General features: G+C 38.3%; 2 protein-coding genes across 3 annotated transcripts; both read right to left on the reverse strand.

The window, feature by feature from the left end:
- Positions 1-1,197: 1,197 nt before the first annotated feature.
- On the reverse strand, positions 1,198-115,126 carry rgs7b (regulator of G protein signaling 7b). 2 transcript variants are annotated; one of them, XM_053511444.1, is made up of 18 exons: positions 115,066-115,126; positions 114,359-114,471; positions 54,964-55,060; positions 41,676-41,726; positions 34,087-34,193; positions 31,618-31,669; positions 27,128-27,192; positions 25,713-25,789; positions 24,611-24,692; positions 16,565-16,639; positions 16,247-16,345; positions 11,771-11,832; positions 11,560-11,670; positions 6,958-7,083; positions 6,216-6,402; positions 5,072-5,161; positions 3,156-3,191; positions 1,198-1,459 (listed from the first exon to the last, which is right to left on the reverse strand). In XM_053511444.1, exons 2-17 carry the CDS (start codon positions 114,434-114,436, stop codon positions 3,171-3,173), a joined length of 1,380 nt encoding a protein of 459 aa, XP_053367419.1. In that variant the 5' UTR covers positions 114,437-114,471; positions 115,066-115,126; the 3' UTR covers positions 1,198-1,459; positions 3,156-3,170. The 2 variants fall into 2 exon arrangements, with proteins under 2 accessions (XP_053367419.1, XP_053367418.1); XM_053511443.1 differs by lacking the exons at positions 1,198-1,459; positions 3,156-3,191 and having other exon boundaries at positions 5,036-5,161.
- A 12,848-nt stretch (positions 115,127-127,974) lies between these two features.
- Positions 127,975-142,409, reverse strand: fh (fumarate hydratase). The gene is made up of 10 exons (XM_053512052.1): positions 142,250-142,409; positions 141,529-141,663; positions 140,173-140,283; positions 139,197-139,373; positions 137,931-138,113; positions 137,207-137,372; positions 136,009-136,212; positions 134,628-134,755; positions 133,532-133,685; positions 127,975-128,399 (listed from the first exon to the last, which is right to left on the reverse strand). The coding sequence occupies exons 1-10, from the start codon at positions 142,370-142,372 to the stop codon at positions 128,257-128,259; spliced, it is 1,524 nt and encodes a 507-aa protein (XP_053368027.1). The 5' UTR covers positions 142,373-142,409; the 3' UTR covers positions 127,975-128,256.
- Between the last annotated feature and the right edge of the window lie 1,770 nt (positions 142,410-144,179).

Here is a 144,179-nt window from a genome sequence, read left to right on the forward strand (position 1 = left end):
TTTAAAGACGTCTAAAAGCCTTTGCATAGCTCTGTATTAAATTTTTAAAATAGATATGATTTTCATTATGGAACATTCAACTCTTTCCATCTTAAAGTCATGTCAAGTATTAATTTGGGACATGTTTCGGTAATATGGCACAGCCTTTGTTTTTTATTTTGTTGTCTATTTTGTGTTTTTTTTTCTATTCATGCTTTCTTTTGCTAATGTTTGCGTTCTACTTATTATTATCATTTGCTACACCAGAAGTTTGCATTACTTCCTTATACAGATCTGCAGACTCCCAGCCTGTTGGATTGCTTCCACTACGTTGCCTCTAGGTGTGAATGAACATATGAGTGTGTGAACACTGTATGTGTGTATACTGTATATGTTGATGATGCCCTGCTATGAGCTCATTTTTTATCTAAGGTGTATTTCCTCTTAGTGCTCGTTGTACCCAGAACAGGCTTCCCATCCACCCTGACCGCAACCAAAATGAATGACGTGTCTTCTTCGTTGCTGATTTGTGATCACACGTTTATCCATCCACACGTGTTCATTAACAAGCTCCCAACCAGATTTACACACTCCAACACCGTATAAACATATCAGCCGTCGCTCTAATTTACCTATTGATACACACAGACTAACACACTATATACTGTAAAAACATGACATGTGATTAAAAGATTCCCATCACAGAGGCAGTGATCGCTGCATTTCACAAATCCATAGACATCATGTATTTGGTCAGTCGTTTCTCCAATAAAAAAATAAACACATGTATCAGGGCGGGTGTGGGATTAAAAAATATGTTTTGTCCATAATTTGGCATTTCTAGTTCATCTTTCCCTGTTTTCCCCAGTTTGTACAGAAATTTACAAAAAAAAGAAGGAAGAATAATATACAGATAACAAATCAACATATTCATAAATAGAGTATAAAAATAAACGAGACGTGTCATAAAGCATTTTTGGAGGAGACTATATCTGACATAAATATTTTTCTCATTCAAACATGGCTTTACAACTGCAATGGTGTGTGTGTGTGTGTGTGTGTGTGTGTGTGTGTGTGTTTGTACAATGGCATTGATATTTGCTTATAGATACTGTATATATATATATATATATATATATATATATAATTTATTCCTATTGTTATTCACAAAACATAGCTAAAGCTGATATGTGAAAACTAAGGAAGTAATCAGGAAATGTGTTTTCAAGGCCGTGTGAAAAAAAATCAGTCCTCCGTATGAGTGGATGAGGAACGATGGAAAAAAAACAAAGCCATCTTTTACCTCGGTTTATCAGACATGCAACGACTCGACTGCTATACCTCCGTGTTGGGTTTATTATGAAGCACAGTAGATTACAGTAATGTACAAATCACACACTGCTCTCATCCTCTTCTTCTTCAGATGAAGTGTGACGCAGGTTTGCAGGAAGTGAGGCCTGATGGTCGTAGCTCTGACATCCTACACGCAGAGAAACAAAAACATAGTGAGATCACGAATGGTAGCCTCAATGGATATGAACAATAAGTATGCAAAATACCTTAAGTTAAATAATAGTTAAGGAACGAAAGTCAACCAACATCTTGGATTTTTCATCAAACCTTTGCTTGAATGTTTTAAACACAGATTACTAAAAATAAATATGCTTTCATCCTTTATCTCGACCACTTATGCTGTGTAGTGTCATGGCGACTGTGGAGTCTATCCCAAGGAACTCAGGGCACAAAGTGGGGTACACCATGGACAGGGTGCCAACCTGTCACAGGTCACAAGCACACAGACACACTCATTCACACACCCATTCATACACCAATGGCAATCAATTTACAACACCTGCCTTAGCACTTGTGGGAGGAAACCAGTGTACCCTGCGGAAACCCACCAAACATGAAAAGAACATGCAAACTCCACACACACACACACAGACCACTGGTGAGATCCGAACCCCCAACCCGGAATGTATGGCACGACAGTGCTACTGTAACTCCTACACCACAGTGCTGCCTGTGACTAAATATAAAAAATATATGCATTCAAAAATGTTTTACTTTAAATACTTGGAACACTTTCATATGTTAACTTGTTTACTTCTACTGGCAAGTACTGAAGCTTTGTTTATTCAGAATGACTTAATTAGCTAATAGTTAATGATTATTTAGACAGGGCTCACTTTGTATAAATAGTTAATTTGAACAAAAGCATCTTGCCAAGTGAATTAGTTCCTACAAGATACTGCCAAAGATTACCAAATATCTTTCTCCAAAGAATGCAGCCTGTCATTTTCCAGACAAAACACACACTATCCAGCTTGTAAAAACTAAAACACCTTCCAAGAATGTTAAACAATTTTACATTAAATTTCTCCCCCACACAAATCATTATACAATACTGTGCAAAAGTCTTGACCCCCACCCACCTTTCTTAAGAATTTGCATCTGAAGGAGCCAGACTGCAATGTAATGCATATTCCTAATGCAGTCTTGAGGAACAGCTCTCCAGGCTTGCTGGAGGAAAATTTTTGTCTCTCATTGTCTCTCAATTCCCTGTACCTGAGCAGTTTCAAAGAAATGTTTTTTTTTTTTTTGTTACACCACACAGTGACCTACAGTATGAATCATTTAAGCATAAAAAAGCATCTAACTTTAACGTATGAACCAGTGAGAAACAGGTGCAGATGATGACAGATGATCAGGCCGGTCATTAGTATACTGGTGATGCTGAATGCTGAGTGGTTGGAACAGACGAGAGGGGAAATGAGGTCGCTGCTGAGGTTGTAACATAAACAATTATTTTTTAAATTGTATATTTAAGTCACTGTAAAACATTATTTCCCTTTTCTTTAACTGAATCCATATTTTATTTAATATGAAGAGATGTTACTGTATGCTCAAGCCTTTTGCACAGTGCTGTACAATTACTTTGTTTAACAAAAATAACACTTTTACCAAAAAATCTGTAAAAGCCCCTGTGTTAAAGCTGTTACTATAGGAATAATAATGTAATACATTGAGCGGAGACTTTTTAATATATTACAGTACCATGATGAATCATTAATCCACTGAAGTCATTAAGCGTCACTGGGGTTACAAAAACAGGTAAACGCCAGTGACAGTAACATCAATTAGGATGTATTGTACATGTTTGAGGATGAACTTACCCAGCATCCAGTTCTTCAGAACAAATTCTTGCTTTTCTGTGAAGAAAAAAAAACAAAAAGAACGGAGCTAAGCTCAAAACTGACAAAATATAAACTAAACCTTCATGGTGCTAATAATGTAGCTTTAGAAGACAATGCATTACTCTATCACCAATAAAAGATCATTTATTAAATAAATGCAATCTATTTGTTCCCCTTTTTAATTGTTAGACTTTTTTTTTTTTTTGCCTAATTAAAAAAAAAATTAAATGCTGACAGGAAACAGTTTCGAGCCTTGAATAGTCATCTTGTTTTAAATTGTTTACGTTCCCAATTAAGTTTTGCACAAAAGCCTTAGAATTTTTTAACCATTATAATAATAATAATAATAATAATAATAATAATAATATAGTCCTAATTAATACTGTAGATATGCTTGTTTTTATGTACTGTATATTTAGTATGTGCTGTGTTTTGACTTGCTTGATTCGGTTAAACCTTTAAACACACTTAAAACATAAGCGTATATTTTTCCACTTTTTTCTACTTTCTGTTATTTTAGATATAATTTTGAACTTTGCACAACCTACACATTGTTGAAACCAGCTTTATGAGTAGCTTCACCTAAGAAAGTCTTAAATTTCTTTTTTTTTTTCATTTAATTTCAAATTAAAGCTACAACTTAAATGTATTTTGTTTAAAAAATATATATGCATGGGCATTCATAGCTTTATAAACTTAAACACATTCCAACCATACGCCTATTTACAGGTCTGTATGTATAGCTATAAAAAAAAAATCAGAACACTTCTGGCCCAATTTGAATGGAGCAGGTGGAGAGGGTGATGCTCATGATGTGTCACAGGGCTACGTAACACACTCGGAGGAAAGTGCTATTCACCTTCTTCCCCAAGAGTCTCTCACAGAGGCATAGTTACTATGATTGACAAGAGAAATCGAAAGGAAGGGAACGCCATCCCTCCTCTTTTTTGTCTTCTAGTCACAGACTTCATTATTGGAGTCCATAATGTCACTGTAAACTGTAAGTGAAATGCAAACCTTTAACTGGAATTATATTTATTGTATACATCGCTGTATTTTCTTTATTGCTAGCAATTTATAAGTCACTCCTCCTCAAATACTCAAATTTACACAACCAAGCTGGACTTGGGCTATCTGTTCATTAAACACTTACCACAATTACAAGAAATCTCTGAATTTCTGGAGTTCCTAGTGTACATGCTTCAGAAGACCAGAGAACAGAAAACACACACACACACACACACATACACACAAAGAACAAAAAAAAAACAGAGCAAGCTGCCAAAAAGGCACCAACAAAAAAAAGAAAAAATACAGAACAGGACAGAAGCGAGACAGGGCAAGACACTGGACCAAGGCCAAGTAAAAATGATCAAAAGCTTTGACAAAAGGAGACAGAGAGTGTTACGGGGACATGCGGTAAAATATATCAAACAGAAACAAATCCATGCTCGGGGTCTGAGAGACGCTGAAGACATGAGCTTAGTCCACATCAGATGGATGATTAAAACACGTCTCTGAACACGTCTCTGAGGAGGACCTGAATATAAAAGGCACATAATCCTGCAGGCTGCTAAGAAAATGTGTCCTGAATATGATGATAATAATATTAATGTGTAACTGCACTGTGTCCTGATTCAGAAGCTCCGCCTGCCCCAGGACAACCAGAGAGGGACAGCAAAGTGCATTAAGGGGTGCATTTAAGACAATCGGAGCAATGGTATCAGTGGATCAGGGAATAAACATGAAGCTGTGAGGGCAGTAGAGGGCAGCAGAGAGCAAGCATGGTCTAGCAGAGAGTGGCGGCACGGTACAGCAGTGTACTGTATGCATTAGACAGACATGCTCATGGCGGATAGTTAGATGGTTGTCTCCAATCTTTTGAAGAACTTTACCTTCTTCTTGGCCTGTAAAAGCTCCTGGTAGGCACTGGATCGAATGAAGCGGCTGTACGAGTCGCTCTTCATCAGCTTATAGATGTGTTCCTGAGGAGGGGGGAGAAGAGGAGGCAGGGAAACTTATTACACATGTCCATACAGTCCATTTACAGTCAAAGATTTACATTAAGCCCAATAAAAGTAAGTGGAAAACAAAATGTAAGGGGTGTAGAGAAGTAGACGGCAAACTGAAGCAGTGGGTAGGGGGCAGTAGTGTGCAGGTAATGGACAAAACAAACCGAGGACACATTCTGGCAGCAGGGAGACAAACTGGGGTAGTAGTGGGCTGTAGGGCGCAAATGGGAATTGTACTAAAGCACTTAAGGGCAGCAAAAGGCAGTAAAGCCAAAATGAAAGCAGCACGGCGGTATAGAGGGTAGTGTGAGAGCAAATTAGACAGTAGGGGGCAAATTACTGCAGTAGAGGGCAAAGTGGAGCAGTAAAGGGAAAATAAAGGCAGTAGTGTGGAGCAGCAGGGGGCAATCAAGTCACTTGAGGGCAGTAGAGTACAAATTATGGTAGTAAGAGGATATAGAATATTTAACATAAGTAGCAACAAGTACACGCAACACACCTTGTTACACCACATAAAGTACACGTTATCTATCCATTCACGCTTCGACAGTATGCGTTACACGTCCTGTTACCCTGAACAATAACACGTTATACATCCCGTCCCACTGTTACAGTAGTCGTAAGACGTCCTGTCACATTATGCGTGACACATACCGTCCCACTGCTACATTACATTACACAAAGTAACACAGTAACACATCCCATCCCACTCTAACAGTACATGTACATATCCAGTCCCACTGCTACAGTACATGTAACACATCCCATTCCACAACTACAGTATGCATAACACATCCTGTCCCACTGCTACATTACAGGAAACACATCCCATCCCACTGGTACAAGTACTCATAACATGTCCCATCACACAACTACAGTACGCATAACACATTACAACACATCACATCACATCACACAGCTAAAGCACATGTAACACATCCCGTCCCCCAGTGAATAAGTACACCAAACACATTCTCTCATTCTCATGGCCTTTACAACACTATATAAAGGAAGAAACAAATGTGACCTGGGCATCTTCAAACGTGTAGCGTCCAGGATCTTTGACATTCTGCATGGTCTTATCATAGCTTTTGGAGTCGAGGTTGATGGCATTCGGAGCTCCAGGGGCCAGAAACTCGTCCCAGATCTCCTGTACACGACTGGGCACCTCACGGATCGGCCGCTTCTTCAGCTCCTGCACGGCCAGCCAGAAGCTGAGACACACACACACACACATGCACACACACACACACACGCACACACACATAATAATTACCAGAAGGTTTGTGAGCGTTTATAACAGTATTGGACTGCAGTGATAGCAGTATTCATGTTACATGTAGTATTGTGTAAAGGTTTTATTTTAAACTTTAATTATTGATAATATATTATTAGTAAGTTTATTTACAATTACATTATTATTATTATTATTATTATTATTATTATTATTTAAGCACATTAAACATGCTTTGACTGAACATTCATGGTAATACTTAATTACATGCTAAAACATTTTTTTTATAACAAAGTCTTTAGGCCATTAGAAGCTTAATGAGAAATTACTAAAATATAACCAAGAACAAGGTAAAGTGAGGCGGGTGAGACACAGCACTCACTGATACAAATAAATATCCACTTGTCCAGTGCTTCCTTTTTCTATCATTTCTTTTTCTCAGTAAAGAAACACACAGACATAAGAGAGAACTGATCGTCAGCTCTGTTCAGCTTAGACGTGTGACTGAGCAGGTGTGAGGGTGACCTTCACTCACCACAGGTTCTCCGAGCTAAATTCAGATTCGAGGAACTTCAGGAACTGTTCCCTCCCTACAGGGTCTTTCAAAACCTCATCAAAACTGAATCCCCACCGCCGCACCCTCTGCTGACCCGGCTCCTTACTGCGAGAGAGAGATGGAGAGACAGAGAGAGAGGAAATATCACACTAAATATATTCATTGTGACACGTGTAAATCCTGGATGAGCCCATATTTTTTCACATTGTAGCCCTGAGGCCTAAAAGACTAAATCATGTTTAAAACACTTTTAATGACTGCACATGACTATGCATATTAAGTAAAGGATTATGAATCAATTTGCTTATGAATTAACCTTGTTGTTTAGCCATTACCATAATGCTTTTGAAACCAAGATCGCTGACCTCAGTCGTAACGAGACTGCACACTGAAAGTGAAATGACTCGTTCTTTTTAATTAGCACTTCAATCCATAGTCTGCTGTGTCAAAGGTGAGTGGAAATCGAAGCCACATGTCACGTCACTTTACTTGTTCTCGCTATTTTAGTCAGATGTTATTTTTTTTTTTTTTGGACAAAATGTTTTTTACATAGAATATCAGTGGTAAATCACAGAGGACGAGCAGGTAATGAGTGGATGGATACACCTTAATGTGATGAATGGAGGTCTGATTTATATGCTGTGAGGCCGAGAGACAAATAATGCTTGGCTGAGCTGAATAAAGAAATAAATAACGCTTTGACACTGTCCTTTTGTCCTAAATTCTCTTACTTAGAAATCATGGAGAAAATCATGGAAAAATCCAGAAATCACATTGTATGATTTTTTAACAATTTATTTGTGAATTACTGTGTCGAATAAGTATTTGATCACTGGCTCATCAGCCAGATTTCTGACCCTCAAAGACCTGTTATTTTGCTTTTAAATAGTCCAGCTACACTCATGATTCTAAATTAGTAGCACCTGTTTGAGGTCATAAGCTGTCATAAAGACACCTGTGCACCCCACAATCAGCCAAAGTGTAAGTAGATACATGGGGTATTAATGATGCTAAGAATCAGGAAGAGGAGTCATGGGAGAAAGTCCTGTGGTCAGATGTGACCAAAGTAGAAATTTTTGGTCTTAACTCCATTCGCCGTGTTTGGAGGAAAAAGAATGATGAGTATCATCCTAATAATACCATACCTACAGTGAAGCATGGGGCTGGAAGCATCATGCTCTGGGGGTGTTTTTTTTTGCACAGGGGACAGGACCACTGCACTGTATTAAGGAGAGGATGAACGGGGCCATGGATTGTAACATCTTGGGCAAAAACCTCCTTCCCTCAGTCAGAGCATTAAAGATGGGTCGTGGCTGGGTCTTCCAACATGACAATGACCCAAAGCACACAGCCAGGAAATACAAGGAATGGCTCCGTAAAAAGCATATGGACTATTTAAAAGCAAAATAACAGGTTTTTGAGGGTCAGAAATCTGGCGGATAAGCAAGTGATCAAATACTTATTTGACACAGTAATCCACAAATAAATTGTTAAAAAATTATACAATGTGTGGACGTATCTATGTGCACTGGTGCACGGTCATGTTGGAACTGGTGTGGGGTTGTTTTTTATGAGTTGGGCTTGACCCCTTACTTTTAGTAAAAGAAACTACTAATGCTCCTGCATACAAAGACATTTTGGACAATATCATGCTCCCAACTCCCAACAGTTCTAACATGAGTTTGAGACTGTGAGACAGGCTTCTCGCCCAACACCAGTGTCTGACCTCACAAGGGCATTTCTGGAAGAATGGTCAAAAATTCTAATAAACAGACTTCCAAACCTTGTGGAAAGACTTCCCAGAAGAGTTGAAATTGTTAAAGCTAATAAGAGGCGGGGCCAACATCATATTAAAACCTATGGATTAAGAATTGGATGTTACTCAAGTTCATATGCATGTGAAGGCAGGCAAGCAAATACTTTGGAAAATATAGTGTGTGTGTATGTGTGTGTGTGTGTGTGTTTGTGTGTGTGTGTGTGTGTGTGTGTGCAGAGCTACTCCTCATTTCTTTATATTAATCTTAAAACTTAAAACCTTGGGAGTGACAGGGATGCATAGGATCAAGAATAAGTTCATCAGAGGGACAACCCATGTTAGATGTTTGGATGAGGTTGGAACTGCCAGGCAGAAGGTCTAGAGGAAGACCAAAGAGGAGATTTATGGATGCAGTGAGCGAGTTGGTGTGAGAAAAGAGGATGCAGAGGATAGGGTTAGATGGAGGCAGATGATTCGCTGTGGCGACTGCTGAAAGGGAACAGCCGAAGACAAAGAAGAAGAATTTTAAAACTTAAATAACGTTGAATCAGTTAAAGAAATGTGAACACCTGGTCTAACTACGACAGGCTGCAAAGTGCTTAAAAATACAATTAAAAAATTGGTGGTTTATATAAGAACCTCAGCCGCAACCTCCTTTCCCCTTTCGTCTGTTCCAAACACATAACATTCATCATCTACATTCACCGGCCTGATCATCTGTCATCATCTGCACCTGTTTCTCACTCCTTTATGCCTGAAGTTACATGCTTTGTGCTTAAATGATTCATAGGTCACTGATCTTAAATCTAAATTAGGGTTAGGTCCAATTTAATCACCACTTAAGTTGGACTATAATGGAATCAGACATAATTTGAATGCACTCCAGCCAGAATGAGCTCTAATATGTTCTGGATTCTCATGCTGGTAATATTCTCACCCTGTGTCCAGTGTTCCTGGGATAGGCACAAAGATAAAGTGCTTAGTGAAGATAAATAAATGAACGAACGGACACACGCGATATAGTTTCTACTTTGACCACAGAAAAGGTTTAGCCCTGTTGACACACTCAATCCGCTCTCCACGCTCCAGAAGAGAGAAACCGAGGGTGATGTTGATACAAGACTATCTGTTCTGCTCAGCGAGAGAGAGAGAGAGAGAAAGAGAGAGAGAGAGAGAGAGAGAGAGAGGGTTTGACAGGGGTCTATCTGTTACCGGCAGCATGTGGGAGTGATTCTCACATGAAAGTAAGATAAGCTCATTTCCCCAGCAAATACACCTCAGTAAACACGTAAGCACAGGCACCAGTGCAGGAGAGCTGTGTGCGGCATCTGATAACACACACTTTATGGTTTAGATCAGACCTGGTAAAATGTGCACTATTGTTCCCGAGCAGTGCTGAATACTTCATTCTGATTAGTCAGAATGGTGGTGCTAGTGATTCATTTTCTATAACAGCAGCACTAAATATAGTGCCAGCTGTAAGGTTTAGATTAGCGCACTCATACTAGCAAGTAATCATATCTATTATAACAACTTACTTTTAAAACATATGTAAAAAATGATATGGTAAAAAGTTTTTTTTGATAGGAGATGCTTATTTGTTTAATAATTTAGGAAGGAGTCGCCAGTGTCAGTGAACCAGTCAAAGATAAAGCTGTAACTTCAGGATTTCTAAGGACTTTGTGCTTCCTTAGTGACATGAAAAGAGAGAGAATAAAAGAAAGTTGAGTGAAAGTGGTGAGAGGATGACAATTTATAACTCCTATATTGTGATACAGGTAGTCCTCGAGTTACAAATATGCGAGTTACAAATTTCCATAGATATGGACAGACCGCGGTTCTACGAACATTCATAAATGCGAACAAATCACGGAAGTAACTCACGTGTATTTTACAAAAAATTAGACACTACCGTGCACTTGATACCAATATTTACAAATATAAACAATATTTTCATTGTGTAAGTGAATGTATAAAATGTCCGGTCTATTGTATGTATGTGCATTTGGGTGTGCGGAAAAAATGAGTCGGCCTCACCGGTTTCAATAAATCGGTCTGGGAAGCACAATGATAGAAAATCATTGATGGAGTCCTGATGGAGAATAATCCTAATTTCTGAAAATCCTTAACAAAACAGAGTTTACAGCTTTGAGACAAAATGGCTTCCAGGATTCCCATCGCGACTTAAGAACAAATTCGACTTATGAACATGCTCCCGGAATGAAACTCGTTTGTAAGTCAGGAACTACCTGTAATAGGAAATAATTCCTTCCTAAACATAAGACGATAAACAGTATGATGTTTTATTTAAATTGCTGTGGTGTAAAAGAAATTATCTTCCAGCATCTCTGGGTGTGCTGGAAAGTAAACAACTTGGGTTGGTAGGAGTAACTTGAGCTTCATATAATATCACATCACATCATGGCATTGTTGATTATTTTCCTTTAATGGCACACAAATACATTACTGAATTCCTATAACTTTACTAACTCAGTGGAAAGTCTGACTCCATTTCACCAGTTTATTTCAATTCCTGCAATTCCCGCTTGCAGTTCAATTCCCCATACTCCTTGTCATGTATTTCTAAACCTCTAAACCTAGGTGTAAAAAAAAAAATCCAGCAACTTTGGATATTGTTCACAACTTTATTTCCACTGTCAGAACCTTTTCTGACAAAGCATGAAGCAGGTATATCGCCTCCAGGTCCGAGTCTGTTCTTGCTACGTCGTGTCCTGCATATAAACTGTTTTTCTTTTCTTTTTCAGCTGCAAGGTGCTGGATTTTATTGCAATGTTACCCCGAAACACACATATACACACACAAACCTGGCTTCCAGTTCCCAGAGGGTATTGTCGTCTGACATCCAAGGGTTTGATGGCTCAGGTGAGGTTATGAAAGGGTCGTACTCTACATACTGCTCTGTGTAGCTCAACAAACTGCAGTGAAGCAAAAGTAAAGAAAAAAAATTGCTCAAAGCTTCTCTTGGACATATCACTCCTAAACACTTTTGCAAGGTTGTCAGAGAATCAAACACACCTTTCTGCAACTTTGGACATTTTTAATCGATGTCTGTCCAACTGCGCTTGCCAATACTGTATCTGTAAAGAAATCACAAACATGTAAAGATCAGTATATCAACAGCAGCTCAGGACAAATAATCACCTGCAACTTGTCATCTAAATTATTACCATTTATAAAGCGTGAAAATAAAAGCTTAACACTTCTCTTTTCATATTTGCCTCTAACCTTAAACATGGAGATTAGGGTTCAATGAGTGCATGGACTACTTTTGTCTAGTCTTCACAATGTACTCTGTATGCATGAATAAACATCAAGTTAGAACTGCTGCCGTCACAGAAGTGCACTTTCAGCAAGTTTGCTGCACTAATTCCCACTGCTTAAACTTAATGTCTGAACACTATTAACCAGCGATTACAGTGGTGTACAGTACCAGCCAAAAGCTTAAACACACCGTCTAACTTAACACTTTTGTTTACATTTAGCAGACGCTCTTATCCAGAGCGACTTACATTTTTATCTCATTATACATCTGAGCAGTTGAGGGTTAAGGGCCTTGCTCAAGGGCCCAACAGTATCTTATCTTCACTCCATTGGCTCCCTGTGAAATTTCGCATTGATTTTAAAATACTACTCTTGACATATAAAGCATTAAATGGTCTCGCGCCGCAGTACCTGAGCGAACTGCTAGTGTCTTACGATCCGCCACGCCTACTTCGATCAAAGGATGCAGGCTGCTTGTCAGTACCGCGTATTACGAAAAATACAGCTGGGGGCAGAGCTTTTTCTTACAAAGCCCCAAAGTTATGGAATAGTCTTCCAAATAGTGTTCGGGACTCAGACACAGTCTCAGTGTTTAAGTCCAGGCTAAAAACCTATTTATTTAGCCAAGCATTTTTATAAATAGATTAGCCTTAGGTAAAGGAGCAGATCTGGGGGACTCATGGACGTAGAGTATTATGGTGAACTGGTATGTTTGGATGCTGTCTTCCTCACTCTCATTGATCACTCAGGTTTGCTGATGGTGAGGTGATTGTTTGCTTTACATGTCAGGAAGCCCTCATGTTTGTGTTTCCTTCTGGCTCTCCCTTTTAGTTATGATGTCATAGTTAGTCCTGCCGGAGTCTCTGCTTGCACTTTACAGTTAATATACATTCACATTATACATTGTGTGACTGTGACCATACCTAACTGCCATCTCTCCTCTTCTTCTCTTCCCCCCCTCTTTCTCTTTCTTCTCTCCTCCTGTCTCCCCCTTTCACTCTCTCTCTCTCTCTGTCGAGCTACACATGTCGTTCCTGAGCTGCCAGTGATCCAGACTCCCTCTGCCCTCCGGACCTGTCTGACCCATCCTGGTGCCCCGCTTCTGGCTGAAGATCTCGTCACATGGATGCCCCGTGTGTCTCTCTGGGATGCGTCTGGTGTCTGGGAATGATTCTCTCTACCTAGAAAATGGTTCTGGCCTTGACTGGTGTTGGCAACTGTTTCTCTGGGGACTTGACAGTTCGATAGTTCATAACTGGAACTTCTTACAAGTCTACCTGGGTCTTCAATAACTACCTGGACTCCATATTAACATCAATTAACATCAGCTAATATAGCTGAACTGCCTCCCACCCTACACACTGTATAAATGCAGATCATTAACTGCTTTCTGTTTCACCCAAATGAGGATGGGTTCCCTGTTGAGTCTGGTTCCTCTCAAGGTTTCTTCCTATTACCATCTCAGGGAGTTTTTCCTTGCCACTGTCGCCCTCGGCTTGTTCACCAGGGACAAACTGACCATTTTGATTCATACAAATTCACATTTCATACAAACTTAAATAATTCTTTTGACTGTGTAAAGCTGCTTTGCGGCAATGAAAATTGCTAAAAGCGCTATACAAATAAAATTGAATTGAATTGAACAGTGGCAACCTGGTGGTCGTGGGGTTTGAACCTGGGACCTTCCGAACCTTAGTCCAATGCCTTAACCACTTTAGAACAATATTCTAGAACAATAGTGTAGATTTCAAAACTATGAAACATCACAGAACATAAGTAGCGGATACATCTCAATATCAACTGTTCAACAGAGATTATTATATATTTTGGACGCCTTCAGCATTGTTTTATAGTGTAGAAAGAAATTAAAGCCTCCGAGTGGTGCAGTGGTAAAGTGCTAGTCCTATCATCGGGCCGGAGACCAGAGGCCTAGAGAGAGCTGATTGGCCGAGCTCTCTCAGAGGGAAGGGATGAGAGTTACTGTACTTAGTGCTCCCACATTAATCACGGCTCTACAGCCAATCAGGGGCGTCTGTGAGCTGACGCAAGCAGAAGGAACAGAAAGCGTTTGTCCTCCGAGTGTGTTACGAGAGTTCGGAAAGATGCAGTCGGCTGGCATCACGTGGTTGGGTGGAAACATGTGATAGTCTTCTTAGGCTCCCCTGACTGAGTGGGAGTAGTGGTCTTAATGTGGGCGCACCCCTAGTGACGGGAGGAATTGGACACGACTATATTAGAAAGAAAATCTTGAAAAAATAAATAAATTAAAATCTGGAAAAAACATACATACTTTTTGAGATTCAGGACGTAATGTATCGGTCCTGAATACCAAAAACAGATCCATTGTTAAATATTATCGTAAATATAACACGCACATAAAAAAAGATCATATTTGAGGCATGAGACACAGTGGGCAAGTTCAGAGACAATTGAATACAGAGAAACTGCATATAAGAGAAAAAGAACTTGTTATAAAAAAACACTTCAGGCTGAGTTGAGTTTCTTGTTGTTTTAGCAGTCTTGTTTTAGCTATTCTTGTTTTAGAGTCGGTACACTGGAGGGTCCCCCATGAGATCTTGGCTTCAGGGTTCAACATCAGTCAAGACTCTTAACAATTTTATTATTTTTTTCTAAGAGTGATATAAAGTACAGTCATTTTGTAGTCTTTCAGTCAGGAGGTGAACAGCAAGCTATTGGTGTTGCGTATACGGTACGACTCCTGAAGTAGTTTGACATCAGAGGTTACTCAGTACTCTCAGCAAAGTGAAAACATTCGTGTAATATCTTACTTTTTGGTGGAGTGGAGTGGAGTGTCAAAGACTTTCTAACTCCACTGAAGGCTAAAAATAAATTACAACCACCTGGCCAGTGAATGTACAATACTGTGCAAAAGTCTTAGGCACCATATTATATACTGTACAATTGTGTTATATATGTTCATCATGTCTGCATAATTATGAACACAGTCATTCAGTATTTCTATATATAACCTAAAAATTTATAAATAAATAACGGTACAGGAGAATACTGTATATGCATGGCTGTAAAGAAAAAAATATATAGTACAAGACAGACCAGTTTTCAGATAGAAACAAACAAAAAAAAACCTAAACAGCTGTTTTCTTATAAAACTGCACAAATCTGAGTCTAAAACTACTGATTTTAAGCAATGAATTTTCACTCCAAATATTGCCTGTTTATTTTGTTGTTGGTCTTTTAGCTACTCCCGGCAAGAGGTCGCCACAGTGGAATACCCGGTCCACACTACAACTTGGCACAGGTTTTACGCCGGGTGCCCTTCCTGACGCAACCCTCCCATTTTATCCGGGCTTGGGACCGCCACTGCATCCAGTTTGGGGTTCGGGCACTGGCTGGCAATCAAACCCGGGCCTTCCGCATGGCAGGCGAAACACTCACCACTGCTCTTTATAGAAATTTCTGTTACGCACAAATGTTTTAAAAAGTTTTTTTTGCTTATGCAATATTTTTGTACTGTATGTGCCCAGATTTTTTTGTATGTAAAGACTTTTACACAGTACTATAAGTAAAACAGCTGTTAGGTTTTACTGAGCTTGCTGGAGAATATGAACTCTTCCTTTCTATTTTTATGCAAATTTCAGGAGCGTACATTAGGTTTTTTGTTTTTCCATCTGAAAACTGAAGTAAGCAAGTCAGAGAATTGGAGATAATATACACAATGCATGAACTGACATGACAACAGAATAACTACTGTATAGCAGAAACAGTACAGAAGAGCAGATCAGCAACAGAAGGGATGCAAGATGAGAAACTGTAAGAACTCAGAACTTAAATAACAGAACACCGAACACTTGTGAACAAAGACTGTTAACGCAAGTCCACCGGATGCAGAGCGCCCTCCAGTGGACATCCCTGAAACTCTCGACAACCCTTGAACACTAAAAGCATTTGATTTCACTATCAAACTTATTTCTATAGCAGTCTGTATTTTACAGATTGTTGGAAACCAGGTTCACACACAGACACACACACACACACAATTAGTCAGCCATGGTAACAAGGACAGATGTACTAGAGAGTGTGTTTGTGCTTCTGAACTGTCTGTTCCTTCTCTTTCTGCTGACTCCAGATTGATCTAAATTAGTGGTGCAGAATGTTTTTGAGCTTGAGAAGTAGTGTGTGCATGTGTTCTAGCCTCTAATCATCTGTGTGCGAGTGTCAGTGTGTATGTGTGAGTGAGAGTGTGTTTACCTGTTCGTGTAGCTCCTCCTCAGTGGGTTCCTTAACCTCAGGTGTGCTGGTGTGTGTGGGACTGTGACTGCGGACGTCATTCTGTAGACCATACACTGACTAAACGAGGTGAAACACACAGGTGATCAATTTTACCAGCAATGAATAATAATAATAATAATAATAATAAAAAAACAATCTACTTAAAACACCAGCAAAATCTTTAACATCCATGTTGTAGTTTTTTTTTTACATTCAGTATTATTATTATTATTATTATTATTATTATAATTGTTGTGTGTGTGTGATGGCTCACTCAGAACCGATCCTCAGGTTTACCTTCCGTGTTTTGTGAGGCTGTTTCATCCTGGAGGATTTCTTGATGTCGGCTTCTGTCGTATTCACACAGCCAGGCTGTGATCAGTCGCAGAGAAAACACAATGAATCATTAGTCTGAGTCACATTCTCATTATGAAGCAAACAAACAGAACACTTGCACTTTCACAGATTCAATTTCACAGACAAAAGCAGCTCCGCTCCCCTCGTTCGAGCTTAGATTTGTGATGAAAAAAAAAATGAAATGTTGATATCGCTCCTTATTTTAGTTGGAGTCGGCGGTGAGATGTGTTACTGTACCAGTCTAAGAAACAGACACACACACAGTGTTTTAATGATACGGCAATAAACGATTACACCTACGATATAATTTACGTGTCATGCAAAACTAAAGGTTACAGTCATCTCACACTGCTTACATCAACCAGAAATGGATAAAGCATTAAAACATTTTAATTTAAAATTGCCCAATGTTTTTGATTTCTAAAAAAAAAAAGTACATTTACAGTATGAGGCCTGATTTCTACTGATTGTCTCACATGTGGATTTCGATCAGATCTGTTATTTAGGTTTATGTTAGGTTTAGTATTAGGTTTGTGCTATCCCTCATTTCTCCATATTTTGCCTTCAAAGAGCCAGACTTTCTTGTGGTTATAAAGTAGTCTTGAGGAAAAGTTCTCCAGGCTTCCTGAAGAACGTTTTTAACTCTCATTTTCAGTCCAATCCGTGTACCTGGGCAGGTTTATAGGAATGGTTTTGTTTGTTCAACAACACCGTGACCTACATCTTTAATTTTAATCATAGATTCCCAGAATACTAAGTACCCCTGCTGGTTCCGAGGAGGGTAAGTTGCAGCCCTTGATTTATTGATCATCAGCAGGTGTGAAGTTATGGCAGTTTGCTGGTCTGGAGCATCCAGGTTTGTGTTAACACAATGACAAGAAGAAAAGACAGATCTGGAAAGGGTTCTACAACCATTTCTGAACACTTTGGAGTTCAACCGTTCCACAGTGAGAAAGATTATTCAAAAGTGGAAAGCAATCAAGACAACTGCTAATCTTCCCAGAACTGGACGTCCTAAAACATTCACCCAAAGGTTAGACTGTGCAAAGCTCAGGGAAATATAAAAACACAAGATCTACAACTTTTACCCAACAGGCCTCACTCAGCATGTTAAATGTTACAGTCCAAGACAGCACAATTAGAAGAAGAGTGAACAAGTACGGTTTGCTTTGAAGGGTTGCAGGAGAAAGCCTCTACAATGCAGGTCTCAGAGCTTCACCAAAGTGTGTTTCTTAATGCTCCAGCTGAAATACCCCTTAGATAAGGTATTGTTTACACTATCTGAACACCTATCCAAATAACTATCTTATATCATTATCTTTTTTTACCTATCTAAATAAGCTACTGCTGAGCGACACCCCTTCAAAGAGCAGCAGAGCTGAGTAACAAGCTGGGGAAGGGGATCTTCTTGTATTAGGTCACAATAGGGGAAAAAAATAATTATCTTGTTTAAAACAAAAAACGTTCATACTTGCACACATGCGAGCTGTTTAAATTTCTAAAAATGTACAAAATTTGTACAAATTTGACATAATAGGTCACCTTTAAGAATACACAAATCATTGGGGGATTTTCCTACTGCTTTTTTCACAGCATGCACACACACACACACACACACTCACACACACACACACACACACACACACACACACACTTTGGTCTCATTACATCACTCGCTTCTTTTCATGCCCACACACCCACATATACTCAGTGTGAGACTGGGAGTCAATCTGTTCCCCGAGACACACAGCTACATGATCCTGGTCACATGACCACTACCACATGACCATATTCCCCTCGGGAGAATCATCCCTTCAGAGCTTTCTCAAGCAAAGTGTTCAATCATATACATGAGCAAACACCTGATCCCAACCTGAAATCAGTGATGTATCTCTCCTCGATGTGAGAGGTCACCCTAGTGAGGCAGAAACATACAGTATGAGTACATACAGTGTGAAGAGAACCGGTAACAACCCTGTTTTTAAAAATATGTATAAAATACTGGACAAACCCTCCGTGATGGCAAAAAATGTGTTTTGAAGCTCAAATGTGGAAGCTCTGGTCATCACCATCTTAGCAAGAGCTGACGCCACTTAAATCCTGATTAATCCATAAATGGGAAAATGGGTGGAGCAAACAGTGCCTGGCTGTTGGTTGGAAGATGCCTACTCAACTCAGTTACCACAAGCTAGCAACCTTAGCTACAGTGGCACTAACAGTGGGAGAGGGGCGCAAATAAAATTTTAATTAAACTTTTAATAATCGCCTTTAAACAGCCATTTATCAGGTGATTAAGCATTATTACTACTAGTATAAAATAAAGGCATGACTCACATCGCATCCAGTCAGTCAGCTCCGACTCTCTGTCATGAACTAGAAATCTAGCTATGATCATGCGCTGAGATCAAAACCCTTTTTTGTATCAGGATGTAAATGTATTTATTTCTGTTGTAAAGTTAAGATGAGATAAAATAAGATATACCTTTTTTTCGTTCCACAGTGGAGAAATTTCTAAAGTTGAACAGTTAGAACTTTTGAATCCTAGTGGACATTTGAGGAACTGCATGTTTTCGAACTTCTACACTGGCTTCATTTTTCACAACCTGAGGTCTGATTATGCTATGACATTTAGTTTTCAGTGGCATATCAGTGTCACGTTAGTATTATCAGCAATCACCATGACAGAACCATGACATCTTTGCCATGAGCTATCCAAAGGTGACCACTCTCAATGATAGGGGTCCTAACATATTATTTTCGAAGACCTACGTTAAATATCAGTGCACGTCACTCATACTAATTGCTTACTAGTTAACATACTTTTTACAACTATTAAAAGTGTTATGGCAGGTGTCGTCATTTCTCTGGAACTACTGTCAGATCACCTACTGCATAAAATCCATCCAGAGCTTCCCGACCAATCTGATGTGAGACCAGTGCTGTGGTTACATCACGTCATCGAGTGTGAGAATATGCATGTAATAATATCAACAAGTGCTAAATCACATTTGACACAAGCTGTCATGGCAAGGAACACTATGACAGCTCTCAGGACAGTCCGCAGTAATGGAAACACAGCACTCATGCTACTGGACAGATCATGACATCCGCCATGACATGCTGATGATATGGTGGAGTTAGACTTGACACAGGGTTTAACTAAAGTGTTACAGAGAAGAACATTGATATAATTATATTATAAATCACGGCATAATTTGGACACAACAAAGTGCTGGTGTAGAAACGAAGTCTGCCATTTCTAATTATGCAGCCCATCAGATCAGACAGATAGCTGTGTGTGTGTTTGTGTGTGTGTGTGGTCTGCTAAACCTCTAGTGTGCTAATGAGGAAATGAGAGAGGAACCAGAGCTCGACAAGGGCATTTTGTGAGTGTGCATGTGTGTGTGTGTGTGTGTGTGAGAGAGAGAAAGACCTAAAAAGCTTGTTTGAATTTGATTCCCATTTCAAAATATTAACACATAAAATCCCTCTTCATTACATAGCACTTTCCACTCTGCTGGCTGTTCCTGTTAGGGGACACCACAGCAGATCACTGGATCCACATATTTAATTTGGCACAGAATTTTATGCAGGATGTTATTTCTGATGCAACCCACCCCAGTTGATCTGGGCATGAGGCCAGCACTGAGAGTGCACTAACTTGTGCATCCCCCAACATCTGGGGTCGGTTCCTTGACCGTGCTGGTACCAGATGTGCTTGAGTGGTCAGATCTGCTCAGGGTCCTGCGCCTACCGGTGACGTCATACAATATGCTATTTACGGCAACATCACAACATTTTCAATAAATCCCTTTTGATTTTTAATATATAGTTTTTAATTCATTTATGGTGTGTGTAATCAACTTGCGGCAGTCTGGTACTAGTATTTATTGTAACAAAAAATTCCAATATTCTCACTCACGTCGACGTCATCATCGTCTCTACCGCTTTATGCTGTATTCAGCATCAACGTGGCCTGGAGCCTATCCCAGGAGACTTAGGGCATGAGGCAGGGTACACCCTGGACAGGGTGCCAATCTATCGCAGAGCACACACACACTTACTCATTTACACACTACGGGCAATTTGGGACACCAGTTTTCCTAATCGGCATGTCTTTGGACTGTGGGAGGAAACCCACCAAGCAAGGAGAGAACATGCAATCTCCATGCACACAGAGACCCGGACCCTGGAGTACCCCCTCACTGCTTCCACAGGATTTAATAGAGTAAGTTTCAGCCCTTGATTAATTGATCATCAACAGGTGTGCAGACCTCAGTAAATGCTGAAGTTTTGGCAGTTTGCTGGTTTGGAGCATTCAGATGTGTTAACATAATGCCAAGAGGGAAAGACATAAGCAATGGCCTAAGAGAAGCAAGTGTTACGCATTAATCTGGAAAGGGTTATACAACCATTTCCGAACACTTTGGAGTTCAACGATCTACAGTGAGAAAGATGGAAAGCAAGTGGAAAGCATTCAGGACACCTGACAATCTTCCTAGGACCGGACGTCCCAACACATTCACCAAAGGTCAGACCGTGCAAAACTTAGGGAAATCCAAAAAACCCAAGATCTACATCTCAGACCCTACAGGCCTCACTGAGCATGTTAAATGTTAAAGTCCAAGCCAGCACAATCAAAAGAAGAGTGAAAGCCTTTCCAGAAGAAAGCCTCTTCTTCCTATAGAGAACATGCAAACACGACTGAGGTTTGCAAAACTGCGTCTGAACAAACCACAAGCCTTCTGTAACAAGGTCCTATTTAAAAATGAGATCTAAGTGAGGGTGTTTGACTTTAATGCCCAGCACCATGTTTAGCAAAAACCAAACAGCATTTCAGCACCTCATACCCACTGTCAAGCACAGTGGTGAAGGGGTGATTATTTGTTCTTAGCCACAGGACCTGGGCACTTTGCAGTCATTGAGCTGACTGTGAAAAGTATTCTAGGGGCAAATGTGAGGTCATCTGTCTGACAGCTAAAGCTTCGTCAAAACTGGGTCAATGATACAAAGTACACCAGTAAATCTACACCAGAATGGCTGATAACCAGTATACGGTTTGTGTTATGGTAATAATAAGATAGCTGAATGCTAACTATTCATCCACACACAAAAAAAATCTCTAATACTGTATGTCTTACTGTAAAACAAATTGATGACACGGAAGAGGAGTGCCGGAGTTTATCTCACACTTGTTTCTATATTAAGTGACATCATACAGTATGGGATTAAAACTTCTAGCATGGGAACCCCAACATAGATAGATAGATAGATAGATAGATAGATAGAGTGTGAATTTATGCATTAATGCATAAAAGTTCTGTAATTATTGGCACCCTTTATTTAAAACAAGCAACAACAACAAAAAAAACTTTAAACCTTTGGCCTCTTAAAGGGTGCTAATAATTCTGGAATTGGCTGTCTGCCTGCCATGGATCCAGCTGACCCCAACTTTAACCAGCACACCTTTGTACTCGTTCATAATATCATAACCAATATTGGCATATTTGTGCATTCCATCTACTGTAAAATGAACAAATGTGCACACACACACACATTTTTCCAAACTGCTACTTAAAGCTGAGCACACCTGGAGGAGAGTCTGCATCCGTGTTAACATATAATATGTGGATTTAAAAAAAAGAAAGAAAGAAAATTACACATAAATCTGATATATGTGACTGACTAGTGCAGTAAAAAAAAAAGCAATAGAAAACAGAATCTACAGTCCAGGTTTAATTAGATTAATTCATATTCATTATATTCCCTCTCTGAAAAGTCTCAGTCTAATCAGATCTCATTTACATAGGGCCTTCTATTCATAAAAAAGCGTCACTCTTAATTATACTCATTTGCATCGGTTCTTTCATTCATTAAAAAAAGACTCACATTAATGTGCTCCCATTTCCTGGTTCTTCTTCTTCAGAAGTCTCCCATATGCCCTAGTGCTGTTTTTTTTGTTTTGTTTCAGTGCTGGACAGATTTTCTTTACTTAACTGTCGGTTATTATTTGTTTTACAAATCAGTTGGCACTTTAAAAACAGCGGTTTGCTTATCAACTCATTAAAATCATATTAAAAATAAATTCTGCTGCTGTTTCTGCAGAATCTGAGTGTCTTAACCAATCTTAACCAACCTGGTTACGAAATCCGTCAAGAAAAATAATGCAAGTCGTTAATGCTGGACGACAACAGAAAGCTGATCTATGGGTAAAACATACAGTATACAGCATGTTGACACTTATGGACGTAAATCAAATGGAAAGGATTTATCTACATACGAATCCCCACTACAGTACATCACTACATCAGTTGAACAGGAAGTGGAATACGGCCATGTGAATGAAGTGACGTTGTAAACATTGTCTTGATATTCATGATGCACATTTATTTCAAGTGTAGCTTCAAAATCAAGTGCCTCCAAAAAGTGCATGCCACTGCTACACAGAGAGAGAGAGGGAGGGAGAGAGAGAGAGAGAGAACACACTATTGCATAAAAGACACATGAAAGAGCACTACCCAGATCAGAACAGAATAGATACCAACAAAATGATGATGGGAATATAGTACCCTGGAAACATACTGTAGAATCCTAAGAACATACTGTAGGTTTGCTCCCTTTCTTCTTCTTGGGGGGCGGGTTTCCCCTTTATATCAACATTAACCATCATTCTTAACACTATAGACTAAAAATCCACAACCATCTGTTGTTAAGAATCAACAGGAGCAGAACTCTTCCTAATTTAGTCATATCCATATCCAATTCCCACATGTCACTAGGGAGCTTCCACATCAAGGCCACATCAATCAGGAAGGACCGAAGACTATCATGTGTTTTCTCCGAACCATGTGACGCCATCTTTTCGAAAGCTCCCTCATGCACCATTGGTGGCAGCGTAACACAGGCCAGCAATATCAGCTCCTTCCGCTAGCCTGAGCTCAAATACGCCAAGGCTACTGTAAGTGCCTCCCATCCCACCCCTCTGAGAGAGATCGGCCTATCAGCTCTCTCCAGGCATTCGGCTGCGGGAGGCTACAGCAGTTATTTTAGTACTCTCCAATAAGCGTCTTGCGTTGCCCTGTGACGGTACCTAAAGTTATATGGGCAGCAGTTCAAAAGGATGCAGTGTTACCATTAGTCTTCAGTAAGTAAATCAAACTTAATTACAATTTGAGAAAAATTTACAAGAAAAAAAAAGATGCCAAGCCCTGGAGCGGTGGCAGAGATTTTCTTTTGCTAGTGCTTTGGTGTTGCATGAGTTCTCTGCGAGGGTGCTCTGACATTTAAAGTTTCTTCTTAATGTGCTGGTCACCACCGTTTACCTTCTTTTTACAGAATCTCAGACATACAGTACGCACATTTGCACACACGCCCACAGATATACGCAATACCTGCTCTGTCAGAGTTACAATGGCACTCAAACACACAAGGTGAGATATTTAGCTCAGGATATAGACTCAAGGATTACAATCCAGCCTACACACACACACACAGGTTTGTGTACATTTCACTCTCAGAATCCGAGATCACTAACTCATGCTGCATTCTGTTCCATAGTATCAATTGTACATAATCATCACATAGGGATAATTATAAGGAGTCAAAATTTGTTACTCAGCAAAAACAAGAAAAAGAAGAATCAGACCTGACATGTTTTATTATAAAAATGGGGATTCGTATCTGCGGAGGATGGTAATGATGTTAGCTACCACGGCATAATTCATCACCGGTTTAATGTTGGTGTTTGTTTTGAGACTTTTCTGTTTCACACCGATTGATCAGGTACTGCATGCTCAAGTACACAGTGTAGGCCGAGCTTAAAGGCTCACTGATGGCAAACAGGATAAACATCTACCTACATGGGTAAACAGCCAGGCAGTGATGAGCACAACTGAGTGGGACGAAGCTGTTGGTGAGGGTGATGCATATTAAAAAAGGCTAATCAGATGAGTAACGGTACTTAGAGAAAATGATGCAGCGCCTCACCACGGGTCTGTGCACATCCCAGAATGCCCGTTCCTGGCTGTCCAGAATCTTGCGCTCGATTTTGTCCCGTTTCTTGTCCACTCTGAAATGAAATAGAAAAAAAACACAGATCCAATCTGGAGGTGACACTTTAACTTGAACCATACAGACACAAAGGTGTCATAAGTATTGAAATTCATGTCACATATTGTCTTTGTTTCTTTTGATGCTTGACCCGAATGCATTTGTTTGTTAATAAATCTATTTTAATCACTTTATTTTACACACTCTTAATCAATCAGACTGAGAGTGTAATAAAAGTGTGTCACTTATTCACTCACTCATCATTTTTTACGCATGAGACAGGGTAAACCCTGGACAGGGTGCCAATCCCACATTCACACTCCATACACACTCTAATGCTCATTCACATACTACGGGCAATTTGGGAACACCAATTAGCCTAACCTGCATGTCTTTGGACTGTGGAAGGAAACCCACTGTGTTTGGACTGTGTGAGGAACATCTGGAGGAGACCCACCAAACGTAGGGAGAAGATGCAAACCTCATGCACCCAAACCCAAGGCAGGAATCGAACTTGGAACCTGGTGGTGCACAGCGGCAAACCACTGCCCCACTGTGCCGCCCTCCTAAAAGTGTATTTTGTTCTAAATTACGCATCTATTCCAAATGTCCATGCCATCTGATATATGCTTCTTTAGTATAATACAACAAATGTAAAGCTGCCAAAGCCAAAATAGTGCCCAAATATTTATACACTTATTGCCAAACATCGTCTACATTACTCGCAAAATACCTTGAATGGGCGTGGCCTTGGACATGAGCCTTTATACCGTTCCATAACTTCTACGTTTCAGTTACACAATAAAATTTTAAGTCCTGTTTACAGAATAAACCAAATCACATACAGAAATGAGTTGCAAAAAGATTTTAAAAAATCTGTCTCACTTTTTAGCTCCTAGCAGTATAAATCTAAAGTTATATAATTTTTTAAGTCGTTAATGTGAGACCGTGTGGTTTAGAATATAAAGTATTTCAGTTTCTTTACGATTTCACAATGCGTGTGTACAGTATCTGGTGTTCATCTCTTTCTCATACTCACTTAGCTTGTGCTTCCGCTTGCATAAATATGAATTCCCATTTCCGTGCAAAAGCCCTCTGTAGTCGTGCTAAACTTTCCTGGAAACACACAAACAGGCTCAAGCATACACGTATACATATGATTTTTGTTTTGCTTTTGCATTTTTATGTCCCAGTATTTTATTATTATTGTTGTTATTATTATTTATTATATTTTTATATTAAACCTATGTTTTTTTAATCCAAGAAATGACATTTTCACTAGTTTTGCAGCTTTCAGGACAACACTGCCATCTGCTTTTATTTGGTTTTCATCTCTACTCTGTGATAAGTCTCCCCCTTCTCTTGTCTTTGGCTTATTCCTTGATTCTGTTCAACTAAACGACTCTTAATTATCTTGCATGTTTAAACCCACTGTGCTTTCCTTTGGCTTAAAAGAAAAGAAAAGTAATTTAAAAAGTAAAGCATTTCTGTCCTCAGTTATAAGCTCTGGTTATTAGCATTATTTTTTTATTTTTAAATTAAATTTTAACCTGGTTTGAATCTATTTGCCTAGTTTGAACCTTTGCCATAGAATATGCCTTTTTCCAGATTTGGATAAAAATTCAAATTAATATCTGAACTGTGGGCTGTTTTTATTGGATATCAACTAGTAGTAGAACCTGCGTTGAATTCTAAACGAGAGAGGACATTTACAAGGTCATTTCCCTGCAATCTGAAATGCTTTCACAGGTTTTCGTTGGCTTTAAGGATTCATTCAACCAAAAGATGAATCCAGGTTTGTTCATCCGTTTGGACAAATTGCCAGAAAGGCAGACAAGGTTGATTAGAATGATTTTTTAAAATATTTATATTGTATGCTATAAATGTCCAGCTGATTAATTCAACCAGCCTGGAAATGATGACTGTACCCATTATGAACACAATAGTTCAGCATGCAACTGCAGGTACAATCATCTACTAAATGAAATAGTAAAAAATCTGTTGTGATTCAGTCACTTATGTGGTTTGTATCACCCACAAACAAATCAGATAATCCTGTTAGACCTAGTTGTAGTACTGTAGTATCATTAGTTTTCATTATACAGACCATTCTGGTGTGCTTTATAAAAAAATACAACCATTATACTATGGATTGACTTTCTGAACTAATTCATTTTTTTGAAACTTGAATTAACTGCACTATGATGCACAATATATTAGGCATGTATTGTTTTCACAGATTTGACAAGAAAAAAAAAGGTATATTTAAGCCTACAATTAAAATGCACACCAAAGCACATCTCATTATCTTTTAACTAAAGATAAAAGAGAAGCAAAAAAAGGACCGTTAGGTGGCACAACCGAATGTCTATGAGCACAGGCTCTTTAACACACAAGAAAGTGCTGATTAGGAGGTGTGGAGCAGAAACATGAGGGGGAAACAAAGATACTTACAGCTTCATAGTCAGCAAGTTCCAGTCGGGCTTTATTCTGCATCGTTCGCTTACAGAGGTAAACAGCTGGAAAGAGAGAGCGGGAGAGAGAGAGAGAGAGAGAGAGAGAGAGAGAGATTTAGAGCTTAATGAAGAACCAATTATAAGCACTTTCTCTTAATAATCATGATTGTAATTCATGACATCAAATACATATCTATAGAGGAAATAGGAGAGGGCATTTAGTTAATTAATTAAATAGAAATTTAATTGACACCCATAACAGAATTAATACAGAGAGAGAGGGAGAGAGAAATACATGGTGAGTCATAGACAAGAGATATACAGTAATGTGTATTAGTAATTATACATTACTAATGAGTAATTATACTATAGTAAATATTGTAATTATATCTTTTACTAATACACATTACTGTATATCGCTTGTCTATGACTCAACATTGATTTCTCTCTCCCTCTCTCTCTGTATTAATTTTGTTATGGGTGTCAATTAAATTTCTATTTAATAAGTTAACTTAATGCCCTCTCCTATTTCCTCTATAGATATCAATATTATTATTATATTAGTAATATATACTATTTACATGTAAATATACAGTGTTTTCACTAAATTACAACTTTTAATAACTCATATCACCGTGCTGCTAAATTCTCAAAGATAATGGTTCATACAGTGTTGATTCATTTTCACTAACAGCACCTCTGACAGTTATTCCAGATCCAAGGCAAATCACCTGGTTATATAAAGGCACATGTGTTAATATGTTGTGGTTGTTTCTACGGTAACATCTCATTTACAGGGACTTGTAAGGTGGACAAGTTGTGTAAGTCTAACAGTGAACAGATTTACCAAGAAAAATCTCCCACCAATTATTTATTATAATACAATTAATAATGTTTAATATAGCAGTTGCCCTGCAATGGATTGGCACCGTGTCCAGGGTATACCCCGCCTCGTGCCCTAAGTCTCCTGGAACAGGCTCCAGGCTCCTGTGAAGTGGTGTAGAGGATGAATAAATGAATGAATTAATAATATATTAATATTTTCTGTGATTTGTGTAAAGTTAAATGAATGAAATTTATTTAACATTTATGGAAGGAGTCTCCAGTGTCAGAACTTTTTTTTTTTTTTTTTTTTTGTTATTTGTTGCAACTTATAACTAAAATTATTGGTGAGTAAAAAGAGAAAAAGAGAGGCTGGTGAGAGAACAACTCCTTATAGCTGCTATGACACTTTGCTAAGAACTAATAATAGTGACAACATTTAAAGGAAAGAAGTAAATGGTATAATGTTTTATGCATTACTGTGTAAAGTGAAACCGGGACTTGTTGATATCTACCGAAGACTTCAAGCACAGTACGGTGATGAGACTCTTAGCCGCAGCGTTTTAAAGAAGGCCGTACATCCGTAAAAAGAGGAACCCGACTAAGGTGTAAAGCTAGATTCTTGAAAATCGATGTATAACTTCTTACGAAAGAGACGTATATGTCTGTGAGAACTGTACACACAATCATTCACAAACACCACTTGCACATTACAGGAACTCAGTTGGGAGTTATTGTCACATCCTCCGTAGAGTCCTGACCGCGTTTCCACATGTCCGGGCCATTTAAGGAGTTCCTGGGAGACCAGGCAGTTTGATCCTGGCTCTGATGTACTGGGAAAACTTTAGTTTTCCTAAAATAGTTGGTCTCAGAAGTGAAAGGAATAAAGCACTTGTAGCGTGAGATGAAGCAGACATACTGTTACTGTCTAAACAACATCACATCACCCTGTTGTGCACCTCGGCGTTTCTGCACCTCAAACTGTGTTTTATTCTTCACATAACAAAGACTATTAAGTAATCAAGCTGTCAAAATGATTTCTTTTACAAGCTGGTGAAGACAGTTGTCGGAGCGTGATGACGGAAATAAAGATCGCTCTATGTTCCCTGTTATATACTCATCCATTTAACTTAATCCAGAAAGATAAAAAAAATGTTTATTTTTTAAAGAAAGTAAGTGAAGGCTGACACTCCAGCATGTCACTGCACAGAAAAATACAGACTAATGTAGCCTCCAGCTCAGCGCTGAGCACTGACACTGACTCACTGGCATGTTAAGCGATTATTTTGTGAGTCATTTGTTGGTATGCCAACATTATTCATACAAACCAGACCTCTAGACATTCTGCTATCTTTCATAACTAAACACGGCCAAGATCTGTCTACTTCCACAAGAGGAATCACTTGACACTGGACTCGTCCAGTGACGGACTGTTCAGCACACACGCAAGCAAATCATTCAACTATTTCAATAACCCCTTTTTTTCTTTTCTTTTTTTTTGTAACTTTTGAAGACAGGATGCTTAACTTTATTTCCAATCCAGGCACTTTTTTTTTTTTTTTTTAAGCATCAAGTTCATTTATTTTCTTATCATATCCAAGCAGCGGCAATCACTTGTGACTCAGCTACCGCACTATAGGGATATCCTAAAGAATTATACTTCCCCAAAAGATGAACAGCCTGAGCCCCTGTGTCAGAGAATAATCCCACCTGGAGTCTCCAGATTTGTGTCTAAGGTGCAATCATAAATATTGTCCCATGCTCATCCCAGGACATTACAGTGTAAAGATGGAAAGTAAAAAATATTTAGGATTTAGGATCAAAAAGGCTCTGATTCCTCTTTAGGTTACTTTCTCATGTCAACTCTGGGAGAGATTTTCCTCATTGATGTTGCCTCTGGTGTGGATCTAAACGGACATCCTGATTTCTGTAAAGCTACAAGTGACAATAATGACGAATAAAACTGACTGAAATAAATTAATAAATTATTTTGAAGGCACAAATAGGTGCATACTGTATGCAATGAGCAGCCCATGCTACATCTCAACACACACACACACACACACACACACACACACACACACATTGATTTTACTCTAAGACATTCAGGTGTCAGACAAGGATAACCGACACACCACAAACCATGTTTGTAGTGAACAAACATCAGAAGAGAACAAAAGTACAAGAGCAGAGGACATCATTCATGCACTACATCCTACATCCTACACCATGTCTAATATCCTTTTTATTTATTGCCTTTTAAAAAAATAAAATAAAATAAGAAAATCTATGATGGTATAGTACATTTTAAGGACGACGAGGTGTTGTGTTTTAATAATTAGACCACATTTATAGAATTAAACACACTTCTATGCTTTTTAATTATTAATATATGAAGTCCAAAAAGGGAATGATCAAGTGTTTACAGTACATAGTTGACATTGCCCTATTAAGTTTCATGTTCAATTCCTGCCTCGGGGTGTGTGTGAGTGGAGTTAGCTTGTTCTCCCCACGCTTGGTGCTTTTACTCAGGGTGCTCTGGTTTCCTCCCACAGTTTAACAACCAACACCATTGGCCTCTAGTTGGACTATGGAGGCTCCTAGATTAATGGATGGATGGATTTCTCTATTAAATAGATACAGTAATTAGAGGTTAACACTACCCTTCTCATTTTGGTTAAAAATTCATCGACTCTGATCGGATCAGATTGCTCTGAACGTTTTATCAGTACCCTGTAGCCAAGATTGGACTAGCTGCTACTGTACCTCCTCCCAGGAAGTCCTTTAATGGCTAAAACATGTGAAAATGGTGTGAAGGAGGTCAGGACGATACAGGGAATGTGGCATTAACTTCCAGCTGAGTTCCTGTAATGTTCCCAAACATACGGCCTTCTTTAAAAATGTCAATTGCTTTTATGACAAAAGAAATGTCATTTCAAAAGTAAAGTCCTGGTTTGACTTGAACACCCCTAATTGAAATAAATGCCTAAATTCTATTAAACATTTATCTGCCATTATAACAAAAGATTTGCATGTTTATAGTCAGAACAGGGGACAACTACTTTCAAGAAAGTTCCAGGATAAGCTGCTATAAACTGATATAATGTATCATTCTTTAATCGATGAAAACTGTTAATGTTGTTAAATTGCTCTAGTATAAAACCATTAAATGTGTCAGGCCATAGTATTATAGAAAAATAATCCAGTTTGCAGTTTGTAACTTCACTTTGTGTTTGGCCACATCACACCACCTTTTTATTGTTTTTTCTTTTTCCTCTATAACAAAACATGTCTCAAGTGTATGATTCCATATAATGATATCCGTGCTAACATCTGTACTGTACATATTCAATTTAAAATGGTTTACTGAAGAAAAAAATGCAGTACAATGCACAATCTTGTTGGGTAGTTTAGCGGTTAAGACATTAGGCACTACTGACCAAAAGATCCCAGGTTTAAACCTCAGCACCACTGATGGGCCCTTGAGCAAGGCCCTTAACCTGAAACTGCTCAGATGTAAAATGGGATAAAATGTAAGTTGCTTTTGATAAGGGTGTCTGCCAAATGCCACAAACGTTGGGTCAGAGTAAAGTTTTCTTGCCTCCCTGTTGAATCAAGAAATTTCTAAATATTGATTGTGCATGGAAGTGTGTTTGTGGTTCTTACCATAATCAGTGTTTTCTGGTTCCCAACAGTTCGAAGGCCAAAAGTAGGGAGTCTGCACAAAAACAGACAAACACACAACAACAACAATAAAAAATACTGTACATATAAAATAAAATGTTTTCATTTTTTAATATTCTATATCTATTAAGATAGATGTTAGCAGAATAATAAAGATGAGTTGAGAAAATGTCAGTGACTCGACAAGAACATCTGATCACCTCATAAACAAAATGAAAATATCACATTATTAAAACTTCTCTAATCTCAGTTTTGTTTATGCAACAGAACCTGTTGATTAAAGCAAGTGGCCTCCCTAACCCACTGACGCTGGTGTAAACACACAGATTAGAATAAAACGAGGGTGGATTGTATTTCATTAAAGTGGAAATACAAAGCAAAACAAAAATCAAAACAAAACAAAAAACAGTTTTAACACCTACGAGTGTGTGAGAGATGTGAGTGTCACTACGCTGGAGGATTTCTGTCTGAAAATATTCAGTTCTAAAATATTCAGCTGGAAATAGTCACAGATTTACATATTCATACTGTATATTCAGCCTGGTGTGGGTGCTAAGGTGGGATAGTGAGATGTTTTTCTTTTTTTCCTATATTTAAGAAATGTTTCATGTAAAGTTTAATATATGTCATAATAACTGCCCTCCACCATCAGTGTGATATTACAGGTTCAGGGGTATGAGACTAAAACAAAATATGATGCCAAGAAATAGTTACTGTATTTGTCACCATTTTTTTTTTTTAAGTGCCAGGAAAAATAGGAAAGAGGAATTTTAGAAAATAAAAAATATGAATGACGAGAGATGTTCAAGTCAAACCGGGACTTGTGATTAAATTTCTTCTTAATAAAGATGATTAATATTTACAGAAGAGTTATGGGAGTTGTCTGGGAGTTATTGCCACAATCCCGGTATAGTCCTGACCCCCAAGCCATTTTCACATGTTTGGGACACTAAAAGAGTTCCTGGGGTTTCATATGTGAGGCAGGCAGTCTTCATGGCTCCAGCCTACTGAGAAACCTTGATGGTATCCAAGCACTAGTGAAACGCTGGGATAAGTGCATTAATGCAGCAGGAGATTATATAGAGAAATAAAGGGAGTTTTTACTCTCATAACTGTGTTTAGTTATACCGCAGAAGCAAAAGTCCTCTTGTAAATGAGCATACACTCACTGATCAATTCTGTATAAAAGAAAACCACTGGATTTTCTGGAAATCTACTGTGTATCTTTCATGTGTCTGTTTGTGGGAAATCATTTGAGAAATTAAGAGGTACTTCAAAAAACACAAAAACAAAACAAAAAACAAAACAAGAAACACAAAATCAGATGATTAAACCTATTTCTAGTCATTTTTAAACAATGTGGTCTGCTAACGCATTTTATGTATTTCTAGAAAGAAGCAAAGTTACAGTGTCTCCCAATTAAACAGCAACTCTTTAGAGACCCATTTTAAAGCTCTGGTTTATTAATATTAATGTAAGAAAGGCCAGCATTGAGTACTGTACCACATGCTAGGATCCTAATGCTAATACAATGAAAAGAACATTCACAATGTGGGAGAGAACGCTGCATGAATTTGGTTTATTTAATTTCTTTTTTTGGTGCTGTTAACAACATATTTTGTCAGATTGCAGCTTAAACAAAAAAAAAATGGGTTGCATTTTCCTTATATAAAAATTAAATATTTATAGTTGTTTTATAATTATTTATATTCAAATAATTATTTTATTTGTATTTAGCTTAGACCCAAGATGGCTTCGAAACTAAACTGCAAAAAAAAAAAATAAATAAATAAAAAATACATTAGCAAGTAAAAATATCTTAAAATCCAGACAAATTTTTCTACAATTTCTTAAAACGATTTTACAAAAAAAAACCTATTACTTAATTCACTCTTACTTGCTCATTGTCTATACCGCTTTATCCTGTATTCTAGGTCGCGGGGGGCCTAACCAGTAGGACATTGTGCCACCCCTATTGCTTACATTTTAAAGGAAAATTTCTTCTTCTATTGGTACTGCTTTCAAGAAATAAATGCCTAAAACTAGCTAAATTATCTACCTATCTATTTAGTTTGTTGTAATCATATTTTAAGGAATTGTAGGAACATTTGACTCAATCAATAATACTTGTAAGATGTCATTTTTTACAAGATATAAATAAAACCTCTTCACATGGAGGGGTTGCTGTTGAATTTTACAACATTTGCTTGTTTATGTGTCATTTAATAAAACCTAAATTTAAAATTGCCCCGAAAAAAAAAAATGCATTTTATAATATTAAGAACTCTGATTTCAGGCTTCTGGCATAGTGTTTATAACAAAGGTATAATAAACAAGTGACCTATATGTATAATTGAGACACAAATAACATCAACTTTCTATATTTAAGTACAAGAAACTTTTTTTTTTTTTCATTTAATCTATTTATGTTGTACACTAACTGCATTTTACCTGAAATCTATAAAATGTTCCATCGTCCTTCAACGTGAGCACGTGGTCTGAGATGGGAAAGAAATAGCCATGTGCGGACATCAAAGTTCCCAGGTGAAGAGCCTCAACTGAAACACACACATGCACACACATACAGTACAGTACATTATACTGTATATATAAAGCCTATTTTTAAAAAGGTGAAAATTAACTAGGCAATATTTAATAGAACTTGTAGTATCACTGGAGCACTACCCCATGGTGCATGGCTGTTTTAAATAAATTTGTATAAAAAATATGGACCTTACAACCAATTTTTAATGCCTAGTTACTTTTTACCCACCCTATACACAAAATTAAACATGCATTCTAACATTCTCTTTTAAAAGAGACACAGAAAAAACTTATCCATGCAGATAAAAAGTTTTTTTCCAAATTCGAACAGCAATCAGCCGTAACTGTGAATACGACTTTAAGGATTCTACAAGCATTATGCATGGTGTGTTTCTGCACTGTAAATGTGAGCTGGATTGGAACAATCATGAGAATAATAACAACCAATTAAACCTGACACTGCAACCAGAAAGGAGCTGGAAGCGAATGAAGTAAAGGTGAAATTGAGGTAATATAATCCTTCATTTTCGCACCCAAAAATAGCCAGAAGAAGTAAAGGCATGAGGTAAAGGCTATCCCTAGTTCATGTAAGGATTTTAGCTCATGGTCAAAAAACTGGAGACTTTTTAGGGCACGAGGTGCCAATCCATTGCAGGGCACATACACACTATGGGCAATGTGGGAACACCAATCAGCATGTCTTTGGGCCGCAGGAGAAAACTGGAAACCCGAGTATCTGGAGAAAACCCACCAAGCACAGAGAGAACATGCAAACTCCATGCACACAGACCCGAGGTGGGAATCGAACCCGGAACCTGAAGGTGCAAGGAGACAGTGCTAACCACTAAGCCACTGTGGCGCCATGTCAGAATAACTCACAAAAAATCAAAAACACACAGTGCTTACTCTCACAGTGCTGTTTCCTGTTCGGGAAATTGCTGTAAAAGTTCTTATTCTCATCGTAACCACGGAAACAGGCTTCTCATGACACAAGCCATATCACACCTCTCACCCTGAGACAGCACCGTAAACAAACAAAACACACAGCACTCGTCTTCCCCGTCAACAATCCGGGGGTCTCATGTAGCTCCTGAAACCAGTTTAAACTAGCCTGTCTGATTAATACACCTCGCACTCTCATGTTTTCCGCACTTCTCATTCTCCACACCTGATTCAACTCATTAGATAAACATTAACATCTGCAGTTATCATCTGAGCAGCTGGTCCTGGAAAATCTGTGATCTTGAATAATTCTTCAGAAATGATTTTTCACTTGAATTTACAGTGCATTTAGTACTCTTGTACATCTCCTAAACTAGCCGTATTATGGCTATGTACCAAATACAGCGGAACTTTAAAGGATACAAACTTGATTTAGCTCAGTGAGACTGCAGAACGCTCTACACAATGAGTACATTATTCTTACATTCTGGATGACAAACTTCACGGTTTGTTTGCAGAGCTGGAAAATTTATAACAACCAAGAACTATTCTAAAGTACTTATATACACCTAAATTTTGTTTTAAGACAGACTTAATTAACAGAGCTATCCTTTTAATGACAATCCGGGCCAGAAAATGCTGGTTGTGTTTGTAATATTGAGTTGGTATTAAATGACATTGTACAGTTTATACAGTATGCGCCCATGCATTTTAGACCAGACCATGATTTGGCATTAAAACATTTAGCATTAGAACATCAAGCCATAAGAATCTTTTAGATTTAAACTATTTAAAAGTGCTAACGTAGCGGAATTACACTCTCCGTCTTTTAGAGCTAATCAATAACAATAAAGGGAGAACATTTTAGCTAATGTCAATCTTGTTGTTGGTCTTTCGGCTGCTCCCAGCAAGCGGTCGCCACAGCGGAATACCCAGTCCGCACTACAACTTGGCACAGGTTTTACGCCAGATGCCCTTCCTGACGCAACCCTCCCATTTTATTCGTGCTTGGGACCGGCACTGCATCCAGTGTCTGGGTTTTGGGCACTGGCTGGGAATCGAACCCGGGCCTTCCGCATGGCGGGCAAAACGCCTACCACTGAGCCACCAGTGCCCTTATTTTAGCTAATGTCAATCTGATTCCTAAAAATAATAATTAAGAGATTTTCTATAGGATTACAGTTTAGAAGTTGGACAGATTGGTGTCTTTAAGTGGGACAGATTGGCAAGTTTTTAAGTGGGGTACTTTGGTGTGTTATGCATTTGGACAGATTGACATATCTTTGATGGAATACAGATTGGCATGACTGAATGGACAGTTGGGTTTGTCTTCCAGTGAGACAAATTTGCATGTATTCTAGTGGGACAGGCTGGTGTGTCTCCCCCTGGGACAGATTGGTGTGTCATCCAGTTGGACATACAGTATTGGTGTTTCTTGCTCTTGGACTGACTGACATGTCTTTGAGTGGTTACGGATCGGAATGGGAAAGATGGGTTTGTCTTCCAGTGGGTCAAATTTGCAGGTCTTCCATTGGGACAGATTTGCATGTCTTTCTTTGGGATAGGATGCCATGTCTTACAGTGGGACAAATGTTCATGTCTTACTGTGGGACAGGTTGGTGTGACTCCCAGTAGGACAGATTGGTGTGTCATCCATTTGGACATATTGATGTGTCTTGCTCTTGAACATGTCTTTGAATGGGTACAGATTGGTGTGGAATAGGTTTGCATGTCTTCCATTGAGACAGATTGGCATGCCTTACAGTGAGACAGATTAGTGTGTCTTCCAGTGTGACAGATTTACATGTCCTACAGTGTCATAACTTACGGTGGGACATATTGTTGTGTCTTACAGTGGGACAGATTAGTATGTTTTACAGGGGGACATATTGGTGTATCTTACAGTGGGACAGATTCACATGTTCCTATATAGGAACTTAATAAAGTGCCATGTAAATGATACTGTGTAGGCCTAGAGCCTGTTAAAATAGTTTTATGATTTTGCTCATCCATATGCTGGCCAACTGGCTAGCGTTAGCACTGATGATCATGAGCATTTGTAAATATGGTCTGGCAATAAAACACCTAGGCTAACAGACTCTGGCTTTGATTAAATAAAAAGTCTAATTTCTGTCTGCAATCAGATAAATTATGTGTAGTTACTGGGCGTGTTGTAGCTGATTTACAAAGAATAATTGTACGAATTACAGGCTGCAGTAAATCACACAGCGGGTGCTACCTTAATCTATTTGCATTTACTCTGTCCTCCATTAGCATTTTGTGTACAAACGCGCTGCACTGCACATTCATTAAGGAAAACATTCTGAGTTGACTAGAATTTTCTTATTCGAGAGATGCAAATCTCTCTGCATACAGCATTACTAAACTCGCAAACGTACAGTTATTCAATATGTGCCAGCTTTTACAGACATAAACCATTAGCCCATCCTCTCAGCCAGAGCAGCTCTTCATTATAACACTTCTACCCCGCAATGTTCAATATGATTCATTTTGAAGTACAATTTCAGAATCGAAGTGAATTAAAAATACAAGATATAATATTGACATATAGACATAATAAAACACAATCACAACTTTAGCAGCTTCTCAGATATTAAGAAAACACAATATATGTGTGGAGGATATAAAGAGTGCTGCACTGTGGATTGCACATTACCATCCACCACCATCCATCATAACTACGAGCACGCACGCACACACACACACACACACACACACACACTTTATTAGTTGTTTCGCCTTCCCAGATGCAATGTGTAGACTTTTTATTTGTTGCACTTTCACACCTATTAAAATACTTTCTATTTTATTGTTCTATAAATGTCATTACAATATGTACCATTATATGTCAGGATGTTAAAAAACACTGCAAATGAAAAATGTTAACACATAAGTAATGTTAGAGGTAGGTTTAAAGGCAAAGGGTGGACCCAGGGCTGTAGTGAAGACTAAATGCATGTAAACAGAGTTAATGCACCCTCTAAATTTCCGAAATAGGGTTTAAACACCTCCGACTAGCATTAATCCACTTCTGACTAGCATTTATACACCTCTGACTATTGTTTACTCAGCTGACGTGTGTTTACCTGCCTCTGATTGGCATTAACCCATCTCTGACTAGCGTTTACCCACCTCTAACTAGCATTTATTCACCTCTGATTAGCATTATCCACCTATGACTAGCATTTATCCACCTCTGATTAGCATTATCCACCTATGACTAGCATTTATCCACCTCTGATTAGCATTATCCACCTATGACTAGCATTTATCCACCTCTGATTAGCATTATCCACCTATGACTAGCATTTATCCACCATAGTGTTTAGCCACCTCTGATTAGCATTTACCAACTTCTGACTTTTGTTTACCCAATTCTGACTAGTGTTTACCCATTTTGACTAGTGTTTACCCTTTTTTTGACTAGTGTTTACCTATTTCTGACTAGCGTTGGATGGATGCAATATATAGGACTTTAACAGTAAGATGAAGTATTAAACTCCTTACCTTCTGATTATATTCTTATACAAATGCTAATGAGTCAATTCATATTAATTTGCATTAGCAGTATGACTAAGAGGTGGGTAAGTTAATAAGCTTACAGTCTTAAGTTTGGGCACCCCTTGATAAATAACAGATTTGGGTGATTTTTTAATTAAAAAGCTGTTAACAGTTTCTCTTGAAAATGGAAATAATGCACAATATTTTCAGCAAACATTGATGTATAGTTTCATGAATTAAACAACGCAAAAAAATTAAAACATTATTGTGGCACGTGCAAAAGTTTGGGCATCCTACATAATTAGTACTTAGTAACACCCCCTCTGGGAAATTTGGGATTTTCGAATACAAGATTTGGCCATTTCAAAACCTTCAGCTTGCATCTCTTGAGGTATTCCATAGTGGATTTCGAGGCATGTTTGGGATCATTGTCCTCTTTTCAACTTTAGTTTTTTTTTTTTTACAGATGTTTTTTTACAGGTGTGATGTTTGCTCCTAGAATTTGCTGGTGTTTAGTGGAATCCATTCTTCCCTACACCCGTGCAATGTTTCCTGTGCCACTGGCTGCAACGCAACCCCGAAGCATGATAGATCCACCCCCATGCTTAATAGTTGGCAAGGTGTTTCCTTTTTTCTCCAAACATGCCTTTGCTGATTGTGTCCAAAGAGTTCTATTTTACCTTCATCAGTCCACAGCACTTGTTTTTAAAATGCATCAGGCTTCTGTAGATGCTCAGTTGCATACGTCTGACGTTGGATTTTATGATGGGGATGCAGGTAAGGTTTTCTCCTGCTGACTCTTCCATGAAGGTCTTGTGGAATGTTGCACCTCCACTCCTGAGTCTGCTAAATCTTCCTGCAGGTTTTTTGCAGTAAAATAGGGGTTTTGATTTGTCTTTCTGACCAGCATACGAGATGCCATTTCTTAATAACATTTCTCTCTTTGGAAACTGCACACTGACAACGCTTTGCTATCTTCTTGTAGCCTTCTCCTGCATTGTGGGCATAAAATATCTTTTATTTTCAGAGTCTTACCCAGCTGCTTAGCAGAACCTATGGTTGTTGAGTGTCGGCAAGTGTGTGCACAAGGTTTAAAGAATCAAAGTATTAGTAAAAACTTTGAAATTAGCGTTTACTAACGACAGCTGTTGCCATGCATCAGATCTAACGAGCTGATTAAGATCCGAAACCTTGTAAAAAGAATCTAAGACTCTGGAACTCTTTGGGTGCCCAAACTTTTGCACAGTGCCAAAATAATGTTTCTATTATGTTTATGTTTTTATTTTCAAGGGAGACTATGTTAACATCTTTTTAATAAAATAAAAAAAATCACCAAAATCTGTTATTTATCAAGGGGTGCCCAAATTTTTGCATAAAACTGTAGCTTTCCTTATGACATTATTTACATAAAATGCAATTGAACTATGCTCTTATTGTCTCTTTAATTATTTGTCTACAGATTTGAGTACATACTGTACATTAGGTTCTTTCCCTCATTCATGCACATTCACACATTGGTAGAGGCACACACACAAACAGGATCTCTTTCATTTCCAGCTGTTTTCCTGTGTGACTGCCAGAGGGGAAACAAAGACAGACAGATGGACTCTATCTGACAGATGGAATGTCAGAGAGGATAAAAAAACAAATGAAATAAAATGAGAGGGGAGCAAAAACATGGTAGCTATTATAATTACAGTCTTATTATTACATTTACAAATGAGAGGGGTGCAAAAACATGATACTGTAGGTATTATAATCATATTTATTATATTAAGCTAAGAAAACAACTAAGGAGATCCGACATTACTGGAACTGGGTTAAAAACTTAGCTTTATTAAAAACCTGAAAGTATAATAGTGAACTGTCAACTTTATGTAAAAAAGTAATGACGATGATCACTGAATTGCTTTGTAAAGCTGCATCTTAAGATATCCATAGTAGAAATCATAGCCATGGTAAAAAGTAAAAGTTTTTTAAACACACACACACACAAAATGTGATGAGAACCCACAGAACTGGCAATAAACTGGTAAAACTAGTAAAAAAATCATGCAAAGCTCACTAACACTCACTCACTCATCATCTATACTGCTTTATCCTGTATTCAGGGTCGCGGGGGCCTGGAGCCTATCCCAGGAGGCTTAGGGCACAAGGCAGGTGCCAATCCATTGCAGGCACACACATACAGTACAGTACACTCACTCACACACACATTTACACACTACGGGCAATTTGGGAACGCCAATTAGCCAAATCTGCATATTTTTGGACTGTGGGAGGAAACCGGAGTACCTGGAGGAAACCCACCAAGCATGGGGAGAACATGCAAACTCCATGCAAACAGAGAGGGGAATCGAGCCTAGCCAGGCCCTGAAGGTGCAAGGTGACAGTGCTAACCACTGCACAACTGTGCCGTCTCATAATTAAACAAATAATTTAATAATGAGACGGCATATATAAAGCATTTTAGTTAACCTTTAATGTTCTTTAATCAGTAGAGCTAGGGTTTGAACCACCAACCATTTCATCAGTAACCCACAACCTTAACTCACTGTGCTACCACTGCACCTATATATAAAATAAAGTCTTATTTACTCTATAATGTAGGTGAAGTCTTGATGTATAAATAGATAAAACCACATTAATACTGTACTGTAGCTGTTCTTATTTAAGAAGTGCGGTTCATGTCAGGTAAAAAGGTAGTAAGTACTGAAACAATCAAAATCAATTACATTAAAAATACCTGCAAAGACAATCTATATTGAATAAAACCTTTGTTCTGGTGTGTAGGTTTTAGACAATAACACACAGTACTGTATAACAGGCTGAAATCAGAAAAAGAGAGGGAAAAAAACAGAAAACAGACAGCCTCCTAAGCCCAACAGAGGACATGCTTCAAGGTCAGGGCTGCGAGGTTCGAGTGTTTTCTCTCTCTCTCTCTCTCTCTCTCTCCTCTGAGCATGCAGAGTGACTCAGGCAAACAGGTTGAGCAAGCACACATGAAACACGCTCAGCACAGCTCACTTTACCTTGATCTTCAATGTCTAGGTTTTTGATCATCCACTGCACAATGTCTGAACCTGAAAAACACACGAGGGAAGAAATGAAGAGCCACATTCACACTGCCACATGATCAATATGCAATGAACAGAAGAAGAAAACAATTGAAGTTTAAAGGCAACATGGCGGGTATCGTTGCCGGTTATTTTGAGCGACAGTGGGATTTGCAGAAGCCAGATGTTTCATGTCTTTTGGCGAGCAATTCTTAAAGCGTATATCCGAGGGATGTTCAAGAAAAACTGTGGCTTTTGATTGTGCAGAATAACAGAACATAGTTATAAGAGTAAAAACTCTTTATTTCACTATATAATCCTGACACACTAGTGCACTTATCCCAGTGTTTCACTATTGCTTGTACTGTATACTGTACTTTTTCAAGTTTGAAAGCCATGATCAGACTGCCTGCTTTAAATCTGAAACCCTAGCCCCCCAGGAACTCCTTTAATGGCCGAGGACTGTACGGCGGAGGTCGCAATAACTCCCAGGCGAGTTTCTGTAATGTGCTAGCGGTGTTGGTAAACGATTGAAGGGACAGTTACCATACACAGATGTGTCTCTTCCACAAGTTAGCGACAAGTTATTTATTAATTTTCAAGGATCAGGTGTTCCACTTGCACAATGTTCATAGTAATGACTGCAGTTGGCTCCGAGCCACCTCTGCAAGGATCATCATTCACTGATTTATGGCCTTCTTTATAACGTTTTCAACATTTAAATGTTTTACTTCAGCTAAGAGTCTCATCGCCGTCTTCAGTTTTACTCATTCACTCACGAGAAATTCCCAATTTGACTTTAATGCCCCTTGTATTAACATGATTATATGAATGTGTTGTTGTTTTTTATACAATGTCTATTCTGTGGTAACAACTGACACAGGAACTTGAAAGTTAGATGCACCACATACTGTAAATAAACTAAATGTTTAACTGCTTATGGTGAACTGTGTGAGATAACATTTATGGAAGGAGTCTCCATTGTCAGCACTTTTCTAATACTAAGAGTTAGTCTTGCCAACTGTCCCAGTATTTCCAGGATTACCCCTAATAATATATCACATTTCTGAGGACACATACTGTATATACTGTATATATTGTATGTATATAGGAACAACACTCTACCATCCAAAAGTTTGGACACACCATTTAATTCTTTGGTCTTTTCTGATTTTTCTTTCTTTCTACACTAAGTGCTGAAGGCATCCAAACCATGAAATAATCTCCTTTAACCAGTTGATATTGAGATATATCTGCTATTTATGATCCCTTATAACGGCTCTAATCTGATGTGCTGTTTGTTAATTGGTGATTTCTGAGGCTGGTGACTCTAAATGAACTTCTCCTCTGCAGCAGAGGTAAGCTTTGGTCTTGATTTCCTGGGAAGGTCTTCACGAGAGACAGTTTCATCATGGAGCTTGATGGGTCTTACAAACGCACTTTTGTAAACATACTGTTCTTTCAAGAACTATTCCAGTGTATTTGTAGTACTTAATTACCCAATGCCATGTGTTATTTCTTAGTTTTGAAATCTCCAGTTTTGTTCTACAATGTAAAAAATAAGTCACTACAAAAACATTAAATTAGGAGTTGTGTCCAAACTTTTTGATAGGATTTCTCAAAGCCTTGCCTTTTTTAACTCTATAATAGAAAGTTATAGGACAACGGCAAACATGACTCTACCCTCTATGGGAAAGACCTGTGCACAAAATTAGCATATAAAGTATAGCACACAGCAGGTTACACCAACACTTAAATCCCCAAAGCGTACATTCAGATCCTACATTTTACATTTTGATATTTTGTCTACAGGGCTGTTGTGAAGGCTTGTAGCCGAGTCCCTGGGAGACGCACAAACAGATCACACACTGCGAGTTCTGGCAAATATAGCACCAAGTGTGACTTCTTCAGAGACTGACTCTAGAAAGCCAGGAAAAGGAAAGTCACAGTCTAGTGCAAAAGTTTGCATACCCTTAGGACAAAGTGGAGAAAACAGACTTATATTACAGAATTATATTTATATAAACAACACAAGAAGGTAAGACGATGAACTAACAGGATTTATGGAGGATTGGGGCTTTGGTGCTGGAGGATTGGAGACTTTCACATGAGATACGCAGCACATCCCACTTGGTGTGTGTGATTTTGCAATTCATTTTTTTTCCAAAAGTATGAACTGCAAACTTTGTGAAAGTCACAAAATACTACCATTTATAAAGTCAAGATAAACACAAGATATACTAACAACCTTGTTTATATCATATTTAACTGTAAAATACAAGTGGTGTTCAAGTCAAACCAGAACTTTGGAGGAAATATCTCACAACCTGATGCATAATTATGACTGACATTTACAGAAAACTTCAGGCACAGTACGGTGATCACAGTACAGGCATTTTTGTGAACATCATGCGAGTGGAACGTCTGAACCTCGACAGATAACTTGTCACCAAGAGACACATCTGTCTGTGGGAACCGTATACACAGTCCTGACCTCGCTCTAAGTCATTTCCACATGTTTGGGCCATTGAAGGAGTTCCTGGGAGGCCGGCGTCTCAGACGTTAAAGCAGGCAGTCGAATCATGGCTCCGGTGTACTGAGAAAACTTTCTACCTTGACGGTATCCAAGCACTAGTGAAGAACTGGGATAAGCATAAGTGTTTAAGGGAATTATATAATGTTTTGTGTTTATCTTTTATCTGCAGTTACCTTGAGATCAGAACAACACTTTACATCTTACATGCATTAAGGTATTGTTTGTACAGTACTGTACATCACCTGCATTACATCTACAAACAGTACACACACCGTTTAATTCATTCATTTATTCACCATTAGTATCTAATTTATGAGTCTGAAGTCAAGAACATCTGGAGTTTGGAGAGAATACACATTCGATGGAACTCCATGCACACACAGTCACACTGCTGACCCAGTTTGACCCAAAATTTTTCAAAAAACTATAGGTGTGCAAACTTGCCCTCTAAGCTATACAGCATGTCAATCTCAATTTTACTGGAAGATACAGGAAAAGGCCTTTTTAGCGCTCACTTTGTTGGACGCAAAGCTTTTAATGTTCTGGAAATGAGAGTGAAGTCGAGAGAGAGAGAGAGAGAGATGAGCAGCATTTAATGTCTGACTGACAAACAGCGGTTTCATCAGCACTTTGACGAAGTCACCACTTATCCGTGATTCACACGCAGAAGAGTACACCGACAAGCTTAGTGATTGAGCATCTCTGTGGACAAATCCTTGAGTGGGGGCTTCTGACAGAACGTCCAGAAACGAGTCTTCTAACGTGGATTGAAAAATTAATGTCAAATAACAAAAGTTAATTAATCCACTCGCAATGTGTTTGCGTGTTGTATCTAGTGCTAGAGGAAACTCTTTTAATCTGTGTCCTAGCTGCACACACACACACACACACACACACACACACACACACACACACACACACTTGATACTGAGCCAGGCTCAGATCTACCGCACTGCTGTTGGCTTCACACACACAGCCAGCACCAGCTGTTACCTTCAGCTAAATATACACACATTTAATTATCACTCCTTCCCTCCTTTTTACCTCTTTCTTTCTCCATATGGACCTTTCCCTTTTTTTAATTCTTACTCCAATGCTCTGTTTTTCAGTTCCTCATCACCCAACTTATTTCCCTTCTCCATGTTTCCTTCTTTCTCCAGTACTAATACTAATAATCCAGTCCTCCCATCTCTCTCTCTCTCTCTCTCTCTCTGGCGGTCCGCTGGGAGCTGCTCCCCGATGACTTTTTCTGACAATTTGCCATCACACTGGCAGCCTGCTGCCAATTAAAGAGATTAGACATCCCGCTTCCACACATTCTTACACACAGCAGTATGTGCCTGCGTGCATGACTTTCTCAGCAGTAAGAGACAATATACTATTTCTGATTTTATATGAGTAAAAAAAGACATTCCGAGCAAGGGCTGAGCTTTCAAAACATTTTTTGGGGCGGCCAGATGCCTACTGCTGATTTAAATACGAACAAAAATAAATATATTAAAGTTACACAAATGTATAGCTATTTTGGTTTTAAGAATATTTCAAAGTTTTTTTTTTTAATAATATGCATACCCTGCTTCTACTGTATAATGTATAAATCTATTATACATTTTTTTATTTTATTTTTTTTCTATTTCATCTTTATGACATTGTAGATAGTAATGAAACCCATTAATAAGCTTTACAAATAACTGGTTTTTAATGTACTACTGAAAATGTGCCAGTGACTTTGTTCATGTGGAAGTTAATTGAGACTCATAAGCACGTTTTAAATGTACAGCGCCATCTGTTGAATTTTGAGATAAACTAGTAATTTTTTATGATATAAGTACATTTACATTTCAAAGTAGCATATATTCTCTTCCCGTAGGTTGATTGCGATGAAGCAAAGCCTATATGTTACCTTAAACTTGGCCAAATACACCTATGAAAACTCCATTAAAATTTGTTTAGTAGTTTTTACGCGATACATTCACAAACAAACAGACAGACAGACAAAAATTTTGAAAACCATCATGATGTGTTCTATTACTCATCTTACGTCCCCCTGAATCATTTTTTCGCAAGTATCTTCAATGTACAGACACGCCAACTTTACAGTTTTATTTTATATATATCTACTTTTGCTTCACTGTGTTTTAAAACATTATAAAAACAGTTTGGGCCATTAAATGAGTTCCTGGGAGGCCAGCGTTTTAGACATGAAGCAGGCAGCATGGTCATGGCGCCGGTGTATAGAGAAAACATTGTACCTCGATTCTCCTCTAATGCACTTTGCATTTCCTCCTCACAGTTTCTCTTTATTAGCACCTGATAACTATGACCTCAATCAAAGAGACATCTGGCAAAAGAATTACACTTACGAGGTTTAACTAAGGATATAAAGAGAATAACTAATTTTGTGTTGTCATGTAAGGACTTTTGGGTATCAAGACGTTAAGACACTCATGCACGTTCACATGCACAGTATGGTTAAAGCTCGACTAGGCCAGTTAATTGGACTATTGTCCCCGTCCCATTATACCAGCTTGGCAGGGAAATCGATTTACTGGCTGAAGTACGTCTAACTCAGACCGTCTAAGATAGGTGGTGATATGCCCCCTTTTAGCTTGTTCGTATTGTATTCCCAGGCGATTGATTACGTCACAAATTAACTGACGGCGAGTAGTGAAAACATGGACAGGTTTATAGAGCTACACATTCCATACTGTACATGCTGTACGTTTTGTACAAAAGTCATTAACACGCTTCCCTCATGGATATGGAGTTATCCCAAGGTAGATGACACCGGCGTATTGTTGATGGTTTCTTCCGTCTGTTCCGCATTTTGTTTTGACTTCCAGGTCAAAGCTTGAGCTGAGCTCAGATTCAGTATTTCGAGCAGGAGAACCTCGACTCCTAACGTCTTATCTGTGTGTACTGGTTTAACTTTGAGTACAAGCGTAGTGGCACGGTGGCATAGTCCGGTTAGCACTGCGGCCTCACACATCCAGGGCTGAATGTTCGATTCCCGTCTCTGTATGTATGTGTGGAGTTTGCATGTTCTCCTTGTGCTTGGTGAGTTTCCTCCCACAGTCCAGAGACATGCAGATTCGGGTAACTGGCGTTCCTAAGTTGCCTGTTTTGTGTGTATGGATTGGCACCCTGTCCAGTGTGCACCCTGCCTCGTGCCAAATGTCACCTGGTGATCGGTTCCAGGCCCCTGTGTTATAGAAGTGCTATAGAAAATGAATTACTGAATAAATGTTTCCTAAAAGTCCGGTTTAAGCCCGGCTAAGACAACTATTTGGATTAACACAACGTTGTGTAAATGTACTGAATAAGAGAGAGAGAGAGACTGGAGAAACCCATGTCAATACTGAGCAACACTCACGCTCAGGATCAAAGCAGGAACGCTGTGTGTTGCTTCACTGTCTAGTGATGACAATTACGACATTAATGAATAGTCTGCTCTGTCTCCAGCAGCTCCTTCGTACATCTGTTCAGAGTCATGATAATGCGGGAAAGAGATGCAAGAAAATGAATTGCTACTAAATTACAGGATATAATGATAATTTACAGAACCTGCTACTCTATACACATGATCTGCTATAAAACACTTGCTCCATACACACAGCCGAAATACAGCTTATAATAATAATAATAATAATAATAATAGAGAGGCAACAAAACTATACATAAGGAACAAGCAAAGAGGATGAAAGAATAAGGACTACAGGGCACCTAGAAGAATAGGGTGAATAATAAAGCCTTGTAATGTGTGTGTGTGTGTGTGTGTGTGTGTGTGTGTGTGTGTGTGTGTTTGTGTTTGAAAGAGATGGAAACTTGCTGTTCTGGTCTGTATCCAGTCTGAGACGTGGTGCTGCGTCCCTAATGGCCACTACAACAACCCACTGCCAAATTGAGCTGTGACTAGGCTTGATCTCCAGGGTGACACACACACACACACACACACACACACACACACACACACACACACACGAGAGACATACTGTATGAATAGAGACACACAGTGAGTGGCATCAAACTCGGAAGACTCAAGAGGTTTGTCACCCAGCAATGAGCTTTCCTTGTGTGTGTGTGTGTGTGTGTGTGTGTGTGTGTGTGTGTGTAAAAAGGAGCCTCGGGCCTCAAGTACTTTCGGAAAAGTTCTGACACATACACACAAACATACACTGCCTCTGAACCGTGCTCAAAATCTAGCTGACCTCCTTCATCTTTCCAGACCTTCCAGATCTTTTTATATACAGTAAGCAACACTGTAACTCTTGATGGTTGAAAATAACCAAACTGACTGAAAGAGTGAGAACGGTGTTGCGGGGCTTAGAGGCGTCTCAGAGCCCTGTCACAACATTCTCACGTTTAGCGTCTGACACTCTTGTACTTTCCAGCTCTGTGCCAGCTCTTGTACTTTGTGTCTTCTATGCCGTTAATAGGCAAACCGTCTCACACAGAGACTTCAGAAATGTCTTCTTCACACAGAAACTCTCTTAACCATGAGGCCGCATCAACACACACCGCAGGAGAGCTAAGCACGCTAACACACAACCCATAGCATAAAACTGCAAACAAAACCAAAGACCTAGACATAACGTCTTATACAACCTCCACCCGCAACACACACACACACACACACACACACAGTACTGTATATGCATATACTTGTTAAAAGTATTTCAGGCAACATTGGGGTTCTATGATGGTTCAGTCCTACACTGCTCCACATGGATGAACATGGTTATATAAGATATTATCACACTCAATCGCAGGAGAGAGAAGGATGTGTGTGTGTGTGTGTGTGTGTATGAGAGAGAGAAATTCTAAAAATACTTAAGCTGTTCCTTCTCTGCTTGTCTGGTCCTGCGGTTTGCCTCTGAACTTGAAACCCCACGGCTCTGCACTTATCTTTAGATATATGAAACTCTCAGGAAGTCGAGCTGCATATTAAACCCCAAGACTCCTGGATTGTGCTATTTAAAGGGGAATTAGGGATTAGTGAATTATGGTAGGAATCGTGCACTTTATACTTAAGTTGTTGTTTATACAGTAATACCCAACATTGGCCTCTCCTTTCGTCGCCTTTAGGAATCCATGTTCAAGTTTACAAGCAGCAAAGTCATGGTAAAGTTCGGTAATGTCCTATACCAGGGAATTTAGGGAGCAAGTATGATACACTCACTCAAACCCCCTACCCTAGAAGTGTAAGGAACAGTGCTAGCCACTAAGCCACCATGTTGACCTAGCATATGTTATGTAAAGACATTACGTGCTTAAATCCATACTCTTTCACAGTTTTTTTTTTGTGTGTGCGTCCTTAAAAACAAAAGTCTATATATGAAGTCTGTCCAGAAACTATCCAGCCATGTTGCGTATATGAAAAATAGGCCTGGAGCCTATCCCAGGAGATTTAGAGCTCAAGGCAGGGTACACCCTGGACAAAATGCCATTTTATTGCAAGGCATACACACAGTATGGGCAATTAGACTAATCGGCATGTCTTTGGGCTATGGGAGGAAACCGGAGCACCTGGAGGAAACCCACCAAGCATGGGGAGAACATGCAAACTCCATGCACACAGACCCAAGACAGGAATCGAACTCTTGACTCTGGAGGTGTGAGGCCACAGTGATAGCTACAGCACGTGCCACCTGGTCATTTGATGTTTTGCCAAAAAACGCTTAGGCGGGCACAATGTTATGATCATGCGTGTTGCTGTACCCCCTCAATCATTTTGAAACGACCACACAGTACACATGCTCGCACAACAGCGTCTAACGCCCCATTGATTAGTACAGTGAAATTGTAATAGTTTTATGCATGTGCATTCCGATCCGCTCTCTTTGGCTAGGTTACCTCAATGTCGCGCAAACAGTTCTCGTTTTACTGTATTTACAATTGCTTGAATTTTTCTGGACACACCTCGTATGCTTATTGATTCATTCAACATTTATATATTTATAATGGTCAGGACTGCAAAATTCCTTTATACACCCTCTTCGGGACACGGGTTCCTTACAGCCATTATGCACACACACGGCATGATACTGTACATGGCATGAAATCGCGCAGCCAATCCAACAACTAGAATGTTTTTGGTTAAAGAAAAGGAAATAGAGAACCATCAGGTAACCCATATAAGGATGAGGAGGACAAGTATAGAAACCCTACACAGTGAGCAACCCAAGCTTAGGTTCGAACCCAAGACCATGGAACCATGAAGCAGTAATGCTACATGCTGTAATTTTTTAATAATTGCTGGGGTGACATTTTTTTGTGTTTGTTGGTTTTCCATGAGTTTAATTAGAGAGAAAATACGATTCCTTGAAAAAAGGAGGTTATGATGGATGTTTTTGAGCTTTTAGTGCCGGGACTTGAATCCTTGTCTCGTTTTTGTGAGCAAAAACATTAAAATTTGGTCATAATCATTAATTACCTGGATGAAATAGCTTAGTTTTAATTTTCCTAGATATGAGTGAGACTGGATATTACACTCAATGCTAAAATAATAGCAGAATAGCTTTCAGAACTCCAGAACACATGGGGATTTTACTGGAGAAGAGCAGAAAGAAATATGAATCATCCATTGTGTGGACCAGTGAAATTAAACAGAAAGCAGGACATCAAACACAAATAGTAGGTGGGACTTTTAGGCGGGGCTATTAGCGTTTGTTTGAGTAAACAGTACCAGATTTTTGCCTGCAACTAGTAATATGCATTACTTTTCAATGTAGTAACTAGTAACAATATGTCTGTAAAGCTCCTAAGTAATGCAGCAGTAACATACCTGCTACTATCATATAGAGATCACAGGTTCAAGTTAAGTTTAGTTTGTTATGAGCATGCTTACATTGCTGCCCTTAGAGCAGAAAGTGTACTGATTATACCGTAATCGTGAAACTAAAAGATAGTTACCATTTAACTAGTACAATTAGCAGTACAATCTCTGCTTTAAGGCACCACTGTCATTTTTGATTGCATAACAAGTATATGCAGTGTAAAATAAGATGAACCTGACAATAAGAACCACTCAATAGTAATGCACTCAATAGCGTTTATGAGTCACGTGACAAAAAACAAACAATTCGTACCAGAAGATACGAGAGATGAGCTGCTCATTCTGTTTATCATAATATGTCTTTAGCTAGTAATATTTTTATTACTGGAACTTATAGCAAAAATTTTTGTATGTAACCGTGTTGGGAGTCTATTTATTAAAAATGTAATATTTTATTTTATTCCAGATCAAAAGTATGAAAATAACTAAATGACTTTATTTAAAAAAAAAAAGAAAAAAGAAAACGAGATTCAAAGAACCGAGTCACTAAAATGATCCAAACCTCCCATCACTAGTTCTTAGGTAGTAAGTTTGGGACTGTTTTCTTTGGGAAATGATTCATTTTGTTAAGTCATACCTGAATGGTTTGATGTCCTGCCGAGTGCTTGATTTCATTGGTTCACATGATCAACCAATCTTATTCCTTTGCCACCCTAAACAACTTTTGAATTAGTAAAATCTTTATAAGCCAGATAAGCAGTTATTATGGAAGATATAATCTTTCTTTTTAAATCTTCTTGCGTCAGCTCTTACTGAAAAGTCAGAACTTCTTGTTACTGTTACACAAATATGAATTTCAGCTTTTCCTTCACATTTTGGGTTAAACCATTTAACAAGATAAATAAGGTATGTAGTGCCAGTATAGATAGATAGATAGATAGATAGATAGATAGATGGACATTTTATTGATCCTGAAGGAAATGTAAAACACTACTATGAAAATAAGAACATTTAGCATATTTAGGGGGACATGTGCTAGCATGTGTCTCAATAACATTAAACAGATCATAGTACAGTGGTACCTTGGCATACGAATAACCCAGCTCACGAATTTTTTTCGCCTTAAGAACTAAAATTTTGCAAGAAATTTGCCATACTGTGGGATTTTTGCATTTTGTGCAAGATTTAGTGAAGACGTAGCACCATGGGTCCTGTTAGCAAGGATGGTAGCAAGAGGAAAATGGAGCCACTTTCAGTTTACGTTTTAAAGCAGCCGGTGCCATAAGAAATCATAAATTATGATTAAGTGAGGTTTAACACCTATTTTGGCGGCACAGTAGCTTAGTGGTTAGCACTATCGCTTTGCATATCTTGAAACCGGGTTCCACAATTTCTTTCCACAGTCTAAAGAAATACATATTAGGCTAATTTCCATTTCCAAATTACCTATAATGTGTGAATGCATGTGTGAATGTTAAGCTACCACGGTCGTACAGGTGGTCACCATTGGTCTCCAGGGTCCCAAGTTAGACTACAAAGTTTCTGTAGATATGTAGATGAATGGAATGCCTATTTATTTCGTATTTTACTTTATGTATGTGCTTTCATTTCTAAATGTTTGTGGGTGGCTGGAACGGATTATCTGCTTTTTTATTATGTCTTATGGGAAATGTTCACAATACGAAATTTTCGCTTAAACAACTCGCCTCTGGAAGGGATTTAGTTCCCTTGCCGAGGTACCACTGTACTATGAACAAGAACAATTAGCATAATTAGGGGGACATGTGCTAGCATGTGTGGCAATAAGGTTGCACAGATCATAGCATTTTCCCCTTAATGTTGGCCTAAGATCTTTGGTCAGAGGTTTAGCTTTGGCTACCAGTCCAGTATCATTCCTGCTTTTAAACATTATCTAGACATTGCTAGCAACAACCACAAACTGTTGCTTCCCCTGCTAGCCGCCCTCTTCATTAGCATGATTATTTCATGGGTTTAACATGCTCTCAGACAGCACCATTTGCCGCCACTCCGTCACCTCTTCATTACAATAACAAATCTGTTAATAAAAGCTCTATCTGATCTGCAAACGCTCATAATAATTGAGACTCTGCACAGAAAAGCTAACACATCCACTCTGAGATCAATGACATGCAAATTCCTCGCTAGTATAATTTTCTGATAGTATATTTTTTGGCTTTCACAAAAACACCAAAATATTAAAATAAAACATTATTTATATTTTGCATTTTGTGTCGTTGCTTCTCTTGCAGGCCATTAAAGTAAAATAAAGTCACAGTCATGCTGTTAAGATGCCCACAAATGAACCTAGCTCACACAGAAAGGTGGATCCTAATAAAGAGGAAGTGGAGTGGACCCACACAGGAGCCGCTAACTAGCCACGCTAATGAAGAGGACAGCTTGCAGGGGAGAATGCAGGAACACATAAGCAAGATATAGGAAAGCTTTGTGAAAGCAAGGCAAAATGGTGCTAAAAATGAAACCGTAGACTAAATTTGGAAATGAAAATCAGGTATTATGAGCTATGTTCCTCTGGAAGGAGCATCCCTGTATGCAGTCTTTTTCTCAGATCATTAAGGGTAATTGAAGTCACTGTCATGTTTGCGCGGCTGGTTTAAGGTTCTGCAAACAATCACTGCACCACCAGCAGACTGCAGGTCTAACCGAGTTAGGTCTAAGTGTTTAATACTTTAAAACATATAGGATATAAACATATAGATGTATGATATATTTTAGGCAAATTAGACAATAAACCTTAGTGCTTATGAGTCGAGTCAAATCGAAAATGTCCAAAAATCTAATTGAGTTGACTGTCAGACTCTATAAATGAGACACACTATAAACGCGATGGTATCAAAATGGTACAAGACTAGTTTTGTAACACACCAGCAGATGGTAGCACAAGGCTGCACACACAGTCACAGGGACCTTCATAAGTCAGTGTGCCAAAAGACTTAATCCTGTGTACATTCTGACCATGTGCGTTACCACATTTGCTATTTCATGTACAGCAAGAACAAAGAGCAAACGTGAAATGCTGCATGAAACTGGGCAGATCTGCCACAGAGACGTTTAAGATGATTCCGCAAGTTTACGGCGATGCTGCAACGAGTCGTTCGAAGTGTTTTGAGACGCACTCACGCTTCAAGAGCGGAAGGACATCAGGAAGAGAAATCAGGAAGACCTTGAACGAGCTTAACCCCAAAAAATTTAGGAACCATTCCAAGTATTAATCAGTTAGTAATAAGCAATAAAGTAGCAATAAAGTAGTTTTTAGTAAACAGAGGCCATTTTAAAACTTTTTGATACCACCTCGAATTGTAAAATGTCAAATTCGCTTCATGGCTTCTGAGTAATTACTTAGAGGGGACAGGTAAAAAGTCTATTCGCATTAATAATCTGCTGATCTGCTGATGCCCATGTCTCATTGCTTCATCTCTGTGACTCCATCTCATTATGAGATTCAAGCAAAGTGTAATATTAAAGTATCAGTCATCTCCATATGAAATAAAGGTCCTGTGGCCACAATGGTCCAAATCATTTGATTCCTCTTTCTCTAAATTTAACATAGTGCCATGAGTTAAATAATTAAGCAATGTCTTACACAACTCGGAGCTTTCTCATTTTAGGTTAAGGCTGCATCTTTTTAACAAAAAAAAAAGAAGAAGTACTTTTAAATTCCTACCGGTACGATGGACTGTCCAAAGTAAGTTAAGATTTACTTTAAGCTACTTTAATTCCACTTTTTTTTTTGTAGTTTCTGGGGTTAAATCCCAACGGGTTTACGATGGATAGCTAATGTGCTAGAATGACTTGTTTTACACTTTAAGTGGTGATCAAGGAATAGAAAGGGTTTTGGGATTCAGCCTTATGTTAGAAGCTAGTTAGCCTAGCAGCTTGGTCAGAACTAACTGCTGTATAATCATATAAGTCACCTGAAAAGACGCTGGGAATCTTGGACAGAAAACTCTTCACTGTGCGAATGGGAATGCCGTTCTTCTCATCCTGCATTCGAGCAATAATGTCCTCCATCTGCAATGGAAAAGAAAAGGAAGATTAATGGTAAATCGTACCAAAACAGCACAGCAGAGAGGAAGAGCAATGAAAAGATGGAAGAAGAGGAGAAATAAAAAGAGTAGGGCATGGGAGAAGAGGAGAAATACAGAAGGTGGATTAAATCAGAGATCTGAGTGTTTTATAGTATCACGTCATTAACAATCAAGATAATTATACACTCCTTAATTAAGCTTCTTTTCTGTGTAATCACAGGATAACTTCTCTGTGTAATTATATGTACTCGTTCTGCACATTTATTTTGCATGGCAGGAATTGCACAGCCCACTCATCAGAGGGGAACGAGACGGAAATGTTACACAAATGTACACGGTGTCGAGGAACGAATGCATTCGAGCCTTTGTCAGGTGCTTTATTAGAAAGCTGACCTCTGTGGGATTTAAGTTACTAACACTAGGCACGGTTTCCTTGTAGCATGCCCGAGCATGACTGTTCCTCCCTATTTACATCCCCATGGGCCTGCGCTGAGTTTGTGCTGAATGTCTGTGAATTTTGGGGTTAAAAATCAGCACAATGGAATTCATGATTTTATTTATCTTTTGGATTATTTGGAGTTGATTTGTCTATTATGGATGTACCAATTATGCAATGCAGCGATTTTTAGTAAATCGTTAAAATAATTTTTATTTGAAATGTTTAAAGCATGTTTTAACATTGTAGTTTCGTGCTCGGCCATGGTTAGCAGTCAAACTGTTCCCAAGTCTGACTAAAGTCCACGTCTTGAACTAGGCCAGGTCCCAGCATGCTGAACCGGGCCAGAGCACAGCAGGAAGAGATCACACTAGTCGAACGAACTAGATGTCACTAGATGAATCAAACACCCTCGGACATAGTAAGGATCATGTAGCGTAAATACATCTTTACACTCAGGCCTAAAGAAAAAAAAAAACCCTATTCTTTCCATAATAAAAGAACCTACCTTATCATATAACTGATTTGCATATCTCAAACTATATTGAAGATACACGCAGTGACGATCTCCCCCTGTCTATCTCTTTAACAATCACACATTAGGTCCATGATGTCATTATTTATATGGGTTTTTTATTATTATTGAGGTTTGGATTAACAATCAAGCTAATACCAAAAAAAAGGAACAAAAGAATATAAACTAAATAATAAGGAGCTATTGTAACTTAATTTGTAATGGCTTTTAAATGAATAAAAGATACACACACGCACACACACAGTAACACACCTGCTGCCGTGGCTGTCCTTGCTGCTTAAAATGCTTACTTGCCATTCATGCCTCACACAAAAGAGTTGCCACGTGGACAAAAACAGTCCGCTCTGAGGTATTAAAGTCATCACTGTTTCGTGAACGTTAAAACAAGAACAATCACATACAGAGAGAGAAGGAGAACGAGAGAGAGAACTGCTACAGTACAAATATACTGGCCTTTGTGTCATCTTATTCAAGCCACAGCATTCTGGGAGACTGGACACAAGACAAATAGGTTCAATCACTGTAGGCTTTTGAGAGATTAACTTTTTCACCCCTTTATATTTAATCACACTCAGTCACTGAACACCATTCCACTGCTTCACTGCTTCAGGTAAGCTGCGCAGGGATAATTGCTTAGCCCAAACTAAGCAACCCTGAACCAAACATTGCCTTTTCACCCAGGGAACAATTTCCGACCAGTACGTTTCAATCTGTGAAGTTTTCAGGATGTCTGAAGAAAATGTTTTCATTTTTATTTTAAATATTATCATAATTCATTTTCATTCATCATCTATACCGCTTGTCCGGTCTATCCCAGGAGACTTAGGTCACGAGGCGGGGTACACCCTAAACGGGGTGCAAATCCATCGCAGGGCACACACACATACCAAATGGAGCTGTGGAAGAAAATCCCACCAAGCATGTGGAGAACATGCCGCCTCCTCGCACTCAGACCTGGGGTGGGAATCGAACCCCGATTCTGGAGGTGCCAGGCCACATTGGTAACCACTAAGCCACTATGTTACCATATTCTCATCATGTTTTATTATCATTACGAATGTTTGTAGTAGAATTTGGAACACAGTGGGTCAAACGTTAGCAGTCCTGCTTTGCACATCTAGGGTTGTGGGTTCAAATCTCGCTTCTGCTTTATGTGTGTGAAGTTTGCCTGATCTCCCTTTGCTTTGTGGGTTTCCTTGGTTTTCCTCTGTGTACCCTGATTTCTTGATTTCCAAATGTTTACCAGTGTGTGTGCCTTATATCTATACAGAAATCAGTAATCCAATAAATAAAAACCTCAATTAATCTTAAAAAAGTTCCTTGCGTAAGATCTAATTCTAAAAGAAATTTTCTTGAAATGTTGCCATTTCATGCTAAATTTATTTAAATTCATTTAAATGGTCTTTTGAGCGAGGACGCAGACAACAGGACGGCATGTGCCCTTTACTTTCCACGTCATTCTCTCAGACTAAATGGTTTCATGACGATTTAAGCATTTTTTATTTTCTGGTATTTTCTTTCAGGTGACTCAGTCTTGTGCGGTCTTATCTAATCTTTCACATTTGGATTTGTGCTATGGCACAGAGATCACATCTGCTTCTGAATGGACTCGCAGTTTAGAGTTCAACTGCTCCAACCTGCTCGATTCAGCTCGCCAAGGCAATTATCAGGCTCTTTGTGAACTGAATCAGGTGAGGCAGACCAGATAAAACACTCATTACTGTCTTCAACTTCACAAAATGGAAAAAATACAAATGTTAATTGGCTTTCAAATAGTCAACAGTGATGAGTATATTCTGTTCTGAATCTGGTTTTAATGGAACGAAAACCCATCATTTTTAGTATCATTATTAATATTTTAATTGTGAGTGTTTTTTAAAAGCTAATGTCACCACTTCTATCACTATAATGTGTCAGATTAACTGTGCCTAAAAAAAAAAAAATGGTCACATTGCAGTGACTTAGGAGAAATGTAATATATTTTATGATATTTCCATATAAGGATTTAATATAAATTTTGTTGATTTCTAATACAGTGACATTTGCTAAACTATTTATCGAAATTTAAGGGTTTACTATTCAGTGGAAGTTGCCACCATTTCTTTGTTTCATGTACAGAAAATTATTTACATTTGTTTTTATTAAGTTTATTGATTCATTGACTAACAGACAACTGCATCACTACAGAAAAAATATGTCTCAAAGATATTTTCAAATATTATTATAGTTATTGACATATCTAAGAGAATAACAACAAACGCTCTATGAATGACTTTTCTACCTGCTCTTACATGTCTGCTGTACTTGGGACAATTTTTTATATTCAGATTTTAGACTCAGTACATGTATGGGTGGGAAAAACTTATTCATGAGCATTACCAAAAAAATTACATCAGTTTTCAAGTACTTAAAAATCCAAGGCAAATCTCAGCCATTTTACTGTCACATACAATCTAGCCCATACAGTATGTACTGGTACCCTGACCACGGTTGCTACTCACAGTTTAAGTCCAGCAACAATGTGATAAAATAAAAGGAACGGTGTTTATATCCATCTTATGCCACAACCTTTTTAATATGCTATTTTATAACAGCTTTGCCATGGCAAATAACCTACATAACATTTAGTTGTGTTATGCAGTTTACTATGATTATTGTGATTTGTTTGTTTTTTTGATTATTGTGATTTTTCTGTTTTTCTGTGTTCTAATGTGTAGTGTTATGGTGTTGTGTGATGCTGCTACATGAAAGTAAATTATCTCAGGATTAATTATTTAATGTCCGTCTGTCTGTCCATCTATGTCTATCTTTAGCAGTAATTGGTAAAAATGTCCAAAGAAAAACATTATTGTTTATATGGCATTTTCTTCTAATAAATATTTATTCAACATCATAGAGCCTCCAGTGTCAGTGCTTTATAAGAGTTAATATTAGCATTATTGTTACAATTTGTAATTGTTGGCAGATTGCTGTGGTATAAGACACTGTGTGGTGCACTTTTATAAGAAAGGAATCAATTTCAGGCTGGTAAAATCAAAATTTACACACACACAATTCTGGTCCAAAATTCATGCAATTGATTTAAAGTAAATTGTATTAGAACATTCAAGAAATTACATTTTTGAAATGATTACTTTAAAGTTCTAGTAAATCACTGCCAAGGGTTTGGTTAATATTAAATTGATTAAAATAAATCTAATAAATAAATACATAAATAAATAATTCAAGACAAACAAAACTTCATAAAAAGTCAACAACAACTATAGGTGCTATTTATTCTGTATGTATATCCACTGAATGACTCATTTTTGGAAAGAAAAAAAAAGAAGAAAAATCTGCTATATATAAAAAAGTGGGGGAGCAAAAAAAAAACACTAATTAATGTTTATGCAGCAACATCCTGCACTATACTGATAAGTTTTATATATATATATATATATATATATATATATACAGCAAAACACCTCTTCACTGTAAAATGAAGCAAAATCAAGCAACGCTAACACACACAAACCCACACACACACTATTTATTGAGTAATAAACAAAATCCCTCATGCTCTTGACAGTTGAAACACAAGCGGGCTGTTTGGGTGACTCATCCTCCTCCGTGTTAGTCTGATGCAACGTTAATGGCTTTGGCATCAGGAAGATTCGCAAGTGCTTAATCGCACATCACTTACCTGCATTATAAATATTAAGCAGCCTCTTTATCTCTGTGATTAGGGCTGTAACGTTTTGTTTATCTCGTTAGCATTCCATGATACATGATTTCTGCTCCGATTAAAGGAATATTCTAATCTCTAACTACCACACTTTTAGAATTTGTCTGATTACACTAGACGTGCACCATGACATGTTTTCTTGTACGGAGAAAAAAATTCAAAGCTGATCGGTTCGACTGCATTTAGACTTCTTTTATAATTGAGTTTTGAGTAACATAATTTTCCAGTCACTTTGAAAAATGATTGTCTGTGATTATCAGCCAAATGCCACTGATGCATGTCGGAATGGTATCTGACTTGTTGTAAATCATGTCACAATTGCTAGAAGATGCCGGAGTTTCTGATATGTTACTCAGGATTTCATCACCTAGGATTAAAAGATGGATTGCAAATGCAAAGTGTGGGTAAGTGGTGGCAAAATGACTCGCTAACATGAACGGTGATGTTCCCTTTAATGCTTATATACTTTAAAGTCAGAACATTGTGGGACATTTCAACATCTTGTCATCGAGTCTCAGAGCACAGCCTCATTTCCAAAATGCGGAGAAATTAATCGGCTACACGGCTTTCTAACTAAATCTCCAGATGAAGATGGGTGGATCAGCAGATAAATAAATGGATGATTGGATAAGCAGCACAATATAAGTCTTTCTGTATAAGTATGCAAAAGACATTCTGTTTGGCTTTTATGCACTAAATATCACTTCTTCTGTGGTCTACGGTCCATTTTGCAGATTGAACCTATTCATTTTCATTCTCTATATCATTTGGTCACATGTATAGAAAGAAATCGCAAATAGCCTTTGTACAGCAGGTAACCATCGCAGGAGAAAAGAACTTATAGGTGGAATAACAAGTAGTAAGAGTGGAAAATAAATACAACACAGAATAAAGGCAGAAACTAACCAGAATAATAAAGGTTATTACTGTTATAACCTTTGTTAGATGTACTTGCCTATCCATTTGAGTTTTATAATATAAGTGTATGTCTGTACTGAATTAGTTTGATTGTACACTTCATAGCACTAATGTGTTAATTTTCAGCTGTGAAATGTACTTGATTTCTGGCATTTAGTATACACTTCATGCAGATACTGTATATGTATAAATGTTTTATTATTATATATAATATTTGTTTATAAATATATAGTTTTGCACAGTCATCACTTTACAATGTCGACTTAAGTGAATAGATAATGGATAAATGGATACCACACAACTTTTGACCATTTGATTATAAAAGTCTCCATAACAGCTCCATATAGCAGTTTTTATAACAGTTACAGTACATATATATATATATATATATATATATATATATATATACAGTTATATATATACAGTTTTATATATATATATATATATATATATATATATATATATATATATATATATTAGACATATAGCCACATAAATAGATTATGGTTGCTATAATATATGCAAGTAATAACAAGAACTAATTTGTCCCATGGCGGTTTTACAACATTTAATGTAACTATAAAATATTTTATAAATGCTGTTAAAGGTAAAGAATTTATGATGTGGCCTTATTTAGAAGGATTTTCCTATAAAAGCATTACTTGTCATATTTGATTCCTTAATTATTTTAACATGTTACCAATTACCGCTGTATAAATCTGCTAGTTATCACATGCACTTTTCTTTACCTACCTAGTACCAATGTACTGTATGTATACAGTACTGTATATATTGTACAGTGTATATACCAGACATTTGTAGTAAACATCTTTAATTTTTGAGTAATAAGTAGATACAATACTGTACATAACAGACCAGTAGAATTTCAGGGTTAAATATGTGAAACGTTATATACAGCATATACGTATATATACGTTATATACTCCTAAAAACTGCATTGTAAATTACAGAATAATACACACACCAGAAAGTTTCTATCATATGGGACATTTCAGATGTCTTCAGAACTTTCTGGCTATTTCATGATCAAATGGATTGGAATAGTACCCTTGCCATCTATTCTATCATCTATTTTATATCTCTGTTAACCTTTCTCCCCGTCTCAGAGCAGCTGTTTGACAAATGGCCTTGAGACTCACCCACTTTTAATCTAACCTTTCTGATGACTTTGCTGAAAAGTTTTCTGTATGCAGGACTCCCTGTCTCCCCTTTTCATCATCTCCCATCTCTCATCACATCTCTCATCCTATCTCCATTACATTCTCCACTCTTTTTACTCTCTCTCGCTTTCTCTTCTCACCCTGTTCCTATCTTTATCCTCACATTCCAATTCACCATACAACTCAAACGAAATTAATATTAGATCCAGGAGATCCACATAGCCTTTATGAGATTCATCGATATCTAAAATATCTGGATAAAAGGACGTCACAAACAGCCATAGCTCCTTCTTGAAGCTGAATCATTCTGTTCACCAGCACATAGTCTTGTATCAAAGCTGCTGGTTGAAGTTTTTCAGGTAGAATTTTATGTATGTTCTTACTTTAACATTGCGATCCAAAGCTCCAACATTTGTGTACGCCCAGAGTGATTTATTTAAGGAAGTTAGTGCTTGTTTTACCCTATCACTTTCCCTCAGGCTATAAAACAACAAAGTTTGCACTTGTAGCTGCAGGGTGTCCCTCTCCCAGACCATTTTTCATCCTTTGACAGCTGGCAAAAACCTCTTAGGGCCCTGCACTAATTCATCGTCCTGTCAGAAGTGTAAAAAGTGGTGGGCTTTAGAGTTTAATATGGCCGAGAACTTCCAGAAGAAAGCCACAGAGGTGTCTGGAATACTTCTACTGACTTTTACTCCTGACAAATCTAAAGTGTACTTTACTAATGATTCATTTAACTGAGGTTTATTAAATAGTTTGCTATGTGTATTTTGCTTAAAAAATTTAAAATATATGCAATTTATATACAACATTTATTTCCATCGGTATGCTTTTGGCACCCTCCCATTAGATACCTTTCCGGGAGGTTTTTGGTTTTTTTCTGATGGCAGATCCAAGACTTTTTATGAACTTAGAGAGCCTTCACACTAGATACACTTGCTTTGTACCATGCTTGTGTAAGAACTCCTCCCCTTTTCCACACTGGCCAACTTTCAAATTAGTAATATTGTTCCATACGCAGGTACTGTACATTTGCATATTTGCGCCATCATATACACTACAGTACATTGACTAAAGTATTTGGCCAAACCTCCAATGACTTTGCATACAAATTCAGTACATATGCTTTAATGTGGAGTTGGTCTATAACAGCTTTCACTCTTCTTGTCCACAAGATTTTGGAGTGTCTTTGTGGTAATTCATGCCCATTTATTCTGTAGAGGATTTATGATGTCAGGCACTGATGTTGAACCATAAGGCCTGGCTTACAATCTCCGTTCCAATTCATCCTAAAGATGCTAGATGAGGTTGAGGTTGAGGTCAGGGCTCTGTGCTTGGGCCGGTTAAGTTCTTCCACGCCAAACTCATCAAATCAAGTCTTTATAGTCCTTGCTTTGTGCACTGGGGCACGGCCATGTTGGAATAGAAAAGGGTCTCCCCAAACTGTTGCCACAAAGTTAGAAGCATAGCATTGTCCAAGCCTTAAGATTACCCTTCACTGAGGATAAGTGACCTGATTGAAACACCTGAATTCAATAATTAACAGGTTTGGCCAAATACTTTTGTCCATATATGTAGTGTGCCAGTATGCACCTAGTTGCTTGGGGACCGCAAATAACTACAAAAAAGAAAAAAAAATGTACTAAACCTCCACACTATGCCTAATATTATTGATATTGTGGTAAAAATGTCAAGAACAACTCAATTCTGTGCCATTTTACTGTACTTTATAAGCTATGGTTGTGCAGTTCAGAGGATAAGATCGTTATGAAGATATCAGAGCTTGACATCAGTGCTGATGACATCATGGTCTAAACCATGGTCCACTCCCATGCTTAGGTATGGTTGCCTATCATATTTGATTTGCTCAGTACACCACATCAAAGTCTTTAGTGTGAAAGAAGCCTTACTTCTATCAATGCCTGCCAGTCAGGAGATTCGACTTCACACACAGATGCCGATCCTTAACCACGAAACTACCACAGTCCTACAAGCAATCGACCATTCTTAGTATTAAAGAACTCGAAACGCCTGCTGAGAAACACATAGCTTTTTTTCACTAATAGAATTCACCCCTGCCCATGAAGCACAATGGATTAGTCACACTTATTCACCTTACAATAGGATGTCCTCACAACAGGCTGCATTTCGAGCTAAACCCAACTGCAGTGTTGGCCTAAAGGGAGTCTTACAATGCCCACGCTGGAGAATATCTTCCTGTTTGCTAAGCCAGTGCTTTGCAATTAGAACTTATTCTCTTTATCCTTTATTTAATCTCTAATCCTAGATCATCGCTCGTCCTTTAAATGACATATCAGGAAATCCTGTCTGAGGCATGACCTTGTAAACAAAAGAATTTGCAAGGGTAACAAAAAGCTGTTGAATATATACAATCAAACTGGATTGAAGGGGAAAAAAAAATACCCCCCAAAATTGGCTAAGTCAATCGAAAAGCATGCAAGGCACTCTTAAAAGATCCAAAATTGTAAGTTTTTTGATTGTGTCTCTTTATGTAAATGGACATGGACAGGACTTTGCCTGTAGGATACACATATAAAATATAATTATACTGTATGTCCTAGGGCTTGGACGGCTACAGCCTGTCTAACAAGCTATCATTGGTTTTATAGTCTGATCCTTGCAGAAAGCTGAGTCGTGGCTCACTGAGTCATATGTTTCTGTGAGGGTTTTACTACTGATTGGGGCCAGAGTTAGTGATGGAGCCAGACTTTATTCTTTATACTCAAAAAGTGGCTCCTATGGAAACAACAATAAGGGACAAAAAAAACTAAATATTAAAAGCCATTCACTTCTTAATAATGCCATTTGAAGACCAATTAAGTCATACAGTAGTACTGCACTACTATTACACTTGAATTTACAACCTTTTGCTTTTTCTCTTCTCATTTCTGTTGGATTAGCCCTCTTGAATCCAAAGCAGGATTATTTCAGTATTCATAGATTCGCATTTTCAAGACGCACCATGAACTATTCAGTGAACTGCAGGTCTGCTGGCAGAAATGCCTTGTTGAAGACAGAGGTCAGAGGAGCATGGCCAGGCTGTCTTGAGCTGTCAGGGAGGCTATGGTAATATCCATTCTACATAACCATGGTGAGCAGAAAAGCATCTCCGCATGCACAATGCATGGAGATCCTTCAAATGGGTGAGGAGATTGCAGTGAGACTTATGCCAAACAAATGATTCCCCATCCAGTCTGAACCAGTTCTTGCTCATTAAGTGTAGATGCATAATTTCTTTTTTAAGAAATATACAGTCATGTGGTTTATTACAAGCTATATCATAGCTTGTAATGCCATACAGTGGATAAATTCGTATTTCCAGGCATTGAAAATGATCCCATTGTTTTATTGTGGAAGACACAACACACACACTTAATGCACAACCTCCTGCCACCTGGCAGAAACTATAGGAACATGCATTCTACCACTAGCCGACTCCGCAACAATATCTTTCCTGAGGCAGTCAGATTACTCAACATCCTGCTGCCTCCCAACAGCCACCTAGCCTAGTCAAACATCTAACCCTGTATGACTTACTGTACAATGCACACCACACTTTATTGAACACTGCTACATATATATATATATATATATATATATATATATATATATATATATATATATATACCCATTGCTGCTACCTCTTTGGGAACAAACACTAGCCCTCTGCTTTTCTGTAGGAGGTCTTTAAAACTTTAGGATATCTTCAAGATAATTTTAGTAAGACGAATTTTAGAAATGAGTCCAGAAGACGTCTTGTGTGTTAATATTTTTAGGACTTTAATGAGTCCTAAAAGGACTCCTGAGGATGTCCTTAATTTATCTTTGGTTTTGACAATGTCCTGCAGCCCCCCTGGAGACTTGCAAATAGTTCACAACTCATGTTCAAAATTTTTCATTGTCCTGCTGTAAGATCTTTAACTCGGGGTGCACCACAGACACACAAAGGTAAAGGTGAAGTCTTACGGAAAATGGGTAGTTTTGGAAAATAAGCAAAAAAGGCGCTCAGCAGGCGATCGAACAGCAGTGTACAGTCTGTACGCACTCTCCTGGCTGCTGAGACAAGCTTCACACCACCCTTTTAAAGAGCAGAGCAAACCAGGGGCCCAAAGGTGATCATCACCTGCCAGCTGTGCCAGATTTAGCAGTCTTAACTGTTTCTTTAACAAAAGAAACAACAAAACATCATCATTTAAAAATGTAAAAATCGTTCAGGGTGCCTTTACGCAACTGCTGAAGTGGAGGCCACCTACCAAATGAGTTTCCAAGAGTAAGCAAGGAGCAAGCAAAAGATTTGGGAGCACGCCCGTAATGATGAGATCCATGACAGTACCCCTCCCTCAGCTCCAAGTTTTTAGTGTCTGCTGCCACTGCCTGTCTGTAATCAAGACCTCAGCCTTGCTAGCACCTCAATCCATGGTCTGTGCCAGGGCCCGCTTTCTCCACCAGTGTAAGATCTTTAATTTAGGGTACACCACAGACACACAGACACAAGGCAAGGTATTACCGTCGAGGCAGTTGCCTTTTCTCTCTCGGCGACTGAGTAGCAGTTGCTGCTTGTGCCGGGGCAGCTCGTGCAGTCCTTTGGCAGCTGTCTCTCAGCAGGTAATCAAACAGTGGAGTAAAGTTTGATGCCTTTAAGGTCCCTGGGCCGTCCTGGCAACGACCCTCTCACATGCCACTCTTCCTGTAAATATCCACACACTCTATCCTGGCTTCCGAACTCCCTTTTCAAGAGCAGAGCAACCCCAAGGTGATCATCTTCCACCAGCCTTGCCAGATTAGGGTCCTGCTGCTTCACACCTGCTGAAGTGGGGGCCGCCTACCAAATAAACTATAACTTGATTTGTAAAGGCAACAGTAAGGAAAATATATTGTGATAAAAGTTATCACAAGATCGATATTATACCATCATATCATCCAGCTCTTGGTATTTAGTTTATAGCCATAGCATTGCACACTATACACACCAAGAGATTGTGACCTTGACATTTGTGCGAGATTTGTTTTGTATATAAAAAGGCTGAATTGTCTTCCTGGATATCTTGGAGGCTGTTCTCTGGGTTGTGTAACACTGCAGCTGTTTGACTCAGCCTGCTAAAAATCCTCCTCTAAAATTAAAGACATTTATGCTAACTGACAGTTTTTCCTCTACGGATTGAGAACTTAAAGGATAGCGATGCTGACTCACTGTTACTAGTACATGTGGGTCACTGTACTTATGTAATGTAGATCTAAACCAATGCAGCAAAGAGCAATCCTGGGAAATCTGTCTCTCTCTACTACTGCTGTCCTGCAGCTGACAGTTGCTGTCACATCCTCCCTGATCGTGCTCCTTTTACCCCATTACTGTCTACCTTTGCACTGTTTGTCTACTTCTTCCCTGACTTCACAATAAGGTCAGGATCTCTATTTACTTAGCGTCTCAGAATAACTCATAGGAATCGCGCTGAAAGGTAATTTAGGACTAAAATATTCCTACCTCAGAGTAGGACATAAAAGTTATTTATGAAGCTGTTTACTCTTGCTTGCAGTGAGGAGTAAGAAAAAAGTGTGAGGTCAGTGTTTACGACGTTGAGAGTCGTAAAGTAAGGTACAAATTATAGTGAGTGTTGTAGTTTTGACAGGTTTTTGTAGCTTTCAACAGTGTAAAAACGAAAGCACCAGATGTGTCAAAACTTTATGCAAATAAACAAGTTTAAGAATAAAAACGATATACAGTATATTATACATTTCCCATTAAAAAAACATATTTTCTTGAGGCGGCATGGTCGCTTAGTGCTTAGCACTGTCAGCTTGTACGTCCAGCCTCCGGGTTCGATTCCCGGCCAGGTTCGATGCCTCGCTTGTATGTTCTCTACGTGCTTGCTGGATTTCATCTGGGTACTCCAGTTTCCGACCACAGTCCAAAGACCTGCAGATTAGACTAATTGGCGTTCCCAAAATTGCTCGTAGTGTGTGCTGTGATGTCTGGCTCCAGGAGGGTAGAGCAGAGCCTTTAAGGGGCTATAGGTTATGGGTTCCATGGATCAGAACATCCCATGGATGCTCGATCGGATTGAGACCTGGGGAATTGGAGACTGGATGTACTGTTTCAACAACCTTGAACTCTTTACCTGCTAAGCCTCATACACAGCAGGCTGTAGTGGCCTGTGTGTTCTGATACCTTTCTATCATAGCCAGTATTGACGGCACGTTGTGTGACATTGGCTTTTCTGTGGAATCAGACCAGACGGCCTTGCCTTTCCTACCCACAGGCATAAATAAACCTTGCAACCGTGATTCTGTTACCAGTTTCCTGGTATATAATTGATAATCAATGGTGTTCAGTTCATCTTGCAGTGGTGTCAGTGTTATGGCTGATCGGACTGACTTAGACAAATTGTTGTTCATTAAGTGTGCTTGCATTTCAGACGACACGTGGACTTCAAACACATAAAACACACAATCCAATAGTAATCATGAACAGTGCTGTGTATCTACAGTATCATCTAATGTATCTTTCAGTAAGTGTGTTCCTATGTGTTGACGCCATTTTATAAGGCTTACCTATAAAGTTTTATAATTGTACCTGATAGATAGCATCTCCTTTTTTGCCCTCTCGTTTAATCTTACCGTATATCGCTAAGTCTAAGAGTGGAATAAGATGAAGATGCAATTATTCTAGGAAAGGTTTCTGCTAATTGGCCCTTTCAGTGATGTGTCTAACTTGACTCAGCTAGCTTAAAGAAAAGGCATTAGCCTACTATTTTGCTTGGCACCGGGGCTCCCTGCAGATCTCTGCAACAAGACTTCTAAGTCCTCATGCAGAAAATTATAACTTTTTCAGATGGCCTGCTTTCTGTATTATTACTGGAGGTAATATTCTGGTATTTGAGTGGTAATGCGGTCCCAGTTTCTAAATTAGGACCTGTTACACGATTATGAACATATTGTTAATAAAAATGATCTTTTTTATTTTTCTGGGTTTAAAAGAAATCTCTTGTTTAACAAATCCATTAAAAAAATTATAAACAATAAATGCAAACAAAAAAAAATTTAACTTCACAAGTTACCCAGAATATAAAAAGTAAACATTTCCATATAATAAAACGAAACATGCATAACTTTTCCTGCATTCTATACCTGTAGAACTTTAATTGAACTTTTACATTTACAGTACGTTCTGGCAGAACATAAAAATGCCAGAATGCCTAAAAGTGAAATAGTACTATATCTACATCAATATCATTTACTGCTTTTAAACATAAGCACAAAATCTGATTTAGATACGAAAAAAAAAGTGTACACTAAAGAAGGAAATTGTGTGTCTTTTGAATTGCTGTTTAATACTTTATGTAGTAACATAAAAGTACAAAATAAGTTTTAAGACTTTGCTATTAAGGAAGATTCATTAGACTTACATAAGACAATTATATAGGTTTGAAAAGACAGCACACATTGAAATTATTTAATGGTGTCTTATAAGTATATTACCACTACAGTATATTTCTGTGTAACCAGTCTCAGTTATAATAATCATATTAACGAATACAGGTTAAATTGATAAAATATGGATTCTATTCTCATTATTCATGATAATCAATAGTTTATGATAGTCCAAGAGTTTGTTAAATTGCCACACTTTCCTGTAAAGAAAACACACCAGTCATTTTTAAGGGATAATCTGACCGAGTACTTCTTTTGCTCTTTTTTTTTTTTTTATCTTCCCCTCCCTCTTTGTCTCACTCTATTTCTCTCCACCAATTCCTCCCCTTTTCCCTACTTTCTCCTTAACCACTGCAGGAGTCGAAAGAGAGATGACGTCAAAACGTCTCGGCGAAGACACTCGTTCATTACATCCTAACAGCCTTGAGTACACTGAAGGGGAAATGAGGCACGAAAATACACCCTCTCAGGACCAGCCGAAGAGAGACAGGTAGTGCTTTCTCTCTCTCTCTCTCTCTTTCTCTCTCTCACACACACACACACACGCACACACAAGAAGACGTTAAGGACATTCATCCTTTTAGCCTAATCTCCCCAAATAACACACTGTGCCAGAAGTTGATGTGAAAAAGAAGAAAGAAAGAAGAGGAAAGATAATGAGAGCATGCAAACGAAAGAGAGAGAGAGAGAGAGAAAGAGAGAGAGAGAGAGAGAGATAACCTTCCTTTGTTCATTTTTTTTAAAAATCAGAACCATTCCTAAAAATAAAATACTTTTGTGTGCATGTCAGTGTGTGAGTGTTTTGATGAGGAAGGAAACGACGCTGGAAATTACATGAATATATTTAGATTATCTACAGAAGAATCAAATGCCATTAGTAGTGAAGGCATAATTTTTTTTATATAATTAAAGAATAATGCATTAATCACTAATCAATGACAGTGTGATGTGATGTAATGGACCAGACAGAAAGCAGAATTACTGCTACCACCTTATCATTGATTATTAAATATAACAGAACATCTCCAGATGTTTTATTTCACCAGGTGTGCTGAATGGCAAGCTTAATCATAAAAAGCATCTAGATGGAGGGTTGCTCGAGCTACTGTACCTTCATGGGGGAACTATTTTTAGAAGAGCACATTAAATGTAAGCTTTGGGAGTGGTGGCTCAGACGGCTACGGATCTAGGCTGTTGGTTTTCGGATTTAAGGTTCTGGGCTCGAGCCCTGCCATCAGTGGATTGCCACGCCCCATACTATCCAGACATTTGTTAACTGTTAATGTTTGAGGAGCTGCTTTATCTTTCCTCCAGCTTGTCTGGAATTTCTTTATTCCAACATTGCATGTTTGTAATACAAGTAAATCTGAGTATTTTACAATTGTGATTAATCGCAGACTGTGACAATGGTTAACTAGATTAAATTTTTAATAGCACTAATGAAGGCGTTAAATGCTGCAGAGAAACATTTTTTTCTTGTGGTGGAAAAATGTTTAACTGTAACAAAGCGCTTACAGTGGAGACTCATTCTGTTTTATAAACAATCTGTAGAGCAGCTTCAATAAAAATCCCAGTGAATGAGCCGTTTCTATAGAAACGAGACTTATTAAGTATTACAACAATGAGATTAAAATACATTTGTGACTTCTTTTAAAGCTGCTATTATAGATAATTAATCGACCTCAATTAGATTTAGGAATTCAAAGCTGTTATATAGTTGCTAGATAATTGAAGGCATTGTGTGTACTTACAGTATGTGTGTATATTTTACATATATATGTATATATATATTTTTTTTTTTACATATAAAAAAGATTTTATCGTATTGCTTTTCTTTTGTTTATGAAAATTTCAGTTAAATGTTTGGCAAAAACACACAAATGCACACACACATTCACACACTCTACACATGACATCTGTATTGTATTGTAATGTTTCCAGTATCATGGTTGTGGCTGAAATGCCCAAATGCAAACAGATACACTTGCAGACAGAAACACATTAACACTGGCACGCATTAAACGCTAAAGTAGGAAAGAAATCGGAATCCAATCCAAGTCTGGAGACACAACGCTGAATGCTGATACCTTTATTGACTGCCGGATAAATCGTTCCACTGCCAGACTGCAAAAAGAAACTATCAGGCCGGTAAAGGTAAGGCTGTACATTAATGGGCAGAAGTGGAAAATAATTGATTAATTGCACTTCGTTACTGTACTTTGGTATTATTTTAGTGTACGTACTATATAGTGTACTTGAGTTTTAATGCAACTAAATACTTACAGTAGAACAAATGTCAATCATTATCATGCTTACTTCCTACCATCATTTTTGGATTTTTATGAAAGGTGGCAATTAGTCCAGAGCTGACTGTATCCATATTTCAGTGTGTGATGTAATTAAGATAAAATTTCCATTTGTGTTTTAAATCCTTTTTAAAATATAGTCTGCTTTGTAAAACCGAAACCCGACCGTCACAGCTCAGCAGTCATGACACCTGCCTCTGAAGGCATTACTGAAGACAAATCGATTGAGTTTCAGAAGTGTGCTCACCTTGAGATTTTCTGCCGCCCATTACAAAAGCACAAAGAGTCACTCGCTGCACTTTCTCAACTCGCCAGTATTGTTGCGTGGTTCCTAAAAATAAGTCGTATGAAGAAGCGGATTTCTGAAAATTCTGCAGGTTTAATACAAACACACGCAGAGCAGGCAGAGGTGTCAGTATGTATTTAAGTATAAGGTGCAAGATTGAAATTCAGTAAGACGTTTCTGAAAAAAGGTAAAACAACAGAACCAGAATTAGAATCAGAATCGGGGTTTATTCGCCAAGTATGTTGAGACACACAAGGAATTTGGTTCAGAGTTCTCAGAGTACAGACGAACATAAAACACTGTACAAATGACAACAACATTTGTACACAGTAATTACACAGCATTTTGCTTGTGATTAAATAAGATTAAATAAAAGGATCCTGAGTTTGTGCAGTATAGTGTACGGTACATAAAGGGATTGTAAAGTAGCCCTGTGTGCATCATATGTACCATACTAGGTAGTGCAAAAACAAAAGTATAGTAAACAAAAACAAGTATGGTAGTAGTGAAGTAATGTGCATGTAGGGAGTTTGATGGAGACATGGTGGTCCATCCCAACAGCGTCAACTTCACAACAAAAAACTTTATTTCAGATTGAACACAAATCATCCAGTACTAAGAACTCCAAGTGTCACCAATAAGAAATCTGACCTTAGAAATAGTCAAGAATAAAAAAAAAAAAAGAACGATAAACACCTTTGAAATAAAAAGAAAGGTAAGGCACAAAGAACAAAAGAAGATTTTTATGTGTAATAATGACTTTTACACAGATGCATAGGCATAATTTACAGAAAGGACCCAGGCATTGTTACCACCAATATTCATAAGTGGGGACACACACACACTTTATCATTTTTTTTTATAACTAACTAAAGCAGCAATGTAAGGCAGCACTGTGGCCTCGCACCTCTGCCCCGGGTCTGTGTGCATGGAGTATGAATGTTCTCCCCATGCTTAGCTGGTTTCCTCCCACAGTTTAAAGACATGCTGATTGAGCTAATAGATGTACAGTATAGTTTTTGCCCGTAGTGTGTGTGCCGTGCTCTGGACTGGAACCCCATCTAGGATGTACCTTACCTTGTGCCCTAAGTCTCCTAATAAAATAAACAGTCATTTTATTGCAAAAGTATTTATAAAGTTTTGTTTTAGTATGATTAATCTAAGAAGAGATTTTGGGGCAAAGGTAAAAATTTTATTATAAGATCTCAAAATAAGATCTCATCATCAAGTAACAATATGGATAAGTACAAATGTATATCGCAGGTCATTATGAGATATTGATATATAGATAATTAGTAAAATTTCTAATTACTACGGCCATTTCTAAGTTGTTTTTTATTTTATTTCATAATTTAGCCTCGATTATCTACATAATGCAAAAAACTAGGAAACATCTGGAAACCCACATTAGACACAAGGGAATCTATTTCTTCCAAATGACTTGTTTTAAAACATGAATCTGTTTAAACCTAGAGACATACAGTATTTTGTTGCATAACCTTTAAATAAGGTTAAAGGTTAAAGGTTATTAAATAAATAGATACACCAAAAGCTTGCCCTGTATAGTTGCCCTTTTGTTGCATGTCACCCTGCATCACTCACATCACTTCCTGCCATGCCACTGGGCTGAGTGACAGCGTACTGTATGACAGCATGTGATTTGGATCCTGCTCGGTGATTCGGTCCCGGAGGCCTGCGTGATCCCGAGTTCATTTTGCCATTTTAACTGTGTAGCTCACAGCAGGATTGTTTATCAGAGCTCACATTTCATCCTGATACTTTTCCATTTACATCACTGTGACAGGTGTTTATATGTTTATGCCCTCATTTCCCTCTCTCTCCCTCTCTCTCTCTCTCTCTCTCTCTCTATTTTCAGCATATTTCTATACCAAACTAGGGCCTGAATCAACTCTATTACATTTTCTAAGCAAACACTTAATCTCAAAAAAGGAATTTCCAATTAGACCAAGTTTAACTCAGGCAGGAAATTACCCAGTGGTCGGGTACAGTACACAAAAACCCATTAAAACTAGGAAAACAGCTTCTAGGAAATGCTCTTCCCCATGAAATTTCTATATATGCTGGTAGAATGGCTTAATTGCATCCTTAAATATCTTTCAGCGCATGGTTCAATTTTGGATTTTTTTACTTCTTTATATTTTTTATATATATTTCATTAAATTGGTGGCATATTATCTTGGCCTGTCTTTATTGTGACAGTGCTTTTGTTTTGGTTTTGGTCTCTGCCATATTCTCACAATTAGTTTCTGCTTCTTTGTCTTTCGGCTGTTCCCTTTCAGGAACCTTTGTTCCCTTTCCATCTAACCCTATCCTCTGCATCCTCTTCTCTCACACTAACTAACTTCATGTCCTCTCTCACTGCATCCCGCCTTTTTCGACCAATAGTAGCCCAATTTCCACCGGCACCCTGTAGGTCAACAGCACCGGTGGCGGTCGTTGTTAACCCGGGCAGCGACCGATCCGGTATGGAAATGATATTTGTGATTCGCATCATTGATTTGGCAAATGTTTTTACGTCGAATGCCCTTTCTGACACAACCTTCTGCATTTATCCAGACTTGGGACTGGCACAAGAAGACACTTTGTATTACTAAAAACTATCATTCACTGTGGTTGCACATTTCATTGCTTTGTTTTCCATTCTTGTTTTCTTTTTCAGATTCTTTTAACATTTTTAATAGTAATTTCTTCGATTTTCTCATCATATGATGTCAGCTACCACCTGGGGAGGTTAAAGACTAACACCTGCTTGCTTGGAGACATGCGAAGCACGTTTTTTTTCTCATCTTTTCTAAAATGAATATTTATACTAAAGTTTATGCTAATAAAAAAACCTACTCTATCTTTGAGCCCAGCGGGACTTAACACGGTAACAGTGCAAATATGTTTGCCGATTTTCTATTTAACAACATAAATACCTGAGATCAATTGTTTGCCCATGGTGTGTGTTTTCTGTAATGATCCTTGTATTCTTCAGCCGCAGCCATACGCACTAAGAAAGCAGTTGGAGATCAGCAAATTCTGGAGACTTTTCTCTTTGGTGGGAATTTATTTAAGGCCAGGCATGTTTGATCATCATCATTTTAAGTCAGTCTTAATCTACAGATAACCTTAAATATATTTTATAAAACATGATTAAAGCAAAACAATTGTGTGATACAAGTGGTGTCAAAATTATTCACATTCATTACTTGAGTAGAAGTATAGATACTAGGGTTCAAAAAGACTTCTTTCAAAGTTGAAGTATCAACTCAAGCTTTTTACTCAAGGTAAAGTGTAAAAGTACAGGTTTCAAAACTACTTATAGTATAAAGGTAAAAGTAACGTAGATGATAGAAAGAAAAAAAGGAGAATCTGGCAACAGTATTACATCAAATTTTCAGATCTGGTAAAGTATTTATTTATTTATTTTTAGCAATTTCCATTAATTAATTGAAGCTGTTTGGTGTTACAAAAATCGTCTTGTGACTCCATGAATTTGTTTTTGATTACAAAGAAATCTGGTGATGTTTAAAAATGTGGAGATTTTTCTTTTGAAATGTATCTAAAAGTTAACAGTACTAGGCCAAAAAAAAGTATGACAGCAGTACAGTAACAAAAGTAATTGTGCATTGTTATTATAATTGTAAGACTCAATAGAAGTTTAAAATGTAATTATGTTTTAGGATAAAATTTATCTTACGTAAGAGAAGTAATAGTTTTACTATTTATACATTATTAACATTTGCTAACTTTTCTGTAGCAGCATCAACTGACCTAGGATGAGAGAGTTGTTCTCAGCAGATCTTTGCACAGGATAAAGACATTTTTCAAAAGGTCCAAGTTGAACAGATTGATGTTTTATGGTTTCTTTAAATTGAAATAGAACTCAGTTTACAGTAGAAAGGAGGACTTCGAGGTTCCTACCTATTTGTCCCTGATACAGTTCACCCTCTGACTGAACAAATCAGAAATCTGTTTGGAAGTTTCACTTCTAGGTTCGCTCAAAGATTGGTCTATTGCATGGAGACAAATAGTATTCCTAATAATGGCAACACATTTTGGTGTATACACTACCAGTCAAAGTTTGGACACTCCTAATTCCATAATCTTTCCTGATGTATATTTCTTTCTACACTGTAAAAAAATGCTAAAGGTGTCCAAAATATACAATAAATCTCCTTTGAACAGTTGATTGAGATGTTTCTGCTACTTATGATCTGTAAATCCTTCATAACGGCTCTAATCTAAGGTGCTGTTTGTTAATTGGTTATTTCTGAGGCTGGTGACTCTAAATGAACTTCTCCTGGGAAGATCTTCATGAGAGACAGTTTCATCATGGTGTGCTTGATGGGTTTTGCAAATGCACTTGACACAATACTGTTCTTGCAAGAACTGTTCCAGAACAGCTGACCTTCGTGTCTTAAAAGAACAGCTGACTGTCTTAATTGATTAATGCCATATGCATTGTTTCATAGTTTTGAAATATATAGTATTGTTCTAGAATATAGAAATTAAGTCAAACAAACAAAAAACATTCAAATAGAATGTGTGTCATGATTCGGGTGGTATTGGCTGCTGTAGTTGCCGTGGACACAAAAAGGGCAGGCATAGGCGCAGAGGTGTGTTTTTAAAACAAAACATGTATTCATAAAACATGAATTCATAAAACATGAATCACAAAGAAACAAAAACAAAGAAACGAACACTAAAATTATAATAACCATAATTGAACAATACCCAGGCTCTATGACAAGACACACAAAATATGAGCACTATGGCGAAACACAGGTTCAAGAACGAAACATACGATACATAGGCTCTACAAGCCAAGCATGGAGCTGAAACGGGGACAAGACAAGAGTATAGACTCGAAGAGACGAGCGACACGGAGAGACGAGAGACTGGACGACGAGAGACTGGACGACGAGAGACACGAGGAGACGAGAGACTGGACGACGAGAGACACGAGGAGACGAGAGACTGGACGATAAGAGACACGAAGAGACGAGAGACTGGATGACGAGAGACTGGACTGGAGACGAGAGACTGGACTGGAGACACGGGAGGACGAGAGACTGGACTGGAGATGAGAGACTGGACTGGAGACGAGAGACTAGACTGGAGACACGGGAGGACGAGAGACTGGACTGGAGACACGGGAGGATGAGAGACTGGACTGGAGACACGGGAGAACGAGAGACTGGACTGGAGACGAGAGACTGAACTAGAGACACGGGAGGACGAGAGACTGGACTGGATGAGAGACTGGACTGGACCTACCAGATAGCTAAACATACTATGTTCTAAACATATAGGAAACTAAACATACCAGAGCTAAACTTCAAAAGGACTACAGCGACACAGAGGCTAGGGACACAGAGGCTACGGACACAAAGGCTAGGGACACAGAGGCTAGGGACAGAAACTAGAAACAGAGACTTGGGACACAGAGAGTACTTACAAAACCTGGAAGTACACACAAGACTGCACAAGACCAGATCAGCTCCACACACACTTGAACACAAAAGACCTACATACTATCACAACTAGCCTTGAGACATGCTTAGTGGTTATGTGACAACATAAACCACAAAATAACAATACAAAACAAACCAACATATAAACAAAAACCAAAATACAAAACAAAGTGCCCACATAAATTACAGTACATACAAACATTCAATGCTCGACCCAGTTTCCCAGACTAACCAGCTCGTTATAGAAGATTTAATGACCTATCTCGGTTCAGGTGAGCTCCCGCATCACCTTAACGAGGTGCCTTCTGGGAAACTAAGTCTGCCAAACAAAAACTACCAAAAGACAAAACAGTACCTTCTAGTGGCGATTCCTTACAGTGTGCCTGAACACTTGATCGTACCCATTTACTTGTCTAACTTCAAGCTTTGGATTGTACCTCCTGCCCGAGTCTGCACCTAGTGTAGCAATGCTCACTAAACATTTTCCAGCTTTACGGTAGTTTTCTGTGGCTGGTTTTAATATCTGATGCCCTTCAGTCCATAAATAGACACATTAAAAGCACATAAGGAAATATGTTTGCAATACTGAGTAACCGGATACCGCTGGGAGTAAATGTGTGATGATTTATTTGTTCAATAAAGGGCCTGAATGCTTCCTTTAATTGTCAGCAACATTAGGCTTGTAGCTCCAGTTTAAGACTAAGGAATTAAATGTCATATACTAAGTACTGGCTGATTAACTACATTTGGAGAGTTGGCTGAGGCATAGATAAAATCCAAATATAACTAAAAAAGTAGGTTTTCTGAAGCCGTTGTAGGACTTTCCATAAAGACAGCCAGCCAATGAACATTTTGATCAAGCTTTAACGGCTCATGAACCTAAAGCTCCCTCTCCTCTCTCTCCTTTCTCTCTCTTTCATGCTAGCTGAGAGATGGAGATGCTATTTTAACACCTGGCCTGGAATATTTATTTCCATTACACCATTAAATGTGCTTTCCCGACAGTGTAACCTGCATTTACACCAGGACTCACACACTCTCTCCAACTGGGTTTGCATCTGCGTAAAGGCAGAGAAGGATGAATAGCGCATTCAGATGATCTCTGGGGAGAGATGCAGCGTCTCACAAGCGTGATTACCATACCCGGCCTGGCTGCTAGTTCATTATTGTACTATAAGCGTACCCGCATAGTCGAGTGTATGTCAAGCAATGGGGTAGTGATTTGAATTACAACCAGTGACTAAGCAGTTCAAGTGTCAAAAGGAATGCATGATAGAGATAGATTAAGGAATTAATGCTTGGCCTTTTAGCTAAGAGAAGGGTTTGTCTGTAAAACTATCCATGAATATTTATCCAGTATTTACGCCCTGTCCTGTTTATCCCCCATTGTCTAGATTTTGTCAAATGTCACTTAGTCCAGATTGATATCATGCATAGCTTTTTCTTGTTGGTTTTTCCTCTTTGTTTTTTTGCGGTTTGCTGCAATAAACAGCCATCCACACATGCATCCATCTCTTACTCCACTGCCTGACAGCACGATCATGGTTTCTGGCTAGAAATGCTACAAAAATCAAATTATATTTTTGAAGCGCATACCAATAACCTACACAGCACATAAAAAATATTTCAGTCTGAATTTGCAGCATTGATTCAAATCTGAACAAAAATGCTACAGCCTGTACAAGGAAATCCCATTGCATTTACAACCCGTACGTGATCATGACGTGATGCATGTTTATAATAATCCCAGATATAGTATGCATGTTATACAGTCATGTTGAAAAGTTAGTACCCTCACTTTTAATTCTATGTGTTTTTGTGCACAAACATAATAAAAATCATCTGATCGTAATGGGTCTCATTAGTAGGTAAATACAATGTCAGCGTATAACATTTTTCACCATGCTATTAATTATTTCACAAATATGCAACCTTGCAGGAAGTTGAAATTCCAGGGGTCATGCAACAGGACAATGATCCGAAGCACACCAGTAAATCTACATCAGAATGGCTGAAAGAATCAAGGTTTTGGAATGGACGAGTCAACGTCCAGACCTTATCTCGACTGAAATGCTGTGGTGCATTGTAAACCTGAATAAACTGAAGCAATGTTGTAAAAATAAAGTGAGCCAGACTTTCTCCACAATGATGTAAGAGACTGATAAACCCAAAGAAAAGAATTAAGTTATTGCTGCTTTTGAACTTTTGAACATGATTTTAGGGTAACTTAGTGATCTTGGCTGAATGTTGGAGCTAATCAGTCGTAATTCCCTGAGGGGGGGAAAAAAAAGCTTGTGATCTGAACCACTGCTGTAAATGTTAAGCATTTATTCCTGTAATGTTTTCATGGTTTACACCATGAATGACAAATGCAGTTACAAGTTACAAGTAAATTTATGGAAGGATGCTGCAGCTGACCATATTATCACCTATCACCTCTTTTACGCCAGTGATTGTAGGTTTCATACCACTAAACGCTTTTAAAATGTAGAGTTTATGCACACCAACACAATAATAATAACCCTCTCTACAGTATGTGGTTATCAACAGAGCGGTCACATCTAGTACTGACATCCTTAGTCACTTGTAGAAAAGTGGCTCTAGTTATTCTTTTCCCCTTACATATCATATTAATGCACAATTATCACTGCAGTTGCATGTGCAGTTTGGAACACAATGTCCAGACCAGTTTACTGATGTTTTTCGCATAGATCTGCATGCAGATGTCACTTTAGACACTGTTCCTATTGAAACAAGAGCCAGCTAAACAGTCTTTGGTTTAAGCTTCAACCATCTGGGCCAAAATAATAAACCCAGTTTTAGGAAAAAACACTTTTCCTCTTGCCATCTTATCCACTCGATATGGTCATCATTCTGATACACATCACAGAGCATAGTAATGTTAATGGCTTAATCATAGCATGCAAGACGTGAGGAAAGCATTGATGAGCACGGCTTCTCCACTCATTTATTCTGAGTTTTTCTTTTTTACAGTATGTGACAAACCAACCATACATTGCCATCCTAGCTATTTTATAGGGATGGGAATCATCAGAGACCACCTCTTATGATATTATTACGATACCTAAGTATATTGCAATTCTTTAATTCTCACAATTTTAAAAACATCCTGATACAATACAGGTAGTCTCCAACTTACGAACGAGTTCACTTCCGGGAGCATGTTCGTAAGTGCGATTTGTTCTTAAGTCTGAGTCTTATATGCATTTGACACAAATGTACAAGGACAGCTATTACCTATCATCGTGCATTACATACATCATACATCATACATTATACTGGACATAACACATTTTATACACTTACCTACATGCTAAAATAATATCGTATATAATTGTAAATATTGTTATCTGGTGCACTGCAGTGTCTAATCTTTGTACAATATATGTTTGATTTTTTACAGTATTACCTGTATTCATTTTTCCCAATTTTGTTACAATTTTAAGAACTTGAACCTTAAGATATTTGCGTCATAACACCAAAGTTTTTTTTACTGTTTAAGATTTTCACTAGTTTAGAGACTGGTGTATATGTATAGTAAATGGGTTTGGAGTAAAAGGCTGATCTGAGGTTTTTAACGCATGTGACTTAATGCCATAAAAATGCCTTTCTGTTGCACCATTTGGAAGCCCATGCACTCAGCACAGAATTGGTCATCTCTGGCTCTGATTGCTGAATACCGGTAATGGAAAAATTAAAAACAGCCAATTTCAGGCAGAGGCCGATCAACCGGGGCTTCACAATTATAAATGTAAAAAAAAAAGTTGTGTGATAATACATGAATCAACACACAAAAGAATTGCAATAGATAATTCAAGCAATTTATTTACTATTTTATATTATGCTGTTTGTTGGCCACTATTTATTACAGAATCAGATCATCTGTCAAAGTACCTCACAGACTAGGATTAATTATTATCATTGGCTTATGAAAGATTTTAATTAATCTCTGAAAAATTTCAGCATTTTTATTCATTGTTTCAATAAGGCTATCAAAGAGGAAAACTACCCTATTATTACAAAACCTTCTTTAATTAGCCATTATTAACCTTCCAGCATCTAAATCTGGCAATCACATTCACGATCACATTCACATCAATGGAGCTGTTGTCAAGCTGGTACCCAGCATTAACTTCCTTGGAGTCCACATCTCTGAGGACATCATTTGGACTCTTCTTCTTTCCTGATTAGGAAGACACAACATTGTCTGTACCTTTTGATAAAATATAAAGACTTCCGACTGGAGAACTTTTACTGCTATGCCATTGAGAGCATCCTCACAAACTGCATCTTAGTGTGGTATAGGAACTGCTCTGTTCAGGAACGTAAAGCCCCCCACAGGGCGCTAAAAACCTCCCAACGAGACATTGGCACCCAGCTACCCACCTTGTACTGTAGGACATTTACAAGCAATGCTGCCTGCAAAGGGCGAGAGGCATTATCAAAGATTCCTCTTACCCCAATCATAGACTATTTACTGTTCTTCCATCGGGCAGGCACTTACAGGTGCCTCAGAGCACGCACCAACAGGCTGAAAAATAAACTGTTTTGAACAGCTGATTATAGAGTGTTAACTAATACACCACTGAACTGTCACTTTCTATCACTGCACCATTGCATCATTATCACTTTGCATCATCCATAACTTATGCTTATCATTGCACTAATGTTTATTCTACTCATATTTATTCTGTATATATGACATCATTCAGATACTTTTTAGAATTTTTGAGCATGCTATCTATACTGTATTATATTATATATACTGTATATTTCCCATATATTTATTACCCACTGCATCTTCTGTTTGTTATATAACACATTGTTTTTTAATGTTAATAGGCCACTTATGCACTTCTGGGTGGACGCTAACTGCATTTCATTGGCTCTGTATGTGTACTTTGCACAGTCCAATCTAATCCTAATATGGAAAACAATGTCAGCACTGTTCATTAGTCTCAAACTAAAGTTTCAATCATCACCTTTGCCCAAACATAACAAAGATCCTTCTAAATAATTTGAAGGTCATGCTGATACAGTGCAAAAACTTTATACTCCTAAGCTTCATTCTCTGCCAGAGCCTGACACCCCTCTGTCTTGGTCCCCTACTGATGACTTCAATCTCTCAACCAGTGGTCGCATTCCTACTGTGATCCATCTGTTCTTCCTTTCTACTAAACCACTGAGGCTGGTGACCAAGCATCATGGTGTCTTTTATCTTTGTCACACAGACTCAACTTTACTGGTGTTTTTCTCCACCAGAAGATATCAGACTGCATCCTCTTCCTGGAGGAAGAACCTGTCCCCTACCGATCAGTCTAAAGTCTCATCTCCACCACCATGAACAATTCTACTGACAGAGTAGTACTGATAAATGTTATATTGTCTAATATGCAATGTATTAGAATTGATGTACACTCATCAGCCACAACAGTAACACCACCACATCAATGCATAGCATTGATTATCAGTCAGGATGATGGCTACCCAAGGCTCATCTATGCCTGTGGGGATCAAAGCACAGCCCAGCCTGTCCTGTCCAATCCAACAGAAGAACTAATGTTCTTGAACAAATTGCTAAAAAAAAGGTCTATGCTGATTATGAATAAAAGGCACCAGAACACCCAGTACGTCACAACCTTCCAGGCATGGGACACAGCAGGCAAAGAGTTCAGGGTTGTTTACCTGGTCTCCCCAATCCAACCAAGCATTCATGGAGGATCTGATCCATGGATCTTTGGAGGACACTGTGCACTCACTAAGACGAATTCCCCATATGGTGTAATCGAGGCAGCAACTTCTGACATGTTCATAAAAATTATTATAGAACCGTTTCAGACATATATTTTCATATCTAATATCTTTAAAAAGCTTCTTCCTTTTTTCGGAAGATGATCCAAACCCTTAAGCAACAGGACATGATGTGAGACTAATCGCGCAGACTTGCACAGGGATAGATGTCTTTGACCTCGACTCAGTGCTTAGAAGTCAAACGTGAATGCATGAATTTGAAATGTGGCCATGTTCTTGTCCTCCACTGAGATCTATGTCCTCATGTCCTTTGTCTTTCTGTCCATTACAGTGACGACACCGAATTAAAAAAAAAAAGACTCAAATGAGCCACAGGAGTCATTTTTCTATAATTTTTTTAGGCAGACGAATAAAAAATAAAAATGGGACACGACCTGCTTCTTAGAGCGCACTGGGACGTGCTCAGTCATTAAAACAACTAAAATAAACCAAGACTGACCAAGGTGTTATTAGAAGAAAAATCAGGACACGGGGGTCATAAAGTTAGACGGAGACAGACAGAGACGAATAGAAATAGATGAGGGGATAGGAGAGACAAAATGCAGTGAGAAAGACAAATGATTAGAGACAGGAAATAAAGAAAGAGAAATGAAAGAAGGATGCAGAGAGAGACAGGGACAGACGAGTGCCTAATGCCATGGGAGGTGGCTGTTAGCCGTCAGTGGTATGTGGTTCTATTTTTATATCCTGGCTGGGGAAACAAGAGGTGTTGAGAGGTGCAAAGGCATGCATGCACACACACACACACACACACACACACACACATAGCATAATGGCAAATCCCCGACAGCTCTACCAGCCATTTCCAACCTTTTTGGTTCTATAAAAAAAAAAAAAGGATGCTGCTGATGATTGGGGCTATCTTCTAAGGGCATTGGGGTCACTGAGGTATCTTAAACATGCCAGTGGGGTCAGGTAGGATCAGGGGTGGCGTAATATAGGGACCCAGGTTGGTGTAATGAGCATCACTGAGCATCATTACCAATAAAAATTTGAATCAATTTAAAAAGCCCTATTTAGACTTGGTGACTCAAAGCTTATTTGAATGTTATTATTATATAAAAATCGCATTTTAGTAGTTTTTAGATATTTAGATGGCTCGCCAGTGTGACTGTAAAGCAAAAAGCTCTGCTTTTTGACCTTTTTCAATTCTTGCATTGGCCAGAGTTCATCACAAGCCATAGATTTCCTATCATTGCGACCTCATATAAGTAGATACCCCTCCCCCAGCTTATGTTTGAGCGCCGGGAAGTTCAGTGTGTTATGGATGAGCCCCAAGGGGGAATCAGTGGGGCAACAGACTCCAGGAGTGATTATGCACTTTGGGGAAGACTCTTCCCGTTCAAGAAGAAAAGCTTCCTCGAGCAGATGGGTCTAGTTCATCGAAAAAAGGAAAAAAAACAAAACAATAATGTCTTTTTTTTTATAATCAACCCAAATTCCACTTTTTCTTAAAACAGGAATCCTCTTTTTTCTTTCTTTCTCATTAACACCTTGTCTTTTCAACATAAAAAAGCTCAAAATTCAAGATTTAAAGGTGCTTTATTGGCATTAGAAATATTTATGTTCTTATTGCCAAAGCTGAAAGATAAAGCTCTCTTTTCTCTTTTTTGTTTTAACAACATAAAAAAAAAAAATTCACATAGTCATACTCATCAAAGTCACATACTGTAAAACCACTCTCATACCTGGTGTGAACTAATGTCCACGCGAAGTGCAGAGTCCAGGGGACCTCTATAGGCGTGCGTCCAGGCGTGCATCCATGTGCAACTGCGTGTGGGGTTAGCTGCGAATCTGCCTGTCCGGAAATCTGCGGTGTAACTGTCTGCGGATTTGACTGCCGAGCGACATGCAGCATTACTGTTACTCAGTTCTTCTGCTCTCTAGAGGGAGTGGCTTAACAGTAGCTCATTTACATAGAGACTGAAACAGCTAATTTGAAGGAGGAGTGAAATAAAGTTTGAAGTATGGCACCCAGCTACCCACCTTGTAGGACATTTACAAGCAATGCTGACTGCAAAGGGCGAGAGGCATTATCAAAGATTCCTCTCACCCCAATCATAGACTATTTTAGACTAAGTTTAAAGTATGAACCAATGCATTATCACACTTGCAATTTTTGGGCCAGTCTATAGAGAATACAATTAAAAATAGCAGTGTGCAGCTTTCAGGACTAGTTTAGTTTAGTTTGTAGTCTCAATTGCAATATACCGCGGAGTAGAAGGCATGAACACGAATAAGTGTGTCTTCACACTGATCAGTGAGCAGGATCGATCTTTTAACCTCACCCTTCTTTACCACCGTCAATAACTTCTCCCCTCTGAAAAATGTCAGGATGGGAAATAATGGAGGGAAATATCGATGATGTCAACATCCACACAGCAGCAATTTCTCATGCAAGCCTACACTTAAAATGCCATCAAGAAGCTAGTTAGCAAAAAAATGTGCAAACATCGTTGCAGCCAATGACCTTACACACCTGCCATAACGCTGATATTACAGGTAAGATGGCTACAAAATTGCAAGAATGAGACTTACTGTAATCAGTGTGTGGAATGCATGTGCATACTCTGTTTATGTTAGTTACAGCAGCACATACAATAAAACCACACACACACATACTGTATATATCCTCGATTCTAGCCTGTGTCATATATCCAGTCAGTCAGGTTTTTACACATGCACAATCTTATACACACGCACACACACACGCACGGACGTCGAAATGAGAGCACTGTGCCTGCCAAGAGTGTCAGCCCTCCAACTGGTAGAGTGTGTGTGTGTGTGTGTGGCATCTCGCAGTTCACCCTGGAGGTGGCCACTGGCTCTATCTCTCAGGGTGTCAACTCAGAGACACCTCATTGGCGTAACTGTCAGAAATGTAATACTGCCACATCAGTCAAATTTACAGACGGGGGTCAGACTGTGGTCATAAAAACATAACTCAACCACTACTAAAGGATTTCTCTATTGGTTGCTTTCAGGCCCACAGTCAAGAGTTTGCATTATGAAAAACACCACTTTTATTCTGATAAACATATATAAAATACTGTAGCTACTTATAAATAGGCAGATAGATGGAGACAGACAGAAAGGGAGAAGGTAACTTAGTACATTTATTTTGTTATTATACTTAAGTACACATATTTTATAAATCTGTACATATCTGACAAGTAGTCCCTGACTTATGAACATTCATGTTACGAATTTCCACTCATACATGTACGACTGGACCTTGGTTCTATAAACATTCATAGATGTGAACAAATAACAGAAGTAGTTCACGTGCATTGTACAAAAAGTAGCCAGTGCAGTGCACCAGATACCAATATCTACAATTAAATACAATATTTTCAGTGTGTAAATGAATGTATAAAATGTCCAAAGTCCAGTATATTGTATGTGTGCGTGTGTGGCGAGAAATGAGTCGGTCTGACCGGTTTTAGTGAATCAGTCCGGAAGCAGGTTGATAAAAAATAGTTGTCCTTTAATGCTGTCCTGAGTGTGAACAATTCTAATTTCGTAAAATCCTCAACAAAAAACAGCGTTCACAGTCCAATACAGTGAAAAACGCTCTGAGACAAAATGGCACTCAGGATTCCCCTCGTGATTTAAAGGCGCAGACACAACACTGTCACATTACATTGAGCTTAAGATTAATTTCCCTAGGCGTGGTTATGTACAAGTCAAAGGCGTACAAGTCTCACTTTGTTGAAAAAACTGAACTTGTTCATAATTCGGGGACTAACAGTAGTTTTATTAGTAGATACTTTTTACCTTTACTCCACTAAATCCCATAACAAATATCTGTGCTTTATCTTCCACTACATTTCTGCATGGCTTTGCATTACATGTTACAAGACTATTATTCAGAATTGATTGATGAAAAGATTTGCCTTTCCTAATCATATAGCAGGTGTTTTAAATCAGAGAGAGAGAGAGAGAGAGAGAGAGAGAGAGAGAGAGAGAAATTATTTTAATATGACGCTTTAAGGCTACCATAAATTGATGCAAGTTTAGTACTTCTGATACTTACTGTATGTAAACTTAACTTGAGCAATATTTTACATAGGGTGTTTACTTTTACTCAAGTACAAGATTTGTGTCTATTCCCAAATCTGTAGATAATGTAGAGAGTTACAGTATAGTGCAGGTATTGAGTAAGTAATACAGTGAGCTTATGTAATTTAAAGTCCTATGCCAAAGTGGGATAAAATTGTACACATACTTTTTAAAAGTTTACAGTAACTGCATCAATAACTGTAGTATAACATAATCTCAAAAACAGACAGGGAAAATGTAATCTAGACTATTTTTGTGCAACAAATCTGGCTAATTTCTTCATTTTAGGATTTTGCTTATACTGTATTTTTCTGGCTTGGTAATAGGCTCTGCTAGCTAAGCTAGCTAGATGGTTACCTTTCCTGTTCATTTTTTCTTTCATCTGTTAATGACTCATGAAACAACGCCATATCAAGTATGTGAATTTTCATCCACGCATGATGATCTGTGTATTTAGCCATTACTTTTGTTTTTGAAATTGTTGCACTTCATTTTTCTAAGAGCCATTATTTTACACCAAGTATGAATGAAAGATTTACCTTCTAGTGGATTTAATCATAAAGGTTTAGAAATAGGGGACAAATCTCATGTTACTTGCGTTTTTTATTGTCATTTGGCTTTTGTATACCACCACATGGTATTTGTAATGACTCAACAGTCAAGATGTCAAGACTCATTCATCGTCTTTATCCTGTATTCAGGGTCATGCTAACCGACAGTGCTAACCACTAAGCCACCGGGCCATACTGTACATAATGAGACAAACAAACATAAATACAGACATAACCACTGCCTTTAATACTTGGCCGAAGATCTTTTGCAGTCAATGTCTGAATGAAGTCTTAAACCCATGGACATGACCAAATGCTGATTTACATCTCTCAAGACGCTTTGCCAAGACGTTACTGCAGCTGCCTTCAGCTGTGGCTTGTTTTAGGGTCTTTAAGTAAAAAGCAACTCTATTGGCTTGATAGCAGGTGACTGACTTAGCCAGTGAAAAATATCCCATTTCTTTCCCATGGGTAGCCTTCAATCTATGTTTTATGTCATCACTAGTATGCAATATCACATGGCAGAATCAGTTTTGCAGAATTTGACTGAATCTGAACAGTACAGCCCTAAACACTTCAGAATTCATCCTGCTACTTTTAACAGCAGTCAGGGTTGTCAATAAACACCAGTGACCCGATTCCACTGGCAGTCACACGTCACCTTGTTTGAACTTGTATTTCTTCGCCTGTGTGACCTTTCTTCCTTTTTTTTCTCGCTCAGATATTTATATGCCACTCTATATTGCAATTGCAGAATCCGGAAGCCTGTATACTGCACAAACAGGCTAAAATGCATTGGATTTTAGGGGTTAATTATGACATTGATTTCTACAGCTCATCTGAAACACATCCATGTAATGATCATACTGCTGATTGTATATTTTTTTTCCTTTCTGCAGCTAAGCCAATGACCTGAGCATGTCTCAATTCCCATAACCTGCAATGAAAATGCTGAGTGCTTACAACCACTGATCCACCAGGGAGCCGGCTGCTGATGCTAGGAAATGCACATATATTGCATTGTCCAAGAAGGAGCGCCACATAATAACACCTGCAAGGCAAATGTAAGACAACTGCAATTTACTAAAACATTAAATCGTGAAGCAGCTGTAAGGGGAAGACCCACCTACCTGTAACACCCAAAATCTGCTCTGTGAAACTGGACATTGTGCGGTGTGTGAACCACATTATTAAGTTTAGCTGTACTGTACAAGGGAACCATGCCCATATCTTAAGCATTATCAGTGACTGATTTTTCCACATCTGTGTTCTTTAATAATCTTTTATTCACTTCTAAATCAGTATTCCTCGTTTGCCTCTTGCAGCTGCAATCACCAGCTCTGGTTTTGCTGCATTTGGGAGCCATGATACACTTCACTGTAATATTTTTGAATGACTGTAATAAAACAGGAAATAATGCGAAAACAATCAAGAGACAAGTGCCTTGTGTACAGGAGACATAAAATACACACACTGTGTGCTAAAAGCTGTTGTGTTCATTCTTCAATTAGGATGTCTGATATAATTTTAAGGGAACATGCATATATAAACTATATTGCCAAGAATATACGCTCGCCTGCCTTCACATGCATATAAACTTGAGTAACATCCAAATGGTAACCCAAGGGCTTTAATATGATGTTGGCCCATCCTTTGCAGCTATAACAGCTTCAACTCTTCTGTGCAGGCTTTCCACAAGGTGTGTGTTTATGGGAATTTTTGACCATTTGTGAGGTCAGACACTGATGCTGGACGAGAAGGCTTGGCTCACAGTGGTGTTCTATCAGGTTGAGGTCAGGATTCTGTGCAGGGCAGTCGAGTTCTTTCACACCAAACTCGCTCATCCATGTCCTTATGGACCTTACTTTGTGCACTGGTGCACAGTCATGTTGGAACAGAAAGGGGCCGTTTCCAAACTGTTCCAACAAAATGGGGAGCATGAAATTGTCCAAAATGTCTTGGTAAGCTAAGGCATTAAAAGTTCCTTCTACTGGAAGCCCAACTCCTGAAAAACAACCCCACATCATAATCCCCCATCCACCAAACTTTACACTTGGCACAATGCAGTCAGACAAGTACTGTTCTCCTGGCAACCGCCCAACCCAGACTTGTCCATTAGATTGTCAGACATAAAAAGCATAATTTCTTACTCCAGAGAAGATGTCTCCACTGATCTCAAGTAGCAGCGTGCTTTACACCACTGTATCTGCTGCTCTGCATTGCATTTGGTTAAGCCTTGGATGCAGCTGCTCGCCCATGGAAACCTGTTCCATGAAGCTCTCTATGCACTGTTCTTGAGCTAATCTGAAGGCCACATGAAGTTTGGAGGTCTGTAGCTATTAAATCTCAAGAAAGTTGGCAACTTCTGTGCACTATATGTCTCAGCATCCGCTTACGCCACTCTGTGATTTTACGTGGCCTACCACTTCATGGCTAAGTTGCTGTTATTCCCAATCGCTTCCACTTTGTTATAATAGCATTAACAGTTAAATGTGGATTATTTAGTATTGAGGAAATTTCATGAATGGTCTTATTGCATAGGTGGAATCCTATCATGGTACTACGCTAAAATTCACTTAGCTCCTGAGAGCGACCCATTCCTTCACAAATGTTTGTAGAAGCGGTCTGCATGCTTTTGGCAAGAGAGTGTGTGTGTATGTTGTGCAAAATGACATTAGGCAGCATAAATATTACAAATAAATATTAAATGTTGTATTTGCGATGCTGTTTTGGGGTTATTTATTCAAGGTAATTCCAATGTCATTTCATATTTCTGTAAAGCTTTTTGTGCCAATGTCCATTCTTAAAAGTGATATACAAATTAAATACAAGAAATTGTACTGAAAAGTTTTTTAAGTTTTGGGCAGACACCATTGCAACCTATTTACAACTATATGATATCATATTCATCAAAACCGCTAAAGGGTCTGTTATTGCTATTACAGTTACCCCAGTATTCATGGACTTCTACAAAAAGAAGCTGTCGGCAGCTACTGAAGTAAAACTGGAAGTCATGAATGAAGAGGCTGATCAGGTTGTTTGCTGAAATTTTGGTACTGTTTTATATATGTTTCACATGATCTTCCACAATCTTTGTAATTAAAAAACATGACAAAACAACACTTTGTCCTTGTTTCAATTTACCACCTGGATGAGTTTTCTATAACTTTTAATTAAAACTCAACTAACATATAATTTTACTAAATTGCACATGTACATTGCTACAAACACAGTCTTAGATTGACAGTGCAATTATGATAAAACTGTAGGTAGTGGATTTATAGGGTTTTGCAAAAACATTCCAAAGTTAAAACGATATTACCAAAATACAGGCAATTCTGGCATTTGTACTATTTATCACTCTTGTGATTCAAAGAAACAATACTTCTTGCATCATTTAAAGAAAGAAAAAACACCATGATGTAAGCTGTTCCCTTCATTTTGTGCAACATTAACTTTATTAGAAAGCAAGTGCAGACTTGGGTTTTTTCTACGTCAAGAGAAGCACCAATAGGTGGGGCAACAGTAGTGTATGAAGCGTAGTAGTGCAGTGCTAATTTGATAGCTGCTGTGCACTCTTTGAGATCAAGTCTGTGAACAATGCCCTCCAGGTCTATCTCTGAGTGCTGTAATTGTTCTCTTAATTGTACCTGCTTAATCGAAGGTCATTACCTGTGTAATCCCTTGTAGTATTGGCTGTTAGAATGCATGAGATTATGTATTCAGAGCCAGGTTTGTTTTTAGAGGGGCCATAAAGATGCTTGGGTTTTCTGATGTATTATTGATGTATTAGCCTCTCAGCTGACATTATAGATTAAGCAGCTTTCAAAGGGATGTTAGAAACGTTAGATCTCCCAAATCGATTCACCTCTTCTGTTCCGCAGGGCTCTTCAATCACAACGCCCCGGAACGAAAATCCGAAAGAGGGCAATAAACACTCACATTTTCAATACAAACACAGCAGAAGAGCTGATTTAAAGTCCAGAGGCAGACGCTCTATGTACTCTCATGTCAGAGAGACAGGAAATGCAAATGCTCTTGCTTCTGATTTTGACCAGGAAAAACCTGTTCAAGGGGCATCGGTGTAGCATCATAAAAAAAATCACCATGACAACAAACTTAGCAATTCAAGTGTATTTTATAACCACTAGACCACTCTAGCATTCTAGCACTTGTATGAGCATATCAGCCTGATAAAACTGTTCACAGGGTCAAATTTCCAACTATAAACGGATCTGAAAACTACAGGCTTTCCTGCACTGAAGTGTTTCTCTCAGTCAAAGTATTTTAAATCTAGTTTACTATCAAAAGTGAAAAGAGAAACTGAAGTTTGCGATGCTCCATACCCCTTTACTTTTATAACAATTTTTGTTTTATGGAAAAATAACCATACATTATCAAAAACTTTATACATTTATAGTGTACAGGAAATAAATCACATTGGTCTAGCTCATCAACGATCTTCATCATGGTCATCTTTTTCCTCAACTAATGTCTGTTCATGCTAACATTCTGCTTTATTGTCTAAATTTCATCATTTTTGTATAAATGTCTTTTGAAAAGTTTCTAAGGTCCAATATCCATTCTGTTAAGTTATTCCTGCGTCTTGCTTCGAACACGAGAGACACCACTACGTCTGGTTTCTTCTGCATTCCTGCCAAGCTGTCCAAGTTCATCCTGCACTCACTCAATTTATTTTTTAGACATAGTGGAAAGGTGGCTCAGTGTGACAGGGGGATAAAAGCAAACAAAAATCTAATATTGTATGGAACTGCTGATGTCTTTGTTCTGTCTACAGATAGTAAAGCGGTAGACTTTGGATCGTAAAACATGTTCTCGAAAACCAAAAGTACAACTCCTACATCAGGTTACATAAAACTTCAGCCTTTTAAACTGGTAAAAATGCAAGATGCCTCTTCTAAAAAAAATATAGAGGAGAGATGCCGAGGTAGAATAACAGGGACACAGAGAGAACAATAAGGAGGGAGATACAAAAAGAGATGTCCCAACAAGCAGAAGACGGAATGAAAGAAAATGGAATGTGATGTTCAGAACTGTATTGTATTTACTAGACAGTGCGCTATTTTGGATTTTTTTGTGGTCAGCAGATAAAATCTTAAGATGCAGTGAAATAGGTACAGTGCATCCAGAAAGTATTCACAACGCATCACTTTATCCACATTTTGTTATGTCACTGCATTATTTTAAAATGGATTAAATTAATTTTTTTCCTTAGAATTTTACACAACACTCCATAATGGCAACATAAAAAAAGTTTACTTGACATTTTTGCAAATTTATTTAAAAAAAAAATAATTGAGACATGAAGTTTCCCCTGATCATCTTTCCAGAAGGACAACCATCTCTACAGCAATCCACCAATCAGGCCTATATGGTAGAGTGGCCAGAGAGTCTCATTGGACCTGAGGATTTTGTTTCTCATGGGCTAATGGGCATTCAGGTGCCTTTTGGGGTGGCTTCCGTCTGGCCACTCTACCATATAGGCCTGATTGGTGGATAGCTGCAGAGATGGTTGTCCTTCTGGAAGGTTCTCCTCTCTCCACAGAGGACCTCTGACAGAGTGACCATCAGGTTCTTGGTCACCCCCCTGACTAAGGACCTTCTCCCCCGATCGCTCACTTTAGATGGCCGGCCAGCTCTAGGAAGAGTCCTGGTCGTTTCGTACTTCTTCCACTTACGGATGATGGAGGCCACTGTGCTCATTGGGACCTTCAAAGCAGCAGAAATCTTTTTGTAACCTTTCACCAGATTTGTGCCTTCAGACAGTCCTGTGTCGGAGGTCTACAGACAATTCCTTTGACTTCATGCTTGGTTTGTGCTCTGACATGAACTGTCAACTGTGGGACCTTTATATAGACAGGTGTGTGCCTTTCCAAATTATGTCCAATCAACTGCATTTACCACAAGTGGACTCCAATTAAGCTGCGGAAACATCTCAAGGATGATCAGGGGAAACAGGATGTGTCTGGGCTTAATTTTGAGCTTCATGGCAAAGGCTGTAAATGGCCAAGTGAAGCATGGTTTTCCAGGTGGGGCCTAGAAGCCAGAGAGGAAATATTTTGGATTTATCACTGTAGCCATTATTATTCAAGGGAATTTATTTAAAAAAAAAAAAAAGAAAGTCTTTTCTCTTTTGATACCGGAGTTTTCTAAAGTCTATCTGTGCCTCCAATTAGAACTGGAATCCATATTAACACATCTCCTGTTATACCAAACTTCCAGTCTCACCCAGTATTATGTGGATCAATCCCTGATATCCTTTACACCCAAATGAGGATGGGTTCCCTGTTAAGACTGGTTCCTCTCAAGGTTTCTTCCCACTGCCATCTCAGGGAGTTTTTCCTTGCCACTGTCGCCATCATCCTCGGCTTGCTCATCTGGGACAGTCTTATCATTTTGATTCATACACATACAATTTCATACAAACTTAAATAATTCATGGTACTATTATTGTGTAAAGCTGTTTTGCAACAATGTCAATTGTTAAAAGTGCTATACAAATAAAACTAAAATTGAATTGAATCGAATTTTGCAAAATTAAGAAATGTAAATATATCTATCAATAAACAGCCACAAGGTGTATACATTCAAATATTGCAATCAGGGCACCGTAATGCTGCCCACCATAAAACATGCTCGTACATTTATATCCCAGGGGAGTCTGGAGGTCAAAGGACACTTCTGGGCTCACTTTCATTTTCACAATGTGGTCCCCAAGTCAATCTCAGTAAAACTGAATTGATTGAAATCTCTGGGCGGTTAAAGTTAGCTGAATCAGGACTTGGAACTGAATGCGTTAAAATGATCACAGTAATTTAAAAACCACCATCATTTTCTGATTAGCTGAACCGAAATAAAATTGACCCCGGCCCAGGACTTCAAGCTGAATAAAATTGCAATTTAATTTAATAAAGCTGTGATGAAGCTAAACAAGATAAACTGCTGAAACGAACAAGCACACACCTGCTCCCTGATTATCTCACAATACTGAACCTTGACATCCCTCATGCTCAGGCAGTAACAACTGAAAGAAAATTGTGTCGATGAAGCCTGATGATGATGATGATGATGATGATGGAGATTATTATTATTATTATTATTATTATTGGGAATACCAAATCATTTATCTTATTAGGAAGCAAACATGACTTTATTAAGCTGAAAATAAATAAAAATACAGGTCTTCAAGGCAATAATGTTAACTGTACTGAGCCATCAGTTCTCACCTTTCCATTAATTCCTTTACCTAGCTACTTTATTCCTAAAGCTGGAGAAACAAGCTCACACCAAATGCCTAAATATACATGTAAACAATCATGTGAATGACCGTAATAGCCTAAATGTTGGATGAAGTTGGAAATGACTCTCCATTATTTAAAAAAAAGTTATTACATTATAGTTCAGAGAGAACTTGCACAATTTTTGTCACACTTTTACGAACAATCAGGCTGAGCTGAACCAGTGGCTGAAACCTATAAAAAATGGTACCATGCTATAGGTACCATGCTAGTCCGATGGTAACTGTACTATGCTATAACGTACCATAGTATTCCAACGGTATCATGGTACTTATTTGAATAACAGAAATGCACACACACATCTAGGGGCAATTTCTGATCTAAACAACCAAACATGTTTTCAGTCTAAACAGTACACAGGTATACACATTCAACCAAATCCTAGGCCCTGAATTAGCCAAATTGTCCCACTCTTCTTGGTTCAATACACCTGTTTCATCTCAACTGACTGATAATTACGTGATGACTCAGCTAAAGTTGCAGGACATGAAAATGTGCAGTGCTTTGACCCAGCGACTCTCCATCTGAGCCACGCTGGGCCAAGTGGATCTGTTTAGAGCACCACAGCGAGAAACAAGAGAGGCTTTTATGGGCTCCATCTACATCTCACATCTACAAATTTATTAACTGTTGTACTTTATTTCAATTATCAGTGTCATAGAAACACTTCATAGGGCGCAGTGACCATGTGAGAGATTCTGTAACCAAAACATTAAAACACTTCAAGGGATTTTTGTAGTGAAGCTACTGTACTGTATGTGTGGGCACAGAAAAGCACACACACATGAACACAGACCGGGGAATGCATGCTCATGCAGACTCGCTCTCGCAGAGAGAGTGTTTACATAAGGCCCTTTTTGCTGGTGATATCTCTCGCTGTCAGGAACATAAAAGCTGGATGGAGAGTCGAGGAGCCAGGAGGAAACTTCAAAGAAATGATTAAAAGCCGAGGAAAAAGGCACCGCTGCCAACAACCAGAAGGAGCCAAATGCCTCTAACATCCATGGTCGGCATGAAAAGTGCACACACATACACACACAGACATGCACACACAGATGTAGTACACACTTTCAATAGATGGTAAAAGCTCTATTCTGTCTTTATTGACCACGTTTAACTAGAAGGCCCAGCGCTCTGTGTTTTGCTGATCATCATACAGAAGCCTTAGTGAAAGCAAGAGAAAGTGGTCGGGGAGTTTCTTCACCAAATTCATACCCTTTGAGAGGTCTAATAGCATGGTGCTGAATGTATCATGTATCAGCTGTCACTGAATTTTCCAAGAGGATGAATTACATGAATAGCACACCAAACATTTCTGAACTACTCCTTCTCTCTCTTACTCACTCATTCTCTATATCCTTTATCCTATTCAGGGTCACAGGGGGTCTGGAACCTATCCCAGGGCACGCTGAGCAGTGTGCCAATCAAAGCATGTGCAAACTCACACAAACACATACAGGCTGTGGGCAATTTGGAGATGCCAACTAGCCTAATCTGAAAGTCTTTGGACTGTGGGAGGAAAGTGGAGTACCCAGAGGAAACCCACCAAGCACAGGGAGAACATGCAATCTTCACTTACACAGACCCAAAGGCAGGGTTCAAACCCTTGACCCTTGTTTGATTCAATCAAAATGTACTCTTTGTTTTTCTCATTCACTCACTAACTCACACATCTGCTCATTCAGTCATTCACTGGGTAACCTACTCTGTAATTTAGGGCCTGGATGGTCACTCACTGGTTCACTTACTCATTTACTTATTGAGTCACTCACTAAATCAGCAATTTGTTTTACAGCCTGATAAATTCAGTCAGTCAGTCACTCAGTGATTTAGTCAGACAGGATTATGATTCTTTCAATATACCCAATATAATGTTTAGAATTGGCTGTGGAGATAAACAAAGGATAAATAATGCTTGGGTTTAAAGAAAACAATACCAGAAGGAATTCAAGTTGATTCATAGCAGAAAATAAAAATTCATAAAGTATATATTACAAATGTTGCATACTTTCTCAGTTTTTGTTCTAGTAAGTAAGAATGACGGGTATTTGTGCTTCCGAAGTGATATAGACTTACATATAAGTTACACTGAATGTAATTGTCTAATAAAATAGCTCTTATAATGTAGATTATAGACTAATTAGCCATATGCTTATGTCCTATATCATATGAGGCAGGGCCTTTATGGATCTAACTTGTTTGTTCAGCACACCCAATGGAAGCTTGGTCAGACCGAGATCTAGGAATTTAGAGGCCAAGAAAACACCTTGAATTCTTTGTTTTCCTCAAACCCTTCCTGAACAGGTTTGATAGTGTGGCAACAATGTTTAGATAAGTGGTAAGTGTCAAAATAACATCCACATGAATTCCATAACTTAAGATGTCCCGAAGGAACACTGCAGAGCATGACACTTTCTTTGGAGATGCATTGACCCAGCCATCACAATTTGGCCCTTGTGAAAGTCACTAAGATCCTTACACCTGCCCATTTTTCCTACTTCTAACAACTCAACTTCAAGGTCTGACTATTCACTATATATACATCCCTTGACAGGTGCCAGTGTAATGAGATAATCAATGTTATTCACTTCACTTTACTTAAAACTGATTCCAGAGAAACTTTCAACACAATGTGATGATAAGACTCTTAGCCTCAGTAAAATATTTAAATAGTGCAAACTTTTTAAAGAAGGCCGTACATCCGTGAATGATGATCCCAGCCCTAGGTGGTTCGGAGCCCGCTGCATTGGTTCGCAATACAGGAACTCGACTGGAAGTTCTTGCCACATCCTCCGTATGGTCGTGACCTTGCTTCAAGCCATTTCCATATATTTGGGTCAATAAAGGAGTTCCTGGGAGGCCAGAGCTTTAAATGTGAAGCAGGCATTTCGATCATGGCTCTGACATACTGAGAAAACTTTCTACCTTAATGGTATTTAAGCACTAGTGAAACACTGGGATGAGTGCGTTAGTGTAGCAGGGGATTATATGGAGAAATATAAAGGTATTTTTTACTCTCACAATTGTGTTATTCTGTGCAATCGAAAGTCCCAGTTTGACTTGAACACCCCTCGTATAAACGACCCCAGTGTAAATCCTATAACCGGTGAAGTTCACTGCACTACACTACAAAACAGAGGAAACGCACCAGGAGACCCCATGAGCAAAGCAAAACCTCTCGCATTGCCAAGAGGAGACAGAGATAAGTAAAAACCTTAAACAGCTTTACTTTATCTGCTAATAGATCTGTGAGCAGGGACGCACTAGTTTCCTCGCTGTAGCACTGCAGGATGGAACCGTCAAGGCCACAGCAAAATTTGATTTAAACCACGCAATTCTATCTGATCTCCTTACTTTGGTGGTTCAACACCAAAACGTATAAAATCAAATCCCATTTATTTCTAATAACACTTGACATCTTAACTTTTAAAACAATTCAGAAACTGTTTCACTTGGTTTTCTTCTCAGTCATGACTAAATGTAAATGTGGGACATCATTAACAGTGGGCTCATAAAGCTTTTATTGGAGAATTTACACTGTTGGCTGATATTCCTAGTTTGCCTTAAGTACTTTTGTCATGTCATTGTGTCTAAAAGGCAAAACATCATGTGGTGTGTAGTTATAGGGAAATAATCAATGACATTGCCCTCTTCAGTCAGAAGGAAAGAAGGATGGATTTTGTTTTCAAGTGAGGAACACAAGTCATTATATTGTTGATGGTTGTTTGATAAAACTAATGTCTTATTGTTTCGCCTTGTAAGATTTGTTTAACTGTAAGGTGGTGGTTCAGTAGGTCATGTCCTGGGTGTCCTCTCAATGCATGATTATTTCCTTTCTTGTTAGTATACTCTCTGAAATATAACCAAAGCCTTAATCTATATGTTTAAACACAGGAACGCACCTATGACGAATAATGTGTGCACATGCATGATTATGTCAGGACTTAAGTTAAGTTAAGTTAAGTTAATGCTCGCTAGAAACTGTAAGCTGTAATTTTCATAATGAAATGTTTAATCGCATGTTTCTTAATACAAATACTTTTCTTGCATATTACTTAATGCAAGGCCACCATAGAACAATTGGACATATTATTTTATTCAAAGGATTTGTATTTATTAACTCAAGAAAACAAACAAAAAAAAAAAACAAAGACTGTAATTGTTTGGCAGTACGGTGGCTTAGTGGATAGCACTGTCACTTTTTTGCGCCTCCAGGTTCTGGGTTCGATTCCTTTCTCGGGTTTGTGTGCATGTTCCCCCTGTGCTTGGTGGGTTTCCTCCAGGTACTCCAGTTTCCTCCCACAGGGCAAAGACATGCAGATTACGCTAATTGTCATCATAATATTTTAAAATAATCTATCTATTAATGTGCATTTATCCACAGCAGATTTACTGCATGTAAGGGTTTCTGCACTCATTATCAAATAAAGGCAATTCATTCAATTCATTATCTCTGCAGCCTAATCAGGTCGTGATCCAACTACCACCTTAATCAAAAGTAAAGACAAACATGAAGAATGAAGGTTAAAGTGGATAATCTGTTTAATAATATGTTAAACAGATGATTATGGTCACTGTTTATGTACAGTGCATGCTGAGCAACAGTGCAGCCGAAAAAGTACAGAATGCGAACAAAGTACACGTTAAACAGGTTTCACAGGTTTAAGAATAACTGTAAGGTTGGCTAATAATGCGATGGGGTCCTGGGCACTTTTTTTCACGCAGAATGACGCAAAACACGAATTCTTCCTTCTCGCCTTCTGTTTAATAAGGACATCTAAAGGACGATTAAAAAGTCACACTTCTTGTTGTTATGGTAACATTGACACTAAATACTGCTCCTTTCTTATGCATAACACAACATGTAGTAAAATGAGATTTCGATTAAATTTATGGTTTCCTTTTATTTAAATAATTTCTTTATCATGAATAATGTTTTCGTTTAAACATTCATGTCATATCTGATATACCTTCTTCAACTTTAATTTAGATTGATGAATTGTTCTGTAGTTTAAATAGACAATAACATTGTGGTGTGCTTCTCTGTGTACTGTATAAGGGCTGCATTGGTGATTTTAGCAGTACAGTGAACAGGGGAAATGAAGCGGGATCTCAGGAAATGAAGGCCGTATGATGCTTTTCGGTTCAGTAAACTTGAGCTGAGAGAGAGAGAGAGGGGGAGAGAGAGTGGGAGAGAGAAAGTGGTCAGAGGAGAGCATGTGAGTAAGGTAGAAGAAATATAAAACTGTGCTAGAGGCAGACAGATAGAGGAAGAGAGGGATGAGAGACGGGTAATGGATTGCGTCCTGGGGAATTAATCATGCCTGTACCGCCACAATGTCATCATCTAGACTCATCACGTCGGCTAGTTCGAGCTGGGAAGTCAGACAGACACATGCACACACCCCAAAACGTGCCCAGATTCACAAGCCTATACTGTATCCAGGCTGCACTTTACACAAATGTACCAGCTGATCTGTGGTGCATTATTCAGCACCAGCATGGCACAGGCCTCAACAATGACAGCAAGCACGAATCCATGAATGATTGAATATTATTAAACAGATTGCATATTAGAAGCGGGAGCAGGGCTTTCAACGAGGCCCATTACATGCGGGAAAAGTCCGGCAGGACCATCGTGAACATGCGTCATGTAATTCATCGATTTCGGGACAGTGACGCTGATTCAGCACTGACGTGTGAGATTTAGAGGTTTACTGAAAAATTTAGGACAATGTTGTGAAATATTTAGATAGGTCATATTTCATTCACCATCTTATTTTACCCATTAACAATTCTTTCAAGCAGCTCTTTTATAACCATCATCATTATAAGATAAGATTCGATTATGTGTAATATGTACTGTACCTTACAGCACAGTAAAAACCTTTTTTTTTTTTTACATATCCCGGTTAGGAAGCCTGGGTCAGAGCACAGGGTCAGAGCACAGGGTCAGAGCACAGGATTACGGCGCCCCTGGAGCAGATAGGGTTAAGGGCCGCGTTCAGGGGCTCAACAGTGGCAGCTTGGTGCTGCTTGGGCTTAAATTCCCAAACTTTCAATCAGTAGCCCAGAGTCTTAACTGTTTGAGCCACCGCTTCTCCATCATCATCATCATCATCATTATTATTATTATTATTCACCATCAATGTGATTTAGTAAATGTCTTTATTTTATATAAATTAGATTTTCTTTTACATTTTAACACAAGTTTACTGAATGAAAGGACTCATTCAGTAACACTTATTTAAGTCTCGTCTTTATAAAGCATGACATCTACATAAGCCCTTGACATCTGACAAAGTGCCAGCAACTGTGATTCCCATTAAATCTGATTGATGTAACACCTCGTGGACTGGGGGTGGGTCAAGCGCCAGCTCTGAATGGAAGGAGGAATCACGAAAAAGGAGTATGTAATGAATGAACACATACATCTATCTGATTAATGATGAACTTTTTATATGCTGTGCATTTTTGCAGTAAACTGTCAGGAAACTGAGATCCAGTACAGAGATAAATTTTCCAGTGTCCTGTCCTGCTGAGCTAGTGTGTGTGTGTGTGTGTGTGTGTGTGTGTGCTATTTATATAATCATATTGTCTATGGTATGACACAATGATTGGTTATATTTAAATTTTGATACTTTGCAGCTCCATGTACTTCTGATATATCAGAGATGTGATGATGTGTCATAAGAGAGAGTTTTAATGGAAAATGTATTAAGTGTGATGTTGCGAGGAGTGTTGGGTGTAACCCTTTACAAAGTACTAATCCAGTACTTTGTATTAATTTTTTAATGTAACAAGTAATCTAATGCGTTAGGTCCGCCATTTAAGTACTCAGATATTTATTTATTTATTTATTTATTTTATGTAATCCGTTATTCAGACAATTTATGTAATCCATGAGCCAGACATCAGTGATTTCCAATTCGTTATTGTGTGTGTGTGTGTGTGTGTGTGTGTGTGTGTGAAAGTCGTCCTACAAGCCCCGCCCACGATAACCCGCCCCCTTCTGGTATACCTGCTGTTATACCCCTATCTCACCTAAGCCGATTGACTATGCGAGGACCGACGTGCGGAAAGATGGAAACCTAATCACAGCGGCAGAACCCGCAGTGAATCATGATGAACCGTAATTATGACCACCGCGTGAAACTGTGTAGGTGAGATAGGGGTATTAGTAGTTAACCGATTATGGGTCAAACTTCGCTGAGTGATAATGGTAGAATAATTATAAAGGTCTTGACTAAAACAACATGCATGAGGAATCACAAAGGAGTTTTTATTTTCTGCAACGGAAAAGAACTCGAACTAGTTACTTTTATCAGAAAGTAACGCTGTAATGGAACTGATTACTTTTTAATGACAGTAATTTTGTAATGTAATTAGTTACTTTAAAAAGTAACATCCCCCAACACTGGTTGTGAGTTGTACCTCCCTCTCTTACTAAGCAACAGTCCAGTTAGTGGAGACGCCCATTTTTTCCTAGATTAAATGAAACTATGTAGATTAAATAAAAGAAATGTTTTACTGCAACAGGCCACAAACTGCCTGAGGATACATGATATGAATATGTAACAACATTAGCAGCAACCTCATTTCCCCTTTTCGAACCATTCAGCATCCATTGTGTGGCTCAACAAAACAAATAACACTCAGAGGGGGTCAGAGCGCAGGGTCGACGTGATACAGCTGCCACCATGTGTGTTACGTCCCCAGTCTAGGGTTGGGCCGTACAGACTTGCAAATCAGATATTACAAGAATACTACAAATATTCATAACCTGAAAGATAAGAGGACAACATAGCTTTCTCCAAATGATCAAGTGCCCTTGTTTCATCTTTACCTAGAGACAGCGATGTAGAATTGCTTCAGTCTTTTTGTCTGCACAGTTTTTTCACCTTCACATCTGCAAACTTTCAAACCATCAACTTTTATGGTGGACTCTGATATCAACGCTGTCCTACTTGTTACAACAGAAATAACACACATAAAGCACCAACCAACAAATTAGCACCAGAAGCTCTGAACACATCAAACACAACTGAGTGTGTTTCAGCTTGAAAGGTTCCTACAAGACATTACGTTTATGTTGAAGCCTGCATCGTTACTATGTGATGGCATCTTTAGCTGTTAATTACATGCATGTGTTTCTGCCAATATTCAAATGAAGACTTGTTCATTAACTACTATGATTGTCAGATTGAAAGAACTGCATCTTGGAAACTTTTTTTTTTCTTACATAAGCTGTCAAACACCACTAACCCATTTATTTATTTATTTATTTTTTTACATAAAACAAGATGCAAGTGTAACACTTTAAAGTGTCTATTTTGAGGTGGATAACAGGCGAGACATATTTTCTACTGAACACATACTGAGTCTAGACCCCAGATCATGGGTGATGGGTGCATCACTTCATACATTTCCCTTTTGACCCTGTTACAACAATCGGGACTCACCAGATCACATGATCTTTTTCTATCGCTTAAAAGTCCAATTAAATTGAAGCCTTTTTCTGATGGGTCTCACTAACGAGTGGTTTTCCTACGGCCACACAGCTGTTTAGTCCCAATCCCTTGAGTTCTCATCTCATTGTGTGTGTGTGTGTGTGTGTGTGTGTGTGTGTGTGTGTGTGTGTGTGTGTGTGTGTGTGTGTATGGAAATGCTCTTACTTTCACTATTAACCCTCTGGTTTTTACTCTTGATTTTTTTTTTGTGTGATTTTTTTTTGTTTTGTTTCAGTGATTCATGATTTTATTCCCAAGCACATTTCTTTCACGAAGTTGACGGTTTAGCCTTTAGACTTTTTAACCCAGGGGTTCTTAACCCAGTTCCAGTTATTTTAAATCTCCTTAGTTGTTTTCTTTGCTTGATGCCGCTCAATAATTGGGGCAGGTAGTGTAGTTCCTGTATAACATGGAGTGACTCTGTCTTCAAGGAACAGACAGAAAAACAAGGAAAATGTGTCTTTAATATTGTGGAGAAACCAAAAAGCTTGGAGGCTTGGAGGTCAGAGTAAATCAATAAAGCTCATTTAGGGTTGAATTGGGGAGCCCTGGTATATAGTCCCAGATTTCTACTTTATACACATTTAACCTGCCTCCATAGGGAACGGTATGTGCAATAGAGGAAATATCAATACTGTTTATCAAACAAAAGTTGGGTCTCTCCAGTTGCTCTCCAGTTTCGAAATAATACGTTTCTTTTGCTACAGATTTTCAGACGAAAAACAATTTGAACAGTGCAAAGAGTGTGGAATAATTTTATAAATAGAGAAAAATCGTGAACATGTGTTTATGAAAGAGAACAGAAAGCAATGTTTTGCTGTTTTGGATGTTCTTGGCCCTCTAATATTTCAGCAATTGCTTTTAACACAGCAATAGGTTAAGTACTGCTCTGAAGCGAGACGGACAAACCGGCCCTCTTTGATCTGAATGAAGGCGAGACTTCAGCCTTTGTGCTTGTAATTGCAGGGAACTGAACTCCAACAGAGCCCCTTACAGCCACAACACACATACAGTACACACACACACACACACACACACACACACACACACACACACTTTCATGCAAAGCCACAGGCTGAATTTCTTAATCTTGCTGAACGTTATGATGATCAACAAGACACAAGGCACACAGCAAGCTTCTTAGTCTTTGATTTTGACTTAAAGGAGAAGTTGGAGGAAACCCAGCTACTGTATAAGCAATGCAGCACTTCCACTAATGAAAAATAAAAGCTTGTCATTTGCCATCCGCATTATGTAAATAAAAGCATGCTATTTGTGTATGCTACTCATTTTTACATCTCATTATCCACGTTAATGTGCATTTGACAGAACCAATGCCAAGTCCCACCAATAGCTCTTACTTGACTTCTTGACATTTTAAACCTCAGTGTGTGGGACATAGTGCCAGTCAAAAGACATAAAGACGATATTTTATTATACTTTAATCACTAAAGCTCCGGAATGGCAATTAACCTCATCAGGGCAGTGGGATGAAACATTTATTAGAGCGGTGCTGCTTTTAACGAGGCAAATACAGTTAGTTAGACTTACTAGTAAACCCCAGCAGACCACTTGACATCAAGATAAATTTAACGAACAGATCTATTATGCAAGGAATAAAACTTGGGGATGGTACCAGGGCAACACTAAATAAAATATCTATTACAACATGACGCTGATTCTTTTTTCAATAACAGAACATGAGGCATTTTATCCTTACCACGTAACCATTTAGTTACATTAAATGTTGTTGTTGAATATCCAAAAAAATAACATTTACTGTTATCATGTAAGCTAAATGTTTCCCAGTTTTACCTTTTAGTACAACAGAGAGGTAGCACTAAAAACTCACTCACTCACCATCTATACGGCCTCATCCTATATACAGGGCCGCAGAGACTTTGGGCATGAGATGCTCTGGACATGATGCCAATCCATCACAGGGCACACACACACCCCCTGCAGGCAATTTGGGAACGCTAATTAGACTAATCTGCATGTCTTTGGACTGTGAGAGGAAACCAGAGAACCCAGAGGAAACCCACCAAGCACAGGAAGACTCCATGTAAACTCAATGCACACAGAGATGGTAATCGAGCCCAGACCGGGAATCGAACCCAGACCCTGGAGGTGCAAAGCAATAGTGCTAGCCATTAAGCCACCAAGCCTTTTGTTAATAGGCTTAAATTATGTAAAGCATCATTAAACATTCCTGTAAAGAAAGTAATAATTTCAGAAGGGTCAAATCCTTAGCCTGCATTAAGCAATACAAACAACCGAGAAGATTTAAAATGACTTGAACTGGGCTAGGAACCCTCCAACACTGAAAGGATAGTGCTGAACCTGAACTTTGCTGCAGAAATGTAGCTGGAGAAAAAAATTATTTCAACACTTAATGAAGTTACTTTGGTCTTTGGAGCAATGGAAAATGGTCATATGGTGTGATGAGTCCAGAGTGACCCTATTCCAGAGCGATGGGTGCGTCAGGGTAAGGCAAGCGCATGAAGTAATGTCCACTGTACAAGCCTCTGGAGGCAGTGTTATGATCTGGGGTTGCTTCAGTTGCTCAGGTCTAGACTCAAAAGCGTTATATGGCAATAAAAGGAAGTCGGCTGACCATCCTAATATACTGAATGAGAAAGGCTGAATGACTCCACTGATGTGATACCCAGATCGTTTAGATAATATTATAGTCATTTGTAATTGTGAAATATTTAGGATGATGCTTAGAAAGACAACTGGACAGCATAGGAGGAGCAATGGTGCCTCACAGTTTGTATGACATTTATTACATTTTAACAAACATGCTTTCTGGAACTAACTCGGTTCTTTCTTTAATAAATTACATCTTATGTTCTTTGCCAACCTCCTGTGGTGTGAGAGAAATAAACCACTTCTAGAAATGCTCTTTCAAGATAATCCACAAAATATCTATTACATTCATGAATTTTCTACAACAGCATGCCCCCGCTTGTTGAACTTCTTAATTACTTTATTAGTAATAAATCAGCATTCAGATCTTAGTACTGACTGGGGATTCTAAGCAAATCCTTCACTCTTCACTCTCTGAAGCATGAAGCATGAATCTAGGTCATATCATGCACTGTCTCTCTATCAGCATTTTAAATCCCCTAGAAAGGAAATTAGCTGACAAAATAAATCAATTACACCAGTATGCAATCAGTCTCCTCACTCAAGCTCGGCTTCAGCGTTGGGAGTTTTGATTCATAAAAGCATCCAGCGAACACCCTGCTCACGGGAGGGTCTTGGATATGAATATGAAACTGAGCGTACCACCAGAACAACAACGATGATACCAACACCTACTGCGTTTCCATGCCGTTGACGTAGAGGAAGAAAAGCAGGACAGCGGGACAGCTGTGGATTTCCAGTGTAGGCGCAGGCTGAGTAATGCAGGTGCTAAAATATTCAGCAGCTCCTTTAATTTTAGGCCTTAGCCCCAGATACGAATAGCATTCGTTCACATGAATAGTTCGTAACAGTATTTGGTTGAGGATTCATGAGCTGGAAGGCAAGCCAGAACAATATGGTGTTGTACTGGATGCGTGGTAGTGATATTCAATTTATTCATCCATGGAAGAAAGTAGGACACAGACGACTGGCAAAGGCATGCGCAGTGCCTAAAGTGTCAGCGCTGAGGCTTTAATCTCCGGATTACCCCATTCATTTTCTCCCCATCTTCCCTCAGGCCCTGTAACACTATCAAGGTCATAAGCCTGGCTCGTCGCTAGTCAATGGGGGATTTTATCTGTGTAGATATTGATGTATAGTCATAGCCCTGTAAAGAAATAAGAGCTGTATTTTGTTTCAAATACACCCCACTGTGCACATAAGGTTTGTTTCGACACACTCTTTAATCTCTGAATTATAACAGGACATTGTGAGTCTGTTTCATAGACATTTAGACTAATAATCATCTGCCCTTACAGTATATACATGACGGTGTGCAGCGGATTTGTCATATTGTGCAGCTATGTTAGCTAGCTACATCATGGAGCAATCAGGATGTTTATGTCAGGAGCAAGCAATGCTAACATTATACTGCATTATGCTAACATTATAATGCTAACATTATCAAAGTTTAGTTAGTTATTTTAACCTCGGCTTAAAAGATTGTTTTTTCTCGCTCTTTTACCCTCTTAAATATAAAGAATCAAGAGACTTTTCTGATCGTTAATGCTTTAGGGTTCTCTTCAGAAGAAGGAGAGAATTAGCATGCCAGGAAAACACATATTTCAGAAGTTTTCTGGTAGTTTAAGTGGAATCAGCAGGGATCAAAAGATCAAAGTCTTTTTTTTTTCTTTTTTTTTTTTAAGGTGAATAAATTCAGCCATCTGTTGCAAACATAACATTTGCCTCTAGTTATATTTACGCATCTGCAGCGAGGATAGAAAAATCGTGAGTAGGTTAAAAAGAGGAATAAGTGGTGGCTGTAGGCTAGATACATAGCACAGGTTTAGCATGCGTAAATATTATAGACAACTCTACAGCAAGTGGTTGTAATAAAGGTCAAAGCAATAGGTTTGCACTGAAGATCTATTATAATTACATATTACTTGTGAGGATGGGCCACTCCAGGGTATATTGTTCGATCCTTAGCTCGGATTACTGTCTGTGCGGAATATCTTTGCCCGTGTCTTCGAGTCTGTCAGGGTTTCTTTTTTCCAGGTTCTACAGTTCCCACACCCAAAAGAACAAAAAAGCTGGCAGGTGTTTTGGTTATAACAAAACAGAGACATTTCAGGATAAGAACTATTACAAAACAATTTATGCCAACCACTGTGTACATTGTATAGATTAACCATCTTGTAATCTTTATATTTGTAATCTTTATCTTTCAGATGTCCTTGTTGCAGAAATGACTTAAATAAAAGTTGACTGACATCATATCGTAGGTACGCAATCCTGGGGCTGATACCTGAAATGTTACCCGTCACATCAAATCAGATATTAAGTCGCATTTTGGGTGATTTTAGTTATGTTTATTTTTTAGATTCCTGGTTCAGTAATCTCCATTTGATATAAAGTTCATCATGTCATTGAATCATGTCTAGTATCGGAGACATGCCTAGTGCAAATTTGTTTTAAAAAACTCAGTTGAAATCCTATTTTTAGATAATATTTACATAATTTAGATTTAGATCATAAGGATTCCATGACATAGTCAGAAAGACCCTGAAAAATCCCTCAGCCCGGATAGGGTTCATAAAGTGCTTTAAAACAGGAAGATAAGGTATTTATCAACCGTTTTTTTTTTAAATTGAAAGATGGATACATTAGCGCAAATCTTACTTTAGTTACTTAATAACCTGACTTGGGTCTTGGGTCAAAAATATGACTGAATGATATGTTAATACAGGAATTGACTAAAATAATTTTTTTATTTTTTTAAAAAAATCCACAAAAATGTAACGTGGCAGGTGATATGATATTAAAAAAAAAAAATTGCACTGTCGCCTTGAATCCCATGGGTCCAGGTTCGAATAACCACCTCAGATCTGTGGGCAAGAAGTTTGCATGTTCTCCCCGTGCTTGAAAGGGTTTCCTTTAAGTACTCAGAGTTCCTCCCACAGTCCACAGACTTATCGATTAGGCTGATTGGCATTCCTAAATTGGTGCATCCTACCACAATCGTAAAAAGGAGATTAATACAATGGTAATCACCACTGGCCTCCACGGCCCCCACTTGGACTACTGAGCTTCCTAGATGGATGAAGATCCATATACAGAGTCAGGCAAAAAAATTTATACACACTTCAGGAAAAGAAAAACTTGTATAAATATTTTAATACTAAATGTATTGCTATAAGTTATATATTGATATATATGATAATGTCATTAATATTATTGTTAATGTTACATAAATCATGAAACAATATAAGACAATGAAACTGAAACGCCTGGTTTTAGACCACAATAATTCATTAGTATGGTGTGAAGCCTCCTTTTGCAGCCAATACAGCATTAATTTGTCTTGGCAAAGACAGATACAAGTCCTGCACAGTGGCCAGAGGGATTTTGAGCCATTCTTCTTGCAGAATAGTGGCCAGATTACTACGTGTACGTACGTCACCAGTCTTACAGTGTGTATTGGTGCATTAGCATCTTGATACATGGCACCGCGATACAATGTTCGAACCATTGGGTGCACATGGTCCTCCAGAATGGTTCGTGTAGTTCTTGGGAGTGACGTGCCTATCTAGCACAAGTATTGGGCCTAGGGAATGCCATGATATTGCAGCCCAAACCATCACTGATCCACCCCCATGCTTAACTCTGGGCATGCAACAGTTTGGGTGGTACGCTTCTTTGGGGCTTCTTCAGACCGTGACTCTCCCGGATGTGGGGGAAGACAGTAAAGGTGGACTCATTAGAGAACAATACATGTTTCACATTGTCCACAGATATTTTCGCTCCTGGCATCATTGAAACCGACATTTGGCATGGGCACGAGTGACCAAAGGTTTGGCTATAGCAGCCCGACCATGTACATTGACCCTGTGGAGCTCCTGATGAAGAGTTTTGATGAAATCAGGAGAGTTAAGGTGCACATTTAATTCTGCAGTGAGTTGGGCAGCTGTGGTGTTATGTTTTTTGGATACAATCCGGGTTAGCACCCGGTTATCCCTTTCAGGCAGCCTCCTTTTCCGTCCACAGTTACACCTGTTGGATGTGGTTTATCCTTTTTGGTGGTATGCTGACATTACCCAGCGTGACACGCACCAACTATTTGTCCTCTTTTGAACTGATATGTCACAAATAATGTTGTGTGCATTGCAATATTTTAAGCAAAACTGTGCTATTACTCTGATAATTAAACCTTCACACTCTGCTCTTACTGGTGGAATGTGGAATCAATGAAAATTGGCCACCAGGCTGGTCAAATTTAGTCATGAAACCTCCAACACTAAATTGGCCAGTGTTTTAGTCCAACCCCTGTATGAATGTATGTATATATATATATATATATATATATATATATAGCCAGACACTAGTCAATCATTCAATCATGGATGCCTGTGAGCTCATGAAAGAGGCAGATAGGGCTTTCCTCATACAGTGTTATGCTGCTTCCCAACATTGCGTGAGCAGCAGTTCGAAAAGATGTGGTCGGCTGGCGTCATGTCTCTGAGAAAATGCACACGCTTGAGAGAATGCCCTAACAGAGAGATGGCTAGGAATTTGCAGGGAATTTGCTATGATTAAATTCGGGGGAAAAAAAACCCTGCCATTAGGTGCATATCTCCTGAAAAAAAAAAACAATACTGCTGTCTCTTTAAGGGCATACAACAGCATGTGTAATGATAAAATCCATAATTACTGTCAGCTGTAATAAACTATAAGTGGTGAATTACAGTAATCTCCATCCTATTGAGTGGTGAAGTAGTGGTGACAGTTCCAGTGATCTTATTGTAGATGCTAAAAGCCTCTCACACCCATTAATTTCATAACAGTCAAGACTTGCATATATAACTGCCATAATTATACAGTTTGGGATTCAGAATAATAAATCATGCACTGCTGTCATGGCATGGTACGATTATTAGTTTCAGGCACACACCTAAATTATACTTAGAGCTTTTACAATCTGTGTCAAGTTGACCGTCACATATGCAATTTGCTAGTGTCTAGTTCCCAGAGCTTGAATTCTCAGTCAACACATGTGCTACAAGATACACATCACCTGACCAATCACAGGACACCAAACTGTATTCACAGTCAAACTCCTTGAAATAACCTGGACTTTCACACACACTTCACAAAGTCTTGCCAACCAATCTTGCCAGTGTGAATCTCTGCCATTGATATTCATGTTAGTAACCCTTTTAGTCAAGTTCCTGTTTAAAGCTGGACCTTTAATCATAATCTTGGATTTGCTGCTTGGCTGCCACATGAATTTCAATACACAGCATGTGCCTGCATCCAGCTTTCTGAACCATAATTGATACTCAATACAGAACTCTGTCCTAATCCCTCTGCACTCCTTTTCTGTATTCGCTTTTCCCTTTTTGCTTGTTAATGTGTATCTTGGAAGGAAATTAAGTACATGCAAGAACTAGCAAGCTCTCACATTTACTGTATTTAAAATATACAGGAGTTAATCCATACAGAAGCATTGTACATTACCACTGGGTGAACAGAATAACATTGATTATCAAGTATATGCCAATCTGATGACAGGATCATAGGTACCCAAAGCTAACCCATGCCCATGGGGACCAAAGGGCAACCCTTCTGGTCAATCCCATAGAAAAGCCAATGCAACATCCTGGTGCCAGAAATCACAGCACACCCAGAGAGGCCCTGAGGAACCATGTCCTAAGGGGATAGAGATGCCATGGCCTAGTTGGTTTTAATGTTAAAGCTGATCAATAATCTATAAAATCTAAAGCATGCAAATGCATAGTTTCTATGAAAGACAAGTCCTTGGATCCTCCAAGTAGCGCAGGGATAAAGTGCTCGCCCTATCATCTGGAGATCGCAAGTTTGATTCCTGGGTAATGCTGTAACCTCTCACAACCGGAGGTCTAGAAAAAGCTGATTGGCCGAGCTCTCTCAAAGGGGAGGGACGAGAGGTACTTAGTCCTCCCACATTAATCACGGCTCTACCGCGGTAGGCTGGTGTCACGTGTTTCGAAGGAAACATGCGACGGTCATCGGCCCTCTCGACTGAGCGCCAGTAGTAGCCTTAATGTGGGAGCCCCCTAGTGACATTGGACACGAATAAATTAGGAAAAAAGACAAGTCCCTAACCATACAAACATACAAACATGGGGAAGCAAAACAGTACAATTTGAATACACACAGCAGGAGCAGAACTGAAATGCAAATTACATGAAAGCATAAACCATCAAAAGTCGGCGAATGTAAGAAATTTACATTAAAGCAAACAGTTAGAGGTAAATAAGTTGTTCAGAGGTTGTATTTGTTGTGTCAGTGTTTTCCCCTAATTATTGCTGGAACATCTGAGAACACTGAGATTAAAAAAAACATTTACTGTTAATGTGCAGTCTACTTTATCTCAAGTAGCAACATGTCCATTTGAGACTAAGTTAGAATCAAATCTACTCACCAAAGCTACTCAACAAGCTGAAGGCACTAAATCTAATTCTGCAGGTTGCTCTGTGAATCAATCCAAGCAGAGAGTTGATCAGGTGAGGCTTAAGGGCCTCTCTCAAGAGCTCAACAGAGACTTTCTGGTAGATGCAGCTCAGAGCCTAAACCAGTGGTCCCAGAAATAGTGTTAAAAGCACCCAATTTAATGACCTGGCTAGATCTGGCATAGGTTATAGCACAGATTCCCAAACATTGGTTAACACCTGATTACACCTGATAAGTTTCTTACCATTATAGGATTGCCCTCCATAAGTGGTGTATATAAATATATATATATAAATATATAAAGTATATATGTGTGTGTGTGTGCGCGCGTGTGAGTGTTCGTACAAGTATGCTCCATGCCCTGTGACTGACTAGTGTACCTCCTAGAGTATATTCCCAACTCATCCTCTGTGCTGTTAAGATTTTCTTAAGTGGGTCTGGATCCACTGTAACCCTGACCAGCATAAAAAGCTGGATAAAAGTCGTAATTATATTATTTTGTAACTACTATTAATTATTCAGAAACTACAGTGGCACTAATGGAAAAGGTTATTAGATATAGTTATGAGAGCGAGGAAATTCATCCATGAACCCATTGTGTATACCGCTTATACTGTGCAGAGTCACAGGGTGTCTGGAGTCTATCTCATGGAACTCAGGGCACAAGGCAGAGTACACCATGGATGGGGTGCCAATTACGAGGGTACGAGCACACACACATACACACACCAAATCACACACTGCGGGAAATCAGCCCATACTTCATATCTTTGGTCTATGGAAGGAAACCCATTAGGCATGGGAAAAACATGCAAACTTTATACACACAGACCAGAGGTGGGATTTAAACCCCCAACCGTGAAGGTGCAAGAGAACAGTTCCTACAGCTAAACCTTGATACCACCACAGACAATCAATCGGTCAATCAAGCATTAAGATAGACCCAAATCATGCATACTTTTATTGTGTCCACATATTCCTTATTATATTTGCCACACTGGGCATATAGTATAGCTTAAATCGCAGAAAAGTAGAAGGAAGAAAAAAAACATAACTGGCTGATTAATCTAATATACTCCTAATAAATATCCATAAAGAAATGCACATTTATACTCTGAATAATCACCCAATGAAATGAGACAACTCAGCAAAAACAACACACTGATCCCCTAAGGATTGATGACTGCTGCTGGCCATGGCAATTAGTTATTACTGGCACATTATAATGCACTTGGAAAGGAATAAAACAAGTGTGTGAGCCAGGTTTTGTTGGGCACATCACTCCTAATCGATCCAGTAATGGGCATTTCTCCTTTCAGTTTGGCTCTACAGTCATGTTGACACTATGCTACCTAAAGCAAGCCTATGCATTTCATCTATATTCTATGAAGATGACTACAAAAAAAAGTTTAATATAACATACAGTATATTACAGAAGGAAAAAAAAAGTCAACATCAACCAGGATTCGATCTAGCAATCTAGAATAAAGCAGATAGTTGGTTACCAGGTGAATGCATGATTGTTGTTAATAGAGCAATGTGTAGAGACAAAAGACCTGAGAGACCTACTTTTCTGTAGACGAGCATGTTGGGGGACTCATCCGCTACTCCATTGCTGCTCTGTCCATAGCTGTTAGTCTGCGCCATGCCTCCCAGTGATGAACAGCCAGCCTTGAGTACTCCTGGATTAGAAAGAGAAAGACACACACACACACACACACACTGTTTAACATTATGCACGCACGCACGCACTCATCCATGCATGCATGCATGAGATTCCACTGGCTTGTGCAAATGTAAAGAGGAATGTGACTATATAATAATCTAACGTTATGATTCATGCAGTCACCCTTCAGCCTTTCACGCTACATAAACTCCTCCACGGCAGTGCTCAGTAACCGGGCGCTGCAAACAAACCTCCTCCATCTGTCCACACATTTCACTCAGACGTGTGCACGATCTAATTACACCTAACGCGGATCCACAATCACATCCAGGCTCGTGCAAACACTCGTGCGCGCGGGCAGACCCTGTCTCAGCGCTGTAAGGTGCACAGTGTTTCAATGCATGCAGCAAAGAATAAAAGCTTGTTTGTATCTATGGGATGCATCACTGCAGTGTGTGGATTTTTTTTTTTTTTTTTTTTTGTAAATCGCTGGTGTTGCGAAACAAGCGAGATCAGGACCATGGACAGCTCTGTAGAATGGAACGGCGTGTTAATAAAATAGAGATATTTAAATATAGATATATGTATGTATATAAAACGCGGGTATTACCTGCTACAATCGCGCACGTCGTGCGATCCCTCCCTCCCCTGTCGCTTTGTATCTCGCGGTGCTCGGGTTTGTCAGGCGCTCAGAGGATCTCGCATTTGGGAAGAGCAGATTTTCTCTCTCTCTCTCTCTCTTTCTCTCTCTCTCTCTCTTTTCTTGACGCTGGTGCGAAACAACCAACTATTACTACTACTATTTCCTCAGAGCTGAAGCGGCGGCGCGCATGGAATCTCGGCGGCTCCGTAGCGTGCGCGCGCTCCGGTCGGCGTCACGGTGCAAGAACGAGCTTCACTACCGGGAGCCACCGGGACTGAGGGGAAAAAAAATCAGTAGTGCCTATACTTCTTCGATGATGATGATGATGATGATGATGCACAGAGTGATATGCACTGGTGTCAGCTCACGTTGCAAATCCACGTGCTTGATGAGGGACCTGATCCTCATCAGCTCTGTAAATTAACACCCAACTGATGTTCCTGGCTCTGTAATAGAAGTCCTGAGCTGTCTCCTCTAATTGCATATCACATGTCCCCAAGGAAGCAATGACACACCCCCATGAGAATGCACTGTTCCTGAGCAGTTCCTGTCCTGACCTGTAAACTAAATTACCAGAGTGTGAAACATCAATGAGAGTTCTAGGGAAACCTGGTTTCACCTGAGCCAGGCGTCAATAAGTCTTGAATATTTATGAAAATGAATGTATATTCAGTGAAAAGAAGGCCCTGCTAAAAAAAAAGGAATAAGAAGAAAGTTAGGCACATCAGTCACTTTACCCCAAATAAAATGTCTTTCTGAATTAAAGGTGGTAAAGCGTCCTCCCTATATTTTATCAATGATCTAGCTCCATCGGAATTTCACCTGTTTGGTCCCCTGAGAGCAGTCTTACAAGGATGAAGATCCTTCTTATCACTTCTGATGAAGAAGTGAAGACAGCGGTGCATTTGTGGCTCACAGCGCAGCCTGAAACTTTTTTTTTGTTGTTGCAGGATTACGAAAGCTTGTTGACAAGATGGACAGTGTATTGAAAAGTGAGGAGTTTATGTCCAAAAAATTTGGTACTTGTCTGTTCTAAAATTGAATTAAAATAAATTGTACAGTCAAAGTGCATATAATTTTTGACTCACTCTAGTACATATATAACTTCTATCATGTCCAAGTTACCTTATCAGGTAAAACAAACAAACAAACAAACAAAAAAAACATGTTGGAACTGGATACCAGATGCCATGATAGCGATGATATGCTCTAAAGCCTGAGAGACTTTTCACCTGTACATTATCTTACGTTTATTGACTTATCCTGTTGTAGTTGCCAAACACAATCAAATTCCCAAGTTTCAGCTCAGACAGGTTTACTTAACTCAATATAGCAATTTATAGCTGCCATTAAAGATACTACACTTCTGTCACTCAAGTCATACAAAAAGTCCCTCAAGGTTCCCTCTCTGGCCCAGTTCTACTTCCTCAATATACTGTATTACCTACTTGGTCAGATATTTTAGACACACAAACTCTACTGCCAAATAGGACAGAGCATTTCCGGCCCGACCTGAACAAAATCAGGTTTCTCCGAACATCAATTGGAGTTCTGGGGAAACCTGGTTTTACCTGAGCCAAGCGTCATAAAGGACCAGCAGAAAAAAAAATGTTAGGCACATCAGTCACTTTACCATAAATACAATGTCTCACCTTCGTAGACATATACAGTATAAAAATGCTTAACTTCCATCGTGCCCGAATAACCTTATCAGCCAAAAAACATGTTTGACCTGGATAGCAGATACCATGACAGGGATATGCTCGATGGGAAGTGCTCCAAGCCCAAGCAGCTATTAGCTTATGTGACTTTATGTCATTTACATTTATTGGTTTATTCTTTTGTAGTTGCCAAATCCCCAAGCCTCAGCTCAGACAGGTTTACTCAACTCAACCTAGCAATTTATGGCTGCCATTAAAAGCACTCAAGTCATGCAAGGAGTCTCTCAAGGTTCCCTCTCTAAGCCAATTGTACTTCCTATATATATCACCTCCTTGGTCAGATATTTTAGTCACACAATGTATACTGTCATACTGTATATGACATGTACATGTATGAATAGGCCTGTCACAACATTGCTTGCATTACATTCCAAGTAACTACATTCATTCATCTTCAGGAAACCAATATACTTGTCAAGATGTGACCTATCCTAAGAACACTGGGTGCGAGGTGGACACACTAGTTCATACCAAGGAATAATTTAGCATATCCAGTTTTTCTTCCAGCATGTTTCTGGACAGTGGAAGAAAACTGGAGAATGTGGATGAAACGCACACAGAGTACAAACCTTCCCATGGACACAAAGTAAAATCTTTAGTCTGGATTTAACACTTTTAAAGGTCATATGAGTCCAACTGGACCTATATAAACCCTGTAAGGCAGTGGCTCCCAACTCTGGTCTTGAAGCCTGTACATTTTAAATATTTCCCAACACACCTGATTTACCTAATGAGCTAAATAATAACCTTTTCTGAATCGAAGTGGGTGTGATAGAGTAGGGAAAGACTAAAATGTGCAGCATAGCAGGTCCTCCAGGACTACTGTAGGGTATTAACTCAATACTTTGTATGTTAATTCAGCACTGGGGATTTTGGTGTGCAGTAACCAAAGGTCATAATTAAACCAGGGACCCTGGAGCTGTGAGGCAGAACCAACATATCATCAGCAACCACAATTATTTATGACCTATAATTTTGAATGAGCACTGTCGGCTACTGAATACTAACTGGGTATTATAAAGAGTATAGGAACCTTACCACTACACCAATATGTGTTTGTTGAAAATTCCATTCTAGACTTAGTCGCGTTTCACTCTCATTTCAACCTTCAATTATCTGCAAAGACTTTCCATTTGATTGGCACATTCAGCCATAAGAGTTTTATTTAGGTCAGGTACTGATGTGGGGCGAGGAGATGTGCAAAAAAGTCAATGCTCCAGCTGATCCCAATGGTTCAGTAGGGTTGAGGTCAGGGTTTTGTGTGGGCCAATCAAGTTCTTCCACTATAAACTTGACAAACATTGTCTTCATGAAAATGTTATTCAGTGAAGACAAATTGCAATGCTGCAGTTTACAGACATGCTATACAATTGTATGCATTCATATAATTTGTGACAACAGTTTGGAGAAGAAAAAAAGGGTTGCTCAAACTTTTGGCTATATACTGTAGTATTTTAAACTCATTTAAAATAAAAAATTGTTTTGCATAAATTTATTAGTTTTGTTTTTCGATTTCTTTACACATTGCAGCTAATCAGAAAGCATGACCTGGATTAAAACTGGGAAATCCAAAATGTGATTTGTAGTTTGTATAGCGTGTATTAGGAACACTGACGTGAAGAAGGATTAAACACAGGAGTGATTCATGCTTGGTGTTGGACCACATGGCCATTTTCATTTAATCAGCTAGGTTGATTAAATACAAAAAAGTCACAAAAAAGGTGGATAACATTATACAGTAGTAGATATTTTTATTAATACGACACCAAAATTCGACATCTTTCCTGACTTTGCTAGCGTTGGTCTAACTAGGGCCGCGGTTGTCTGCACAAGCTGTTTAAAACTCTGCATCCCTCTGCTTTCAACTTCATCCCATGTGTCCTTAAGCGTTTCATTAGGTTTGGCGTGTTTCCCCTTCACACACAACTGTTGAAAGACATTTATTGCATGATCTCTGTGTCAAAATCCTTTGTTGTGAAATACAGCCACACACGTTTAGCTTTAGGCATTTTAATTTAAAGCTTAGCGAGCTAAAACTACCTGCTGCCACCAAATTACTTCGTTCAAGCGGATGGTCTTATTTCCAGAGTTGTGGTTTTAAGTCAGAATGTGAAAACACCATGAACACTCCCGTTGCTACAATGCTTAGTTGGATTTGTATTATTAGAGTTTTCTGACTCGTGTTCATGTGCTTTTTCTCAGTCAGGAAAATTATTTTTTACGTGCAGTGTAGGTAATGATGGTTTCTATCCATTTCAGGGTACCAGAGGACAAATATTTTAATCACTCACTCAGGCATTTAAGTGGCACCGAAATCTGCATTCTGATTCGGTTGTAGTATACCAGTTATATAGGTACCATGCCATATTGGAACTGGGTTTCGGTACCCATCCCTAGTGACAAGTTTTGACCCTGAAAGGTACAGCTTAATACTTGCTTACTGTACAGTACCTCTTACATACACTACCAGTCAAACTTTCCTGATTTTTATTTCTTTCTACTCTGTAAACAATGATGAAGGCATCCAAAAACTGCGATAATCTCTGTAAAGCCTTCATAACAGCTCTAATCTGAGGTGCTGTTTGTTAATTGGTTAATTGGTTTGTTAATTTGAGGCTGGTAACTCTAAATGAAATTTTCCTCTGCAGCAGAGGTACATTTTGGTCTTTATTTCCTGATAATTAATTATTTTCCTGGTCTTCATAAGAGCCAGTTTCATCATGGTGCTTGATGGGGTTTTGCAAATTAACTTGACAATACTGTTCTTGCAAGAACTTTTACAGAACCGCTGAACTTTGTGTATAAAAAAATAACATTATTTATGTTATAGGGATATTTCATAGAGGCGGTGTAGTGGTTAGCACTGTCGCCTTGCACCTCCAGGCTCTGGAGAGTTTGCATATTCTCACCGTGGTTGGTGGGTTTCTTCCCACAGTCCAAAGACCTGCAGATTAGGCTAATTGGTGTTACCAAATTGCCAGTTGTGTGTGTGTATTCCATGAGATGGATTGGCATCCTGTCCACAGTGTACCTTGCCTCGTGCCCTAAGGCTCCTGGGATAGGCTCCAGGCCCCCCGTGACCCTGAATTCAGAATACAGAGGTATAGACAATGAGTGAGTGAGGTATTTCATAGTTTTACAATCTCTAGTATAGAATGTAGAAAATAACTCACCTAAAAAACAATGTGTCCAGACTTTTGGTACTTTCCATAGAAAAAATGCACTAACTGAGCAAGCCTGTTCAAAAATACAGTTCATGCATACAGATTACTGTACACAGTTGTATTTGGTGATTGATTTTTCTTTAGATCTATACCTATGTATAAGGCTGCGTTCAATTAATGTTCTTTCATGACGCTTTACATACTGTATATGGAGCATTTATGCTGTGCTAGCAGTTTGCATTTATATTTATTCCCTTGGTAGAGACTTTTATTCAAAGCAACAAATCAAGCAAAAGGAGCTCTCTTGTTGTGCTGAGACATGGACCTCATTTGATGGAGCTACTCTATAACTGTTGCACTATTACTTTAAACAGGATTTAATGTTTGCAATCTTGCAATAGATGATAATTTCATTTGCTATTTGTTTTTTTAGTTTATTCATTTTCAGTAAAAATCTTATCCTGGTCTGGGCCGTGAATGATCGGTAGCCTATTATGGGCATGCACACAATCATTCACACATTTATTCAGGGGGGAGGAAAAAAGGGGACATAAAGGAAACCTGTACAGACAGTCCACAAAGACAGTAATCCAAGCCCAAGATCAAATTAGAAACCCCTGAACCACCATGCTGAAATATGTTTTCTTTAAAAAAAATTTTATATGGTCTCTATATACACCATCTTTTCATAATAAGAATGTGTGTAAATATTTGGAGCTTAGGTTGTAGTTTATTCCCTGGTATTCTTTTATCTTCGGTAAGCACTCTATGCATTACATCCATGAATCATAGGTAGTCTGTCACTTCAATTCAATAAGATTTTTGGACTTTGCAAATTTAAATTTAATTTGATTTGATAGCACAAATATTCGATGTCTGATTTGTCTCAACCAGCTTTTTTTCATACAGGTTTGAAAGTATAAAAACTACTAAAAGTATCTAATATGCATTGAAATGCAGTGTAAATAATATTTTTGATTTTTAAAACATCATATCTCATGAAAAGCATCAATCTTTCTCTCCTTCTCAGCCACTACTACATCAACCAGCCATAAACTTTACCACCCATTAGTTCATGTTTGCTGAAGATTTAAATAGTTAAAATTTTCTTTAAAAGCTGTGGTATATGTTTCAGGAATTCATCCATTTTAGGTCATTTAACAGTTTAAGTTAACCTAAATAAATTTAAATGTGCAAATTAATGCTAAATCAAAAACTGACCAAAGAATTCAATTAACTGAATCGATTAAATTGCACAGCTCTACAATGCATAGGATCATAAGGTATGGATACTTATTCCAGGAATACTGGGTGTAAAATGGAATGACCCCCTGAATGGGATACACATGGACTGTGGGAGGAAACCCACTAAGCACGGGGAGAACATACAAACTCCATGCACACAGAGATGGGAATCAAGCCGGGTCAGGAATCGAACCCAAACCCTGGAGATGCAAGGCAACAGTGCTAACCACTACACCACTGTGCCACCTGGCTGGAATCAATGCTACTAAAACTACTAGCACAGGAATGGTCACTCATGGACATTATTCATCTGCATATTGCATATTTGCACATACGATGCTCATTTGCACACTTCTGGACATTTTTCATTAATTCCACTTTGTATTTGCATATATATTTATATATATTTTTTTAATTTTTATATTTTGATATAACTTCTTATAGTTAAACTATTAATTAATTTATTTATTTATTGCTTTTTTCTATTTCTCTCTTATTTCTTATAAGCATTTCACTACATATCATACTGTGTATGTGACAAATAAAGTTTTAATTTGAACTATTCCCGTTTATCCAGACGTTTTAAACACTCTGTCGTAACTACTCCTGCCTCTAATAGTATTATGCTGCTTTTCCCTTGCTCACACAGGGAGTCTATCAAGGCTCGGTTCTTGGCCCTTTCTATTTCATATAACATGTAACTCCACTCCACACATAGTCAGATAATTCACATAATCTCATATTTAAAAAAAATTATACACATAAAGATCAGTTTGATTATACAAATGTTGCTGACTTGATTTTTATCAGCAGCAGGTCCACCGCAACTCGGCTGCCAACATCATTAACTGAAAGATCAAAAGTCTTAAACTAACTCCAGATATCACCCTAAAACTTATTAATCTTAACTTTTCCTGGTCACCTGAAGCCTAGGCCAGGAAACCTCAGCCACAAGGCACATTCACACCCTGATTTACACACTATGGGCAGTTTCTTACCATCTAGGAACCTCTGAAGTCCAACTAGGGTCCATGGAGGCCAATGGTGACGCTCTATTAATTTTCATTTTGTACGACCATGGTAGACCCGAGGCGGGAATTGAACCCTGGACACTGGAGGTGCGAGGCCACAGTGGTAACCACTATGCCACTAAAAATTAAGTAAAATTAAAAATAAAAGTAAAATAAAAAAAATTCAAAGGTCAAATTTACTGTTCGGTTTGGTTAATTTTTTTAATACAAGGATGCAGCCCAAGTGCTAAAGATATTACAGCTGTGCTGATATCCAGCACAACAGCCCGACCTTGAATGTGATAGTGCTTTTATACAACACAATTTATTATCAAGAGATAATGATTTGTTTATTTTATCCAGTTAATTTGCTCCGACAACACATATCCTTCCATGCCTTAAGGAACATACAAACTGCAGTTGGCAAAGCTGAGAGTTAGTGTGAAAGTTGTTTAAAATTCCTACTGGTGGCCAAAAGGTGAGTGAATAAACCATGGAGGTGGTGGACAGTCCTGTAAACCTTATAAGTTTCTTTTCTTCATATTTTTTACTTACCCCACTTTAGAATATGACCTGACTTCCAGGTTTCCAATCAGGATTTGGGATTCAGCCTTTATCTAATGCTAGTTTTTTTTGCAGCTCGCGCTAGCTATGAACAAAACAACATGGACGGGGCTGAGGCATTTTGGGAACTACTTAGGAGGCAAAGTGTTCTTTAAGATGATTTAATGTTATCAGATGTGTTTTCATTCTGCAAGTGCTTCTGTGTCTGGTTTTAAATGTGTGTTTTGGGAGGCAGCTGCTCTCTGCTCTCTAAACAAAAACTGGAGGCCGACAGTTAGTGTAATTAACGATTGACACAGAATGTGACGCAGAATATGACACGGAATGTCAATGGAATAAACATCCCAGTGCTGTTATGCTCTATATCACCACACGTGGAATAACTACCGTCCAATCATATGACTTGGTCAGAACTAACTGTTGTGTAACATGCTTTTAAATTCGAGAAGTTTAAATAAATGAATTAAAATATTAACCAATTTGTAATTCAAAAAAATGACATTAAGAATGCGTGTGATGCTGAAGTGTGTTTATTAGCTCATTAACTTAACCAGTATTTGCTGTACTCAGTATTTTTCAAATTAACTGGCAAAATACCCTGAAGCCAATAAATGTTCCTTAAATGCTACTCTATTTTGTAGTTATGTAATAATGTTTTAATTTACAGTCATTTTTTAAATAAACCATAAGCTACAATCCCATGAAAGACATAAAAGTCATAACAGTGGCTCTCTGCTAATACTGGGATTTAAACTTTCTATACTAGGGCAACAAATTAAAGGGAAAATCAACACACAGTGTTGTTAAGGTTCTGGGCCATCACAAACTGCCAGTGCAGACTGGCATAGATAATACAAATACTGTTCTTCCAAAACATTCAGTATTTCCTTAGTGATTTGATGATTTTATTGCAAAGCTCTGTGTAACAGATCAGTCCATAATCTACTTTAAGTGCTCAACTGATTGACATACTTTTCAACCACATCAATATTTTTTATTAAGCCTTCATGCCATGTGTACATACAGGTCATCTAGTAGAGTCATCCTGGAGGAAACCATGCTTATCAGGATAGAAATGTTGCATTATTGCATCGAGGTGTTAGAAAAACTTCATATTGACTTGCACTGATGCATCCTTTAAATGGACTTAAACCATGTCAGTAAAAATCTATAAATGCCTCTGCCACCATTACCGGATTGCCTGTAATTTGTCACCCATCTGTAGTTCCCCCCATAAGGCCGCCAATCTTTATCACATCTTAAGCATGATGACACTTCCCCATTATAATCATGGCCTTGCTTGATTCAGCTACAGGTCCACTCTAATGTGGGCCGACAGCCACCAAACAATCAAAAGCATCCCTGGAGAACAAGCAATGGTTTACAGAAAGTTTACTGAAAAATAAAAATTTAAAACAGGATCTGGTTCTTTTGCGAAATTGCACATTTTCTGTGCCTGTGTGTGCTTCCTCCAGGTCCACCTGTCTTTTCCTATCTCCTAAAACCATTTTGGTGGGTGGATTAGCCACTCCAAATTGCCACTATGTGTTTACTGTGACATGTAATAGACTGTTGTGCTATATATGGTGGATAGGCCTGAGATGCTTTGCAATTTGGGAGTACATGAATAGTTGCATGAACTGTTGACGATGCAACATATTTGGAGATGCAACTAAAGTTTGGATGTCACACAAGCAATGCAGTGAATTTTTATGCAACACTTAGCACCCTTGTAATATTCTACTTAAACTGCAGGTTAGTGGTTTGGTGTGAATTGCTGGTCAAAGTTGCCAGCTAAACACAACTTTCTCAAATGGCTTGACCTCTTATTCTCCACTTGTGTAGAGTACAAGGACATAATTACTGAAATTCGGTTAAGAACTCTCAAACATATTATTAAAACCTGTAAGGACAGTGCTAAACTGTCCACTTTGCATAAGAATTGAGGTGAGAAAAAAAAATCACAAATGACAATATGAATGAATATGAATGGCAATAAAATGAAGTCAGATGATGACCAGAATTTACTAAATGTCCAGGTTATCACATCTATGAAGTTTTTCTTTCTCGATGGCACACGTGTTTCCCAAGACTGAAATAATGGTTTTGAGAGCAAAAGGAATCATCTAAACACATGAACTGGACAACACATTGAGCACCAAATTGTTCAAATAAAACTAAAGGTGGACAAATAAAATTGTATTAAGTATAACCAGAGGGACAGGCAGTGTATTTCAAACATAATTATAGTGTATGTTTATTTTCCCTCTATGTTGTCAGATTTTAATGGCAACTTCATGTAAACAGTATTTAGATATTTAAAAGGTACATTATATGAGTCCTCTGAAAACCTACATCAGTGCAGGAGTATTACAAGCTGAAACTCTACACTGTTTAAAATGCGACGCCTGTTGAGCTCCCACATGTCGTACTTTTCCGTTTCCTCCCTTGTGGCCACCTGTGCCACCAGGTAACCGTAGATCCCCTTCCTGTCAGCAGCCTTATGAGAAAGAGCAGCTCTGGCAGGACCATATGTTACCCTGGCCCCCTAGTGCCTTTCACATCCTATTTACTTCAGTAAAAATCAATACAAGGGGGCATAAAGCTGAACCCTGGGGCACAACCCACCAAAGCCCAGATTATAACTGGCAAGGGCATACAGGCCAGGGAAAGAGAAGGTGAAATACACTAGAAGATGAAAAGAAACATTGCAAAGATTGGTAAGCTTCTTTTTTTCCTTTAAAAAAAACAACATATGGATGTAAACCCACATTACGCACTACTGCTATTGTTTTTTGATGCAGATTTCTGCCAACGTTCTGCAAACTGATCTGATTACTAAACAATAATATAAGGTAAATTTTATTCTTTTCCTCTTCATACTACTCTCAGAAAGCTTAAATTTAGTTAAGCCTCCTTCATTTTGCCAGGAAAGCATATTTCAAAATTGTAAATATTATCTTTGATCTTTACTCTAAAGCTATTTGCTGAAGTGTCTTGGGCTACCTAATTTTAATTTATCTTTGGTCTTAGATGGTTGGGGAGGGGGACTAACCCAGCGTTTCATTAGTGCTTGGTTACCATCAAGTTTTTTCTGTATGCCGCAGCCATGATTTAACTGCCTGCATAGTGTCCGACATGCTAACCTCCCAGGAACACCTTTAATGGTCCGAGCATGCGGAAATGGCTCGGAGTGAGGTCAGGACTTTAAAAGGGACGTGGCAATAACTCCTAGCCAAATAACTGTAGTGTGCAAGAGGTGTTGGTGAATGACTGTATGTACAGTTACCACAGACAGATGCATCTCTTTCACAAGTTGTAAAAAGTTATTTATCGATTTTCAAGGATCAGGCGTTCCACACGCTGAACGTTCACGGGCACAACTGCAGTGGGCTCCGAGCCACCTCAGCCAGGATTGTCATTCAAAGATGTACGGGCTTCTTTGAAATGTTTGCACCCCTCAAAATGTTTTACTGAGACTAAGGTCTCATCACCATACTGTACTTGTAAATGCCACTAGGTTTTACGGCTTCATTCACCAAAGGTCCCAGTTTGGTTTAAACGCAATTTGTAACTGAGCACTGTTCACATAAAATGTATTGCAGGCTGTGTTGCAACATTAGCAGCAAATACCGGAGACATGCCAAAAAAAAAGTGAAGAACTGTGGCAGGAGCTCCAAAATGCCAGTGGGAAAAACTTTAAAGACACTTTAAAGTAAATAAATAAAATAGAGTTAAACTTCATGCTTGATTAAATCTTCCCAAGATTGCCTAACTGATTTAGTTTTAAAGGAAAATAATATAATCAAATACACAGTATACTTGGGTTGCTGTTTACTACATTGCTGTTTACTATTTCTAGTCATTTTTATTTATTATAGGGGCATGTTTGCGCAAGAGGCAAGTTTTTGTAATTTAATTTACAGAATCTTTTTGCCCAAGTAATTTCCAAATAATTTACTCCATAAACCACTTCATGGAAAAAGAAATTGCAGCAAAAGAGCTGGTCACATTATACTACCAAATGTAATCTTTCATGTTCAAGTACCACAGGAGGACCGGGTCTCTATTGGAGGAAAGAAACAGCAGTACAGCTTGTGGCTATGGCGACTCGCCACGTTATGGTCCTCAAATTACTAACAGGTTTTCTGCAGGAGGGAAAATAAAAGCCAGCATCAGTTCTTTAAGATACAACACTATCCAGTGTGTGGGTTGTATTAAGTGTTTCTTTTATTTTTTTAGCATAATTACTAATAAAACATTTTATGTGCCAAACAGGCAGAGTTTTATGTACCACTTGATGCGATAGCTCAGATGGGGTTATGAAAGGCAAATAAATATTATAATAAATATTTAATATTGTAAATTATTAGGTATGTGTGTGCACTGCGATAACACAGTAAAAACTGTATGAGTTAACATAAGAGGGCCTGAGGCTGGACCATGGGGTACACCACAGGAGTATAGGACTATGTAATGTTTCTATTGCACCATATTTTAAAGTCAACTGATTTCAAGGGTTTTCATTTAAAATGTAGGTGAATAAATAAACTATGTACTGTCTGAAGCAGCAGAGGTGCACAACCTAATTTCATTTATATTATAATATTAAGAACATGTATGAGTATTTTTTTTAAACTCAAGTATTAGTAAAAGTCAGACTGCATGGAAGCACTACCGAACAGATATGGGCTAATATTATCCCTCCTTTCTGAATAGATCCTCAGTTTTTTCTTTACTATGTGTCTGACAAAATAATTATATTATATGATTGTAATAAAAGCCTGACCAAACTTTATGAAAAGTATCCTCCATGTCAGGTGATACAGTGAAGACCTTCGTATTATAAACTAGCAAATAAAAAAATACTACCATCTTTTTTGTCATTGATCCAAGCATATGCATAAAGCAGGGACTTAATCAATAAACAGAAACTTTAGTTCGTAGTAATAAGGTGCTGTCTTCCTGTTGCTGGATTTAAGACCAACATGGTAGTAGGAGACCCTCTTTATGACACTGACTGAAAATATCACCAGTGAATCAACCACCAGTGGCCACATCACATTATGTTTTGCAAGATCAATATCAAAACCGCTTCTAGAAGTGTGGGATTTTTGTCTGTAAAAGCTAATAATCATAGACTGTAAATCCATTTTTGCTTCACAGCAGGACTGTAGAATACCATATTTTAATGTTATAACGCACAGGACAAGACACAATACTGACTATACACAAAACAGATAAGTGCTTGGATACAAAGTAAAAGTTTTGGCATATTGTCTGAGAGGACATTTATCTTTCTTGAATAAGTGTGTTTTTTTTCCTGATTGTGAATCCTTTTTAAATACTTAAATGCTGGTAAATTCAATAAACATTCCTGGACTTAAAGAAAAGTGTTTTATTTTACAAAGACCGGCCTCACTGAAGCATTCCACACATTGGAACGGGAACAATTTACTTGGGGCCGAGCATGTCCTGGGGACGGACCCACTGTTCGAACTGCTCCTCCGTCAGATAGCCCAGCTTGATGGCGACTGCTTTTAATGTTGAACCCTCTTTGTGTGCAGTTTTAGCGATGGTAGCAGCTTTGTCATAACCTGACAAAGAAAGAAAGACAGAAAAAATGCATGTGATAAATACACAACCCTGCCTGTTCGATAAACGGATTAAAAAAATTATAATCTGGAAAACTAAACACAGCCACCTCTAGTTACACAAAAGAAAAATAAGAAAAACAAATCTTTTTTTCACATGGAAACATGAATATACAAGAGGAGTTTCATCAAAACTAGCACAATTGAAAGACCCTGGAGTCGGCAAGCTTTTAATCCCAATGATTTTCAGACCTCGTACGAGATCAGCTCTTTAGTTCTGTCTAAGATTTTTGCAGTCTGCACAGAGATAATGGCTCTACAGTACATGTGCTTCACTTCTCTGGATACAAAGCAGCTCTATGGACATCTCTTCTTTCTCCTCATTCATGTAATAAATGTAATATTACACTATAGTCACCTTTCTTTATTCACATTTTATTATTTTGGCCCATTTAGATCCAGATAGGATGTTGTTTTATCATAGTTTTATCAAAATTATAGGTTTTTGGGTATTGGTGTAACAAATAAGGAGCAAAAATCATAATCATAAGTGCTGTGACTAAATTAGATTTTATAGGTTTAAAGCTGATTTTGCTAGTTTTTTCTTTTTTTTTTTTTTATAAACAATCCAGTCTAGGTTTTCTGTGCTTGTTCACATTACTGTCTATACCTACACAGTTTAACTCAGCCAGCAGTAACAGCCCTCTAACCTAAGCCCTGGTAAACTTCTCTTGCACACAAGAGTAAATACTCATTATCTCATTAAAGCCGGCTTGCTCCTGAATCCAATTACTCCACTAGAAAGCAATCGGGTTTGAGTTCATGTCCTGCGTTCAATGGCTGGAAAAGTCATGTCCAAAAACTGATCTCTATATTAAAAGTGTGCAGTCTCATCTGCTAAGTCCTGGTCTCGTCTAATGGCAGGCTTTTTCGTCCACCCAAGCACCTGTTAGTCGACTGATGGCCAGGATCAAGTAATTAAACTGGTGGAAACAGCTGCGATTTCTGCTTGACTGGAACAAAAACAACCTGCAGCCCCATCAGCCCTTCGTGTATACGATTGGACACCAGTGTTCTACGCCACGCCAGTTAACCGTGCCGGATGTTTCAAGAGTGTGTGTTAAGATTCTCAAAGGCTCTCGACAGCTGCTCTGGGACAGAACTAACGGCTGATTGGCTGGGCTATGCCAAGAATAGGCAATGTGTCACTTCTGGATTTGCAAGTCTGATGAAGGTCCTTAGTAAGTGTGAAGGCCTGCTAGACTAAGTGAATATTAGCTGCTCCTATTTAACACTAACACTAACACACACACACACACACACACACACCCCATCCTAGCCTCAGAAGTTAAGCACACTATTCTGACATACTGTACCATATGTGAATCCACAGAATTATTAATATGAAATAAACTGAAATGTAATGCGCTGCGTGGCGAAAAAAAAAAGGCACCTTTCGAATTAAATACGCATATATCATTTGACTTGATAATTACTGGAGCACTTAATATGTTTCAGCTGGCAACCGCTAACTGATGCAGTACAGTTAGTAACCATGTTGGAAGACATCCAGTGCTCATAGAAAATATTGAACAGTATTTTATAAAATGTTAGTGGTTGGAAAACAAATTAGAAAAAAAGTCTCCAGTTTGCTAGGGAGCATAAAGATTGGACTTTGGAGTAATGGATGAATCCAGATAGATCCTCTTCCAGAGTGACTGGACACATCAAGGTAAGAAGGGAAGCGCATGAAATGATGCACCCATCATGTATAGTGGCCACTGTACAAGGCTCTGGAGGCAGTGTTACGATATGGAGTCGCTTCAAGTTGCTCAGGTCTAGGCTCTGCAACGTTACGTGGCAATAAAATGAAGTCAGCTGACGACCTGAATGCATTGAGTGATCAGGTTATCTATGGAGTTTTTCTTTCCTGATTGCACAGGAATATTCATATTATCACAAGACTCAAATGGTAAAAGAGTGGTTCTGTGATCAGAAGAATTAATTTTCACACATGAACTAGACACCACAGAATCCTGACCTTACCCCAATTAAAAGTCTTCGCAACGTGAAACAGAATACTTTATTGATTGATTCGACTCTCTCATCATCAATACAAGCTCGCAGGAAAAAGTTAAAGCAATATTGGATGGAAATAAATGTTTTGATATTACACAAGATTGGCAAAACAATGCCATGGTAAATGCGTGACAAACACACGATAATAGAGCACACAATGTTAGTGTGACCACCTCTATAAACGCATAACTTTTTGCAGTTTCTCTGAAGAACTTCAATATGTTTGCATCTGACCAAAAAAAAGACATCAGATTTGACTTTAGGGAAACATCTACTGCTGCTTATCAATCTCTAAAAATTTTAAAGCCCTTCTCCAAACACTCTGAAACTCGCTATTCTACAGTGAGAAAGGACTAGCTACAAACGGAGAGCCTTAAATTATAAAATAGTTGCCAATCTTCCCAGGACTGGGCGTTTAAATTTACAAAAGCACAATCAGGAAAAGACTGAAGGCATTCATTTAAGTGCCTAGGAAAAAGGCACTTTGCCTCTCTCTCACAATTTTTTTTTTAAAATAAATAAATACATAAATAAATAAAAAACCCTATTCATAAAATAATGCCCTGAAATATCAGTGTTGTACAGATGAGTGCCACAAAGCTTAGCTTCTCTAAAATGGAGAGTAACTGATAAGTCCCAACTGAAAACATTTACTTTTATCCTTGCTAATGGTGGTTCTACATGAGACTGTATTATGGGGTGTACTTATCTTTTCCCACCTGGTTAAAAAAAATCTAAGACTAAAATATTGAAATCTTTGTTGTAACCTGATATCATTTGTTTTAATGCCTGATAAATAAAAACAGAATGGAAGGTGGGTGTACTTTCTTTTTCCCATGACTGTGTATTTTACTGAAACAAACAGGAAATGTGCCCTATTAACTTTTCAACTAGTTATCAAAGTAATGGGTTAGAAATCTTATTAACCAATTACTAATTCAACTTTTACCTTATTTTAGTGACACTTGAACCGAATATCTAAATCAGAGTTTCTCCCTTTTCACTTTTGGGAGTCAGCAAACTTTAAAATAGTAGAACTTTTACTTGCGAGTGGGATGTGTGCATGAAAGAAGCATATTTCGGCTCAGGACAGCATGTTCGTAGTTTTATTTATATAGTACGCCATGTCAATATTTCACCTTGTGAAGTCTTTTCCACAGATTTTTGACTGAACTACTGCTTTCAGACTGAAAAAAAAAAAAAAAAAACTTTATACCGATTCCGATGGGCGTTGAGCTCTTTTGAATAGTGAGAAATAAATACTTGGTGTGATTGACACCATCATTAGAAAGATTAAGGACTGGAGGCGTGACTGTGTGTTTAAGTGCAGGGTGACAGTGAAAGTGAATGATCGGTTGTGCCACAGTCCGCCCCCTCTGTTCAGTTATGAGATCATTCAACTCCCTGTAATACATAGTTGTGCTGTTTAGGTGTAGAATGCCTTCATACAACAGTTTCAGTGTTTATGGAATTTGACTGTTTGAAACTGCATTGGGTTTATGTATTACATTAGCACCAGATATTATATATGACAGAACACTTTCGCATTGCTCATGTGTGCCCCAGATTTGCGAAAAATAGTCTACCGTCCATGGACACTAATTAATCCAACTAAAAGTTGGTGCTACCAGTAAATCAACTGGGACTTGGCTGAGGTCACTAATCCTGCAGCTAATGTTTCTCAGAATAAGTTGCTACTACATAAAAATGTAAGTCATGAACTGTATTAATTTAAAAACTCATACTTTATGGTTAAACATTTATAAACACCGGAGGGTGAGTTAAAAATGTCCACACTCCAGGTTATATTCAAATTTGTGTTGGCTGCACCGTCTTAACAGCATTCAAGTCTACTGTCTCCCCTGTCAAATGGATGCCCGGCTTGTGATTTGCACAACAGAAGAGTAGCGTGCAGTCAGTCGGTTTTAGTAGTCTGACAGTATACCTAGTGTACGCGGTGCCTTTACAACTCACGGAGAGCATAAACAGAGGCGTTTGGATATTTGCAAACCAAATTTGAAGCGATACTCTAAGGAAGGTTTCTTGAAGAGAATCATTACTGGTTAGGAGACACGGATGCGCCTAAGGGTAAATGCCAGAGTCTGAAATGGAAACAGACGAAAAATTTAACACTTACAGTTTTCTGGGATTCTCTCGTGCCAGTATTGGAAAATTATTAAAGGTTAAACAATCAACAGTGCTCGTTACAGTGAGATGCTTATTAAAGAGCTGAAGCCTAAACATCTGATTAAACACAGAGGACTGATATACGAGGGCGTAGTGATCTTACATGACGATGCACATCTGCACACTTCTGCCCATATGGTCGGCACTCTGCAAACATTGTGTTTTGGGGTGTTAAAGCATCCCTCCTTCAGTCCTAATTTCGTTCCATCAGAATTTCTCCATTTGGAGGCCCGTATTCGTCTTTTTTAAAAGTTAATTAAAATAAATCCTACAGCCAGAGTGCAGATAATTTATGTCGTATTTATTGATCGTTCTTCTCCAAACTTACAGTTTAGGTAGTTTGTTTCCTACAGTTTTGTACCCGAGCCTCCAAAAATAATAAACTGGACTCCATATTAACATAAAAACATCATCTGTTATACTGAACTTTCAGCTACAGAGTATGACTTCAAAACACTTCCTGCTATCCATAACCACCCAAATAAGGATGGGTTCCCTGCTGAGTCGGATTCCTCTCAAGGTTTCTTCTTATTGCCATCTGAGGGAGTGTTTTCTCTGCCACTGTCACCCTCGGCTTGCTCACCAAGGACAAAGTGGTAATTGGTTGCCTCTTCTACTGTCCCATTTAATAATTTTTTTTTTTATTTGTATTTTAGTTCATTTAAATTTCATCACCTAGATTTAGACCAAGAGAGACGAACAATGAAACACATACCACACAGTGGTACCACACATACCACACGTGGAGACATTCGGGACACCTTATATAAGTAAAGTGTGGACGTATGTATAAGTAACAAAAATTAAACTTTGACTGTTGACTAAACCTTGTAAAGGAGCGCCCTCTGGTGGCTGATGAATGTACTTACCTATGTGAGGGTTGAGAGCGGTGACGAGCATCAGAGATTCATTCATAAGTTTGTTTATCCGATCCGTGTTGGCCTCGATTCCAACCACGCAGTTTTTCGTGAAAGAAACTGAGGCATCACCTAGCAACCGGGCGGAGTTCAGGACGTTCTTTATCTGTCCAGGGAGATGGAGATGAGCAAAGAAATATGAACAAAGTTAAATTCTTGAGGATGGCACACCTCAAATGTGTAGATATAAACCATATAATGGGCTTCTGCAGCACATCAGGACACACAGTACATAAATATTCAAATAGAATTTAATCAAGCATTGTCTGATTTTCTTAATTCAACATACCTTTAAATTATGTAATTTTGCTCATCCTAAAGCTTTAAATGCCATGTTCTTCAAGAGACATTTAAATCAAATCGATAAATGACTCAATAGTCGCCCCTTGGTGGAGGATATTTGCTCTTTCCACCTCTTATATGGTTATTTTCATGTATTAATGGCATCTTAAGTGCTGTTTGATCCCAAACTTTTAAGCGGTAGTGCATATCAAGAAGTAGTACAGTACTATAAGCAAGATTTTTATATTTCCTAATTGCTTTTACATTTAACACATGTAAACTAAATGTAACGGAAGCTTCACAGAAAGCTTTCTGAGGGGCTATTGGAAAATTCTCCTTATTGAGTACGTAGCTGTAGAGCAGGCCAAAAAGGCTTTTGAAACAGTTACTGTTCAGAAAAGGAATCTTTTATGTGAAATGTGGTTACATTAAAAGGTTATTTCATAAATTTAATCGACTGAATTTGTGCACGTTCAAAGGTGAAGTGTGATGAAGGGCTTAAAAACAGTTCAGTGTACTTTTATAATAAAGATTTTTGTTTCTCTAACAATAAAGCCATAATAAATATCAGTATCAGTACAGGGCAAAATATCATTTTAAAAAACCAGCACAGAACTTCGCTGTGCATCCCTAATTTTAACTATTGTACCATACAGTAGTTAAAAATAAAATTAATTAAATATCCACTGCAGTCCTATTGTGTTGTAAAAGTAACACAGTTTCAGAAATGAGCAGCACTGAGTTTGTGGTGAAAGAAGATACGAACAATCATTGGCTTGAACACGTTGAGCTCGAAGTGTCCGTTGCTTCCTCCGATGGTGACGGCAACGTGGTTCCCCATCACCTGCGCAGCCACCATGGTCATGGCCTCACACTGAGTAGGATTCACTTTACCTGGTTCATACACACGCGCGCACACACACAAAACACACAAATGTTCATTAACACCTGTAATATCAGAAAGATCGAGTTTTATTATTAAGAGTTTAGATTATATAGAATAACAGGACACAAAAACTACATTATTTCTATATACAATCTTTCTGGTGATCAAAACAGCCTGGTTTTTTTCCCCCATTAAAGGGGTTCCTGGAAGACGAGCGTTTTATCGGTGATGATGACGTGAAGCAGAAAGTCCGATTGTGGCTCTGGCGTACTGAGAAAACTTTTCCACCTTGATAGTATCAAAGTGCTAGTGAAACACTGGGATAAGTGCATTAGTGTAGAAATAAAGCCAGTTTTTACCTTTATAACTGTGCTTTTGTTATTCTACACAATCAAAAATCCCGGTTTGTAGATTAGATTATGAAACATAAAATTGCCACCAGTTAAAGTCCAAGCTTTCACAAATGCATTGAAGTAAACGGAGAGCCTTGTGAGGAATGCAGCAGTGCGTCATTCTGTGGAGGTCAAAGGTCACAGAGTGTCTAAAAGAAGACTTGAAACTTTAGAAGTGTTTCAAAGGTCCAGAAGAAGAAGAGGAGCCAGACCAGTTGTACTGCATGAGCTTAAAACAGACCTGCTCGAGCAAAATACGCAGTTTATTACAGCACAACTGGATATCAGAAACCTAAAAATACTGGCACCCTAATAAAAAAAGTAAATAATGATAAAAAGCTAAATATGGTAAAGGATCAGATGTTACAAATTTGATATTTACCCCTCTATAAACCAATAAATATTAACTAAAAACAGCATTTAAAATACAGTAAAATAAAAATAATTAAGTAAATAAATAAATTAAACATATGTATGGATAATGAATATTCGGATTACCTAATTTTTTAGCTTCAAGTGTTTCTTTGGATTAAAAAAAAATAAAAAATAAAAATCATACACACAAAAAAATAAAATTGTAAAATTCCTGTTTAGGATTTTTAAAGTGCTTAATATTATTGTAATTATTGTGGTTTTTAAGTTTTAAAAACCTAAATCAGCTCATGATGCCCTACAGCAGAGTTCAAGATTTAAATGCTCCCACTGCATGTTCTCTTTTTAAATTAAAATATTAAATAACAAACACCTTTTCTTATCATAAGACAAGAAATAAAAGCACAACAAAATGCCAGGTCACTTTGATACTGATATAAATGCATACTGCTTCCTGGGTCTTGTGATATGATTGGTTCTTGGCCCCTGCCACTTACCGGGCATGATGCTGGAGCCGGGCTCGTTCTCTGGCAGGATGAGCTCTCCGAGACCCGAGCGAGGCCCTGAGCCCAGGAAGCGGATATCGTTGGCGATCTTCATCATGCTGACAGCCACCGTGTTCAAAGCTCCGCTCAACTCCACCAGGGCGTCGTGGGCCGCCAGAGCCTCGAACTTATTTGGTGCGGTCACAAAGGGCAGGCCTGGGTATCACACAACATTATTACAATCCATGCGTTTTTCCTTATACACTATTTGATCTGACACAAACTATGCATACGTTACGGACACACTTGAACAATATTTAGAAATAGAAAGTTGACCCTGGAAGCACTTTAGTGAGAATATTTGAGAGGTTACATGTTTCATTTTAAATACAGAAGAAAAATTGCTTCCAATATCAAAGTATCATTAAATCAACACAAGAAACAAAAAGACTGCAGCTAAAATGTCAAGCTGTTCTTCATACAAAGTAGAATACAAAGATCAGGATCGGAAACTTGAGCTCCGTTCTAATCACACATGGACTACATACAGTAAAGAGCTCAGCCATGTCAAGGATGATTCCACACCGCAGGGAGCAAATTTGCTCTGATCGGGAACTGAACGGTGTATGGGCCTGGCCGAATGAGTCTGCTGCTTCAGTGTATATAGATCTTTTTGTCAGATGTTACTATGGTATACTGAAGTATAATTACAAGCATTTCATTAGTGCCAAAGGTTTTTTTTTTATTGGCAATTACATAAAATTTTTGCAAAGACCTAATATTTGCAGTGTTGTCCCTTCTTTTTAAATACCTCTGCAATTCACCCTAATATGCTTCTGGGCCACATCCTGACTGATTGCAGTGCTTGGAGTTTTTGTTTGTCCACCCGCCTCTTGAGGATTGACCACAAATTTCCAAAGGGATTAAAGTCTGGGGAGTTTTCTTGCCACGTTTTCTTTATGTTTTGTTTACCAAGCAACTTAGCACTCTTGCATGTTTTGCAAGGTGACCGGTCATACAGGGAAAGGTTTTTTTTCCTTGTACCTTTTGCAGAATATCAGTCTGTCCCTGATGTTTTTCCTGAATACAAGTGGCGTCTTTGCTTCCCTTATTGAAATGTATAAAGATGAGCGCTACCATCAATCCTGTATCATTTATTTAAACATAAAAGAAAAAAAAACAGGAGTGCAATAATACACGTGCGAGTCACCTGTGAGAGCTGCAACTCTGTCAGCCACTTTCTCAGCAAAACCAATACGAGTGTTCAATCCAGTGCCAACTGCGGTGCCACCTGCTGCCAGCTCGTACACACGGGGCATTGCCGCCTTCACTCGCTCAATACTGTATTTCACCTGCTGTACATAACCTCCAAACTCCTACACACACACACACACCCATTAGGGAACCTAAAATACAACCGAAAATGTTAAATTGTGGTAAAACAAAGACAAATATTATAATTATCACCCAAATTTTTCCCTTTGACTGAGAACTCTCCTTATCTTGGCTTCAGCCTTTTTCAGTTATGAGGGTGGGAACTATCTATTTTTTTATTTTACTATATAATCCCCGGCTACACTAATGCACTTATCCCAGTGTTTCACTAGTGCTTGGATACCATCTGGGTGAAACATTTTTTCAGTTCGCCGGAGCCGTGGTCAGACTTCAGTCAGCTTCATCAAAAGTCCCTGTCTGACTTGACCGCTGTTTATTATTAGAGAAATCAGTTTTATCCTGGACAATATTGCATCATAAAGAGAGATGTTCAACCCCTTACTGCTGCTCACTTTCTTCTGTAGACCTAGCTCTTTACCAAGCAACTCTTTACCAGTTTAACAGTTCCCTTAAACTGCCATCAATTTGTGATAAGACACTATAAAAAAAAATAAGACACTATACACATATTCTGTAAGTGAATCCCATCTTTTTTCTACCTGTCCAAGTGAAAGAGGCACAGCGTCCTGTGTGTGCGTGCGACCAATCTTGATGATATCCTTAAATTCATCGGCCTTGGCGGCGAGAGCGTCGTGGAGCTCCTTCAGGCCGGGCAGCAGCACCTCGTGCACCTCTTTAGCTGCAGCAATGTGCATGGCAGTGGGGAACGTGTCGTTGGAGCTCTGAAACATAACCACACACACAAACAAATGAAACTTTATGCTTGTTTAAAGCCAGTAATTGAAAGAAATTATCAGGAGATATTTAAAAAAAAAATTAATAATAAAAATTATATATATATATATATATATATTTTTTTTTTAAGATTAATATTTGAGTTAATATTTAACATATTTATTGATCAGCATAAAGAGTGTTTCTTTGCAAAACGTATGCACCAATTAAACTGATACTAGTGCGAGTCACAATCATTTTCTTTAAAAAAAAAAAAAAAGACAATTAAAAAAAATTAAATATCATATGTATAAGGGTCATTATGAAGCGGGGGGAAAAAAATCTTCTGTAGGGCCAAGGTGGTGTAATGTAATATTATTACTTACAGCACTGTGCAAAAGCCCGCACTTCTTCATATTTATTTAGATTTAAATTAAATTAAAGAAATTTGAACAAACCTTTACTGTTAAATTGCTAAAGATACAATTTAAAGTAAGATCATTTATGTAACAGTCTCAGCAGCAACCTCATTTCCCCTCTCGTCTGTTCCAGTCACTCAGCATTCAGCATCACCAGTATACTAATCACCGGCCTGATCATCGGTCATCATCTTGAATGATTCATAGGTCACTGTGTGGCTTAACAAACAAAAAACATTTCTCTGAACCTGCTCAGGTACAGGGACTGAAGTGAAAATGAAATCCTTCAGGAAGCCTTAAGAACTTTTCCTCAAGACTTCGCTAAAAATACACAAAAGTCCGTCTCTTTGGAAGCAAAATATGAAGAAATGAGGGGGATTAATATTTTTGCATAGTACTGTATATAGCACTTTTCATACACAGAATGCAGCTCACTGCTTTAAAATAAAAAAGATTAAATAAAACGATAAAATAATAAAAAAAAATAACTATGCAATAATAATGCAACAATGCCAAAAAAAGGAAAACTAAAATCAAATATTGAACAAAATGTTAAAACCTAACAAGTAACTAAAATACGCACTAAGCTGCTTCTATGCATTAAAGCTGCTGAGAATTAAGGTTGAGCCGAGTGACGTTGTGTGATGCGACGCTTTTCACACAGCTGCCCACCTGACTCTTGTTGACGTGGTCGTTGGGATGCACAGGGTCTTTGCTGCCCAGTTTGCCCCCGAGGATCTCGATGGCCCGGTTGCTGATCACCTCGTTGACATTCATGTTGGTCTGTGTTCCTGAGCCTGTCTGCCACACCACCAGGGGGAAGTGCTCGTCCAGTTTCCCAGCAGACACCTGGAGCATGGATACACAGTTTGAAGAGTGCGCGAGACGCCTCATCAATTCTTAAATCTTCCAAACAGGAGCAAAGTGACAGATACTTTCATTTTCTTCCAAACGTGAATTTTGGATGTGGTAATAAATAAATAAATAAATAAATAAATAAATGTCTATTTTTATAGTTTAGGCCTTAAATATGCCCCAAAAACATCATTTAAATTTATACTCAGCTTAATACATTACCCCTTAAAAAGTAAAAAAAAACCTGCTTTGTTTCCCACAGTGCTCAAATATAAAATACCAATGTTATCCTTATAATGTACTGTAATTCATGCAAGCGGATTTTCTTTGGTATGCACTCTCGCTTTCTTTGGCATCAGTACTTTACGGTAAGTACAGCAATAATTAATTATCGCAAGCTGCATTGTCCTCTATGGTTGCTCTGTATTATCTCTACAGTACAAATTTTATATGGAAATTTAGTTGATGAGATAGCTGTGAGTTTAATTAATATTTATGTTAACAAAATTATCATAATATTTTGTTCTTAATTATTTTAGCATAAAAAAAGCATGTAAAATTAAATATCGCTACGGAAAAGGCCTTAAAAAGATTGCAGAGGATATTCGCAAACAATCATTTGTTAGATTAACGCGGACGATTAAGGCCGTGATCTCTGAACCGAGACTTTAAGGGGGCGATTGTCGTTCCATACCTACAATGTAAAACAATGTCTATTGAATTGAATTGATTTTGAATTGATTTTCTGCCTTTTCCTGCAGGGTTATGATGTCTTGTAATCTTTTTATTGTACCTCATCTGCGGCCTGAACGATAGCGTCAGCAATCTTGATGTCCAAGCCGTAGTCCTTATTCACCTCAGCGGCTGCTCTCTTCAGAATCCCAAATGCTTTAATCACCTGGATCTGAATCACACACACAGACACAAACACACAAATTCAGTCAGTGATAGAAGTTAAAGAGAACGACACACCCTGACACATGTGCTACTAAAGCACACACTATAAATATTTAGATACTGCCCCAATACTTTTGCTCTTTCTAAAAATCTCTCTAGCCAAAATAATCTATGAGAGACTTACTGTAAGGGTAACGTAAACTTCAAAAGCTGATTTTGGGCCAAACACCACTGATCACTTAAACCTACAGTTGTTTTGGATTTTTTTAAATTTTTTTATTTATGCCTCTTCATTTCCTTCAAAAGTCTTAAAACTGAGTAAATTTTCTATGTTCAGAAATTACAGTTTCCACTAAATAACTAAAACGAATAAATAGATATTGTTTTAAAGGACAATAATAATTTTTCTTTAGCATTATAGATTTTACTGTTGGACATTTGGAAGATTAATTTTTTTTCCTATTTCAGACAAACTGTTTTAGCATTTTTTACTTACATTAAGATTTTAATATACACAATACTTAAATTAAAAAAATGCATATATCGTGCAGTTTAAAGTTCAAGTAAAAACTGCTAAGAATCTGGATATGACTAAAAAGGATTAATAAATGTAACCTTTTCGTTCATGAATCACTTAGTGTTTATTGGTGTATCTACACTTCCAGTCAAAAGTTTGGACACCTCCTCTAATTCCATGGTCTTACCTGATGTATATTTCTTTTAACACTGTAAAACAATTCTGAGGTGTCCAAAATATACAATAATCTCATTTGAACAGTTGATCTGGAAATGTATCTGCTACTTATGCTCTGTAAATCCTTCATAACGGCTCTAATCTGAGGTGCTGTTTGTTATTTGGTGATTTCTGAGGCTGGTGACTCTAAATGAACTTCTTCTCTGCAGCAGCGGTAAGTTTTAGTCTTGCTTTCCTGGGAAGGTCTTCATGAGAGACAGTTTCATCATGGTGCTTGATGGGTTTTGCAAATGCACTTGACAATACTGTTCTTGACCTTCATGAAAATAAAAACTGACTTTTGTTGTTGTTGCATTCCATATGTTTTATTTAATAGTTTTGACATTTCCAGTATTTTTTAAATGTAGAAAACAAATCACTAATTATTGAATTATTGAGTGTGTCAAAACTTTTGACCGGTATTGTATATTTTATTCTCGTGGAACTCACGCCATTTATCTGTACATTATTCAGCAAAACACAAACACACTTTCCACAACGTTCTGTTTTAGGACTTACCGGCATTCTCTCGGTCACTCCACCAATTTTGAAGTTCATGGTCGAACGCACGGTTTGAGCTCCGTAATATTTGTCACTTGGCACTTTCAGCTCTCCAAAGGTGTCCTTTTCGATTCTGTAAGACTCCGAACTCGCCTAAGAGTCAGAGGGATAATGAGATTGTGTTGTAGAGAGTTAGATGTAACAAATCTCTGAAACCTTAAATTGCTTTTCTGACCCATCAGGCATGATACAAAAGTGTTATGGCATTTGCTTAACTACCTAAGTTACACAATCAGACTTTGACCTTGTTTCAAACTTTTTAAAACATTTCTATTAAGAATGTCATGCAAAAAATTGACTTACTTTTTGCACTCATGCATATATTACTCATTAAAATAAACGAGGCTCGAATAAACCCCCAAACATGCCAATTTATTTCATTTACTCCATGCTAATTTGATAACCATATTTTTTCCCTATCCGTTTTCGACAAATCCCACCCCCTACACGGTGATTGGCCTATCCCGGGTTCCACCTGCGACACGATTGGGTAAAACGCACTCCTTCAACGCGGGATTGGTCAAAACTAGCCAATATTAAGCACAAAAGGCGGAAGTTGTACGAAAACGGTTATGGTTGCTAATATCACCTATGCTAGGCTAGGTAATAGAAAAAGGTCATCTGGAGCTGTACAGGACAATAAAGGTTGATTATAAACATTGCAAAAAGATGACCTTACCATCCTGAGGCAGCTGTGGGATAACGCAGGCGTCCGGCTGTGTGTTTGAGCGGCGACGCAGCGCTGCAGAGCCGAGGAGTGGCTTTGGAATCGCTGCAAGCGTCTGAGCGCGGTGCGGTACATGGCTGTGCTTAGCTCAGGTTCTAACACAGGGGCGGAACCAATGTGAGCCAACCAGCACGGATATATTAGGGGCGGACACATATAGTGGAGACACCGGGTGCGTCTCAAAGTGACTCAGGGGTCTACGTTCACAATTGTAATGGAAATGGAGTTACAGCCTTTATACTTGTACATTTATTTAAATATAGTCACTTTATTTAATTAAGTGCCACTTTGCCTGTAAATTTTTTATCGCTTAATGAAATCAGAAAAAAGCATTTTAAGCATACATAAGCCGTATGATCACCTGCCTAATATTGAGTAGGTCCCCTGTGAGCTACATATGTTCCCAAAACCTCCCTAAAACAGAATGTCTTTGTATTCTGTATCATTACAATTTCCCTTTACTGGAACTAAGAGACCCAAACATGCTCCAGCATGTGACGTCCATGCAAGGCATGGTTTGCGAAGGTTGAAGTGGTTGAACTGGAGTGTACTTTACAAACTCCCGATGAACTGAAATGCAAGACCAGGCCTCCTGTCTGGGCTTGCTAATGCTCCTGTGACCGGATGATCACAAATCTCAATGGCCTGCTCCAAATCTAGGAGAAAGCCTTCCCGGAAGTGGGGAGATTATTTACAAAGACTAAATCGGGACTGTGATGTTTAGTGATGGTCAGGTGTCAGAAGTAGAATATAGGGTGTCCAATATGCAAAGATGCATGCAGAACAGCTGCTGCTGTAACAATGTATTGGATTTTACTGATAAAGCAATCTCACCAAGACAAGGTCCGCTTTTGATGATGATGATAAATATATAAATAAGTATATATATATATATATATATATATATATATATATATGCATGATAGTGCCTTTATGCTCACTACTGTTAATTGGTTGTTAATGCTTCACAATGAAGAATTTGGAAATGTTTCTAGATTACTTAATAAACACCTCATTTACGTGAGTATGCATAGTTCATCCTAATCAGTCAACTCACTGGACAATGGTGGTATAAGGCACTTGATAAAAAGGAATTTACAGAGTCCGGAAGTGAGGGTTGATTTGACACACAATAGAGCTTGTTCAGGGGAAACAATTAGAAGTGACACACAAGCGGCATATCAAAATTATAGACTAATATAATAAGAACAATCATGACACTAAAGTTCTGTGTACATTAATGAAATAATATTGTTAATGCCATACGTGATTCTGTTTTACTATATTTTATTAATTAATCAATTATTATTATTAATGAATTAAATATGACACGATTTAAAACAAACTTGATGTGTATAATTAATGTCAGATAATCTATTTGGTAAAGGACGCTCGCTTTCGGTTTACGGTTTTTACAGTTTTACAGTTTAAGTTATATAAAGTTTATATATATATATATATATATATATATATATATATATATATATATATATATATATATATATATAACCTTTAAGATAAGAACAGCAAGTACACACACACACACGCACAATTTTGCGTGATGCTGTGACAAAATCTGGCAGGACAGACATACAGACAGACAGGACCTTATTTGAGGCTGGTCCTCCAATGTATGAAACGTAAAGATATCATTGAAAGAGTGAGTTCTGACCGATATACAGCCAAACCCTTTCTTTTATTTACCTTTCTCAGGTAACTAAGTTTCAGGTTTTACTGTCATATGCACAATGAAGAAACATGTTCCCCCGGTACAATAAAATTCTTCCTTTGCTGTCTTTTAATGAATGCCACAAAAAAATAATAATAATAAAATAAATAAGGTCTAAAAAGAATAGATAACAAAAAGTATATATTGAAAATA

The sequence above is a fragment of the Clarias gariepinus genome, chromosome 14 (assembly GCF_024256425.1).
Source record: "Clarias gariepinus isolate MV-2021 ecotype Netherlands chromosome 14, CGAR_prim_01v2, whole genome shotgun sequence".
NCBI lineage: Eukaryota > Metazoa > Chordata > Actinopteri > Siluriformes > Clariidae > Clarias > Clarias gariepinus.

Excerpts from the sequence above, each read along its gene's own strand:
- rgs7b (XM_053511443.1), bottom strand. The coding sequence starts at position 114,436 with ATGGCGCAGACTAACAGCTATGGACAGAGCAGCAATGGAGTAGCGGAT. Across the intron at positions 11,833-16,246 it reads AGGAGGAGCTACACGAACAG|ATACAGTATTGGCAAGCGCA; the intron begins GTAAACACACTC and ends ATTTCTTTACAG. Across the intron at positions 7,084-11,559 it reads CTCTGGGAACTGGAAGCCAG|TAAGGAGCCGGGTCAGCAGA; the intron begins GTTTGTGTGTGT and ends TCTCTCTCGCAG.
- fh (XM_053512052.1), bottom strand. The coding sequence starts at position 142,372 with ATGTACCGCACCGCGCTCAGACGCTTGCAGCGATTCCAAAGCCACTCC. Across the intron at positions 141,664-142,249 it reads CCCACAGCTGCCTCAGGATG|GCGAGTTCGGAGTCTTACAG; the intron begins GTAAGGTCATCT and ends TCTGACTCTTAG. Across the intron at positions 137,373-137,930 it reads TGCCTCTTTCACTTGGACAG|GAGTTTGGAGGTTATGTACA; the intron begins GTAGAAAAAAGA and ends GTGTGTGTGTAG.